Source organism: Triturus cristatus, chromosome 5_2 (assembly GCF_964204655.1).
Source record: "Triturus cristatus chromosome 5_2, aTriCri1.1, whole genome shotgun sequence".
Lineage (NCBI taxonomy): Eukaryota > Metazoa > Chordata > Amphibia > Caudata > Salamandridae > Triturus > Triturus cristatus.
Window position 1 is genome coordinate 298,002,790 of NC_140588.1, and position 144,179 is coordinate 298,146,968.

Sequence of the window (144,179 nt, forward strand, 5' to 3'; positions counted from 1 at the left end):
CGATATGCTGACAGAGAGGACGGTGACTCTGCAGGACAGCTGTTTCCTAAGACTCTGATAGTATGAACTGATGACCAAGATTTTGACTTAGAGGACGGCTTTAAGCCAGAATAAGTAAATATGAAGGTCTACTGCTTAATTAAACAAAAGACTCGATTTTCAATTATTTAGATAAAATTTAAGATTTATTACAAGAACTGTGTTGGGTCGTTATTATGAAAAATGTATTTATGTAAATAAGTTATAGATTTCCTTATCACTTCAACCAGCAGCTAGCTGATTCATGGCCTATTCATGGGAGGAGTACTAAAAGGTGAGGTTTAGGCCTTAATAAATAGAGATAGGTAGAGAAATCTATTGTTCATTGGGGATAAATGAGTACTTCCTTCCATTACAGCGAGTGAAACAATCGCCTCCTTGGAAACAGGTTAATAGAGGATGAATGCTGGTGTTATGGGCCCCACCAGCGAATGTAGTGATTGAGTTTGATCTATGATCTGAGACGAAGGGAGGGATTTTGCATTCCGCGCTGCATCACGTGCGCCCGCTGCAAAGCTCTGTGGCAGCAAGGGTTCCATATCTGCTACAACGACACTGTGGGACAATGCGCCACGTGCTGAGATCTCTGCAAATTGCAGCGCATATTATCCGATCTCATTAAAGTGGCCCAAGTGGTCAGTGCCCCCGTTTACTTGACTTGTTTGTTTTGTAGCTTGTGTTTCCTGGGTTCCGATCCAATTAAGGCAGGTCAGTGTGCACGGCGTACATGACGTACAGGTCACGGGTTCCAGCGTGATGATAGCTGTAGGGTCAATGCACCAGTTGCAGAGCTATGTGAATAAAACGCAGGCACAGGGTCCCGTCAGAATACACGAGGTTTGTGAGTTAATACGCCAGGTCGGTAAATAACCTGCATGTGGCAAATTCCACCCCAGTAAAACTACTGTTTCGAAAGTGCCTGCTGCATGGTTATCTGTGTAATGTAGAGGGAACAGGGTCCGGCCACGTCATTAAAGCTACGTGGATTGATGCACATGATGAGCTAAGACACAGGCCGCAGGTTCAAATACCAGTAAGATAGCTGATGGGGTAAATGCACCTGTAGCAGAGATATTTAAGCTAACTCACAGGTTATAGGTTCATACCAGTAAAACAGCTGAGTCGATAAATGCACCTTCGCAAATGTCTTCAAGCTAACCCACAGGTCACAGGTTACAATACCAGTACGATAGCCGAGGTGGTAAATGCACCTGTACCAGAGATATTTAAGCTAACCCACAGGTTACAGGTTCATACCAGTAAAATAGCTGACTGGCTAAATGCACCGGCGGCAGATGTCGTCAAGCTAACCCACAGATCAGAAATTACCATACTAGTAAGATGCTTGAGGGGTAAATGCACCTGTTGCATTCATCTGTGTGTAACTCACGTCGAGATAACACTCCCAGTGAGAATGTTCAGCGAGTTAATGTTTCCACTGCAGAACTCCTATAGACGTTGCAGGGCACAGCTGGCAATTTATTGTGACTGCCCAAGGGCTCAGGGTGACATTTGTAAAGATCTGCGTGTAACCTGCATGTCTGGGTTCGATTCAAGAGAGACTGCTCCCTAGATTACAGTGGCTACTGTAAAGATGTGTGTGCTCCTAGGATGGTTCCAGGCTCCAATGGCAGCAAAGTATTTGAGAGGGTTAATGAACCTGCTGATGAGATCCGCATGCAGCTACCACGTCACAGGTGCTATTTCTGGCATTTTCTTAGGTCGATAAAATGAGTACTGTTGGGATGGGAAATTATTAATTAATATTATTTAAGCGCCAAGAGCTATTTCAAGGTATGGTACTGTAATGGAGACGGAGGTCCAGGTACACACATTGCTATGTTAGCATAAGCGTCTTAGATGTTAAAACGCCATCTTGCCACTTTTGCTGCTTTTGCACACGACACTGCAGATAGATGTTATTATATGAAAACTGCTTGCTTGCCTTTTCTTCACATGAGAATGGTCTGTTGTTCACATCCCTAGACGTGCACCGCGACCTTGGTCTGAACATTGTGTGCAGACACAGTCAGAGCCAACAAACAATGTATGCTTTTGAATTCAGGTTGATCGGCCCACGCTCTAGCCATAACACGCACACAGCTGAAAATATCTGAAATTCGAGCGCCTTTAATATTGCAGTTTGCATGCATGAGAAATTCACTTTGGAGAAGACTTTTTCCAGACACAGAGCAAAGCTGATCCTGTGATGTGATTCACCTAAGCTGATATTTACGGTATGGGGTTCCCCATTCAAAACTAGAGACCTTCTATTAGTCTAATAATACTAGCTTACTATTGAAGGGAGGGTGGTTGTATTCCACTATCATTTGTAACATGATTTCTCCCTTCATTTTCTATGGTATTGTAACAATGCTGATGGTTTTATTTTTAATCATTTTTCTGCTTATGTTAGCCAAAGTACTGCATCTTAGGACACGTAGTTTATAAAATAAACATTTTAAACTTTACCGTGTCTCTGATTACTCTTGTTGTGGACTGATATGAGAATAATAACGAAAAGGTATTTCTGATTCCCACCATTCCTGAGAGTACTCTAAGTCGCGTGTTCTGGGTTGTTTAATCATTGGTAGCTTCGAGATGATACGGAGAGCGAATGAGACACTGATGCTAGTCGGATAGGGGTTCTGGGTACTGAGGTGAGTTTTTGGCACACCGCAATTCTCTGAGGTCCTGGTTTCCTGTGCATAGTTCTGTACATGAGCAGAATTCCTGCAACAGTACGTGCTATATTAAAAACATCTTGTTCGTCGTCTCGAGGTTATTACTGGTTCCGATACACTGTCCATGGCTTAATGTGATGCATACCCATAATGCAGCGGGAAAACTTGAGGGAATTCCACCAGAACACTTAAAAACCTGTCAATATTGGACCCGTATGGTTTCATTCGCCGACCCCGTTCGTCATCTATTGACAATCTCGGGGCCCTCTAAAAGCGCATTGCAATGCCCTCTTTATTTCTCGAAAGCGTCTTGGCTCCAAGACCAGCCAGCAGGACAACTGCAGCAGACGTTGTCTTGACAAGAACAGTCCTCAAAACAGTAACCTCACTGGCATGTGGTGGGAAAAGCGACGTATAAATATCAGTACATAGAAAACCCCACAATTTACCCAAATGTATTACCGCCTAATCCTGCTCGTTCAGCAGAGCTCTGAGCAGAACACAAACGGAAACTTCGATTGGCCCCCAGAGAAACTTAACCATTTAAATATGCATTATTTAAAATCCATCAACTCCTTAATTTATTTAAAATGCTTCAACTCCTTGATTTTGCCGTCTCCTCACTACTGCTGTGCTATCGGAGACCACTTTTCAATTGTTTCTATAAAAAAGATGACCTCTTATTTTCAATCTTAAAAAAGGTTATGGCCGGCGTGAAAGACGAAAAGTGATGGAAGAAAATGCGTACTTATTCCGCGCAACATTCACTGTCTTTTAGATCTCGCCTACGCAGCGCGCATGTGCTGCATTGGAGGACTGTTAGCCGTCGCTATGCTCTTTCTCAAAGCACATACTCATGCTTGTGGCGGCATCCACCTTGCTGGAGCGAGCAGGGGCACGCCACAAGCACGAGTATCTGCTTCAAAAAAGAGCAGACTGCGCGTGCATGCACGCAGCACTCCCGGGCTCTCTCTCGCTCTCTCTCCATCTCGCTCTCTCTCTCTCTCTCTCTCCTCTCGCTTTCTCTCTCTTTCTCTGTGTCTCTCCTGCTCTCTCTTTCTCTCTCTTGCTCTCTCTCTCTCCCCATCTCTCGCTCTCTCTCTCCCTCTCTCTCTCTTTCTCACTCTTTCCCTTTCTCTCCCTCCCTCCCGCCTCACTCCTCATTCCTGGCATTCCTCATTTCTGGCATCCCTCACACTACATTCTAATTTTTTGTTTTGTTTACACAGTAAAGAATTGCAGTCAAATAGGCTTTCTTAAACATGCAACAACATTTCAAGCCCTACTTCGAGTCAGTATCGCTGTTCTTTAAAACGACTGCTTAACTCCACTAATGCATGTTGTTATTCAAAGGAGCAATACCCTCAGATTTTCTATGGAATTCCAAGACCATGCTACATTATGGGATTTTTTTCTCAAGGACAGCTGTGGCAACATGCACAGAGGTCGTACTCTTACCGATAAACTTAAAGACCGGGTTAATGGCTTTGTCGATGCTTACGCTAAAATGTAAACACTCCCAGTGACTGGTGAAAGACTGTACAACTTTGCACATGTTTTTTGCGACGTTGCTGTTTGTAGCGCGGAGTGTAGAAAGTACCTCTGTTTTATTGCACGAAAGGAACTATTCGGCTGTAGTTCTGATGCTCTGCTTTTTAAAAAAATTCAATATAAGAATCCTATCATTGTGTGGTTTCTTTCTTTGTGCTTTTCTACTGCTGCCCTTGTATTCCCACTTGTCAGAATCTTTTCAGTTTGCAGGAGCAGTTTTGTGCTGTGAAGACCCATCCACAAGAGCAGATACATTTTGGCTATCTGGTAAATTTGATGACACAGCGTGTTTAGCATATAGCAAAAAAGCATCAGGTACATTTAAGTAGCATTTCAAGTTGCTGAGATTTTCAGGATAAGACCAGTTCATAAGAAAATCTTTTGTGGTCAGTGGTGGGGTGGGGGGTGATGTGCATGTATCTGACTTAATGTCTTTAAAAAATATACTATGATTACAAATATTTCTTTTGGGGGGCAGTATTTTTGGGAGTTTTGTAAAGTGCTATGTGTCTCTTTTCATTACTTTAGTGGACTAATTTGCTCAGTTTGCATGCTCACAATGCTTCATTTCACGCTGCATTTTTTGTCTTGTTTACGGACTACATTAGCTGTTATTTTGTCGAAATACGAGTTGTGTACAGAACCGAAACTTAGAATGGACTTTGTTCAGCCATTGGTCAATAGGTCTCGCCTTTGGGACCTTATAAGTATTTAGTTATGCAGCACAATATCCTTACTGCAACATTAACTGTTGCATGGCTAAACACTTATAAGGTCCCAAAGGCGAGACCTATTGGCTATGCCAATGCTTGTTTAAACATGGGTCAGGCCTACTAGAGCAGAGGGCATGTCTGCATTTTTACATGAGGCTTACTACTGCAAAAGGTATCTATGTCGGTTTGGCATGAAAAGGCCATTTGCCCAGTCTTTAATCCACCTTTTAATACACATAACTCACCTCTGAGATAGGCCATAATCCAGGGTTGTTTGTGTTTAAATGGTAAGAGATATCCTTTTCTCTTTCACTAAGTTACTCATGAACTTACACCCCTATGCCTAGTAGTCTGTAGAGTATACCTCTGATAATGCAAGTGACATACATGTTCTGAAAAGCATCAAGTCTCTGTCTCATGCAGTCAGGCAGTGCAGAGGCAGCTACATATTTACTCACATGCTCACAAACTAGTTATGTATCCAGCACTATCAAAGGCAGTTGTACACACACTTGCATACCCTTGTATTCACAAACAGAGGCAATGAGCTCTTTGTTCAGCCACTTTCATAAAGATTTAGTGAGCCATAGAGTTAGATAAACAGACAGTCATGCGCTGGTAGACTTAGTTAAACATCTGATGGCAATCCTACAAGAGTACTCCTCCACTTAGTTAGATATGCAGCTAAGTACTAATACAACCTAGTCACAAATCCAGTAAAGTGGTTCTTTATAGATGGGTCAGGTCTATTACTGTAGAGGGTATCTCTGTGTTTTTAGATGAACCCTACTATTGCAAAAGGTATCTGTACTCTTTTAATGCCAGTTCGCCTTAGCATGAAAAAGCCATTCACCAAGCCTTAAACCTACCTTTTAGTACATATAACTTACCTCTGAGATAGGTTGTAGGTGTGCCATAAAGCACAGTGCCTTGTGCTTAAACAAGAAGAGATGTCCTTTTAAGTTTCACTAAGTTATTTGTGCACCTGAAGAACTACATACAGTATACCACCTGTAATACAAGAGACATACATGTTCTCAAAAGCATACGGTCTGTCTCTCACGCAGTCAGACACTGCAGACGCACTTATGCATCCGCTCACATGCTCAGGTACTAGTTATGTATCCAGCACTTTCAAAGGCATTTGTAGACAGAATTACATACCCCTATATTCATCAACACAGGCACTGAGCTATTATACATTAAAAGAGTGGTAGAGTTAGTAAAACAGACAGTCACAAACCGGCACGCTTACTTAAACATCGGATGGCACTTCTTTAGTTCGCTCAGATATGTAGTGAAGTACTGACAGACACTAGTCATCCATCAAAACTACTAGTTCTTTAAACATGGGTAGATACACAGGAACACAGTAATGGATATGGTATTATCTCTAGTGAGAGACTAATGCATGCACTGACACAGACAAAGACACGATGACATAAACATGAAAATTAATAAAGTACTGTTAGCTATATTGTAATAAGACAACAACTGTTTATGTTGGGCGTTAAATACTTAAAATATGTAATCCGATATTATGTAATTAGAAGGGAAATGTATTTTTTTTTATCTTTTCAGGTGTCAATTTCTAGTTAAATACAAACAGTTACAATGCCATCAAAAAGTGAGAGAAGAAACAAATAGAAGCAAGGATACTATCTTCTCACAACTGAAAAACAAAAGGGGCAAAGTGCAAAGAGAATTGTGAAAGAGAAACGAGGTGCTGGTAAGAGAACCAAAACATTTCTTAAAATAGGATGTGGACAACCAGAAAGTCAGTGAAATCAAGTAAATAAAAAACAAAGTTTGAGATCAACTAAGAAAAACTACACGATATCAAGAGTAAAAAATCATCAAAAAAAATGAGAAATTAAACAGAAGACATGGGCAGTTTAAAGAGTTATAATATTCCATAGCAGAGTAATCAGAGTCTAATAAGATCTATGAAGAAGTATAAAAGAAGAAGAAAAGTAGTCAGACAAAAGGGACATGTTGAGGCTGTAGTTGATAAGGCATTTGTTCTCATGCAGAAGCTGTTTATTTTGATTCTAAACAGAATGAGGACACTCAGTAAAATAATGTTGTCTATGAGGAAAAGAAGCCAAAAGAAAGGACTTGTCAATGGAAGTAATTTATGCAAAGTTATCAGAGGTGAATGCAGACATACTTCTAGGACTGAGCCTGTCTTTAATGAAGAAAGCTACTTTATACTTAGTGTATGCAGGTGAAGAATCTGGACGATGTAATGAGATGAAGGATGGTACTCCTATTCCAAAAGAGGTCATGGCAGCTAGAAATGTAGAGAAAGTGATAGCTGAAGAGGTACAGGGAAGGTGTCGACAGGCCCCTATATATAAATGGAACTGTAGCCCTGTTTGCAGTGTTCGGCAGGACTCTATTGATATATGAGAACTTTCCTATGTAAGTCTCCAAGCAAAAGAATGAAACAAAAAATTGTAGCTTTGCAAGCATTAGATCCATGCACAGTAAGAAAGTATAGTAATTTACATGGACATTCGGTAGCAAAAAAGTGTGTAGGAGCACTTTTCATAACTTTAGAAAGTTGGCTGTTCATCATTGTAAGATGCAAAATTTAGTTAGGAGGCTTTACTGTCTGAAAAGTCCTGCTCTATGTTTAGGAGAAATTAATAGAGCTCTTTTGCATGGTACAATAGCTGATGGAGAAAATGTTTGTGAACCTGTTCAGTTTCATTTCTTAGGTCCTGAACAGGAATGTAAGGAAAATGGGGTCTTGGTATCTGCAGGTGTAGAGGAAAGGGACACAGGTGTTACTGTTGATAACTGTTGAGAAGAGATTACAAAATGTAACACAGTTTGTAAAGAGAAACCAAACTGTGTTTGTATATGTTCAGAAGGCACTCACTACATTAGTCAAACTTGTTATGTTTTTCTGTCTTCAGAAACTGAAGTAGAGAACAGAGATAAGTGGGTTTAATTTTCTGCTTCTTTATTTGTAGAGGAATGCTTTGATTGTTGCCCACAACAAATTATATGTAAGTACTGTTATGATAAATTGCAGGATAATAAAAGTGCAGCTAGAGAACTCTACAACAGGTTAGAATTAGTTCTGATCCCACAATAACGTCAAGATTTAAATGTTTATGAATCAATTCTAATGCAATGTATACATCCATTCCAAGCTATTGTTTCTATGGAGCCAAAGACAGGGAATTTACCTCCAACAAAGTTCAAAGTTGTAGAAAAGTCTGAAAGGTAGAGTTGTGTACTTGCCATTAGATCTCAACTTTACTTCAACTACTAATGCTACCTGTTGAACATGACAATAAACTGGAATACCGGAATTTATCTGGTGAAGCTTGTCATAAAGATATCGAGAGTACTGCAAAAAACAGAAGCTTCTAATCATTGATGAAGTTAGCATGGTATCTAACGTAATGCTTGCCTTCATACACTTAAGAATGCAGTAGATTTTAAAAACAAACTACAATATACTCTTTAGGGGAAAGCACTTGATTTTATATGGTGACCCTCTGCAATTTACCCTCGTAAAAGAACAACCTGTTTTCAAAACACTTGTCTGTAATGAAACAAGAAATTCTTTGGGGAGTATTGGCCATGTAAACATTTGGCTACACTTTGAATACAAGAAACTAGTGAAAAATCTGTTTCAAGCATCCGATATGGATTATGGAAATTTTCTTAAGGACATTAGAATAGAAGTTCTAACAAAAGTTGGAAAACGTGCTTTAGAAAGTCAATTTATCAAGAAACGATTTCCATCTAACATACCAGCAGCAGAACTAATGTACAACTTTATTGAAGAACACAAATCCATAGTCTGTTTAATGCCTACACTTCAAGAGTGCTCAAAATGCAACAAACAATTACTAAATCTTGAGAAAGAAGATATTTGAGAAATTGCAGCTATTGATAAAATTACAGTTCTAATCACAGAAAAACTGCAAGCAAAACTGGATTCTTCAGAGAAGTTTGTATCCATGACTGCAGAATTAGAAAAGCGTTTATGCGTATGCTAGACTAGTCGAGTAATTTTGTGGCATAATTTAAATGTTGAAGAAGGGTTAGTAAATGGTGCAATGGGTAAAGTTATTAATTTAATTAATTTTCCAAATAGAGATAAGGTTGAATACTTGGCCATAACATTTTATCAGATTGATGGTGTCAAACAGATTGGTCGATGCGTTGTACATTTTTGCTAGTGAAAGATTCTATATTTGCTACTCTCTAGCATATGTCGCTACTATCCACAAATCACAAGGTTAAAGTGTAGATGCAGCTTTTGTTATTATTGGAAGTACTGAATGTAAAGAAGGAATATCATATGTAGCATTATCGTGAGTTTGAACATTGACCAGTTTGTTTTTGATCGATTTTGATGATGAGAAAGTTAGTGCTGTTGCAAGCTGTGTAAGAGAGTACAATCGGTTAAGAAGTCTATACACTACTCATTTAGGCCAATACGTTTACTGACTGACAGAACTGTGATACATTCTGTTTCAGGTATTCAAGATCTTTTAGATGTATGTAGTAGATCACTAACGCTTACTTTCAGCACTCAACAAGACACATAAGAATTTATTATGGCCATGTTTGGAGTTTTAGAACAAGAAGATGTAAATATTGATGATTTATTTGGACTGAGTTATACATGGAACCATGACTGTGAAGATTGCGATTATTCATATACCACTCAAATAAATCCTAAGCGTTTTCTCTATTTAACATTAACAGAATCCAAAACTGTGCCTTTTGACACATTATTGAAAAAGGCTAACCAAAATATAAGCTGCCCAAACTGCAGATCAGATGTTATGTCTAAGTTGATTCTAGGAACAAATGGAAAATACCTTATAGCAATGCAACAATGATGCTGAGCAGATGCTTTTAAATTGGAAACTCAGATTACAATCTTCAAAGCTGGACAAATATACATTTCAGGAAGAACATTTACTTCTTTGACTATTATCTTTCACAAAGGAATTAATACAACCTCTGGCCACTACTCTGTCTATTTAAAGAGTGAAACTGGATGCTCGGAATACAATGAAATCAACCTTCAATTTAAACCAAAACTTCTTTTCAAACTACCAAACTCATATCTTTTCTTTCTTCAACCAAAGTTCTAAGGAGGAATTCTGGATAAAAAGTGGTTCACTGTGTTTCTTCTACATGGTTCATCAGTGTTTTACTCATTATTTGGCCTATTGGGGGTAATGTCTTTAAAAGGTACTTTTGTATTCCATTAAGGAGTTAATATAACATCTCAACACTACACTCTCTAAATAAATTCTGAAACTGGATGGAGACAATCCAATTACTTAAGTTGAAACCAAAAACTGCCTTTGAAACAAAAAATTGTCCCTTTTTGTTTCTTCAACCAAACTTCTACGTGCTATTTGTGGAAAAAAAAACTACTGTATGGAATTTTGTCTATATGGATCATCGGCAGTTTACACATCATATGGCCTACCATGGGTGACGTTTTCAAAAGGATCTCCAGAATTAGAGAGTGGATAAAATGTATCTGTAGTATTCTGCCAGATATAATAATGTAAAAATATTTTTAACTTAGGTTTGTTTAGATTGGTGTAGTAACTTCAGATAAAACAACTGACTAATGAATTGTAGTGAGTGCAATGCATAGCGGCACTTATTTATAGTGAATAACTGTGCATCTTTGGATTATTTTACAATCTATATGATTGCTTTTCCCCACTGTTCAAGGATGATGTTTAATAGAGACCATTGTTTATGGTGAAGAGTATCAAAGCTGAGAGCAGTAAAAAAGGGAACATTAAATGTTCCACTATATTGTGATTACAGTATAACCAATGTGTATTGTTATGTTTCTGTAATTTTGAAAATGAAATACTAACATATATTAACATATATGTATGTTATTTTTCTTTTTCAAATGGCGGCTAGAGTTGCACGTCTTTAGATTTATCAAAACACGTGTTCTACCACAGGAATATTCCTTAGACATACCCATGGAGAGTATTTGTATACATGAAGAGCACTTGGCATAGTTTGCCACCACTTTGTTTTTTCCCATTTTTGAAATTATAACTTCAAATGTAGTTCAGCAAATTTACACTGTAAAGCTATACACCAATGTAGAGTCTTGTACAGTCACTGACTCATAGACACATACACTGATTACACATCTCATACACCCAGTTATTCATCTATTCAAGCACTCACTAACCCACAAACTAAATGACACAATTAGTAACACATCATCTCACTTGGAAATATATATTGCACTACATGATCTTACTTACCCATATAGATATTCACACACTTAGCTTCTTCCTGAAACAGGTAAAAAAGATTGCACTCAGTCACCTACACAGTACCTTATACAACCAGAAAGCTAGACATACTATCACTAATATACTCAGCCAATTTCCCATGTAAGTATTGATATACCCAATCACTTACCCATACAGCTAGGAACACATCCACTAACTTATGTAAACAGTGATACATACATGTACTTACTTACTTAAGCAGCTACTAACACAGCCAGTCAGTTACTTATACAGCTTCTGCTAAGCATATTTAATATTACATACAGCCACTGAATAAGTCAGTTTGTCACCTATACACGCACTCACACAGCCAACTAGTCATTGATTCAGACACTCACACACTCACTTATTCACCTATAATGATACTTACACACCTATTTACACACAGATAAAGACTTTGACACACCCAGTCACACAATGCTGTATACAGTACTATACCTAGACAGACACTAACACATCCAGACACACACTAATGCATAGAGTGCTGCACCCAGGCACACAGTGATTCACACAATAATACATCCACATACACACCGATACATGGAGTAACATTCCCAGGCATTTACCAAAACATTGAGACACACTCTTGTGTATACACTGATACACCCAGAAGCATACTCTTCTATACACTTATACACCCATACACACAATAATACAGCCACTGACACAGCCAGGCATACACTGATGCAAACACTGACATAGCCACTGACTCACCTACAGAGCTACTCACAAACTCACTCACCCATATAGCCACTCATGCAGCCTCTCACTCACTCACACTGTCACTCATGCACCCACTCACTCACTCATACAGCTGCTCATACAGCCACTCACTCACCCATTCAGTTACTCACACACTCACTCACCCATGCAGCTACTAACACACCCTCTCACACACCTATATAGCCACTCATGCACCCACTCATAGTATTGTCACTTACTCATACAACCACTCACACATCTACTCATTCACCTATACAAGTACTCATGCATCCTCTCACTCGCCCATACAGCCACTCACACATCCAGTCAGTCACTCACTTACACAGCCACTCACATACCCACTATTTCACCCAAACAGTGGGTCACACACCCACTTATTGACTCAAACAACACCTGACACAGACAGTCACTCACTCATGCAGCCACTCACACATACAACCACCTGCACATAATTACCATGCATCCACCATACATACTCAATCAAAGAGTCACTCACACCCAGTCGCTCACCCCTAGAGTCCCAAACATACCCAGTCACTCACCTATACATACACTCACCCACATAATCACTTATTTAACCACTCAGGTACCCACTTACTTCATTCTATACCAACTCACTCCATTGTACAGCCACGTACACAGTCACTCACTCACCTATGCAGCCACTCACATAGTCACTCATGCATTCACTCACTCACTCACTCACTCACACATCCTCTCACACACCATCTCACTCACTCATACAACCACTCACACACTCACCCACTCACTCATACTGTCACTTATATACCACTATCTCACTTTTACAGCAGCTCATACAACCACTTGTTCACTCATAAACCCATTTACACACTCACTCGCTCACTCTCTTATACATTTATTCACACATGAATACAGGAACTCGCTCACCTGCCCACTTACTCACTCATACAGCCACTCGCTCACCCATATAGACACTTACACACCCAGTCACTCACTCACACAGTCATTCATTTCTACAGACACTCACCCACCTAGTCAGTTACCTATACATCCACTAACACAAGCACTCACTCTATTATCCAGGCACTTACAGATCTTTCACTCACCCATACAGCCACTTACAAAGGCACTCACTAATTCATATAGACACTAACACACCCAATCACTCACCCATGAAGCCACTAACACACTCAATCATTCACTTACACAACCCCTCCTCGTTATATATACACAGACATACAGTTTATCTTTTTTACCATGAAAGGCGTCTCTAAGAAGAATCTTTGTTTTCTTCTTTTTTTCTGGAACTGTAATTTTTTTGGGTTGCTAACCTTTTGAATATTTTTTAATTTCTTCTTAAATAAAATGGCAACTTCAAAAATAAAACATTGTGTCTATAAACTCAAACACAGTGGAAAAAGTGGGGAAAAAATAAATAACAAGTGTATTTTTCACTGTTTTCAAAATGACAGCAACTGTTACAGTCCATCCAAAACAACACCAGTGATTTTTCTGGCAGCTGCTTCTCCGCTTCTTGAGAAAGTTTTTCTCCTGGAGCAGATGGTGTAGCCCTAGACATTGACACCTGCTCTCCACTTCTCTACATCTGTGCCATCTTCAGCTGATTATTATGGTATGTTTTTAAATGGGACAACTGGTGCGGGTGGAACTCACAAAGTTTCACTCTGAAGAATTCAGCGGAGTTACTGAAAAACTCAGTGAAATTCTATGGAATGCTGCGAGCAGGTGGAATTTGGCATTTCGTGCTGCTTGCTCTGATTTTTAGTGCTGGTAGCATGTTCTGCTCAGTAAAGTGGGCGCGACCGGCACAAGATCGCTGCTTCTTTCTGCCACTCAACTAGATTTTCTACTCGAGTGGCAGCTTTCTCAACGCAAACGGTCTCGGCCTGCCATGACCGGCCACGTTGAGAAATCTCACCGGGAGTCCCTGTAGTGGACAAAAATTGTGCTAGGGGACGCAAATTCTCGCTCACGCTCGCCAAGTTAAAGTTGGTGAATGGTGCACGAAACAAAACTCTGCCACGTGGCAGTGGCAGGAGTTTTGCCGGAACTTCGCATTCCAAGTGGAATGCGGAGTGGGCAAAACACTGCGAACTCCGCTGGCATAGCAGAATTATTCGCCATCCACTAATAATAAATTGTTTTTTGTATGGCGCTTCATACCACACTTCTGCAATTTCTAAGCACTGTTATTAATAAGTGTACAATATGCCACTTCAAACCGCACTTCTGAAATTTCTAAGCACTTTATATAATAAGTGCTACGAATACTCAGTATTCCATATACCAACCTGTAAAGGATCCAAAGCTTCAGTTGGTCTTGCCTGGATCTAACCTTGTGACTTGCATATTACTGTATGTTTCTGCAATAGTGGCCCATGGAGGGAGTGCTGCGGGGCGATGAGGTGGGGTGGAGGAGGAGCAGGGTGGGGGAGTAGTAAACTACGGAATAGGGCCCAACGGAGGTAAGTAAACAAATAAATAAATAAAACGAATTTCGTTGCGAGCGCTGCATTGCATTTGGCAATGCAGCGCGCACAACTAAATTCATTTTATTTATTTATTTGTTTACTTACCTCCGTTGGGTGCTATTCTGTAGTTTAATACCCCCCACCCTGCTCCTGACCCCACCCCACCCCACCACCTCGCAGCACTCCCTCCATGGGCCGCTACTGTGCAGTAGGCCTTCAACTCACCAAGCCATAATGCTGGTGAGAGTATTTTCTTTTCTGGGGCTACTGCATGGTGGGCTGATGACACGACAATTGGCTGTCTATCAGCCCAATTTAGAACAATTTGTAAAAGGCCAATTGCCAGAGTTTCATAACAGCACGTTGAACACTGGTCTGGATTACCCTTGAAAGTGACTGGTACAGTACCAGCAGGCTCTTGGCAGTCACAGACGACCAACAGTGCATAAAGTACCAGTAGCAGAATTCAGATTTTCTGCCTGTCCTCCAGCTATAAAAAGAGGATGACATCAGAAAAGTCAGACTCAAGAACTTTTATAAAATAAGAATAAATCAGATGCATTTGGGGAATGTAGAGAAAGCTGAGGTTTGAAAAGTTGCTTATTACTGCTTGCTTCATTGGTTCTTTTGAAGGGATGTGGACTGTAGCCTGGAATTTAAAATAATTATTGGGAAGCCTCCTGCCACTTATGATAACTTCTAAATCGTCTGAATCCGTAGACTGTAAAATAAGCCTTTGGAAATGTTCCTGTAAATTAGCTATTTTGCAACATGCTCACTTTCAGTAAACAGTTTCCCAATTTAGAGGAACACTATTGGCTTTTTTAATTGCAGTTCTTTACTTACATTTTCACATTTAAGAGGCATGACACCCTTTTCCCAGTCTCATTTACATCAATTCACCAGTTAACAGGCAAAACAACATTCATGTTTATAAGCCATTCTCTTCATCTATTGCACCATTTTAACCTTGTAATAACCATTTTTTAAAGAAAATTACATTGTGTATCAACAAGTTTTGAAATTTATATAACATCAGGTTTTAGTGTAAATAACATAGAGAGGCTACAACTGAGCTGCTGACTGAAACTAGAAAAGAAACCCAGCAGGTATTTATTTATATAAACATTCCTTTATTCAGCACAAAGCCATAAAAGTACATAAAAACATGGAATTAATTAAATCAATCGATACAAAACATGCATAAATAGATTTAAAAAAACATTCAAGCGTGAACAACAGTTTACATACAAAATATGTGCAAGTCAAACTATAGTAAAACCAGGATTGCTGGACTGCAACTATTTGGACCTTAGTCTCCACATACATAACAGAAACCTTGAGACCGCAAACACTATGGATTGCCTTGAATCAGTTCTCAATATCCTGATTGCTGTTCTATAATCTCGTATGCCCAGAAGACGACAAAGTGGAAGTATCCATTTTCCCCGATATCTCCTTTTAGCTGGGAAAAAGAGCAGAACGTGTTCGATGGTCTCATTGGATCCAGCACAAAGAGGGGAAGTTCCTTCCAGATCCCTCGAAGCTCGCAGCAATTTAGAAGTAAAAGTGCACAGATGAAGAGTCCCATAATGAAATTTCAAATATAATGACTTAGCTAATAGGGGCTCAACCTCATCAAGAAAGGGCTCCAATTTAAAATCTACTTTAAAATCAAGGAATGCAGAAGCTAAGGAACATGCTCCCTCTTGCCCAATGTAGGTAGATGTCTTATACTGCCAATACAAGCTCTTAAGGGCAGCCTTAGTGATCCCGCTCAGGTCTGCTGGAGTAATCCATAGATTCGCACAGCCTAGTTTGGTAAAGGATTGCTGGGTGTACCTAACTCATGATATTTTTAGAGCACCAGGTGACCTTAGGACATCCTCTAGAACATGCTGATAGGCTAGTAGTTCCGGTGTCACCCAAAGTCTGAGCCAATGCAATGGAGGTCTAAGCCCTATTTTTTAACTAAGCGCTCTCAGACCCAGATCTTAGCGCGGAGGAATGAGCGGGGTGCTAACAGGAAGGTCAGTCAGTGAGCGCATAAAACAATTTTCAACTTTATCCAACGAGTTACAATATTTGTGGCCCCAGATGCAGCCCCCACAGCTTGTATGTTCTAGATTTGTAGAGCTGGAGAGATAGGGTGAAATTGGGAGCCCCTAAGGGATCTGATACTTCCACCAGAGTACTGTTCAAGCTTCAACCTACATTTTTCAATATGCAGAGACCAATCAAAGCGTTCGATCAGTGAGACCCCTAAGTAATAAAATATTGTAACTCGCTCCAACCGGCCTCTATGCATTTCAGGGTTAGCCCTGGATGTTGCACAAGGACTAAAGACCATGTACTTGGTCTTGCTAATGTTGACCTCCAACCCCCCTCTGCTTGCAGAAACACCCGAACTGAGCAAAGAGCTTTTTCTATTTATTTTAAGTGAAACCATATAGGTAACCAAGTACTCTTCCAAAATTAACGAGATCTGAGCATCCCATTGTTTATAAAACAACACATTAATCCTATCATCATGTTGTGTAGTAGTCAAACTTCAATAAACGTGTACATCATCATCTATCATGGAGAGCTAATGTTTACAAGTGAAATAATGTAGGGAAGAGAATGTGGCCTAATGGTGAGAGTGGTCAACCTGACAGCTGGGCAGGGACTCAACATCCTGTGCTTCTGGGCAAATCACTTAATTTCCCCGTGCCTACCAAAATGAATGTGTCCATCTGTAATGCAAATGGTGCTCATGTAAAGCGATCTGATGCCGGGTCGAGTTTGCTATACAAAACTAAAAAATAAATAGTAAAATATTCCATGTGCTATCGTTTGAATAGCAGGAGATAGACAACATTTAGACGTGCTTGAATTCAAGCTCTGAATTAGGCGCCACCCATTCATGAAGCTTTGGTTGTCTTCTACCCTCCCACTTCATTGCTACCTAAGGTCAATGTTCTCCTCTCTCTGCCTGCTCTGACCAGCTTGTAAATCTCTGCAATGAAAGATAGAACACATCATTCGACTTTGGTACTGTACTGCAGCTCTGTGAACTGAATCAAATGCAGAGACATTTCTTTCAGGAATTCTGCACTTTGACTTTCTTTGTGATGCAGCAGCGGTCTGTCAAAGGCTGGTTGTTCACACGTTTTGTGCTTCACACCTGACAATGAAACATGTCGTTTGTTGTGCTATAACAGGCTTCTGGATGCGCTAAAGGCTTTGCTTGGGTGAGTGCAGGGAATTTCCAGAAACATAATATTTAACTGCCCAATTGCCTGTCTTCCTCATTCCAGCCCTTACTTAGAGTCTTCTACTTTCAGTTGCCTTTAGAAAAGAAAACCTCCCACCTGTGTTTGTCAAGTATTACCAAGTGTTTTGCCCTGAGCTGTGTCTTCGGGGCAGAACTTTCTCCAATTTAAAAATACTACTTTTCAACCCTTCCTAAAAAATTTGGGGAATGTATAACTTTCCCCAAAATACTCCAGGACTGGAGTTACAATGGTAAATTTGACCTTCTAGTGTCCGACACACCCACTGTTGCTGTCCTGAGGTCGCTGTTCAGGGCAATCACTTTTAACGTCTTTCCTCTTGAAGTGTGACAACAAATCCCATAATTCCTCACTCCCCCAATTCCATTTTCAGTTCTACTCAATCCAAATTCATGAGAAGGAAAGGGGAGTGACTACGGGTACAAGGAAGGCTTAAACTCCAATGTTTTTTTCTAATGGTAACTCAAAGTAAAAAGATGCCTATCTCTAGGCCGGAGACTCATTAATTAAAGACTGAGGCATAGAATAATGCCGATTTCAATTATGTAATTAAAAAAAAATCCTACAGAGATTTTTTCGCATGTCTCCATATATTTCTCTGTGGGTGTAGCAATAGGCTTTCCAGGTAATCCAGACATTCTTAGAGAGTCAGTTATACCATTTAATAATAGAGCATTCTCCGGACATTTTTTCCAGATCTTGCTTTGATGTTCTCAATTTGCAGGAGATAAGAGATTTGAGTTTTCAAGGCAAGGAAGGAGCAGTACGGTTTTTGGGCCTGATTCACAAAGGTAAACTTACACTCATGTGTGAGTTTATGATTTTTAGGGCATTCACAAAGTACAAGTTAAATTTTGCTAATAGTAATTTTACGAATGTGGAGGCTCGCACTCGCGGTGGAGATTCCGCACATCAAAAGATAGGCCTGTCCTACCTTTTTATGAGCAGACATCTACGCCCCACCCGTTGTGCACGGGTATCTGAGTTGATTTGAAGACTGTACATGTGCATGAAGGGGGACCTTACTGTACATACACATTCTTGTACACAACTCAGTCACCCGTGCACAATGGTGCATGTGTGCTGCTATCAGTGGTGGCATGCTCACTTTTGACCATGATCAGTCTCATTCACGGTGCATCATCATATTGTTGTCAAGAGATGCAGCCCTGTCTAGGCAAGTGTATGTGTGTGGTGTTGATGCAAGGAGGACAATGTGACACTCTGCCACCTCTCCACTCACTGTGTCCCTTTGCTTGCTCATGTTGCCCTTATTTTGTAGTCTGATGTAGATATTTCTTTTTCAATAATTTGGATTACTTTTCTGTGCATATTTCCATGTCTGTGACACCACCAATATGTGTCCTGCAATGTATTAATTTACTAGGGTGATATGTGGCTACACCCCCAGGGACAATAGCATCTGGGACAAGATCTGCAGTCAGTGTGGGTGTGCACTGAGGGATATTTATTTGGGCATGAGTGACATTGGTCCCATCCACCAACATCCCCCCAGTCCCTGGTTATTACTCACCCTGTTGCTAATGTAGCTGGTCATGTGCATCACTATCCTGTCCCTGGATTCCAATCACCGACTCCTCACTGATGACTGTGGACACCTGTTCCTCCAAGGCATCCAGCTCCTCCTGTGGCGCTTGACTCCCACCTCCGGTCTGCAGTGCTGCCTGGCGATTGTTGGACAGTTTCTGCTTGTTCTTGCGCTTAGCATCATGCCAGCGCTTTTTGCAGTCAGTCACTGTCCTCTTGACCTCTGCAACAGCATTCATCTTGGCTACGATGGACTGCCATATTGCAGTTTTGGTGTCCAATGACACAGTGGAGCTGACAAAGAGCTGGTGTTGTTTGTCAGTCACCTCTGCAATCAGGATCTCATTTTCCTGCTGACTGAACCTGGTTTTCCTCTTCCTCTTCCTCTTCCCCTGGGTCTCTGGCTGTTTGTAGTGTTGGGGTGTTGTTCTCTCCTGCATTACTGGGTCCAGTTCCCTCCATGGTTTCTCAGTTTTTTGGGTGTTTTGGGTTGATTTTCCCGCGAAACGTGAATAAAGTGGCGTCACGCTGATTAGCGTGCAGTTTCTGGCTGTTGACTGGCCGGCCGCCACTTTTTTCACGTTTGCGACAAGATTTTTATCGATGCAACCCAGAGGTTAACGTTGACAAATACTGCCGCGATGAGGAACTATCGCCATGTAGTAACATATTGTAAATACGTCGGTACCATGGCGAATGTTTTCAGCAGAACAGGGGGATAAAGAAATTGCCACTAAATATCGTTAACGTTAGTTAGCGGCAATTCTTGTACATATCCCCCTAAGTATCCTGGCTATCAAAGGGTGAGGAGGCACTGGGAGAGGGCCCCGGAATCAGGGATAGATGAGCCTGTTTCACAAGAAATGTGTTGGAGAGGGCAAACTTACTAAAGATCACCAGCAGCAGTTGCTCCACGTAGATAACCGGATGCGTCATGTTGGTCGATTTATCCAGTCCCATAATCATGATGTTATTATGCCAGAAGCAGGCCTCCAAGTCTTCATTGTTCACCGCTATATCAGTAACCACTTTTTCCAATTTGTGTAGTTTCTCTATGGTCGCTTTGGAGTCATCCACCAAGTCTGAAATCCTTCTTTCTGCCCCAGCTAATAGGATAATTTGGCAAATAATTCTCTCTCTCAATCTATCCAGCAGTGTGGTGCCAGAGTCGAGTTTGTGGTCGATTTAAGCAAGGCTATTTTTAAGTTCCTTCAAAATGGCATATGTAGTATGGGAAGGACACAAGAGCTCCTCATCTCCACCCCTTTCCTGCTGCTCCAGCAAGAGAGTTTGATTTCTGCTCAAGTGACTTGTGGCATTCGAATGCCAGATTGACTTGCTTAGAGATCTGATGTGCCCATGATATGGATTGTAGAGTCGTGTGGCACAAGCAATTTAGGGTGCGCTACTGCCCAGGCAGATGTAACAACAAAGAAACTCACGCATTCTAAAAACGGGCACTCTAGGTGACATGTTCGGCCACCCACTGGCAGTGTTATACCCCGCAATAGTTTGCGCCATGATAAGCCCATGGTAGAGCAACGCTATGATGCAGTGATCACTTCTCTTTCACAACTCCCCAACTAGGTATGACAGAGCAAGACCCTCGAGAGGCCCATGAGTAGGGCCATGATCCAGCCATCACTCTACCTTGTGCACCCATGAGCCAGGGCCGCTCGACAGGATGTGCAAATCATTGTTGTCATCTGAGAGGTGTCTCAGCCACCTCACCTCCATGCCCAATTCACCACGGTGCTCAGCCAGGAAGCAATACAGGTAGGCTGCAAGTCACCTCCAGAGTACAGCATAGCAGTCTCGCCCAGTGCCCAGGCACGCCCAAACCCCGAACTGTGGGGGTGCCCAGAAGAAAACTTAGCAATGTTGCCCGGGTGCCTACAAGGCAGCCCAGGCAGCTGTCATTCCAGCAGACCAGGGCCCGATGCCGCCAGCTGTGCCAGCCATCCATGTGCCCAGAGCGAGACCCGCAATAAACTTTTTAACCATCTGACTTGGCAGGCAGGGTTGGCTCCAGGCTTGTTGGCAGCCCCTGTTGCAGATGGGCCTCTGAGTCTCACCCGCATGTGGCACAGCTGTCTCATTCCTCGGTGTTAAGAGTGCAATACAGTGCAATGAGAGCCGTCCGGTGCCATTTTAAGAAAGATAAATGTAGTGGGGCCTCAGAGCTTTGCGTTATCCGGCCACCTTATTTGCTAGGTAAACCACGCTGCCAAGTGAAAAGACATACCTCACATTGGATTGGCCCTGCAGACCCGGTCTTTGGGTTGGCATACTTGAATATACTTGTAAACAATTTTCCTCAATAATGACAGCCCACTTTTTGAAATAAGCATGCAAATCCTGCACTTCACATTATGTTGTGCAATTAACAGCCCAAAAATACCTGCCTCTGCACATGATTCCTAGAATGAGTAACCAGCAAAGGAACATGTAAAACACTGTGAGATTCATGGAGCTTGGTCCTGATTCTCCTGCCTCCTTGCCTAACCAATAACATATCAGCCGGCTAAAGCCATGCACAGTATGGCGTGTCCTCACTGGTGGTGAACCCGAGTCATGGGATTAAAGCTGACCTCAAACAATATAGGTCTTTAGAAAGACAAGTGTTTATAGATGTATGAATAGAATGTGAAAAAGATGTGCACTCAGTGGCCATTGGAAATCATGCCATGGAACACGTAGTGAAATGTATGGAATATTTTCAGGATATCTTTTAGAAGAAAATAACATTACAACACTGCAGTTAAAGTACAGAGTCCAATAAGTTAAACAGATCACTAAAACAGCTCTTGGAGCAAATTATTACTTTGAATTATATGTGGATGAAGATGTGAATGAGGATAAGGTAGTGTTCCTCCAGGATATTTTCTGTACTAATAATAATAAATCACCAGAACTGGGAGGATTTAGTAGGTCCTCAAAAATGTATAGAAAAAAGCATCAATGGACACAGCTCAAAATTAAAAGAAGCTACTGCCAAAGGCTCACAGGCTCTTTCTATCACCACAGCAGCTCTAAAAAACGTGGCATGTGTAATTATGATTGAGAGGCTTTATCAACAAAGAGAAATGTACTACTGGACCTTTCCATTAAGCCTAGCATTCTCCAATGTAGGCAAAAACACTACAGATTGACATTGGAGGAAACATTAAAAGTTGTCAATAGGGCCATAGACTGGTTGGAAATAGATCACATACCCTGATTACAGAGAACCATCAGCAGCTATGAAAACAGGTTTAGATGAAAAACAGAACAATTACCAGAATGACTGTATCCTTTGTAACAAAGTCTGCAAGAGTTTGTGAACTACAAATCAGGCTGTGTGTTAAGGGTAGGTGGTACATCTTCCATTGCATGGTTCTTCATGAATGAAGGATTATAGGAGGATCTTCCCTAAATGCCAGTTTGTAATTTCTCATGAAAAAAGTTTCAAAAACAGAGGGTGCCAAAAGGAGGAATTCCTCAGTAATAATTTGCATGATTTTATAAGGAAAGTCGTAATAGATGTCATGCAGAGAATCAGAAGACGTACAAAGACACTCTAAAAGAACAGCACACTGGAATACATCACGCCTTCAAAAACAAGGATAATCAGAAGGAACCCAGGAAGAGGCAAGAAATAAGTGTCAGAGGTAGAGTGTTCATTGAAAACTTCAAAGACAGAATATTCGGGAAGCATTAGGATGGAGTGACCCACTCATGTAGTTTCCTAAATGACTGTAACAGGCATCACAATGAAGAATAGTTCAACCTTTTTGGGAGCAGATGGTCTGCTTGAGCTAATGTGTGGGTACCATGCTCAATTGGGAGGCAGAAAACAGTTGCTCTTTGAACTTATGGCTTTTTTCACCACATGTATGAACCTCCTAAAAGACTGACGCATCAATGTTCTGTAAATTTTCTGAGCATGGAAAAACAAGGATTCAATCTAAAATGATGCAAAAATGGGTAATACTAAGGAGGGTAATTACTGTGCAAGCCCTGAAAAGAGACAGGCAACCTCAGAAATCTCCAACAGATGTAGTAGAGGGGTGAAGGTAATACACTACCCAAAAAAAAAACGTAGGTGTTGTTAGATTTGAAGGTTCGGTACAATTGGCCTGAAGAAATATTGTTTGGAGTGCTTTACCGCAATTTTGAGATTTTAAAATTGACATGCAACAATATCAACTTGAACTATATTGAAAAGAAAAGTATATATACCTAAGTGTAGCTTTATTATTTTTAAATCCACATCTAACAACTTTACTTAACTTACTGTTGAATCCAAAACTGAGCACCAAGTACACTCCTTTATCACTTGCCCCTTAGGGAAGCTAAGTCGAACCATTCAAGTCTTACTTATCAAGTGGTGTAGGGTAGAAACTCAGAACTCAGTGAGACATGTCATCAGTCAATAAATCAGGGTCCAGTCAGTGGTTTTACTCAAAGAGTAAAAGTACTTTACTTCTGACACACAACATAACACTGTACATAAATATAAGAGGTCATTCACAATTGCCAACTGTTATCAAGAAAATAATTCCCTAGGCAGTGGTGCTGGAGCTAGTGGTGCAGGAGGTACTGCGGCATCCCCAGATAGCCCTGAAACAGTTCAAATATGGGATGCACAAATAAAGAAGCCATTGAAGTGATTTCTTCAGCAGCATTTGTTGTGTTTTCATAAAAAAAATAGAGATCAGGCAGTTTTTCTGACATGGTTACAGAGAGCCCTGTATTTGTTTGCATTTTTTTTACTGCAAAAGTGGGGATACTATCAATGGGAAATGGAAATGTGTGCTTTCCTTAGGCATATATAACTAAAACATTTGCTTGCTTTTCACACACTAAAATTTAAAGTGTTTTCAAATAGCCCAGCAAAATGCTCAATATTCACTCTTAATCCTGAAGCATGATGGAATTTCATTCGGCACAAAACAAACCAAGACACATTAGGGCCCAGATTTATGAAAACTTAATGCAGCAAGATAACTTGCTGCTTTGAGTCAAATTGAAGAAGGTAGGAATGTGCCATATCTATCAAGATATGGTACATTCCTGCTCTCTACTAGCGCCGGTGCACTCAGTGCTGCCTAGTGCCAACCGGGGAACCCTTGGGTCGTGGTGCAACAGTACCTGCATTGCAGGCAGGATTGTATTTTTGCATGAAGGGACACTAGAAGGGTATCTTTCCGCTGACTAACAGATGTTTATTGTTACCCAACTCAATGGTACTTTATCCACTTCAAAAGGATGAGTTGACCTGCTGGAATTTGAACCTGTGACCATGAGGTTGAACAGAGGACCCTACAGTGGATGCATTAGTCCACAAAGCCACCAGACCCGGCCTGAAGAGTATGTGTGCTGAGGCTTATATACAAACCACACAGAAACTCACTTTAGGAGCTTGAGAGAGTGGTGAACACTCTCACTCTCCAAAGCCATGCAGGGGACCTTTCCATTCCTACAGCCCTTCCCCCAGATACACACATACAAATATAAAAATGCCCAGGACTTAATACACCAATGGAGAAGCCTGGTCAGCGGATTGAACAAACTGAAGGACCATTTATCTGCATTCCAGTGCTGTTGCCTTGGCTTGTTCTCCATGCTGAAGTACAAACCTAGTAAAGAGACTGACCACTCAAGTAACTTGGGATTCTTTCTTTTCATACCATCAGCCACTTGAAGGTTTATAATCCATCTGAACCACAAAGCTGGCCCAAAATACATAAGGCCTGAATCTTCGATGGGCCCACACAATTGTAAAGCACTCTTTTTCTGTGGAAGTCCAGTTTTGCTCCCCAGGTAGCAACGTACAGGTAATCAAAATTACCGGAAACATCCTGCCATTTCTCTTTGAGTTGGATGAAGACTTCCCCCAACTCCTTTATCAGAAGCATCTGTCTGCACAATAAATGATTGATTGTAGCCACAACCTTCAACACTAGTGCATTGCAAAGTGCGGCCTTCTGGACATTGAATCCTTCTGACACTCCTCTGGTGAGATGATGTCAGGGATATGAAAGGAGCAACTATGACTAAATCGCTGGCCAAGGAGTTCATATAGGTCCTGGTGAGGTCTAGTAAAGCTCTCATGAGTCTGAGTTGTGAGAACCTACTGATCTTGTACTGCTTGCACTTTCACCTCTAAAGGGTGAATCATTGTATTACCCAGTTGGTGTGTGTGCGATAGATCACAAATGACCAACCCAACTGGCAGTTCATTGATATGATGCTCAATTTGGCCCCTTGCATCCTCACCAACACCTGCACTAGGTGCTTCAAATGGTTCTCCCATAAACTGCCGAATACAGCAAAGTCATCAAAGTGGGCTACATAGAATTCATCCAGGCTAGCAATACATAGGTGACCAGGCACTGAAAGGTGATAGGAGCATTCTGAAACCCAAAAGGCATAGCCTTGAACTGATAGAGGCCCTACAGGATAGACAATGAAGTCTTCTCCTTGGCAGCAAATGCAATCTGCCAGTAGCCACTGTTCAGATGAAAAATCCTGAGACACTTGGCTGTGCCCAATCTACGCACCGGCTTATCAGTGCAGGGGACAGGATGGACATTCATCGGTACTGAGACTGAGCCCAATAGTCCATCTAGAAGTGAAGGTCCATCAACGCCTGCCAGTACCACAGGAATATCCCATGGTCTAATCAGCCTGTCCCAGATCCAAAATATTGGTTGCCCCTGCTTTAATATAATACTTTACTTGGTCTGACATCCTATATGTTTTGCTTATCATGTGCAAACTATCCACAGTGTCTATGTTGTACTGAAATGAACCCCAGGTGATGGAGAAGAGGTGGGCAAACTGTCACAAAAACCATCTTTTCTTGTTCTGGAACCATGTCAGGGTGCGTGTCACCCCATTACTGAGTCACTTTTCACATCCCTGTGCAATAGGTCTGGGTGGAACTCACTCTCCTCCACAACTTCTTCTGCAATTGCCAAGATGTGGATTATGTAATTGCTGTGAAGGATTGGCTTAAGTTTGTTCACCTGGAGCACCTGCTGGGGTTCTAATTGGCACCTCTTAGCCACCTTGTAACAAATTGGCATTTTCGCCAAAATCACCTAACCCTCTTTGTACCCTGATAGCGTTGCCTTCAGGTCATACCATTTCTTAATCAGATGATGGCTTTGAATATGAACTGGGCCATCAGCTTCCTGAGGCCCGGAATACTATCCACCACTTTATGATTAGGGGGTTCAGGAGGACCTTCCAGCCCTCTGAGACCAAAGTCATATGACCAAGGACAGGTGCCTAAACAGAAGTTCAGAGGGGCTATAACCTATTTCGTTCTGTGGAATTTCTCTGTAAGCTAATAAAAACTGTGCACAGTATGGTGTCGTATATTGCTCAGGTCCGCCATCAGTGAGATAGGTTTCTCCTAGTCAGGTTCAGGTTTAAGGTTTAATTCACTTCATCGCCTTTTGGCATTCCCATGCAGTGGGGCCTTGCCTGATGCTAGGTTGCCCTGCGGCTGCAACTGTGAGTCTCCGCAGAACACCCTGCATTTTGTGATGTTTTGCTCCCATTTTAGCTGGCCCAGGAAGCGTTTTTAAATCCCCCTGTTGAAGTGTTTGAACTTTTGCCAAGTAAGGCCGGCCTTGGTTTACCTCCAGATGCTTCCCAACAAATGTGTTGCCATTACTGTTTTATCCTTTTTGCAAGCTGTCTTGTTGTCTATGAGATCAAGGCCTGAATAGTTGATGTATTGTTCAGGCTGTGTGGGATATTCCTGTTTTATTGACTGATATTTTATGTGAAATTTTTGATGATGATTTATGATGTTGGTTGTATTCTTTATAGCTGTTTTATAAATTGATTAAAGATTTTATGATGATGAATAAAAACTGTAGATCCCATTTACTCCTAAGGTTCTCTAGTAAAGTTCACATCATGCTTTTAAGGGACTTATAAAAGCATTCCAACAGTTGATTGATCCGTGAGTACTGCCTTAGCGTGATCTGCCTCAACTGCATTATACTTGCTGTCTGAAGTGGGGATCAAATGGATTGACAATGTCTATTCCTATCATATCAAATGGCACATCAACAATGGATGTCTTGGTTTGGCTTACAGACTTGCCACTTACTTAATAAACTGAATAGGTCTCACATAACCTCTTTACAGCATAACAAAGGCTCTAACCTGTCCTTGTTCTTTCTGATGCCCAGGTTCCAGATAAGGGTACCTTTTGAGCTAGTGGAGGCAGGAAGTTCCTGTGTGTTTATGGGACTCCCAGACTCTTTCTGACAGTAGGTTCCGGGTCCATGGGTTTACTATACAGCAACCCATCCTATCAGACTGTGTCTGCCAACCACCTCAGGGGCAAACAGTCCCTGTACAACTCTCTAGAGTTAGGAAACTCATTGAGTGCCCAATGGAACTCTTCCCAGGATGGTCCTTCAGGAGTCAACAACTCCTGCAGCTCTGGCTGTGACCTAGACTTCAACTCCTCTGGGGACACGATAAGCAACACAGCTGGAGCCTTCTCAGAGTCTGCCCTGGTTCACACCCTACTCTTTTCAGATTTTTTCACTCTAGCACCACTGATGTTATTCAGGTCATGTAGGATTCCAGTCATGATACTAGCCCAGGCGCAATCAGATCATTACCAAACAGCCACCCAGTACCCTGTTTCTCTTGCATCCTGTTGTCATGCATGGTTGTCTTGCCAATTACATCTACTTTAACCCTGGCAAGTGAGTACTCCATGTCATCTCTGCAGTCTACCAGGCCGTTTCTAATAGTAACAGAGAGAATATCCTTAGGTTTGAGAGACTTCCTCTTAACCTTAGTCCTGGAGGGTTAATATTCTTCAGTACACAAACTTCTCTCCATCGATACCCACCTCACTGATAAACCGCAAGGTGATTGGTTAAATGAGCCCAAGACAATCTGAATCTCTTTCACATATGTTCATAGCAATTAGGTTATGCGTTAAGGGGTCTTCATTGGTGCTCATCCCCACTGATAGCACACTGCTTATCAAGGATGCACCTGGCACTGAACCCTTAAATAGGAAATCCTTCTTCTAATGCCCTTCCATGTGGCTCATAAAACAAGTACCAACCTGGGCAGGGAAGGAGTCTCCATCCCGCCTTTCTCTTTATGGGCCTGACTAGGAACCTCTTTGTCCTTGGGTTCCTGTCCTGGTCAGGATCTTTGGGAACCATTCTGGCACTTCCCTTCTGGTTTGCAATTATTCTGCAGGGAGATATTTTCATCTTTAGAGTGAGAATCATGCTGCTCCAGCCCTTTGTTCACCCAGTTAGCTAACCACTAGTCAGACAACAATGTACGTTTATCCATATCCTTCTCTGTCAAGTCAGACAAGTGCTATCTGAGTGGGGTTAAGCACTCATCCCTGAGTCAATCTATCACAATTAACTGACTAAAGTGGTGATAATTGTTCACTTTGCTCACTCACTCATTCCAATCTCACAATGTGTCCTGGATCCAGTTCTCAAATGGAACCCCACCTATCTTCTTAGTCTCATGAAACCTTTGAAGCTACTAGACTGGCTTCAGCCCAAACCAACCAATGATGTCACAGCTCATATGTTAGGTTGTTGTTGTCAGGCAATTTTTGCAATTACCTCAGTCACCTCAAAAGGGAGGGCACTTAGTAGAGTCACTGCTTAGATTCCCTGTGGTTATCCTGAGCTTCACTTTTTATCGGGATAGCTGTTATTTTTCCACTTCACTTACTCTCTTGTTTTCCTGTCTTTCCTGTACTCTCTTCCCCTATTCGCAAGTCCACTCATCTTATATATCTCTTTCCTCTCCTCTTTCACTGGCTGCTAGCCCGAATTTCTCCCTCTAAAACTCTTTAGTCCTTTTCTTATCATTTTCCTTACCTTTCTGGAGCTCTAGCTCAAGTTTCAGTGATTCAGCAAAGTCTAACCAACCTAAGGGAGAGAGCCCTGCAACAAGAGACAGGGTACACATTAGATGGGTGCAGAAAATGGTTTAGGGAAAATACTAAAATAAATCCAGGCGATACAGAAGACAGTCTTGGGGAAGTCTGTGCTTCAAAACTCTGAGTGCCTTCATCCACAGCTGTCTCCTCTAGAGTGTCTTCCACTGAAGCCTTCCTTGAGATTTATACAGTCTTCTCCTTTTCTAGACATCCCTGCTTCACTAATGGATCACATTTTGAAATCTATGTTGATTTCCCGAACTTTAGATTTTGGACCCCTCAACCTTCTATCCCAAAGCATCTCCTTCATCTCAAACAGGGAGTAAGGATCTACATGCCCATTGAGTATCCCACGAGAGATGAGTCCACCATGAAGTAACTTTCAGAGCAGAAGGGATGGTACAAGTATAAATGCCGGCCGGACAGTCTACAAACGCGGATGCGAAGAGATTAACTGCTACGGTACCGGAGTGCTTACAATTTGCTACACAGTTCAGGTAGCCAATAAATGTTCTCAGGAGCTGATCAGTTGATTTTCACATGCGCCTGGCTCCTGAGCGCACCTTCGTGTTTTTGTTTTCTTTTGTTGCCCATGTCCTGATGGGGCCTGAATTGGTGGGCCGAAACGCGTTGACCAGAAGAAGAGGAGGAGTTCAAGGAATTTACAAACTTATATACTAATGTTGAAATACACAGAACAGATGGACAGAGTGGAGGGGGAGTTTCCCTCTTGTTTATGTTTGTAAAGGACTACCTCCCCTATATTTTGTTGCAACCGGGTTAAAATGGATGGGTAGGAATGGACTAGGAATACTTTTGGATTATTAAACTTTTTTCTGTTTTATATACAATGTTGTTGGTTGTGTCCTAAAAAAAAAAAATATATATATATTACCTACTGGCGGTCGCCAGTAGGTAGTTATAGTTAGGACCCCTTTTCCATAGGAAAACCGCAACATTCTATTTGGAATAACTTTGGCGCCGGTCGACGAATGCTCGCGAATTTCTCAAAATAGGTGGGGCGCTACGCTCCGCTCCTACCCTGAAAGTCTCGGGGGGATTCGTCAAGCGGGGGCTGAGATAAAAGGGGGGTCCCAAAACGCGTTTTTCCCATGCATTTTTCCATAGGACCTTTAGACAGGGCTACAGCCCGAACGGCTGAACAGAATTACTAAAAATTTGGCAGAGAGGTAGTCCTCAGGTCAAGGAAGTGCCTTTTGTAGGTTTGGTGTAAATCTGTTCAGTAGATTTTGAGAAAATAGCCTTTAAATCAATATATATATCTGAGCCAGCTTACGGTACGCTTACCGTAAGCTTACCGTACGCGTACGGTGGCGTGCGCGAGTGCGATTCTGATTGGCTCTTAGATCTTAGTAAACATTCGAATCGGCCGAAACCAGGAAGCGGCGGCCGCCATTTTCTCTCTCGCACTGAGAGTTAGGTTGTTAAATAAAACCAATAAACATGTAATGGGGCTGTTTAGACAGCTCCCACACACATAGCCATGATGAGGGAGTCCCCAAAGACCCCCCAAGGCCAAAAATTGAATTTTTATTTTTTCGCTAATTTCGCCGATTACGCTTACCGTACGCGTACGGTAAAAAATGTAATAAAAAAAACACTATCCACACTCTCCCCACCCCCTGTGCTTTTGGTGGCTGCAGGCCACCAAATGTGCAGGGCTTGTTAAAGGTGTGAAAAACCACAATATTTTAAACAAAAATAATAAAAGAAAAAATTATCCACACTCTCTCCACCCCGTGTGCCAATGGTACCCGAAGGGCACCATTTGTGCATGGCTTATAAAAATTACGAAAAATTAAAATATTACCTTTCAAAACGAAGTGCATCATATGACCTCTATGTGCGCACGGTGCGCGAAGCGCATCGTGCGTACATGGCCCATCTAGCATAACGTGGGCACGCGGTGCGCGTAGCGCACCGCGTGCCCACCGTGCGCGCACGGAACGAACTGCGTTAAGTGGGCGCGCACGCCACGAATGGCGTAAAGTAACTTAGCATTTAAAAAACCATACAAATTCACTGAAAAAACCATAGGTTTCACACACGTTATAGTTAGGAATTAGCATTTAAAAAACCTTGCAAATTCACTGAAAAAACCATAGGTTTCACACATGTTATAGTTAGCGGAAATTTTACTGATAAAAAACCAGTGAAATTCCCCCGTTATAGTTAGTGCAGGCAACTATAACTCACGCGACCGCAATCTTCTGCTGATGACATATGTGTCTTTATGAAAAAAAAATATTTGTAATATATGTATAGCTAAAAATGTATGGAAGAAGACATGGGCAAATAAGTGTCTAAATACAGTATTAGCATCAGCAGAGGATTGCGGTCGCGTGAGTTATAGTTGCCTGCACTAACTATAACGGGGGAATTTCACTGTTTTTTTATCAGTAAAATTTCCGCTAACTATAACATGTGTGAAACCTATGGTTTTTTCAGTGAATATATATATATATACATACATATATAAGATATTAAAAAGTGACGTGAAAGAATTGAGAGAAGAGGTGGGCAAACTGTCACAAAAACCATCTTTTCTTGTTCTGGAACCATGTGAGGGTGCGTGTCACCCCATTCCTGAGTCACTTTTCACATCCCTGTGCAATAGGTCTGGGTGGAACTCACTCTCCTCCACAACTTCTTCTGCAATTGCCAAGATGTGGATTATGTAATTGCTGTGAAGGATTGGCTTAAGCTTGTTCACCTGGAGCACCTGCTGGGGTTCTAATTGGCACCTCTTAGCCACCTTGTAACAAATTGGCATCTTCGCCAAAATCACCTAACCCTCTTTGTACCCTGATAGCGTTGCCTTCAGGTCATACCATTTCTTAATCAGATGATGGCTTTGAATATGAACTGGGCCATCAGCTTCCTGAGGCCCGGAATACTATCCACCACTTTATGATTAGGGGGTTCAGGAGGACCTTCCAGCCCTCTGAGACCAAAGTCATATGACCAAGGACAGGTGCCTAAACAGAAGTTCAGAGGGGCTATAACCTATTTCGTTCTGTGGAATTTCTCTGTAAGCTAATAAAAACTGTGCACAGTATGGTGTCGTATATTGCTCAGGTCCGCCATCAGTGAGATAGGTTTCTCCTAGTCAGGTTCAGGTTTAAGGTTTAATTCACTTCATCGCCTTTTGGCATTCCCATGCAGTGGGGCCTTGCCTGATGCTAGGTTGCCCTGCGGCTGCAACTGTGAGTCTCCGCAGAACACCCTGCATTTTGTGATGTTTTGCTCCCATTTTAGCTGGCCCAAGAAGCGTTTTTAAATCCCCCTGTTGAAGTGTTTGAACTTTTGCCAAGTAAGGCCGGCCTTGGTTTACCTCCAGATGCTTCCCAACAAATGTGGTGCCATTACTGTTTTATCCTTTTTGCGAGCTGTCTTGTTGTCTATGAGATCAAGGCCTGAATAGTTGATGTATTGTTCAGGCTGTGTGGGATATTCCTGTTTTATTGACTGTTATTTTATGTGAAATTTTTGATGATGATTTATGATGTTGGTTGTATTCTTTATAGCTGTTTTATAAATTGATTAAAGATGTTATGATGATGAATAAAAACTGTAGATCCCATTTACTCCTAAGGTTCTCTAGTAAAGTTCACATCATGCTTTTAAGGGACTTATAAAAGCATTCCAACAGTTGATTGATCCGTGAGTACTGCCTTAGCGTGATCTGCCTCAACTGCATTATACTTGCTGTCTGAAGTGGGGATCAAATGGATTGACAATGTCTATTCCTATCATATCAAATGGCACATCAACAATGGATGTCTTGGTTTGGCTTACAGACTTGCCACTTACTTAATAAACTGAATAGGTCTCACATAACCTCTTTACAGCATAACAAAGGCTCTAACCTGTCCTTGTTCTTTCTGATGCCCAGGTTCCAGATAAGGGTACCTTTTGAGCTAGTGGAGGCAGGAAGTTCCTGTGTGTTTATGGGACTCCCAGACTCTTTCTGACAGTAGGTTCCGGGTCCATGGGTTTACTATACAGCAACCCATCCTATCAGACTGTGTCTGCCAACCACCTCAGGGGCAAACAGTCCCTGTACAACTCTCTAGAGTTAGGAAACTCATTGAGTGCCCAATGGAACTCTTCCCAGGATGGTCCTTCAGGAGTCAACAACTCCTGCAGCTCTGGCTGTGACCTAGACTTCAACTCCTCTGGGGACACGATAAGCAACACAGCTGGAGCCTTCTCAGAGTCTGCCCTGGTTCACACCCTACTCTTTTCAGATTTTTTCACTCTAGCACCACTGATGTTATTCAGGTCATGTAGGATTCCGGTCATGATACTAGCCCAGGCGCAATCAGATCATTACCAAACAGCCACCCAGTACCCTGTTTCTCTTGCATCCTGTTGTCATGCATGGTTGTCTTGCCAATTACATCTACTTTAACCCTGGCAAGTGAGTACTCCATGTCATCTCTGCAGTCTACCAGGCCGTTTCTAATAGTAACAGAGAGAATATCCTTAGGTTTGAGAGACTTCCTCTTAACCTTAGTCCTGGAGGGTTAATATTCTTCAGTACACAAACTTCTCTCCATCGATACCCACCTCACTGATAAACCGCAAGGTGATTGGATAAATGAGCCCAAGACAATCTGAATCTCTTTCACATATGTTCATAGCAATTAGGTTATGCGTTAAGGGGTCTTCATTGGTGCTCATCCCCACTGATAGCACGCTGCTTATCAAGGATGCACCTGGCACTGAGCCCTTAAATAGGAAATCCTTCTTCTAATGCCCTTCCATGTGGCTCATAAAACAAGTACCAACCTGGGCAGGGAAGGAGTCTCCATCCCGCCTTTCTCTTTATGGGCCTGACTAGGAGCCTCTTTGTCCTTGGGTTCCTGTCCTGGTCAGGATCTTTGGGAACCATTCTGGCACTTCCCTTCTGGTTTGCAATTATTCTGCAGTGAGATCTTTTCATCTTTAGAGTGAGAATCATGCTGCTCCAGCCCTTTGTTCACCCAGTTAGCTAACCACTAGTCAGACAACAATGTACGTTTATCCATATCCTTCTCTGTCAAGTCAGACAAGTGCTATCTGAGTGGGGTTAAGCACTCATCCCTGAGTCAATCTATCACAATTAACTGGCTAAAGTGGTGATAATTGTTCACTTTGCTCACTCACTCATTCCAATCTCACAATGTGTCCTGGATCCAGTTCTCAAATGGAACCCCACCTATCTTCTTAGTCTCATGAAACCTTTGAAGCTACTAGACTGGCTTCAGCCCAAACCAACCAATGATGTCACAGCTCATATGTTAGGTTGTTGTTGTCAGGCAATTTTTGCAATTACCTCAGTCACCTCAAAAGGGAGGGCACTTAGTAGAGTCACTGCTTAGATTCCCTGTGGTTATCCTGAGCTTCACTTTTTATCGGGATAGCTGTTATTTTTCCACTTCACTTACTCTCTTGTTTTCCTGTCTTTCCTGTACTCTCTTCCCCTATTCGCAAGTCCACTCATCTTATATATCTCTTTCCTCTCCTCTTTCACTGGCTGCTAGCCCGAGTTTCTCCCTCTAAAACTCTTTAGTCCTTTTCTTATCAATTTCCTTACCTTTCTGGAGCTCTAGCTCAAGTTTCAGTGATTCAGCAAAGTCTAACCAACCTAAGGGAAAGAGCCCTGCAACAAGAGACAGGGTACACATTAGATGGGTGCAGAAAATGGTTTAGGGAAAATACTAAAATAAATCCAGGGGATACAGAAGACAGTCTTGGGGAAGTCTGTGCTTCAAAACTCTGAGTGCCTTCATCCACAGCTGTCTCCTCTAGAGTGTCTTCCACTGAAGCCTTCCTTGAGATTTCTACAGTCTTCTCCTTTTCTAGACATCCCTCTTCACTAATGGATCACATTTTGAAATCTATGTTGATTTCCCGAACTTTAGATTTTGGACCCCTCAACCTTCTATCCCAAAGCATCTCCTTCATCTCAAACAGGGAGTAAGGATCTGCATGCCCATAGAGTATCCCACGAGAGATGAGTCCACCATGAAGTAACTTTCAGAGCAGAAGGGATGGTACAAGTATAAATGCCGGCCGGACAGTCTACAAACGCGGATGCGAAGAGATTAACTGCTACGGTACCGGAGTGCTTACAATTTGCTACACAGTTCAGGTAGCCAATAAATGTTCTCAGGAGCTGATCAGTTGATTTTCACATGCGCCTGGCTCCTGAGCGCACCTTCATGTTTTTGTTTTCTTTTGTTGCCCATGTCCTGATGGGGCCTGAATTGGTGGGCCGAAACGCGTTGACCAGAAGAAGAGGAGGAGTTCAAGGAATTTACAAACTTATATACTAATGTTGAAATACACAGAACAGATGGACAGAGTGGAGGGGGAGTTTCCCTCTTGTTTATGTTTGTAAAGGACTACCTCCCCTATATTTTGTTGCAACCGGGTTAAAATGGATGGGTAGGAATGGACTAGGAATACTTTTGGATTATTAAACTTTTTTCTGTTTTATATACAATGTTGTTGGTTGTGTCCTAAAAAAAAAAATATATATATATATATATATATATATATATATATATATATATATATATTACCTACTGGCGGTCGCCAGTAGGTAGTTATAGTTAGGACCACGTTTCCATAGGAAATCCGCAACATTCTATTTTGAATAACTTTGGCGCCGGTTGACGAATCCTCGCGAATTTTTCAAAATAGGTGGGGCGCTACGCTCCGCTCCTACCCTGAAAGTCTCGGGGGGAATCGTCAAGCGGGGGATGAGATAAAAGGGGGGTCCCAAAACGCGTTTTTCCCTTGCATTTTTCCATAGGACCTTTAGACACAGCTACAGCCCGAACGGCTGAACAGAATTACTTGAAATTTGGCAGAGAGGTAGTCCTCAGGTCAAGGAAGTGCCTTTTGTAGGTTTGGTGTAAATCTGTTCAGTACATTCTGAGAAAATAGCCTTTAAATCAATATATATATCTGTGGCAGCTTACGGTGCGCTTACGGTGCGCTTACCGTACGCGTACGGTGGCGTGCGCGAGCGCGATTCTGATTGGCCCTTAGATCTTAGTAAACATTCGAATCGGTCGAAACCAGGAAGCGGCGGCCGCCATTTTCTCTCTCGCACTCTGAACGGTGGTTGAAAAACAAAGTGCAAATCATGTAAAGGGGCTGTTTACACAGCTCCCAAGCACCTAGCCATGTCGAGGGAGTCCCCAACGATCCCCCAAGTGAAAAAAGGCAATTTTAATTTTTTCGAAAATTTCGCCGATTACGCTTACCGTACGCGTACGGTAAGAAATAATAAAAAAAAATAAAAAATATCCACATTCTCCCCACCCCGTGTGCAAAAGGTGCCCGAAGGGCACCTTTTGTGCATGGCGCATCAGAGATAAACAAAACATATATTTTACCTGTCACAACGATGCTCATCATATGACCTCCATGTGCGCACGATGCGCGAAGCGCATCGTGCGTTCATGGCCCATCTAGTGTAACGTGGGCACGCAGTGCGCGAAGCGCACCGCGTGCTCACTGTGCGCGCACGGTGCGCGAAGCGCACTGTGCGCGCACGGAACGAACTGCGTTAAGTGGGCGCGCACGCCACAAATGGTGTAAAGTAACTTAGCATTTAAAAAACCGTACAAATTCACTGAAAAAACCATAGGTTTCACACATGTTATAGTTAGGAATTAGCATTTAAAAAACCTTGCAAATTCACTGAAAAACCATAGGTTTCACACATGTTATAGTTAGCTGGACATTTTACTGATAAAAAACCAATGAACTTCCCCCGTTATAGTTACTGTAGGCAACTATAACTCACGCGACCGTAATCCTCTGCTGATGACATATGTGTCTTTATGAAAAAAAAATATTTGTAATATATGTATAGCTAAAATTTAATGGAAGAAGACATGGGCAAATAAGTGTGTAAATACAGTATTAGCATCAGCAGAGGATTACGGTCGCGTGAGTTATAGTTGCCTACAGTAACTATAACGGGGGAATTTCATTGTTTTTTTATCAGTAAAATGTCCAGCTAACTATAACATGTGTGAAACCTATGGTTTTTTCAGTGAATTTGCAAGGTTTTTTAAATGCTAATTCCTAACTATAACGTGTGTGAAACCTATGGTTTTTTCAGTGAATATATATATATATATATATATATATATATATATATATATATATATATATATATATATATATATATATATATATATATATATATATATATATATATATACATACATATATAAGATATTAAAAAGTGACGTGAAAGAATTGAGGAGAGCCCCGTGAGTGGTTGAATCGTTCTAAGCAATTACTTGGGGACTAGGCTCCCACCTAGGGGTATAATATATATTTTTTTTTCCCACCTAGAAAAAATTGTTGTTAATGGATCTCCACACATCACTCTGTTTTTGCGAACTCAAAGTATGGGCACTCGCTCTTCAGAAACACGCAGTAGACCTTTTCTGTCCAACAACCTCTGTCCTAAGCAGAAAAGACATCAGACAGACATAATACAACATAATAACCCAAGAGAGAGAGCACAAACCAGAGGACAACAGGCACACACATTTCCTCTAAAGTTCCAAAAAGATTAGACACAACCAATACCTCAAAGTTTCGCTCAGCTTTCAGGCAGGTCAAATGAATGGCATAGAATTCACTGTTATAGGCATCCCTGACCAGGGAATAACACAACCAACAACTCACACAAAGCAACGTAACCTCTTACATGAAAACATTTTCCCCATTTGTCCACCACAGTGACCTTAAAGAACATTCTATTCAGCACCTCGTTTGACCAGCAGAGAGGCAGCACAGAACATAAAGTGCAGTTCTCCATTAACCCAGCACAGGGGCACTGAAAATCATACACGGCAATTCACTATCTAACAGGCACTGAGACATCAAAGGTTGTACTCCGACTGATGAACCATTAGCAGGAAGCATTCGAGTAACAGGCATTTCATGACATATGACCTTCAGAATATATCAGTGTCTGGCTGATGCCTCCCTCGCGCCACCCAAGCACCTTTGCAGCTCACTTGCTGAGAGTCTTCATTGAACACCTCATCTTCTGTGATAGTGGCATTTCAACTGATCATGTCTTAGTGTGCAACAGCATTACACAATTTCGCCCTTCTTCACCTGTTCCTGTGCAGTTCTGAATACACAATTCAGTACAGGACGCTCCACCCAGCAGTAGCTATGGCAAGGTAAGCTTCTGAAAAAGTCTGAAGCACACCTATTCATTTGCCTTACTTCAAAGTTCATCCATTTAGTCCAGTTTAGCGTGCATGCTTCTTCCCATGCTTACCAAGGAGCTAGTACATACATATCACAATCATGACCATGCCAATAGTATATGTGAATAAATGTTATAATGCACAAGCACATGTTCAGCAGAAACACTCTACAAGGGTGAACTAAAAAAAGTGATGCCTTGACCCAGGACCCAATGAACAACGCTGAGATTTACTAAGCCTTATGTTGTGCAAAGCAACACAAAGGCTTATTTGGGATTTACAAGGCCTGATTTGCATGACCTTGCGCTACGTTGTGTTACATTTCTCAGTAGTGGGGGGTCCATGGGTGGAGCATGAACATTCTCGTACATCCACCCGTGGATTTCACGCACTTTCAGATTTACTAAGGTTTGTAAAGCTGAGTTTGTGTGAAATTGGCACGCCTACCACACAGAAGCATAACAAGGAAATATATATGTATTTCTCCTTGTTACTTCCTCTAACTATGTGGGATGCATGCTGTATCATTCTGTATCACGCATAGAAAGATAAATATGCCTCTTTGGGTTGTTTTGCATTGTAACAAGACTAGCCTAAAGTGCACCAGTGCAGGGAAATAGTCGAAAAGCGCCCTATCTAGGTAGATATGGATCTTTACAGCTCTCTCTTGTTCACGCAACTCCGCGCATGCTTGCTGTCCTGCATTGTGTGAACTTTCGATGCATAATCAGAACATAGCTAATGCTGCAGGTCTCGAGCCACTTATGGGTGGGGTTATATCCATATGCATAAACTAGTATGACAGGCATCCTATTGAAAGCACACAGTAAATGTAACCCTGAAGCAATAGTGTAATGAAGACACCTCATTGGCCAAAAGTTCCTGCAGTCTTCATTTCATCCCAGAGAAACTCCGGTGCTCTCTCAATGCTTCTTCTATTCACAGCAGGTCTCTTATTGTCCACAGTTGATGCACCATTGTGCAAAGCACCCACTTCTCAGTACTCTTTGCCTAATTTACCTTTCAGTTCTACACTTTCAGAACAATATGTACCTTGTCTTCCTTCTTGAGCGGGAAAGGCAAGGAAACACAGGTGGACACATTGCAAAACGGATACATGTAATGATGGTAGCCTACATCTATTCTTGTTTTTTCAACTACCAGCGCTAAACATGCTTAGCTAGTTTTCCTATTATAATTAAGGCCTACAAATCCAAATGTGCTTAGGGCTGTTCTTTAGAAAACGAGATATGGCTGAAGTTCACCCTCATTTACATAGGGCAAGTTGACAGCTCTGCTGTCTCGCGCAGCACCCCAAATCTGCATTAATTTCTAGCCTATGTATTCATGTATGTAGTAGGACATTTCAGAAGTTAGCAATGGGCTGATTGCAAGTGCGGTGGAGTGACTTCTCTGTGGGAGATAGTGTCCCAACCAATTCCAGATTTTACTTAATGCCAGAAAGCATCCATTAAAACCAAATATGTTTCTGCTTACAATGTTTTCCTGCTGATACAGGAGGAAATGTGCAAAGACACAGGCCTGGAAATGGGAACCACTTGAGGCATTGTACACGATAATTCTGGATCCAGCATTTTGTTCCCTATTCCAGGAGCGAAAACTCAAACAGCTTGGTGATTTCCACCTCAATTCAGAGGCAGCTGGTGACATTTGAAAGTGGTGAGGCATAAAAGTGGGGGATGAGTGCCCTGTGGCACAATGCGGGTTCGGGGGGTTCTCCCCCCAGGAAAATTTGAAAAAAGAGTGGACAAATGGTCAATTTTCAAGCAAATTTGAGACAGCAATAAGGCCAATAAAGCAACTGTGAAGGTGACATGAGATCAATAAAGAGGCTCTGAGTGGCATTACTTGAACTGCAGACACTGTGGTAAGCTGGGGTGTTCTGGACATGCATTCCAAAGGCCCAAGGTCCTTGTAAGTACCTGAACATTAAGGAAGGTAGGGATGTGGTACAGAGTCAAATGCTAAGCGAGAACATTTGAAGGGCAGTAGGGCTGGAGAAAATGGGGCACTCGTTTTTAGAACAACCAAAGTGTAGCATAAGAAATACAAATATTGTATACAATTCACCGCCCGACTCTATATTGGGGCACAAATCACTAAAATAACCCTAAAGATCAACATGAAGTGTCATCAGGAGCACATCTGACTTCAGGAGGGAAGTTGTCCACGCGCCCTGGCTCATTCTGCAATGCCTGTGTGTGCTGCTGGAGGCTGCCACTGACAGATGATCAGACTTACAAATGACCCCCTCGCCTTCAACGAGACTTTAACCAGGGAAGATATTTCCGTGACTTGCTATTGTACACTGAGAGGGCCAAGAAGTACCAAATAAGGCCTCCCCCGTGTCCATTCGGGATTCAGACAGGCTGTCGGTGCAATATGCCACCGAGCAGCCTCCTCCCTCCGTTAGTTACTAATTTATCGCCTGCTTTTTCAAAGGCTAATTGGTACAGATAGCACAACACTAACAATAACCTGACATGGTTACATTTTCCAAGAAACTTTCAGATTCCAGACTTGCTGCGTTGAGCCAGGCCATGCAGAAAGACTCCAGCTGTCCGTGGGATGGTTCCAGCCAACTTCTTGAGCCTCTTTGCCAGAGGCTCGACCTGCACATGTTCGGTACTGTGAAAGTGTCTCCCAGCAGTGCTTTTCTTCACAGAGGGTCATGATTTAATCATGCAAAGTACAAGCGAATGTGGTGTCACAAACGAAATGCATCGGACAGGCAGAGCAGAGTTTAGAAGGCCTTGTGGCAATGCAAGCCCAGCAAATGCACATTCGAGGCTGGTGCAAAGTTTAACCCCTAACCCAAAGCCAGCTATAGTTACATGACCATTGCAGCCCTAAGTGAGATGCCTAGCTTTGAAAACAAAGGACTTTAGCGGCAGTCAATAAATGTATTGGTGGGTAAGATTCGCGTACTTTGCTTTGGCGAGATTACGCAAAATTTTGGGGAAATGACATGATTTTGCAAAATGTGAATCTGGCATTTTGCGCAATATTTTTGTGCAAAACGCATTCCGGCTTGTATTGGACGAGAGGATGCATTTCAATGCAAAAAATGGAGCCAAAAACACAAGTGGAGCAAATAGCAGCTGCTGACATTCTGGTGGTTCGCATTGATCCCCGCTCCCATACGATAATTTTCCCGTGAACACAGCATAATTATGCGACGTGGTGTAATGGTTTAATTTTGGGAAATTTTCATAACAAGCGAAATGGGAAGTTCACAAAATTATGTGAATTTTGCTGCCATAGCTTAAATTTCGCCCACGCCTAATTAAAAGAGGTTAGGGGTGTGAAAAACTGTGAAATTGTTTTGTCCAATTTCTGGAAAATTTCACACAAGGACATGCCTTGCATAAAAGAAATAAAGCATGCAAGACACGAGCAGGTTCGAGCAGAAAATGTCAATTGAACGAGACTTTTTCTGCTCAAATTAGTCTTCCACAACCAAAATTACAAAAAATCGGTGAATGCGAAATTTGAGCAATTTTTTAAAAGTTCGTCAGCGTAATTATTATTTCGCCCTTGCCTAGTTCCTAGGCCTTGAATAATTCCACCTCTGAAAACAAATCTCTTCAATCAATATTGTTTGCTCTAAGGCATGTCAACTTGCGTAAAGGCAAGCACCACTAAAAACAGGAGGAAAAAGTGACCACTCTAAGCCACAAGCATGACATCATTGCAGTTAATGCAGGTGAAAAGAATGAGCATGACGCCAGTCCTCGAGAACATTGTTTCTGAAAACGTCATTGTTCAAAGCAGTGTATTGTTAAATTGACTATATTGATAACATAACTGGAAAATCGGCCTGATTGTCTTGATTTTTTATTTCTTTTCAAATTCGTATGTGTAAGGTAGTTTCATTTGTAATTATATGGTTTATAATAATGTAATTAAATAAAATCAAGCATTGTCAAAGACAGCATGCCTCGCCTTTCAATAGAGTTACCTTACCTTTTGGCTTTGTCAATGCTTTTTCCAGTGCATTGACAAAAAGAAACAAGTAATGGCAATACCAATTAGTCTTGCATTGTCTGCCACCCTTTTGGCTTTGTTAATGCTCTTTTTAGTTTTGTTATGGGTTTTTAAAAAATGACATTCTTGGGGAAGCAGCTAGGCCCTTGACAATAAGAAAACATATTGGATAAAAAATACAATTTTTAAATTGTGTCTCAAAAAGCACACATTGCCATTGTAGTCCCTGGCATTGATGGGAACTCCTTTGTGTGTGGAGGTGCTACTTGAGAATGAATTGGTACATCATCAGCCACAGTGAAGTTAGCCAATGACAGAATTTGGCTGGCCCATTGCTGTATGCTGTGTGCTGTAGTGGATGGAAGAAAAATATGGGTGACACAAAAACAGTGGATGAAGACGACTGGCTGAGAACTCCTATAAGTATATTATGCATATAGTATTAGTAAAATCGAAAGGTCTTGGCTAAAGCCAGAGGTAAAAAAAAGCTTATTCGCTGATGTTAAATAACCCTGGGCGTAGGACTAGGCTACGCTCGCGTAGTTTGCGTACTTTGCGCAACTACGCACTATGTGAATTGCACGTAGAATAGTGCAAAAACGCATAGCATAGCGTAGCGGGCATTTTTTGCTTGCTCGCGGTCCTCGTTGGCGACCGCGAGCGAGCAAAATGACATCCGGTGAGACTTTTTCCTCGTTCGCGATCAGCAACATCAAGTTGCTGATCGCGAGTGTGGAAAATAAATCTTCCGACGAGATTCTCAACGCGGGGAGGTCAGATTTCTCATTTTGAGTGGTCGCATATGCTCGCTATCGCTCGCAATGAGAAACTACCAGTCCGCGTTGAGAAAACTGCCGCTCAAGTACAAATCTACTCGAGCGGCATAAAAAGACCGCTTGCACTGTGCAAGATGCGGTTTGCAATGATTGCACAGTGCGGACAAGCATCCGGCACTGTGCAATCAGTGCGAACAGCATTTTACCTACCGCACTACGCAGCTTGCGTAGCTACGCATAGCTTGCGTAGTGCGAAGTGCACTTTGCGTAGCGTAGAGTAGTGCTACTACTCAAACTACACCAAGGGTTATAGAACTAGCAAAAAAAACAACTGGATGAGACATATGCGTGGATATGTCATCATTATGCATGCACTCGTATGCATCACAGCACTATAGTAACCCCAGCATCAACATGCATGCTTCATACTTCATTACACAGTGGCCATTTTGTTTCTACGATTTAATTCACCTTTCCAAGTTGGTGGAAACGCTAAATAAATACTTCAGAACCGAGAGGTCTAGCAGCAAATTGTAACTGCCAGTCCTACCAAAAACTGTATTTTTTTTTTAAAGAACGAGACCGGGAGAGGAGGAGCATGTGTGAGGGGATGGGGTAAGCACAGATAAGCAGCAAGAGGAGCAATGGAGGAAATTACTAGGGGTGTAAATACTTTTTCTTTTAAACAGTCAAAGGAATATAGTTTTGGTGTGGACAAATTTGAACTCACCATGTTTGCCGATGACATATTGTTCTCATTGGTGGACCTTCCCAGTTTCCAACCCTAATGGGAGAACTCACAAAATGAATGTAAGCAAATCCAAATAGCTGAATATTTCACATCCAAAAATCTCCCTTCGCATTTTACAATCTACAATCCCGCTGAGGTGGTCCTCCTACACCATTACATATCTGGCAATAGATTTAGGCAGCACCATCGCTGGAACCAGAGAGACAAACCTACAGGTGTTAAAGAGTGTGCTAAGTAGGCCTGGGCAAAAATTTCGTTCCGTTCGCGGAAATTGCGATAATTTGACATTTTTGCGTTCCGCGGAGAGCGCGAAAATGTCAAAAATTCCGGTTTCCGCAGCTTGGCGATAATTTGTTTCTTGCTCGCGCTGTAAAATGATACATTCTCGCGCGCGCGCGATCGCCTTACCTGAATCCCTGCGTTCGCCGACAAGTTTTCTTGATCCGGTCGCGTTCTCCATGAGATGTTGTATTGTTTTTAGCCATTTGCGCTGTCTCGCGACAGTTCGCGCCCGCAGTGACGTCATGCGTCGCGCGATCACGTCTTTCTTCTCGCGATCATGCACCGCGAGAACAACTCAAAACAAGATGGCCGCGCCCGCAAGCAACCACATGGGTAAGTTGGCGACCCGCAACCATGCAGAAAATCTCGCGAACATGCCGGAAAAAAACTTCCGCATCTTCGCGATATTTCTGCTTGTTTGCGATAATTTTAAACATTCTCGCGATAATTTGCGAAGGTTAATTCCGCAAATTCCGCCCACCTACTAAGAACCAAGCTATGAAGCTGGAATCATAAGCTACTCTCAAGGCTAGGCCAAATAGTTGCTGTAAAGATGTTTATCCTGCTCAAAATTCCATACATATTCCAGGCAATGCTACTGCACATTAAACAAGCATTGAGACTGCGATAGGAGTCGCCTTTGATTAAGTTTAAGCCATTTGCTTTGCTAATGGTGTTGTATAGCAAAGCAAACGGCTTTAACTTAATGAAAGGCGAGACCTATTGCATTTTTAATGACCTGGGCAACACTGCCCAAGATTAGAGAAACAGGAAAAGGACCTGCATTATGCAGCTGCGCTGTTCTTCCCACTCGCTACTGCTTTACTGTTAATCACCCCATAACATCCATGCTGTGCCGCCGGTCTGTGCTACAGCAGGCCTGCTGGCGGTGAGCTTTGCGGCCCATAACACTGCAGTGCTGTTTACCATCCATGTAATGCCTACCACAGCTGTGCTGTTGGTCACTCTACCGCGTAACTAGGGCAGCTCAGCAACATGCATGCTGTCGCTGCTGTACTGCAGCATGCCTACTGTGCTGCTGATTGGCTCCGCAGCCTGCTACTGCCGTGCTGTTCGTTAGCTCTGCAAAACGTCCCACATATAAAGAGCAAAAACAAATATAGCTTCATTGCTGTGTGCGCCGCCCTTCAAAATGTGAACATATTTCAACTCACACATTTTTCAGGGGCAGCGTCCTGATCCCACCCTTTCATTCCCTGAACACGACCCATGTCCTATTAAAGCTACCAATTATGTCTTTACACTGTGCTGTCACCCTCAAGGAAAATAACTCTAGAATTTCGATGATTCTGGCCAAAACCTTGGGGAACGGAAACATTCTTTACTTGTATTTATTCACGATGCATTCCATTTTGTTTTAAAGTAAAAAAAACACCAACGCAGCTGCTTTGCGTGTTTCTAGGAGCTATACATGCTAAGATGGCAGGGCATATGGACCAGTGTCCTTTCGCTTAGTTTAAAAAAAAAGCTGTCTGGTGCCACCACAGCAGAGAGCAGGCCCAGGAAGTCAAACACTGACTCTAAGCTTAACATTTCCCAGACCTAACGGGCATTTTCAGCTCATCCATCGAGACCTTGTGTTTGCAGCACTCCCACAGTATCCCAGCAATTACCCTCTGTGACAGGCGGGTGCTTGCGGAAACAACAGGACCCTCAAAGCCTTACGGAGAAAAAATCCCCTCTATTCCGGGCCTTTATTTTTAGTAAATACCATAAATGCCTATCTTTAGAGACAATCAACCCGAGTTATGACCCCGGTGGATCATAATGAAAGATAAAGTGCCTCGGGCATGCCGTCTGGACTTGGTGTGTCTCACTCAGCGTGCCCTGCCTGCAAGTTAAACATCACCCAATAGCATAAATGCATCCCACACGCAAGACGCATGCAATAGTAAAGAAAGAAAAAGGTGCCGAAAGTAAATATTAAACCCACCGTCTCATGCCACCAGTAAAACATCCAATCACAGTGGGCGTGGCCTAAAGAGGACAGGGTGGCTACCAGGAGGGACTAAAAACCCTCTGGTGCAATCAACGAAGTATGTTCAGCATAATTACTGACGAGAAACAACGCACACCAATGAAAATTGCAGGCGGAGCGGACGCATGCCAATGAAAATTGCAGGCACAGCTGAGACATGAGTTCTGGAACCGTATTGATTCCAAGAAGACTAAGGGTCGGCGTAAAACTCAGTGAATTCCGCAACTTCGCTTCGCCAGCAGAGACCTCATATATTTTTGGTAAATTAACAAGTATCTCTGTCTTTAAATGCTAAAATGCATATTGTCAGTTCACAAAATTGAAACTGATAATTTAGCAAGCAGTGAGAGAGGTGATGATTTTGGGATCCTCCCTAACCTAGGGAGAGAACCGAGCAGATGTCTTGAAAACAAAGAGCACATCTTGCTGAACGATTCAGTGATGGTCCCATCCTCTTAGGACCACCCCAAGCACAGTTATTATGGGCAAAAATACAATCCCAACCAAAGACCCTGCACAGCATTATGGGACAAGATTAGCAGTGGGCATTGAATATTATAGTATCCAATATCAAAATAATTCTACAAAGAGCTGCAGTTCAACTCATCGTTACTAGGTGTTCCTCACGAGTCAAATGCAAAAGCATTGAATCAAGCTGCAGTTCCACTAGTCGTTACTAGATGTCCCTCACGAGTCAAATGCAAAAGCATTGAAATTATTGCATCAAGCTGCAGTTTCACTAGTCGTTACTAGATGTCCTTCACAAGTCAAATGCAAAAGCATTGAAACCCTGACCTGAGAGCTAATACTATAAATTCTACAAAGAGCTGAACTGCAGCTTCATGAAAGGGTTTCAATGCTTTTGTATTTGATTCATGAGGGACATCTAGTAACGACTAGTGGAACTGCAGCTTGATTCAATGCTTTTGCATTTGACTCGTGAGGGACACCTAGTAACGACGAGTTGAACTGCAGCTTGTATTTTTGCCCATAATTACTGTGTTTGGAGTGGTCCTAAGAGGATGGGACCACCACTGAATCGTTCAGCATGATATGCTCTTCGTGTTCAAGGCATCTGCTTGGTCCTCCCCCTAGGTTAGGGGGGACCCCAAAATCATCACCTCTCTCATTGCCTGATAGTTTTCAATTTCAAAGTTCACTTTGGAGAATTGGTTATATACTTTTTAACATGTAAAGTTGCTTTATCAAAGCATTTGTGGGTGCAGTTTAGAAGCTGACTCCACTAACGCATGTGCACTGCTAACGCCAGGTGAGAAAAAAGGGATGGTTGAGAACTTGCAGCAAAGTTTCATGAGATACATATGTCAAAGTGGAAGGGAAAGAATCAGCAGGAGACAAAATAATAAGAGATATCTTTGAAGGAGAGGTCATTTGACCAGCCACAAATAAAGAATAGTGTTAAAAGAGAATCGAACCCCTTTGAGGAGTTCTTCCTTAGCTATAATGGTGAGAGCGGCATGTAATATCGAAAATCTACTGTATGTTCAGTGAAACTCCCCCAGCACAAAGTTCCATTTCAGGAGGGTAATGATATTCTGATATGAACAAATAGTTTCACAACCCACACAGGCAGGAAGGAATCCTCTTAAGGATATTATACTAGTGACATTACACTCCAGCTAGAAGGGGAGCCACTGCTCCTGGAAGAGGGTCATTGTGCTAGAGAGATTGTTTGAAGATACGTTCAGTGGCGCAGATCCTATGAGATTTCCACATGCTAAAGGATTTCTGGAGGGGGTGTTGGGCCCAGTAAGGAAAGTTGCAGACTCCTGCATACCTGAATGCCATGAAGTAATTTTTCTGGGCATTCCATCAAATAAGATTTACCCCTTGCATGGTGGAAAAAGGGAAATCATATCTCATTTACTGTTAGCGGCAAAACAGACGATCAACCTGTAGATCGGCCATGACCCTTGTAGACATTATGTGGATGGGCAGAATACTGTAGGATATGTTATGTTATGTTATGTTATGTTAAAAATATTTGTTAAGCGCACATACACCAACGGTTTCTTGGCGCTCAGGGAGAGGTCATAGCAGAGAACAGAAGGGTAGTTTCAATCGGTGTAGGCCTGCGTGAACAACCAAGTCTTAAGCTGTTTTCTGAATTGGGCCAAGGAAGTCAAAGACCTAAGCTCAACCGGAAGGGAGTTCCAGAATTGAGGAGCGAGAACAGAGAATCTTAGTCCACCATGCTTCTTTCGCTTGGCTGTGGGGACTTTCAACAAATTCAGATGGGAGGATCTAAGATTACGGGAGGGGGTATAGCGATACAGACGCACTGAGATAAAAATCGGACCAGTGCCTTGTAGAGTTTTGAAAATGGTACAACCCATCTTAAAGAGGCCGCGCATACTCACTGGGAGCCAATGTAGGCTTTTCATGAGGGGACTAACATGATGCCATTTAGGCTGTGAGAAAATCATCCTAGCTGCCTGATTCTGAACCAGTTGGAGACGCCTGAGTTGATAGGCTGGAATGCCAACATACAATGAGTTGGCATAATCCAGGCGAGAGATCACAAGGGCAAGGGTGGCCAGGGTCAGAGCCTCCCTGCTCAAGAATTTACAAATCTTCTTCAGTCTACATAACTGAAAGAAGCCAGCTGAAACCACCGAGCCGATCTGAGCCTTCATCGAGAAATCATTACTGATAATGATCCCCAGGCTCTTGGCGGAGGCAGTAGGCATAGGAGGATTACCAAGTTTAGGGGGCCAAAAATTAGAGTGCCAGGGGTTTGCAGCACCTCCTGTCAGGATCAGCTCCGTTTTATCGGGATTCAGCTTCAGCTGATTGTTATTCATCCAGTCACTAATGAAAACCATCGTATATTGGACGTTGGCTTCGGATGAGGGAGAGGTATTAATATTAAACACCAATTGGAGATCATCTGCATAATTAAAAATGTCAACATTTTTTTTCCTCAGTGAGTGGATTAGGGGAAGAAGATAGAGGTTGAAGAGGAGCGGGGAAAGGGAGGAGCCTTGGGGGACTCCACAGGTGATATCCCTTTTTTTAGAAGAAAAACCGGCGAGGTACACTGCTTGAGACCGATTTCTCAGAAAGGAGGAGAGCCACCCCAAGGCCAAACCCCGAATTCCAGCATTGGCGACACGGTCGATCAAAACGTCATGATCGACCGTGTCAAATGCTGCTGACAAGTCCAAAAGAATCAGGGCTTGGGGAGTGCTAGAGTCTGCCCCTTCCCTGAGTACATCCATAACAGAGAGGATGACTGACTCGGTAGAATGAGCAGGTCTGAATCCGGCCTGGTGGGGGTCCAGGATCTGGGACTGTTCAACAAAGGAGCTCAAGCAGTTGGCTACATGGGTCTCTAGGACCATGCCCAGATAGGGAAGCAGAGAGATGGGACGATAGTTGCTGAGAACTGCAGGATCAGCGCCCGTTTTTTTCAAAATTGGAATAATTGCAGCTCTTTTGAGGGAGGCTGGGACCGTACCTTGCTCCAACGAGTTGTTCAAAAATAATCTGGGCGTGTCTAGGATAGCATGGAAAAAGTAGAAAAACAACCCAAGGGAAAAAAAGGACAACAGAGCTCACAGGTAGATTACCTAGCCAAAGTGTTCAGTGAATTGAGATGCCCCAAAAGACTATGGGCTCTACACACATTTGAGGATTCCCAGATCGGCCTCTATGGTCAAAGCATTAGGTGCCCACCGAGCTACCAAGCTCGATTATTGGATTGACGGAGTGCCATCAGGATCCATATTCTGTGTCTCAATGTGGGGACTGAGAGCCCAAGGAAATGCCATTAAGGTAGTCATGAAGGTTTGGGGCAACTATTGGGACACTTTAAAATGTTATAGGGTTTAGTTCTGTCAAAACTGAATAAAAACACATTTAAACATAAAAAACAGAGAAAACTGTCAGTATCACTATTCTCCATACTGGGCCTTCGAAAACAGACACCTGAAACTTGCCCGTAGGTGAGACCTATAAAAGGAATGAGAAGTGGCAGTGCACCAGGAAAAGACATTGATGGACAGAGAAGGAACAGAATACATAAAAACAAGCTTGTCCTTTCTGGCAAGGAAAGAAGAATACATGAAATGTATTCACTGAAATGGATTACTAAAGAAATTAAGTGTCTGGTAGAGGAAATTCGAGACCAGGTGGAACCACCCGTGTGAGGGCACTTTCACAGTTGGCTACTTTAAAGTGCATTCTCACAAATAAAATGGAAGACAGAGTGTGGAAAAGCAAACTAGGGGATGGCTTAGCATTGATCCTTAAGAAGACACTTAACTGCTAACATTACCTATCATGAGTTATAGCTTTTTAATGCCTCAAATATACCCAACACCGCAAAATCCAACACTCATCACTGCCTACAGATCAGAGCAAAAATACTGGACCAACGTTTTGCCGATAGTAATATCTCAACATGCATCCCCTGCTTCTGTTGACAGATGCAAACATTGTCCCATTCCTTTTCACATCCTTATCCCATTTTCTAATATGCACAAACGAATTCCAGACACAGAAACTGGATATCCATAGTGCGGGGCACCCTTTCTGCAACTACAATCATCAGTTGATATCTATCTCTTGGTCACAAATTGCAGCAACGTTATTCTGAGAGTAGCCAGCAAACTACACCCTGCAATGTACAAACCATAACAAAAACAACCACACTCGCCAAAGTTCTCTGAACCAGTTTCTGACAACAAAAGACAGACCTACAACACCACAAAAATATGTTGTAAAATCAATTCTCCTTCATTGCCCACCAAACTATATAAAATAACAAAAGTATACACAGTCAAACTTGGCAGCTGGAGTAACATAATTGTTCCCCTTCCCCCAAACGTCACAGAAAGTGCAGTATTTACATGTACTTGAAAACCTATCAACTGTGGGTTTTAACATTTTAATGAGAAACGTAACATGTAGTCCCTATTAAAACCATCTTCACACTAGAAAAGTATTCATTGTAGAAAATAGAAATTCATTCATAAATGTGTGCACTAATGTTTTTAAAACTATAACATGCAGTTCTTGTTCACTTACATTTGCATATTTTGAACTATATTAAAGTTACTTACAGTATAACACACAGTCCTAACTTTACTACTCCTAAACTGAGAAAAATCCTAACTTTAAGACTTTCGGTATTCACAGAAGACATTTAGGAGTCCTAAAGTTAGGACTCCTAACTTCTGTGAATACCGAAATGAGTAAGTGCCTTCTGTGAATACCAAAATGAGTAAGTGCCTTCTGTGAATACCAAAATGGTAGTAAGTTTAGGATGTTGTCTTAAGTTAGTTCTGTGAACCGGGCCCTACATTTCTAACATTTGTACCCTCTCAGTCCAAATATGGTGAATTCCTACACATTTTTTCTAAAAGGTATTCATCATTGGAAATCAAATTAAATGTCTTCGTATTAGAAGGAGCCATTCAACTTTTCATGGATTGCAGTTTTTAGCACTAAACAACGTGTTCAAACAGTGCTTAAAATGTTCTCACACATTTCCCTATTCTTGCCACTTTTAAGAGAAGACTTCATTGTATTGATTGGTGATTACAGGTTGCTTCTTTGACTTTGAAATACCAAACGAGCTCAGGTAACTGCCACTGTTGCAGAGGGCTAATGGCAGCATCCTGTTAACTGATGCAACATATGCAACAGGTGAACTATACCTTTAAAATGTTTAATGGCCCCTGCTGGACAGAAGGAAGCTGTCAATGAATGTCCAAGCCATTAGGATGCACCTGAGCATGTTTGGTCTTTCACCACAAGTGATCATGACATCAATTAAAATGGTGCACATTTGTCTTTGTTGAGTGGTAAGTAAGACGTAATTACCGTCACGGGTCTTAGTCTTGACTATGAGTCATGGAGTAGTTTGGAATGTTGTGGTGTTCTACATTTTCCTCAGTCTCTAGGACCTTGCTTTGGTGTGATTAGACTGAGTTGTGGTGGATTTTGCTGAGATTTTGCATTAGTCTTGTTTAATGACTTTGATCACTACACCCAGGTGATTGGGGTAGTCATAGATTTGTGTTGAGGACCATTAGTGCTGAGCAAGTAAAAATCATAGGCCTTCCAGGTGGAGCATTTGTGTTATTAAAACACTACCCATAACCAGTTGAGAAAACACAACTCAACATGTTTAATTTTTATTGGTTCTTATCAGGCGGGTGTGGCTTAGTCACGGCATGAATGTTAGTACAGGGAAAAAAACGTGCTCAAAGGTTTAGACAGACAAACTGTTAAAAGCATAACCCGTGCTGGAGTGGCACAAATGCCACTTTGGCACTGCCAGATGGGCCAACCTGAAAGGACCAGTGTGTGACACCATTTTCTTTTGGTCACGTCACGGCCCACAGGACCAAAAAAAATCACACACTGTCAGGCCAACCCATCTGGCAGTAGGAGGGCCCGATGGGCCAATCCAACACTCAGCATAACAAGGACCTCTGGGGAAAGGTGGCTCCACCCTTCACTGAGATCACTTTAAGTGACATCACTAACACTCCATTTGGCCCCGAGACTTTCATTATAGGATTAGTGAATTTCCATACCAAGGTACAAAATGTGTAGGGAATCACCATTCACATTTACGTATTACAATTTCAAACTCTGAAAAATACAATAGATGGCCACCTAATATGCAATATTATCAATTAATTACTTGATGTGCTTGACTTCCAATGGTTTCCATATAAAATAGGAGCTCCCTACTCCCAGACCTATTTTTTGTTTCAGTGCTCAATTTAGTATTGAAATAGTCAGCAGTTCAGCGAGAGATGGGCTACCACAGGAAGGTGAACAAGGAACCCAATGGGAACTAATTCGCAGAGGTTCTTCTCTGAGAAGACGAGTCTTACAACAGAATTTCGAGCTGTAAGTCACACTTATCCATGTAAATCAGCATGTGCATCTAGCTTTCCGGTAAAAGGAAAGATTACTACGTATATAACGACCAATGCAATTGTACATCTCCCTGACAACTCACATCACTACTGTGAAAACATTTTAGTCATCCAAAAAACAACATAATTATATTTTGTCAAAGTCACCACAATTGTATCAGTTTTTTCTGTGCAAGAAATTCACCACGTATAATACATTATGGGTTGAATATTATCAAACAAATATCAATCAATCAATCAAGAAATTTGTAAAGCGCACTACTCACCTGTGAGGGTCACTCTCAAGATGCTGGGGGGGTGCTGCTACTGCTCGAAAAGCCAGGTCTTGAGTAGCCTACTGAAGGTCAGTAGGTCCTGGGTCTGCCGTAGGAGGATGGGGAGGGTGTTCTAGGTCTTGGCGGCGAGGTGGGAGAACCATCTGCCGCCGGTGGTTGCTCTTCGGATGCGGGGGACGGTGGCGAGGGTGAGGTCGGCGGAGCGGAGCTGTTGGTTCAGGGTGTAGAAGGGGAGGCGTCTGTTGAGGTATGCTGGTCCGGTGTTGTGGAGTGCCTTCTGTGCATAGGTGAGGAACTTGAAGGCGATCCTCTTGTTGATGGGAAGCCAGTGCAGGTCTCTCAGGTGGGGTGTGATATGGCTGTGGCGGGGTTAGGCACGTCAGGATGTATGTGTCATCACGTCACATACATTATGGCTACCTCTCAGGTGTGAAGTAATTGCCAGCGAGGTGTGTTAGTATGCAGATAATGAACAAAAGAATTATGCTAACAGTGATACAGCCAACCAGGTTTGGTTTGGGAATCAAAACCAACACTAGCACAAATGTTTAAATCCCCCCCGCACTGTACCGTATCAGTGATCATAGTAAGCAGGCCTGGCCATCTAAAGTGGTTTTTGTTGGGGGCGAAGTGATGGGTTCTCCGCACCAAGAAAATGTCAGAATGAACGAGTCCAAATTTTGCAAATTACAGCACAATTGCTCAATTATACCGTCTGAACACTTTTGGGTCTCGACCATGACAGCAAACCCAGGCCTAAAAACAGTCCCTTAGGCATCAGCTCAATTGCAAATGGCAAGATGCCCAAATACCTTAAGACATATAAATGTTAACAAAACCTGTCATCAAATATTTTTGATTATCGCATGTTTTACGATAAGATTTAATATTTTTAGAGCAGGCTTTCTGCTGAGAGCCACGTGGGCTTTACAAAGTCACACAGCCTGGGCTCAAAGCTCTCCACAGAATTACATGTTGAGTTCAGCAGTCAGTGGCTATCATGGGTTGTATGGGCCTACATGCAAGCAAGTAAAATGGCCCCCCTGACTGCTCTTTGGGCCTTGGAATGGATTACAGTGACAATTAGGGTTCAGGGGGCCTCTCAGAGTCCTGGGCCACAGTACTACTGCATCTGCTGCACCATTGATAGCTCCCCCATGACAGCAACCCTACAGAGTAAGCATACAGCATGATAGGACACACATAGTTCTTCAGCTTCAAGTCTTGGTCTGCTTTTGACTGGTCCTCACAAAGGCCACAGTTACCTTGATCATCCCCGACTTTCGATCCCCGTCTAGATGTGGTGCCATATACAGTGTTTTTATTACTCCTGTTAGTACACCACCTCACCTGAGTGTATATCTCTTCGCACTGTGAGTCATGGTCTATTTTACTCACAATGTATAATGCTAAGGCATTTACCTTCACCACTGGCCTCCCAACTGTCTTTTAAAACACTCAACTGTTGATATTGTGTACTCACAACTGTTTGAGGGTAACCATAACCACTGCCTGTCCAGCAGTCAGTATGCTAAAGAAGGGCAGCACAGTATGGGATGGAGGAAATAGCTTTCCCTTCCCCATTGCTGTCAATAACAAAAATGCCTTGTTATCACTGCCTATCGCAGGACTGGTGACAGGATTCTCATCAAACTACCTGGAGCCCCAGTTGGATTGGCCCTATGGTTCATACTCTATCTTATCAAACCATCTGGATCCCCAGTTGGATTGGCCCTATGCTTCGTCCTCTTTGGCCGTACCCTAGTACAAACCCTTGCCTTACTCACTTTTGCTTTAAGTGAGACAAGTTTGAATCATGGGCTAACACATCATGCATTTACTTATTGGTCAAAGCTTAAGAACCCCAGGCAACTCATGCACTGCCTCAGGTGGCAAGAATAAACGAGAGGATGAATAACCAAAGAGGTGTTATTAGTAGAGATATCAAGATGTTCAGCCAGATAAGTTCACAGTTATATTAGCCACTTTCCAGCTTCACACCATCAGGCTTGGATTGATGCAAGAACGCTCTTCATTCCAACCTGTTTAACACACGATTGACTCACTGTCTGCAAGATCTTGACAGGAAGACGCACACATTTTGCATGTTGGTTCTTGCTCACTGTCCAGGGATGGTCTGATTGACAAGTCTTCAGTTCTGTCCACAAACTATGCAGGTTGTATTAATTTCTCACTGTTACCCTTAACATATTCCATGTTTCAGAGTCTCAAACCCACAAGTTTATCTAAAACCTTTTAACCTTTAGTTGAACGGTATTGGCTTGGTGATATTGTCCTCTGCTCTGCTGTTCTCATGTAGCCTGTCTGCCTGTGGAACTGAATCATCAAGCTTAGGTTTTCATCGCAGTGAGCTTAAAATACTAGTAGGTAGTGCAAAGCTTTGACAATAACTCTCTCTTTAGTTATGAGTTAAGGCAATAATTGCATTTCAAGGGCTATGTGCTCTTTCCATTTGACATCAAAGACTAACCTTACTGCATGAGGTGTACTACTTGGAAAATCACTCAAGCCTTCAAAATGCTACAATTACTGACCTTAATAAACTCTCTTCTCTTCACAGAAAAAGCAGTAGAAACTTTAGTCACCCAAAAACTGTCATCTGAAATCAATCGGTTTTCAGGCTTCAGACCTCAGTGAAACATTAAGACAGCACTGTAGAGAGCCACCAGACCTCTATAATAATACATATCCACTCTCAACCCTCTAGGCCAGGCACAGCCCGAGAGTATAAATAAAAGGACTGAAGGTTGCTTGTGGCCTTTGCTGATGCCAGAGTGTCTGTGTGACCATCATTGAGGAGCTACGTTCAGTGACCTTACCAAAAGGTCCAAATCCACATTGGCGATGAGGCAGAAGCAATCCTATGTCACCGGGTGCCTCGCCGACCCACACTGCAACCTTCGGTGCCTGCCTGGCCATTGTTGCCACCCACCCATGCACCCGTCTGCCGACGAGGTGAACGACCTGCAGTTCCAGTTCTCTCCTTTGGCGCAGCACCGCACTGTCTCTCGTGGGTGCCGTCAAGGTCACGCCTGCACCCTTCTGCCTTCCTGGTGTCCCGCTCGCCACCCCATGTTCGGTGTGTGCATGTGCACCGGGAACCAGCTGCTGCGCTGTGGAGTCAGAAGGACCATAACAGGCGGTGCGGCTGGGCCACGTGCTTGCTACATGGTGCACCCGCCTTCCTGGGCCCCAACGCATCTGCAGGAAGCATCCCGCTCATGTCTCTGACCACCGCTATACTGGCAGGCGTGTCCAGCCGATGCTAACCTATCACTGCCAACGAACATCTAGAGAGCTCAGTTGGTGGCCGGTGGTGCCACATTCCAGGAGGCCAAGCCAGTGAAGGCATTTCCCCCTGGCAGCACCTCTTGTCTCCCTCCCCAAGGGTTTTGGCTTGTCATGTGGGGAGGAGCATCGTGAATGCATCCATGAGTGGGGACTATTCCAAGGTGTGACTTTGACCTGCTTTACCTATGTGCCCGGGGGGAGCTTTGCTTAAGCTTAAGACTTTGGGGTCTCCCCTCCCTTACCTCCATACTCATGGGTGTCTGGTCGGCTGCAGTGAAGCTTTGAGGGTGTGTGCCCTGCCCCTCCATTGAAGCACCTGGAGTAGCGTGCAAGGACCCCAGCATGAGTGAAGAGCAGCAACCCCCAGTTCGCCCTCCTCCGGCTCCATATGCTCATGTTTCCGTGACTCCACTACCACCTTTCAGTCCGCTGGCTGATCCCACCACGGCGGTGCCCAGTTGGAGATCATGGCTTGGGAGTTTATACCAATACTTCTGTGCCACGTGTCAAACAGACGAAGTGGTGGAATGTTCATTGCTGATGCATTTTGGGGCTGACGGGTTGTACGTACTGTTTGAGACTCTACCCAACACAGGGGATGATGTGAATTACAATGCTGCCATTGCTGCCCTTAACAGGCATTTTGACCAGCAACTAAATCCCGATTACAAATGTTTCAAGCTTCGTCAGGCCAAATAAACAGACACTGAATCTGTGGACATGGTCTATGCTCGGCTAAGGAAGCTCGCCAGCATGTGCACTGCTATTAACGTACATGAAGAAATACAAGTGCAAATCATCCAAGGGTGCAGGTCTGTGATGCTTCGGCAACTCACCTTCAGACAACGGGGTATCTCCCTGGATGAGATCCTAATCCTAACATGCTTGCATGAGCTTCCCAATAGTCATGCAGAAGAGATGGAAGTTGCGATTAGAAAATCCGCCCCTGCCTTAGCAAACCAGAGATCACAGAACATCAAAGAGGAGCATGTGGAAGGTCTACAGAAGTGTCGAGGAGTGGCACGGCCAAGAGGGAATGTGAGAGGGCCCAGCAAAGGCTGTGGTTACTGTGGGCTAGAACTCAAGGCAGGAGTATGTCTGGCAAAAGAAAGGCCTGTTCGAAAGGTGGGAAACCCAAATATTTGGGAAAGGTGTGCTCAAGCGAGAAACAACAGCCTGGAAGCAAGCACTTGAAGAGATTAGTTGCAGCCCTACGCTCAGCTCACACTGGTAAAACACTCTGACTCAGACCTATCCCCCCCCCCCCCCTCCACGGAGCAAGCACTTGATGACGACGATGATGAAATCTTTGTAATCTCGCTTACGGCATGAGCTGGCCACAAGAGGCGACCCCCACCCATGTGCACGGTTCAAATGAGAGATACCCCAGTGCCGGTCCTCATAGACACAGGGACATCGATCAACGCAATGGAACTCTGAGCAATATGGAAAACTAATACCATGTCCCCTGCTCACGCCAAGCCGGGAGAAAATATACACATACAGGATTATGGAGCTGCTGCCTCTCAGAGGGACCCTAGAGGTGGATGTAAAGTGTGACAATTGATCGACCAGAGCTAATTTCTCTGTGACAAGGGCCAGAAAGGCACACTATTTGGATATCACACCGCTGAGGATTTGGAATAAGTACTCTTTGCCAAGCAGGCACATAACTCACACGCAGATGATCTGATGAAGGACTTTCCACAGTTAGTCCAGGGCCAAGGCAACCTGAAAGATCAACAAGTCACATTGCACATAAATGACTCGATCAAGCAGACTGCGCTATGACACCCAAGAGTTCCTTTTGATCTGAGGCCACTTGTGGAGAGGGAGCTAAGAGAACTGGAGGACCAAGGATTCATCAGAAAAATATCTGGCCCCACACCATGGATGTCGCCACTGGTCATTGCACCAAACCCGAAGAAACCAGGAGAAATATGTCTCTGCGGTAATATGAGGCTTCCAAACCAGGTCATCTGAAGGGAGTGGCATATAACGCCTACGATGGATGACATAGTGGCAGATCTTAACGGGGCCAAGACGTTTTCGAAATTGGATCAAAATTCCGGATACCACCAGCTTGAGCTAGCACTAGAGAGCCAGTACATCACTACGTTTTCAACACATGTGAGTCTCCAGCACTACAAATGACTGAACTTTGGCGTCTCCTCTGTGGCGGAGGTCTTTCAGAATGCCATCAGGGAAGCTCTCTCGGGGCCCCTGGGGGTGATCAATTTGAGTGATGACATCCTCATCTATTCAGAGAGCCTGGAAGAACAACGCGCTCGGCTGAGGGCCACACTTGAGCGCTTGGCAGCCCGTGGCCTTGCATTACACCAAAAGAAGTGCTCTTTCTATTAGAATCCACTAGACTTCTCTGGCTATGTGTTTTACAGGGATGGGCTCAAAGTAGACCCAAAGAAGGCAGAGGCGATACGCGTTGCACCTGTACCCCAGAACCCAACCGAGGTGCAAAGTTTCACAGGGAGGGCAACGTACTGTGGAATATTCATACCCAACCTGGCCACAACGGCAGAACCCCTGCAGAACATCGCAAAAACAAACATGCCATGGAACTGGGGCCCACCAAGGAGAACGTTATCCGGCCTATACAAGGAGCCCTGATGGATAAAGCAACCATGGCCTATTTTCAACCCGCAAAGACAAACAGAACTGGTGGTTGACAGCAGCCCGGTGGGGCTAGGGGCAGTACTGCTGCAAGAAAATGGTGAGCATGAGTGGACACTGATGTCGTATGCGAGTCATGCAGTGTCATCCACGGAAACCTGTTATGCTCAAATTGTGATAAGTTGAGCCTGTCATCACTTCCACCTCTATCTGTGCGGTCATCAGTTCAGATTGGTGACAGATCATAAACCCTTTATCCCATTATTCACTAGCACCGCATGGCCCACCCCTCCGAGGATCAAGAGATGGGCTGTCCAGCTGCAAGCACATGCCTTCCAGATTTTCTGTCACCCCGGCGTTAACAACCCTGCCAATTACCTGTTGCGGCACCTTGCCACGACTGAAACTGAAAGCCAAGAGCTGGAAGAGGATAGAACAGAGGGCTTCATGCAAATGATTGTGAATGAGGCCGCCCGAGAATGAATGCTCGATGCCATCCGCAAAGCCACAGAGATAAATGGAAGCATAACAAAAGCAAGGGAAGCTTTGGCTCAGTGATAGTGGCATCACTTCCTCAATGGGGCCAGATCGTTGACACCAGAAGAACAAAATGCTCAAGTGCAACTCTGGAGGGTGAAAAATGAGCTGAGCGAGAGCAACAATGATTTGTTGATAAGGCGCTAACAAATCGTAGTACCCAGGAGTCTATGGGACCAGACGGTCACTCTCGCTCACCGAGGACATCAGGGAGCTGCCAAGACAAAAGCATGGCTGAGGAGTAAGGTCTGGTTCTCTCGGATGGTCGATGAGAAAATCAGAACATGCCACCCCTGAGCGATAGCCAGTGGAGACCCACTCCGAGCACCGGTGCTGACACGAAAGCTAATCCTCAAGCCCCAGTCAAAGATCAACATCAACTTTGGGGTTTTCTGGATGGACACACCATGGTGGCGGCAATGGATTCCGATTCCAAGTTCCCTCTGGTAGAGCTGGTGCCATCCACAGTGTTCACACACATTAAGCCAGTTTTGTAGAAAACCTTTGCTCTACTGGGGTTGCCTGAGGAAGTGAGGTTGGACAACGGACCACCGTTCTTGGGGCAGTAATGTCAGGAATATCTGTCAGCGCTCGACATTCATCACAGGAGAATCACTCCAGAGGGGCCACAAGCTAACACGAGGTAGAAAGATTCATGAGGAAACTGAATCGAGCTCTCATGTTAGGGGTGGAAGAGTGCCAAGATGCAGAGAGCTGTCTTCATCAGCTCCTACAGGCCTACCGGCAAACTCCTCACTCCAAGACCAACTGTGCTCCTGCAACCTAGTTATTCAGACGGCCCCGAGGCACAGCATCCTGGCAGGCCAAGAATGGCAATTGGCGGGGCTCAATATGAAAGCAACCTAGGGAAGGGGACAGATCAGGATCGGTGAATGAGAGTACCCACCCTACAGGTCGGGGTCCGAGTTGCCCTGAAAGATTGCCAACCAGGATGAAAGTTTCATGCATCTCATGAGCCTGAGATGTGGGAAGTCATCAATATTAATGGTACCACAATGACGACAAGACATGGGCATCACACTGTAGTGTGGAACATCTCATGGTTCAAAGAAGTACACGGAACAACAGGATCTGGGGATCAAGAATCAGACCAAGATGCAGGAGCAGATGGAGGATACATCTGGCCAAATATGACCAAAAGAGGTGAGGGCCCTCTGCAGACCTCGTAACTAGAGCGAGAGACAAACATCCATGAGAATTCTCTAGCTGTTGTCCAGGACTCGTCCATCCCCCTGGACAGTGCCAATTTTGAGAGATAGAGAAAACAGACTGGAGCTGAGAGGTCTCCCAAAAGTCAGAGATACTGCCTATGACCAAACCGGATCCCCAGCCAGAGGCTGAAAGACTTTGTATGCCTATAATATTTTGTTGTGTATTTTGGTGTTTTCTTTACTAACAGATTAGACGGATGTAGATTAGCCACCCAGCTTCTAAAATTAAAAGTATCCACTCCCAATCCTCAGGTGTGAGCATGGCCCGAGGGTATAAATAAAAGGGCTGAAGGTCGCTTGTGGTTTTTGCCGACACCTAATACCAGAGTGTCTGTGCGGCCATCATTGAGGTGCTATGTCCAAGTTCCTACCCACAAGGCCCAAATCCACAAGCACTCCTACATACCAAGAAAGTACTCCTCATTAGTCATGTTCAAGATTTTGCCTGTTCTCTGATTCTTCTGGACCTCTCATCTTCATTCTATCAACCAGCAGTGGTTGACATTTTTGTTTTTGTTTAGTAAAACCCAACATTTGCCACAAACTGCCTTTGTTCATTATTTTCTGCAACTGTGGAAAACCAGTTTGCCAGTTTGGGCAGTCGCGTGTCACTTTGTGGCATTTGTTTGTGTTTGCACATTTGCTGGGCAAGGTAGGAGGGGTGAAAATTCCAACACCATCATGAAATTCCACAAAATTCACTGAGTGGAACAGATTTGTGAAGCACTGGTGAATTAATTCCACAAGTGAAACTGTTTCACAGGCAGATTTTGTGAAAGTCACATTTCGTAGAAACAATAGATAGGGCACTAGACTTGGAAAGCAGGATTGGGACTACACTGTTATGGTTTGCATACCCAACTAGCTAAATTAAGATATTACCTTTCAAGAACTGCCAACATCAAGAGTGGGGAACTCAAAAGCTCAGATATATCATTAATGTTTTTGATGCCTACATCACACCCCATACTGCTATTTTGGATACCATTAACGTTTGGCTGTCACATGTATACAGGCAATACTCAATTACATCACAGGTTGACTTTGGGTACCTTTCTTATGTTTCTCATTGGCTATCCAAGATGCACCACTGAATGCAGAAAAACGGGTTCTGAAAAACAGAAGTTATGTTCATAAGCCCTGTCAACCCAAATCCTTGCCTATTTACTGGCTAGAGTCAGGCAGCCCAATGCCCAAGTATATAACATCTGTAACATGTGAATGTTATATTTGAGCCATCTTTCTTTTAGTCTATGTCTTATGTTTGTTTTGTGGAGTCTTATCACTCCTCAACCTCGCTCACGAAATTTCCCTGATTCTTGCTCTACTTATGTGCCTCCTTGACTAGTGCAACAAACTCTTCACTGGCCTTGCAAATACTTCATGAGCCAGGCTGCTCACCTTCTGTTTGTCCTGAGACACTGTAACCATATCACACCAGCAATGACATCTCTTAATTGGCTTTCTGTTAAAGAAATATGGGGTTTCAAAACACTCGATGATTCATATAATGCTACATGGCCACTCACTGGTTTATCCCTCGAGTCTGTACAGGTCTGTTTTTAAGAATACGAAGCCTTCAATCTTCCAATTGAAATCTACTGTCTATGACGCTGAAATTGGGTGGAAGATCCCTTGATGAACTTGGCAGGCCCTTGTGGAATTCTCTAGCTATACTGTTCACACTTGAAAGTGAAATTCCATAATAACATATTTCTTCACTGAGGCATATGCAGTGGCGGCTGGTGACATTTGAAACTGGTGAGGCGTAAAATGATTCATACTGCACCTCCTGATTTACGGCGGGTTTGCAGCATGAATCACGGTGTAAACATAGACAAATGCCATTAAAAGTACATTTATCGCACTTCCATATTCAGCCCATAAGCGGCCCGCGCATGGAGACACCACCTTCCGCCTCAAGGGCAGCGTCCACCTGAGTCTGTGCCCGCTGCAGCGCTTGGCGGTGCACGGTCAGGTGGGTGGGTAGCTCCTGGGTCTTTGCACCTGCTGCAGATGCCTGGCAGCGTTTTCAGGATGCCTGAAAACCGATACGGGCACACCACTACAGAGGGGTAGGTCACTGGACGCGAGAGAGGCGAAGACATTTTCTCAGCCTCCTATGGAGAGGGTGCCGACGGAGCCTGATCTCCTTAAAAGAGGGGTTAGGGAAAGGTACCACAGTGGTGGTATTCAAGCAGCCCATTGACTGCTAGGTTTGAAATGACTCACTGTTTGCAATTAGAAGTGTCATAATGACACTTTTAATTGCAGTGACACACGGCGGACGGCATGACACGACAGGCGGTGGGGGGGGGTGGAAATAAGGTTGTCGCGGAGGGGATGGGGGGAAGGCGGGAAGGGTTTCATTTAAAAAAAAAAATAACTTTAAACTTACTGTCCTGCGCCACCTCAGCTTCCCGCCGTCCAGTCCTGCATTTTCAATTCCGGCTGCAGCTTTACTCAACGATCATGGAAGGCAGCCTCCATCCCTCCCCTCACCAATCACAACGCTGCAGTGGCAGCGATGTGATTGGTGAACCACATCGTAGCGCGCCCCACCTGAGCCATTTTCTCACGTAGAGAAAAAGAGAAAGTGGGCGGTCCTGCTCGTGGGCAGTGGGGGAGTGGCTTTGCCCACTGTTATGGGTATTGACTGTTTGGTCAGCCCCAGGGCCGACCAAACAGTCAGTACCAACAACAGTGGGCAAAGCCACTCCCCCACTGCCCGTGACCAGGACCGCCCACCCCAAACCTGGAACTTCTGCTTTCTCGCCATGCGAGAAGGCAGAAACATAAATGGTAGTTATTACCATTTATGTTTCTGCCTCTACGCCCCAATGGGGAGCCGCCACTGGGCATATGGATAGTTTAGGCACAACACTTCAAAACCCACTGCCGTATAGCCATGTAGTTCCGCCTGCCAGATGTCTACTACTTGCTTTTGCCCTTTACATTCCTGGCCTCCAAAGGCACTAATAAACTATCTAATGATTTACTATTGCACCTTATCTCATTGGATGTAGGATGATACTAGGAGACACCATGACAAGATCGATCCATCCATCCATCCATCCATTCATCCATCCATCCATCCATCCATCTAAAATTCACATACAGATGCCTTGCTCGTAGGCCTTGCTCAGTGGTTAGCAGTTTCTGCCTGAACAGGATATGGCCAGCCATGCTCAGTGAGTTCTGGGGCCATGACGACTGGGTACAGGGTGTGATTAGGGAACAAGATCTTCAACCGGTGCAGAGTGTGCTTGTATGATGGCCATACACCGCTGGCATGAAAGCATGGGGCACTGTTTGCAGGTAATGGCCTGTACACTGTGCCTAGCGCACACAGCGGATACCATTGCAGAGATTTCTTGCCTATGCTAGGGGCCAAAGCATATCAATAAAAAAATCTAAAGTTTAGTTAAAGCAAAAATTATGGAAACTTACTTTAAACCTTAAAAACAAAAGGAGATTGTGGTTAAGATGCATAACATAAAAATACTGAAATTGATACATTGTATGGCAAGCATTTCAATGTTCATGGCTTCACACATGATGCCACAGATTACTTTACTTTTGGCATCACTATTAAGATCAATGAAGCACCTATGGTGGCAGTAACACCTTAAGCAATGTCTGACCAAGGCTAGGTACCATGCCCAGAATGTTCTAGGCATACTCTTAACATAATTTCAAACATAATTGTGATGAGAGGAGTTATCTGATGGGGAAGGGGTGTTGAGCAGTGTTTGAGTATGTGGCCTACCAGACTGAAATAAAAGGTTTGACCTTAGGCCAGGAACTGCTTCCAGAGATCGCTGGCAATCATTGAAGTTCAGCTTTTGAGAAGAGGCCCTGCACCCCGAGCCCAATTAATGTGACCAAGGACCTGGCCAATGAACTATAGAGTTAAAGATGATGAGAGTTGGGCGTTTCACATGCCAGACTTTCTGCCCAAAGGCCACAGCCAAGTGTGCAGTCAACTCCAGAAAGAAAATCACACTCAACTCATAATCTGGGTGAAGTTAGTCTCTGCTCCCAGAGCATTATGGGAATGACCTTGTGTAGGGGCATAGCGGGCCTTCAATTATTCATTAAAGAAGTATATGATACTTTGAAATGAGATGTCTCTTGTGATATCATGTATGAAGTCATGAGCAGCGCTTTGAAGCATTTATGGGACCTTGCTCAGAGGCATAGCTAGAGCTTGTGGTGCCCGGGGCTATCCCTCAGATTGCCGCCCCTGGGTTGCTGGGTTGCTGGGGAAAAAGGACGACAAGCACTTGAAATAGGACCGAGAGACACGTAGTATCGCCGCTAATAGTTACCTCGATCATGCAAGTTACATGCACATACATGACACGGTCCAAGGCTACACAGTTGAATACACCGGTGAATGGCAGTGACTGGCAGTACAAAAGAGAACACAGACTGCATAATCTATCTGAGGACTCAGAAAAACCGCATGTGACATCCATCAGAGAGCTGCGTGAACAATTACCTGGTAATCCCCTCAGCACAATGCAAACATGCACATACATGACACTGTTCAGGGATCCATCATCTACAGCTGACATTAAATGACCATTCATCATGGGCACCCCATTAAAGCAGTGCACTTTGTGATCTGCATGGTACATGTACTTTGCAGCAGGCATATTAACCCTCTGTGCTACCTCTCCAGGAGTCAACCCTTCCACTAGACAATATTCGGATCTCTCTCTAGGGAGAACATTAATCACCGAAGTTATCATGACATTTTTATTGTTTCTGAAAATTGCTGGAGGCCAGGAAGGTGGCAGCAAGTTTTTTTTAAACCATAATATACTTGCAAACACTACGCACCCACCCGAAATAGGTACCCTGTGCGGTCACACCGTTTGCACCGCCCTAACCTGCTCAAGGTTCATGTGACCTCAGTGACAGATTCTCAGTGAGTGGATCACTGTTGCTCTAGGGTGTGCAGCTTCGTAGGCCTGCCCTCAAGACTGGAGATGAACTTCAGTATGGATTGTGGTGGACAGGCCTTCAAGGTTAACTCACAATTGACACCACTAGGGTACACCTGATTGTGCTAAGACATCAAGCCTTCTAAGGTCTAGTGGGGTCTTGTATGGTCTAGCATGGGAATATGCTCCCTCAGTAGAGTGGTCTGGTGGACTGGTCATGAAGGCTGAACCCAGTTCCCCAGTTCCAAATTCGACAGCTCTGGCCATAGTGCCACATCCTCTCCCCCACTGAACACCATACTGCTCCACTGAGAGAAACTCGCACTGCCTTCAGCTACAACCTAATTGTGCCCGGTATAAACACTTGGATGTGGCTCAATTCAAATTATGCACTTGATAAGAGTAATATGCTGCCTAAAAAAAAAAGCAAAAGCAAACACTCATAGGGAATGCAAGATTAAGTAAAGCATGTGAAATGTAAGCAGAAACAACATGGTTACCTTAACGATCTCTCACTCACTATTAAGAAATCAGCGAGTGGTTTTACCTGAAAAGTTAAGGACATGACTACAGGGCCCTGAAGAGAGCCGTTTCAATGTCCATTGCTTATATCCTTAATAAACGTAAGCAGTATGGTTTAAAAAGACCACATCCATAAACAGAGCCATGGTACACATTTTGTTTTCCAATCCATCCATCAACCAGGTATTGCAGTACCTCCAGGAATGGTGCACTTCCCCACCTGGGGACAACAATGCTGTTCAAAGAAAGACGAGAGAACAAAAGTAGCGCTTCACTGCAAAGTCTGTAAAGTGAGGCTGATGTGTTTGGATGTGAATAAAACCAATCTGGTCACTTTGCAACCACTCTGTCTTGCTTTATTTAGTTATGAATTTATTTTTCATATTTAAAACCTTCTATTTTTCTCCATCCCTCTGCACTTTGGAACAGAAAAATGTCAGAAAAAGGGAATTTCCTGCAAGAGTGTTTTTCTTTTTTGGATCCATTTCACAGGGAAGCAACTAAATGAAAGAAGGAAAGAGGTTCTGAACCGTTTCTTCAAGTTACGGTTTTCAGTAAGTGAGGAGCAAGACAGAAAGAGAGGGAATAATAGGAAGGGGGGGGACAGCTGCCAGCACAAAAAAGAAGAGGACATTGCCCGAGTCCTATTCCTTCTCTGCCCGTCCCGAACGTCCACGTAAGCAAGCCGAACCTTATCTGAATGCCTTTGTCCGCCCCCAAAATAGTGCCGCCTGGGGCGGACCGCCCCCACCGCCCCCCCCCAGCTACGCCACTGACCTTGCTGCACTGTGTTGCGTGAAATTGAGAGAACAGAAATGTGCCATATCTACAAAGATATGACAAGTTTTTGCTCCTTCATCGGGCTGCCACCATGGTGCAAGGGTGCTTTACTGACAGCATTGTTTTTGTGCATGAAGGAATATCTACCTGCACGAAAATAACCCTAAGAGCCAATTTCCTGTTTCTATGTGTGATGCGTAATTCATCACACATAGAAAGAAGAAGTAACAAGGACAAATAACATATTTCTCCTCATTACGCCATGCACAGGAAGTGCGCTATTTTGGCACAATCCCAGGTTTACTGATTTTAGTGAAATAGTTCTGAAGGTAGGAAGGAAGATGTAGTACTCCCCAGATTGTGTTGCCCACCATTGGCTTAATGTTTAGACCTGTTGCCAAGCCCTAGAAAGAGGGGAATACCCCTATACCCACAATGACAGAATGGTTTAAGGGGAAAGTAGGGCAGGCAGTAAATAATATAGTGAAACTCGATTTAGATTAGGTAAATCTTTACTGCTTAGCGGGTGCTCAACATGGACAGTGGCACCAGCACTTTGATTGAATGGGGCAGCTGGGGACTACATCCCCATCACCCTTAGTGCCAGAAGGCGCCAGCGCCATCTCCTATGCGCTGGAGGCACATAAAGCCATTCCCGGGCTCCTGCGCGCGGTAGATCAACATGGACAGCGGCATCAGCACTTTGGTTGAACGGGGCAGCTGGGGACTACATCCCCCATCACCCTTAGCTGCAGGAGGCACCAGCGTCATCCCCTATGCGCAGGAGGCACATAAAGCTATTCCCACGCTCCCGCGTGACGTGCACGGGAGTGCCCTGGCCACGCCCGGGTGAAGCCTGGGCCAAGGGCAGGCCCGTCCACACCCGTCAGAGCCCGGAAGAGACTGGACTGGACCCACCCTTTGTCATCTGTGAATTGGGACTCCACAATACATCCAACAAGGTACTGTATTGTAGTTTGGTAGGATTGTGTGTGCTTCTATTTCTCTCACCTACACACACTCTTAAAACTTTATAACTGATGGCTAAAAGGAAGACCCGGACTGATCAGACAGTGGGGAGTATGGCAGGAACATTGGGTGCATTTCTAACAAGGGCAGAATCGGTACTGACCCATGAGATTGCAATAACCGAGAGACGCCTTTCCCTGGACTCTTTGACTGCCCTGAATCATTCTGCACTTGCTGCAAATACCCCTTTAACCCCCCTATTAGCCTCACCACGCACCTTATCAGTACTGTTGGCATTATCTACACCCACGGCTGCACCGGCGGGCTCCCACCCCTCTGATGAGCCTATAACCAGATCAATGTCATCAATAGTGGATCGGGGTCCGACAGTTGCCACTGACAAGAAAAGTGAGCCCCCAGAGAAACGTAGAAAAGGTGGTGGACTGGCAAAGCAGCCGGTGAAGCAGAAATCCCAACCGAAAAGAAGTAGAGGAAAGGAAGGAACCGAAAGAATTGACCCTGGCCCAAATTCCACCCTGTCTCCTGCGATAACTTAGGATCTTGTTTCTTTCCTACTGACAGAGGGTGCTAATATGTGGAAGAGGTTTGAGACACTAATTACCGTACTGTTGAACCTATGGCAAGCACAAGTAATGAAAATTGAGGAGCAACTGTCACATATTGAGGGTCTGGTTACACCATTTCGCCATCAATCCACTGGGCTTCCCCACCAATTTACGGGGCCCCCGTATCAACATACTGGGCCTCCGCCGCATTTACACAGTGGAACTGTCCAGAGGACTCAATCTATCTATGGGGGAGAGGAAGGACTTGCGATCCCTAATTCAAAAGTGGGGAATATAAATAGGCCCTCAAATATGAGTAGCCTGCCATCTACTGCCCAAGTTGAGCCTCAATCCCAAATAGCCCATCTAATACACCAACATCAACTGCACTGGAGAGACGAGATCCCCTCATTGCAATCCGTCACTGCCATTAACGATTTAGGCAATAATACTCGTTCAACCTTACAGGAACAGGGGGGAGGATCCCTCATCCCAACAAAAATAGGCCGCTTAGTGGGGCATCTATTAAAACCTACCAGTCTTTGCACCTCCCTCGGGCCTCAGACCCCTTTGTCTTGATCCTGGCCAATGTTCCGATCCTAAGAAAGGATCAGACTGAAAAGACTATCCAATTGTTGGATAAATCTTTGCATTGGTTGTCTCGTCAGGTCCCCAGTGGGGGAAACAGGGTTGTCCCACTTGCAAAACAAATTATTATGGCGAGAAGGGTGGAGCGGCTAGGCTCGACAAATAAAGCAATGGACGGGGATTGTGTTATTTTGAATTTTAACAACCACCACAGTCCTAGAGCTCTTCTGGACCATCTGTATAGGGACCCTCCTAGGGGTACACAGATAAAATACTACCCTACGGGTTTTTCTTCTCTAGATACCCTTTGACACTGGTAAATGAATATAGACCACGTGGGGGGGAGGGACAAATGAGAACTGTCGCTCCAATCGAGGAGAGCAAAAGAGGGTTAGCCCTCTACAATAGATTTGCCCCCTCAGTGATCTGGAACAATCCGACTGACTGAAATCACCGTTAAATCTAGATCAGAAAGGGTTGCCTACTCTGTCATTATTGATAGTTAGTTAAGTAAATCAGGGCTCAGGAATGGCCCACATACAACAGAGGTCTCTCATACGGGAGGGCAGGCTGAAATCATGGTGTCCGAGGCAGGGAAGGCATATGAGGCACCGGATAAAGATCCCTCTAGAGCCAGAACAATAGATACCGGGGAAGGGTTTGATTTCGCAACCTGGAATGTGAATGGGCTGATAAACAAGTTTGAGAATATTGACTGGGGTAATTTGGTATCCAGCTATGATATTATATGTCTACAGGAAACCTGGTGCATAAATCCTGTATATATTGATTGATATTCCTCCCATTTCCTTCCAGCAACTGGATCACAATCAGGTCGATTAAAGGGGGTCTACAGACACTTATCTCTAATAACATTTCTTTAAGGGTTAAAAAAGTTACATTAATGGAACCTCATGCCCCGATCTTATGGTTAAGCAAAAAGTGAGGGAAAGATCTTATCTTAGTAAATATTTATAATAATATTTTTGATTCGAGACGTATTAATGTGGTAACAGCCCCTGATCGGGCACTGGAAACATTTTTAGCTTTAATTAGCACGGTGCACAGACATAATATCAAGTTTTTTTTTCAACCTACAGAAATATCGAGTTTTAAATATCGTAGCGACAGAATATTGACATCGAGAATATCGGCCATAAGGTAAGAAACATAGTTTTTGTTAATGTCAAAGTTAGTTATATCGTTAGCAAAAATATCGTTGTTAATAATATCAATGTTTATGTTAGTGTTATGTATTTTAGCATGTATTTTATATGTATGTGTTTCACATTTTTTGTTACGGTTTGTATTTGTTTTTTTAAATATATGTATTAAATGTTTAGAAGTTACAAAAAAATGTTAAAATAAATTTTGCGTTTTAGTACCGTAGCGGGTTGTGGGTTTATAGGGAATAGGGTGGGAAGTAATTTAATTATAGTAAATTAAAAATTAAAAAAAAATATTAATTAATTTTAATTCAATTTTGCATTTTAGTTCCGTAGCAGGTTGTGGATTAATAGGGGGAAAGGGTGGGAAGCAATTTAATTGAAATTAAGTAATGATTATTTTTTATTTATTGATATTGATAATTCATTTATAGTTAATTAATTATTTATTGGTAATTAATTTTTATTAATTGATTAATTGATAATTATATTAATTGTGTTAATTTTGTATTGGAGCAGGTTGTGGGTTTATAGAGGAATAGGGTGGGAAGTAAATTAATTATAATACATTAATTAATCATTTTTATTTTTTGGTGTTGATCATTAATTTATTGTTTATTAATTGGTAATTATTTTTGTTTATTAGTTATTAATTGGTAATTCATTTTTATTAATTGATTGATTGATAAATATATTAATTGTGTTAATTTAGTTTAGGAGTGGGTTGTGTGTTTATAGGGGAATAGGGTGGGAAGTAATTTATTATAATTAAGTAATTATTAATTTTTGTTTATTGGTATTGATAATGAAGTTATTGTTATTTAATTATTAATTGATAATTAATCTTTATGAATTGATTAATTGATAATTATTTTAATTGTGTTAAGTTTTATGTGGAGTGAGTTGTCGGTTTATAGGGGAATAGCGCGGGAAGTAATTTAATGTTATTCAAGTAATTATTAATTTTAATTTATTGTTATTTCTAATTAAATTATTGTTAATTTATTATGAATTCATTATTTAATTAAAACAATTATTGAATTGATAAGTATGTAATTTGTAACCCCTACGCTATCGAACACTTTCCCTACTGTTGCACTCACTGGAGTGGGAATAGTAATTTTTACCCCTACGCTATCCAACATTTTCCCTACTGTTGCACTCACTGGAGTGGGAATAGTAATTTTAACCCTTTCGCTATCCAACACTTTCCCTACTGTTGCACTCTCTGGAGTTGGAATAGTGATTTTTACCCCTACGCTATCCAACACTTTCCCTAATGTTGCACTCACAGGATTGGGAATAGTAATTTTTACCCCTACGCTATCCAACACTTTCCCTACTGTTGCACTCTCTGGAGTTGGAATAGTAATTTTAACCCCTATGCTAACCAACACTTTCCCTACTGTTGCACTCACTGGAGTGGGAATAGTAAATTTAACCCTTTCGCTATCCAACACTTTCCCTTCTGTTGCACTCTCTGGAGTGGGAATAGTAATTTTTACACCTGCGCTATCCAACACTTTCTCTACTTTTGCTCTCTCTGGAGTTGGAATAGTAATTTTTACCCCTACACTATCCAACACTTTTCCTACTGTTGCACTCACTGGAGTGGGAATAGTATTTTTTAGACCTACGCTATCCAACACTTTGCCTACTCTTGCACTCACTGGAGTGGACATAGTAATTTTTACCCCTAAGCTATCCAACACTTTTCCTACTGTTGCACTCTCTGGAGTTGGAATAGTTATTTTAACCTCTACACTAGCCAACACTTTCTTTACTGTTGCACTCTCTGGAGTGGGAATAGTAATTTTTACCCCTACGCTATCCAACACTTTCCCTACTTTTGCACTCACTGGAGTGGGGATAGTAATTTTTACCCCTTTGCTATGAAACTGTCTCCCTAGTGTTGAACTCTCTGGAGTTGGAATAGTAATTTTATTCCCTCCGCTATCCAATATTTTTCTGTTATTTTTTAGTTAATGTTGTGTATTATTTATTTTAAAAAGATTAAAAATATTGTAATTGTTTAATTTGTTATATATATTTTTGATATTTTTATTTATATTATTTTCGTATGTGTATATATGTATTTATAATTTATCGGTTTTTTTAACAATGAATTTAATAAAATAATTATTTCTGAATATTAATAAGTAAGTATATATATGATATTTTATATGTATATGTTTAATTTATTTTAACATTGTATGTACTACTTATGATTTTTAAGCATTTTAAAATATTTTTAACTATGAGGTCTATTAGGATGGCGGGAGGTGGCACCACTGCGGTGCCTGCGGTGGCGGAAAATGCCTTTTTCCGCATGCACGCCATATTAGTATGGCCAAACACGGCCAATTTCCCGTCCGCCGCGGTGCGACGCGCACCGCCATCAAAGTGCGCCCGCCACCGTGGCGGTGGGAGCCAATGGAGACTCACCGCCATGCGGAATTACGTCCCGTCCGCTGTACAAATCAGGATGCCCCAAAAAGCCAGCCGCACTGCAGCGGAGAAACTGCCCAACTAGAGACGGCGGAAGCTCAACAGCGGAGCGCGAAACCTGAGTCCGCATCCCGACCGCAATGGATCTAGCTCTTCATGTCTTTCCGGTGCTGTACCTGATACATCACCAGCACCTCATGGACGACCATCACGGACGCCGCCGCAGGTATGCAACTACACAATCCCACAGACAACCACAACACACAACTCATGTGCTGATACAGGGTGCCTGGCCACACCAGACACCCTGGTGGGGACAGGAACACATCCACAAGTGTATACACATGTCCTACTTGCCACCAAGTCACCCCTCCGCAGCCAGGTCACACATCACCGCAATCTCCAAGTAATGTCCCAGTCACGTCACCGCAGCGGTGAAGACAAGTGAAAACATGCGCACAATGCAGAAGGCAGGGCCAGCGCCAGGCATGGGCAGGGCATAAAGTACACAGGGCCACACCTCGCCACTCCACACACTGACCCCCCATGAATGGACATGCCATGTGCACCCCCCTGTGCACCCCTATGCCCAACACCAAGCTAGGTGAATCCACACCCTGCACCACACAACAAACAACTAGGGAGACAGCCTCAGCAGGAGTGGCTGCAGAGGAACACACTCAAAATAATTAGGGGTTTGCCCAAATGACCCTCCTATACCTGGGCAAGGGAACATCTACGGTATATATACAAATGCTAACAGCACTGTCTGGGCAAATAAGGGATAGAACACAGCGCAAATAGACAAAAAGTACAATATAGGTTTTTAAAGTTTACTTTAGCGTTATTATTTTTGTAGATCATATCCCTGTCCTGAGGAAGCCATAACGAAAGTAGAAGGCTGAAACGCGAACGCGTCGACACCTTGACAAAGGAGGAGTCCACTGTATTGTGGAATAAATACATAAATTGTATTGGCATTACAAAATAAGAGGAAATACTATATCTGTGTATTGCTGATAGGACTACCCCCGGTTGTAGCACTACGTAATGTTAAGTGCACACATGTTTGATGGAATGAGCTAATAGGGAAAGGATTTTTGATTGAATTACTTTGTATATGAGTTTGTATATATGTGCTGTAGTGTAAATATAAATTGTTTTGTATTAGATGTATTGACTAAACTGTGTTACATTATGTGTTTGGATGTTCACCGATAGATATTTGTGCCTGTATTATAATCATTTAATTTTGTCAGAAGAAATTGATTTTTTGCCGAGGTAATTAATAAACACTTGTGCAGAAAGTAAACATGATCTATCCCTCTATACCATTTGTATATACTGCAGAGGAACACACAGCACAGAAGCACAGGCCCAGGGCAACCCACACACCACAACAACACCACATTCATGGCAAGAAAGCTGTGTACAAGCACAAAAAATGAACACACACATACAATGATCAAACATCCTACTGGACACACAGCCTGCCAAGTCCCACAGACATACCACACACTGACACACAGCCACATACACAGACCACATGCCACCAGCAATGGAGCACAACATATAGGAAAGCTTAGGTGAGGTGCACAGACATGGGAGGCCAAGGAGACAACCAACAAGCATGTGTACATCACATGCAAGACAAGGAACAGAGAACAACACCCTCTCCCCATCAAAGCACACATGGCTGGCACAGTGAGTGAACTCAAACGACAGTCACCTCAGTGCAACAACTCAGGGAGATAGCAAGGCAACCCATATATAGGCACAGGAATGAAAGGAATGCCCTGAAGTCAAGCTGTGAACAGCCACACATATGTACACAACTACACAGGAGTATGCCATCAGCACAACACACAGGGCACATTGACACACTCCATGACTGTCAAACACAAGTAGGATTTTTCACACATACCCCCCTCACACCTGCAGCACACAACCCCAGTGTCAGACACACATAGGGGTTTCACTAATGTCCAGTCAATACACAGACAAACAATCACACTCCCTGGGGTATCCATAAACATCACACACACACAGGGATGTCTGCACAAAAACAACAGCCAAACACATAACTCAACAGAAACACACACAGAACCACAAGACTTCATCAGTCAGGAACAATGCACAGACAACATACCACAACACAGACAAGAAGTGCACCATCACAGAACAACGCAGCCACATCAAACACACAACAGATTCACATGACAATAAATTACATAGCAAACACAGCAGGACATCAGGGGACGCACACCAGGCTAGGACAAGGCAACATACACCCACAGCACTGCATGCACAACAAGCAGTGTGTGCACACAAAACATAACAGTCCCACACAGCCATGAGTGACACTCCATCAACACCCACAACAACAATCAAAACAGCACACTGACAACATCACACTCAGGAAGTCAAGCAGTACCCCAGCATACACACATACACCTAACACAACACCCACAGATGCACAAAAGTGGCAACAACTTGACCAGAGGACTGGGAGGCACAAACAGTTGAACTGCACATGAGCAACCATGACTGCTGAACAGTGCAAGAACAACACAGATAACTAGTTGGGGAAATGTCATGAGTGGCACAGTGCTCCTGGCCACAAAGCACAGTGTCACAAATGAAGTGATGGGGAGGCACAAATACAGGCAACACAAGGGGACAGCTGACATCAAAGTGAAGTGGTGTGCACTTCAGTAGTGGACATGGCAGGAGTGTACCATACACAAATAGAGGGAGTGCTAACTCAAAATGTCAAGGCATCTGAAGCACAGATAGGGGATGGTATAACACTGCACACCACATGCCACACTGGAGGCAATAAAGCACCATGTGACAGCAATGCATGAGAACATCACACCCACAATGTCAGTTTGGTTGAGCAGGAGGTATGCACAGTGACTACAAACTGTATCAAGACACACAGCTGTTCAACAAAACAAAACCCTGACTTGGCAGTCACACACTCTGCACATTCACAATTGGCAAAAGCAACAAGTAGGAGTCAGCCAGAACTGCAAGGACACACCAACACACTGCACAGTGCACAACATACAATTCACACATGTGCACACAATCACAATCACAAACCTGAACAATCCCACAAACAGGCACTCTACTCCTGGGTGACACATGTGTGTAGTTGACATTGCATGGGCACATACACATCTACATTCACAACACACTCACCCCCTTCACACAGCTCACTTCTTGACCATCAAAGTGCACACATTGAAAGTAACCCTTGTGACTAGGATGACTGCCCATCACAACATGGCCATACACCTACACTGCTAGGCACACAGAAAGTAAGAACACACATAAATGATGACCCTGGCCAGCCTGCCTGCAATCCTGTGGAAATAATCCCACACTGTGCTGGCAGTGCCCCCAAACCGGACATGTATAAAATATAGCCAACATGAACAAAGAATGAAAATGACAACAGTGTACCATCTAAAAACAACATCATTGCACCCACAAGTATCACAGTCAGGAAGAACTGAAGTCCCTGTCACCCCGGGACAAAATTGAGCAAGTCAGACAAGTCTTTGGCAATGTTGAACTGGCACACAGGGCATGTGGCACAGTAAACCATATACACGCAGGAAAAACTTTATTCAGTAAGGACACTGACAAAACAGACAACAGGAGCAACTGTCTTTATTCACAAATTGCACATATAGACCCCATTAGAGAAGAGCAAGGCACACAATGCAGAGCTTGCTCATGAGAAGCTGCACAGGCAGGAGGCACACAGCATGACCAGTGGCCAGTTCAAGGTGCAGATGAGGAACATGAGAAGCTGCACAGGCAAGGGGCAAACAGCAAGGCCAGTGGCCAGTCTAGGGTGCAGATGAGGAACATGAGAAGCTGCACAGGCAAGGGGCAAACAGCAAGGCCAGTGGCCAGTCCAAGGTGCAGATGAGGAACATGAGAATCTGCACAGGCAAGGGGCAAACAGCAAGGCCACTGGCCAGTCCAAGGTGCAGATGAGGAACATGAGAAGCTGCACAGGGAATAGTCCAACACAGCAAGGAGCAACAAGGCCAGTGGTCATAAAGAAGTGCTGAGCTTGTCCCTGAGAAGCTGCACAGGCAGGGGCACACAGCAGTGAACGACAAGGCCAGTGGGCAGGACAAAATGCAGAACTTGTCCATGAGAGCTGCACAGGCAGGGGGCACACAGCAGTGAACGACAAGGCCAGTGGGCAGGACAAAGTGCAGAGCTTGTCCATGAGAATCTAAACAGGCAGGGGACACACAGAAGTGAATGACAAAGCCAGTGGGCAGGACAAAGTGCAGAGTGAGTCCATGAGAAGCTGTACAGGCAGGGGGCACACAGCAGTGAACGACAAGGCCAGTGGGCAAGACAAAGTGCAGAGTGAGTCCATGAGAAGCTGCACAGGGTATGTGTGCGACTGTACCCTGCCATGGTTAGCAACACAGTCTGGGGTGTCACGATGGGCAGCACAGGCCCCGCTGTGGGAGACAGGTGTGTGAGGCTGACCAACATTCAAACTTGGTTGTCAGTTGGACTGGGAGCTGGCTGTGTGTCGGGCACAGTTGGAGCACTTGACTGGGGAGAGAGAGGTCCAGCTGAGGTAGAGCAATCAGTGGCTTGGGAAGCCGGAGGGCGGCTTGGACCAGGTGGTGTAGTGGCACGTGGCGATGGAGTCATGCTGACGTGAGACACAGTGTGCGTGGGAGATTGTGGAGGGATTCCTTTCCACTTCTTGGGAATTCTAAATGGTTTGCCTGACTTTGGATTAATGGGAAGTCGTGTGGACACAACAGCCACACTCAACACCAAGGCTGCAGCAGGTGCAGATGCTGGCCATCCCTCTGGGGACGTGCTGGAACTAGCGGGACGCTTCACCTGACCTTGCATCTACCCCTCCATCCCCTGTTTACCAGGTGTCCCCCCTACAGTGCCCTCCTTTCCCTGCTTTACTGGGCTTGGAATGGGAGTCGAGGTAGTGGGTGAATCTGCTTTGGAGCCCTTCTTATGTATAGCATTGGCAGGCATCACCTTATCAGTGGGCACGGAAACTGTCTGCTTGTCTTTGCAAGACACTTTTGGTACAGGAGAGTCCTTGGCTGGGGATGGTTCTGAGCCATGTGATCCTGAGGTCTGCTTCTTTGCCTTTTGGGCCTTGGTGTCGCCTGACGGGGTTTTTTCTTTGTGCTCTAGGGTGGCTTTGGTTTTCTGTGGGGATGGTGTCTGCGCCCTGGACCGCTTGGGCTGCTGCTGCTGTGTGCTACGTGTGCTGTATTGTGACCTTGAGGTCTGTGGAGCGTGGTCACTATCGTCAGACGTGGCCACTGACATGGGAGTGGACAAAGGGACTGGAGCTGGACTACGAGATTGTGCTGGTTGAAGGGCTGCCGTCACTGCGGAGGACACTGACCGGACAGTCGGGCTTAGCCCACCCACGTCTGAATGTATGCTCTCCATGAAAGCAACCACCTGTGCCAATTTGTTGTCGTGGGACTATAAATGCATTGAGGATAGCTGTCTGGCCTACACACCGCTGGCGCAAAAGGTCCACAGACTAAGCACTGATGGCAGCAGGGGGGACAGGGACAGGGGCAGCGGTGCCTGGGGTGAAGGACACTCTTCCCCTCTGGTGTGAGCATGGGCAGCACCAGAGGAAGTGGCTGGGAGGGTGGGCAGTGTTCGCTGTGTGGTGGAAGATAATCAAGAGTCCCTGTTCCCTCTGCCCGCCAACATGGATGCGTCACCGCTGGCATCAGATGATGTAGAACTTTGCATCTCGGGCTGTGATTCCTCTAGCAGACTCCAGTCCCCCTCCGAGGCGCTGGTGATATCTGTGTCACTGGGCTCCTGTGCAGCTGTTGTGCTTGTTTCCCCACCACTGGTGTCCATCCCCTGTCCCTCCGTGACCACAGGAGATGCTGCATAAGAAAGAGAGATGTAGGGTCAGTTCAGTGGCAGCAACAGAACAAACATATGCAAGCAATGTAACACTGAGGATGACTAAATCTACATGCTGCACGCCACCCTGTGCAATAACATTGTGCAAACACTCTTTTGTTACTCAAACAGTGCGTGTAAACAAGAAAACCAGGCATAAGTGAGCCATGTGATGACCACACAGCACAACATCCTGCATGTGGCTCCGTTCAAACAGTAACACAAATAGCTCAGACATGAAGCCCATAACCCAGAATGCTATTGAAATGCCCGGTACTCGAATTCCTTTAGGAAGTACGGGTAGGACAAATGCATGACAGCTGCACCCAGCACAGAGGCCACTTACAAGAAACTGCATCACACTACCAACATCACATTAGCCCAGCTCTGGCACAGGCTTGGTACACATGCAGCCACTCACAGCCAAAGTCACCCTTCACAGAATACTCACCCGTACTTTGCTGCTGACGCTCCTTCAGTCGTGCTTTCAGCTCAGACTGTGTCACGGCCAAGATGCGGCACATTAGTGGTGTCATGCTGCGCCGTGCCAACCTGCCACTGCGAGGGAGCAGCCCCAGTGTCATCTCTGCAACGTTCTTTGCCAGCCATGAAATGTCATTCCACCTCTTGGGGCAGTGAGTGCGCCGGCGGTTTGAGACACCCAGAACCCACACCTTGGTCGCAATGGCCCTCCACACAGCCTTACGCTGGTGTACTTCGAGCTGCAGGCATGGGAGACAAGAATGGGAAAACATCAGTGACACAGTGTTATGTAACAAAATCTCTCAGTACAGTAGCATGATACTGTCTCTTCCCAACTCCACAGATATGTCTTGCAGAGACAGGAATGCATGTCACAGGGTACATCTGCATGTGAGAAGCACATGTAAATGCATGCAGGTGTGAGGGGGGACACAGTATCTGCACATCTCATGTACAAGCAGGATGCTAGCACAGAACGCCATGTGTAGTCTGCCCACATCTACTGTCCATTACCAAGGAGAGCAAGACATACGTCACATATCAACATGTGTTTGGGGGAGACTCACTGTGTCCAACACTGTGCAGGCCTCAACGACCTTGCCCTGTGAATAGCTCACTGTGTCATGTATGTCACATTGAGGGACATGATCTCACAAACCCACATCCTTCTCACAGGGCCAGTTGTGTGCAATCTACAGGGCTGATATGGCTCATTGATGGAGAGTCCTGCAAAAAACACACATGTAACACTCTGTACATTCAGTGATGTGTCCTTGTCAGATTGGGCGGTGACTGTGCAGGCCAGGTGGGCTCACACTGAGATGGACAACAGGGACCCACACAGCCATTCACACTTGCAATCACTGTCCTGACACCTGCATTACCACCTTGCTGCGTCACTGTATGGCTGACAAGACAAAACATGTTCCTCAAATCTTGAGGTGCAGGCAGGGAAACGTGTGGAGTAGGGTACACCCCCTTCACCCTAGGAAACAGCATGTTAGGCAGTGCATGACACAACCCCACACTCTCAGACACATAATGCATCAGACCAACTACATGTGTGCCCCTCCTGCACTCTCACCCCCACTGTTGAAGACTTACACCGACATTTGGGGCACCATATAGCCTTGGGTACTGTGTGATCACCTCGTCCACCAATACCTCCAGCTCCACGCTTGTGACGGGACTGGCACAGATCTTCTCAGTCCTTGCTTGTGGACATGAGACAGCCGTGGCGGCAGTGGGTGGTGATGGGTCTCAGGCAGCAGTCCCTGGAGGCAGCAGCAGGTGAGGGGTTTCAGGCAGCAGTCCCTGGAGGCAGCAGCAGGTGAGGGGTCTCAGGCAGCAGTGGCTGGAGGCAGCAGCAGGTGAGGGGTCTCAGGCAGCAGTCCCTGAAGGCAGCATCAGATGAGGGGTCTCAGGCAGCAGTCCCTGGAGGCAGCAGCAGGTGAGGGGTCTCAGGCAGTGGGTTCTGTGAGCAGTGGAAATGTTGGGCTCTCTCCCACACATATTTAGCCCCCCTGGTGTCGTTTCAGTGGTCCTAAGCTGCTGCAATTGGTGTTCCAGGTCAACCTTTTTCAAATGCATCCAATGACCTGCTCCGCGGTGGCGGAGCACGCCTACTGCGATTTTCAAAATTGCATGATGCTGCCGCGATAGCAGATACCATTGACTGTAAGGGCATGGTCCATGGCGGTGACACACCGCAGGGGCCAGGTGGTAGCTACCGCGGTGGTGCATCTTTCAATTGATCCAATGACCGACTCCGCTGTGACGGAGCACGCCTACCGCGATTTTCAAAATTGCATGATGCCACCGCGATAGCGGATCCCGTTGGCTGTAAGGGCATGGTGCATGGCGGTGACACACCGCAGGGGCCAGGCGGTAGCTACCGCTGTGTTGCATCTTTCAATTGCATCCAATGACCGGCTCCGCGGTGCCGGAGCACGCCTACCGCGATTTTCAAAATTGCGTGATGCCACCACGATAGCGGATCTCATTGGCTGTAAGGGCATGGTCCATGGCGGTGAAACACCGCAGGGCCCTGGCGGTAGCTACCGTGATTTGGGGGCCATACGGCAACATGGGTGACCAGGATTTGGGTGGCGGAGCATACCAAACACCATTTGGCAATACATATATATCTATCACTACAGTGATTGTGTCCTGGGCATTGGTGGTGACACACCACAGGGGCCAGACGGTAGCTACCATGGTTTGGGTGCCATACAGTGTCATGGGTGACCGGGATTTGGGTGGTGGAGCATGCCAAACGCCATTTGGCAATGCATGTATATCTATCACTACCGTGATTGTGTCCTAGGCATTGGCGGTGACACACCGTAGGGGCCAGGCGGTAGCTACCGCGGTTTGGGTGCCATACAGTGACATGGGTGACCGGGATTTGGGTGGTGGAGCATGCCAACCACCATTTGGCAATACATATATATTTATCACTACCGCGGTTGTGTCCTGGGCATTGGCGGTGACACACTGCAGGGGCCAGGCGGTAGCTACCGCGGTTTGGGTGCCATACAGTGACATGGGTGACCGGGATTTGGGTGGCGGGTGACTGTGACAGCACCAATGGACACATCATGCTGTGTCAATGGCCATCTGGCAGTCATCCACAGTGCACAGTGTCCCCATGGTTGATGGCAAGTCATAGTGCACACAGTGCCAATGTGCCATGTACCCCACTGCAGACTACACATGCCATGTTTGTGTATGTGATTTCTTAGATTGGCATGTGCTCCCTCACATGTCATTTGTGATATTGATGGGCCGGTACACAGAACAGTGTTGTTATGGACTCCCCAATGTGTACACATGTCAAGGTGTAAAAGTGCAGGGAAAATCAATGTCATGTTTTTCAAGATGAAGATTGTCCATATGTGCCTGTTCGCATATGTTTGACCATGCACACACTCATCATGTACGCTCAGCCTGTGGTCATTGTGTTGTTGATGTGTACCAGGTTCGACTAACGCCTGAAGGTGTGTCAGGTGCAGCAGCTTGGTGTGAGCCAGTGGTGTTGCATTTTTACACTAATGCAGGATGATATACTCCCAGGCATGCCCATGTTGAACGTGGCCATATCCATATGTGCAGTCTCATATGGTGAGTATGATTTGGATGTACTTGCTGTGTGTCAGTTGACAGATGTACGATCAGAGAAGCTGAAGGAGTCCCTACATGTCAGCTGGTCTGTAACACAATTTAGATGACAGTCATTGTTGGCATTGTGTCCGCCAAAACGTGAGATGCTGTGCCCTTCTCATGATACATGAACACTAAATTGAGCGCCTATCTATGTGATGCCAAAGCCTTGGATCCCACCCAATTTGGGTTTAGAGAAGGGCATAGCACCAAAACTGCCCATCTTAAATCCCCGGAAGAGATTAGGAGAGGATTGGACCAGGGAGGTAAGGCTGTGTTGATCTTGCTTGATCTCTCCGCTGCCTTTGATACGGTCCACCATGGAGTGTTGGTGGACCGTTTGTCGGACTGCGGAGTAAGGGACAAAGCTTGGTCTCTCCTTAGTTCCTTCCTTTCTGACAGACGTCAGTCAGTTGCTTTGTCTCCAAACCTTTTCCCTTCCATGTGGGGTTCCTCAGGGATGTTCCCTGAGCCCCACGCTCTTTAATGTTTACGTGTCTCCTTTGGCCCCTCTGATCGAGTCTTTCGGCTTCTGTTTAACCTCATATGCCGATGATACTCAAATTGTAATTTCTTTGCAACCAGGGCAGGAGAAGGCGTCGGGGGGAAAGGCTACATGATTGTATGGGAGCAGTGGGAGGCTGGATGACGCAAAATTGCGTAAAAGCTTAATGCTGGTAAAACAGAGGTGATTTTGTTTGGTAATAATGCTAATCTCTGGACTCCTTGCTGGTGGCCAGAGGCTATGGGGACTCTTCCAGTACCTTCCAGAAAAGTTTAGAACTTGGGTGTAGTACTGGACGAACATCTCACTATGCGTGACCAAGTGAATGCCGTGGTCTCTGCCACCCCCTATATCCTTAGGACCTTAAGGAAAGTTACACCTCTTAGGAAAGTGCTCAAAACATGGCTTTTCTGAGTTGCTGGCTTATCGGTTGTTGGGAGGACTGCAGCAAGCGCCGGGAGACCTTAGGGTAGCTGTGCGCTATAAAAGTCTTACTAACATAACATAACATATATTACATTGACATGTGTCCACTTTCATCTCAACTAGGAGGAGACCAAATCTGCACCGTCCCTTTACAGTGTTGGCAGACATGGAGAATGAGGGGATCATCTGGAAATTCCGTCTGGATAGTGCCACCCTACAGACCCTTTGCGCTCAGTTGGAGCCCCACCTGCAGCCTCGCAGAACATATCCAACAGCTTTCACCCCCACGCCTAAGCTGATGGCGGCCCTGCATTTTTTTGCCACTGGATCGTTCAAGCACACAGTGTCCAGCACAGGTGGGATGTCACAACCCATGTTCAGCATGGTGCTACGGGATGTCTTGTCCGCCATGATGATATACAAGGACACATATATCCATTTCCCCAGCAGGCAGAAATTGGTTGCTGTGAAGGGAGATTTTTATCCCCTTGGACACATCTATCATGTTGTTGGTGCCATTGATTGTACCCATGTTGGGCTTGTACCACCACAGGCACGTGAGCACATCTACTGGAATCAGAAACATTTCCACTCCACAAATGTGCAGGTGGTGTGCCAGGCAGACATGATCATCTCACACGTGTGTGCCAAATTTCCAGGCTCGGCCCATGACTCCTACATCCTGCGGAACAGTATTGTACCACAGCTGATGGCTAATCTCAGGGCCGTTTCTACCATTAGGCAAGATTAGGCAGCTGCCTAGGGCGGCAAAAGGGCTGGGGTGGCAAAAGGGGGAAACATTTTACCCATACCTGGCAGGGGGCTAGTTTTTGGGCGGATTTAAGCCCACTGTGCGCACAGGCATCTGCCTTCTAAAACACAACACCATACAAAGGTGAACAAAAGCCACACATTTCCATCATTTTGAAGACGCAGTAGTCCCTGGCCTCTGGATATGGTACTATTCTGCTTTGCAGACACCTTTCTAGGTTATAGTCTCAAAATTGTATTCCCAGAATTTACAGTTGCAATAAAGTGAACACTTCCTAATCTTCACAGAGCCTGTTATTTGAGCGTCACTCGGCAGAGGTTGCTCTGCCGAGCCTTTGGCGCCCTACAGCGTTTTTATTGCTCACCCTTCATAAAATGACCCCTAAATATGATAACCATTTAAAAACTCACTTTTTATCAACTAACAAATATCACTTTAACATAACCGAGATTACTGGTGCTCATTTCATCGAGCCTGAGAGGATGAAAGGTTGAGTTAATTTGACCAAACCAGGCTTCAAACCTACGACCTCTTGCTGTCTGTAGGGAAGCTCTTCTTCATATCCTTCTGCAACATGTGCATTGACCCATCAAGCTATTTAAAGTTTTTTTTAAATACTTGCACATTAATTGTTTGAACTTTCAAAAATGCCATGCAGCATAAAAGTCAGTTCTTAGGATAAACACGTTTAGTACAGGGGAAGGACATTCCAATCAGTATGGTGCAGAATATGAGGCGAAAGAATATTTTGACATAAATACGAAGCCAAAATATACATAACGTTTTGAAATACTTTCTGTAGACTTGTCGATTGCGGATTTAACACGACAACAAAAATAACATAAATTGAATCGTTATTTCGATTTACAATAGCCTTTGTTTATTGTCTGAGGGCTGTTACTGGCTGCTCTAAAATGCAGCAACAATCACTTCTGCTGTGAAGTCCGAAATAACTGCAACAACCAATGTACTTACGAACCAGCTCTCGGTAGAACAACGTGTGGCCTGAGGCACTTGAGTGTTGCATTTGCCATACTTGTGTTGGGATTAATGGCATTGCGCCAGGCGTGACATCTTCATCCAATCATTACTTTATTGGGGGGGGCAAAAAACGCTTTCTGGTTGTAGATTCGCAGTCCGCGTTTACACGAGTAAAAACAAAAGTGCAAGTTATCGAATGCATCGGGCAGTGGCTGAACAGACTGTATTAGCTGAAGGTGTCACGCGTGGTATTGGCCACCTTTATGACATTTTATGTAACAGCACGTTTTACAGACGCTTGAATTATTTCCAAGGCAGCTCTGCATTATACGGATGTAAATTAAAGCCTAAACAGTATGGTATTATACCTTCTTTTATATCTAATGCATTAATTCTTCTAGCCTGGATGACAGTGGGAGAGAGTGATGGTAGTAAAAGGGAGGGGCGGCATTTTTCAATTCCGGCCTAGAGCGGCAAAAAACATAGCAACGGCCCTGCTAATCTGCTTCCCGAGCGTGCATGGATTGTGGGTGAGTATGCCTAGTCAAATAGAGTGCTGTGTGAGTGACATGCTGTCCTCTGACCCAGCAACATTGCAATGTGTATCTGTGTTTGTCACACATAGGTGAGTCGGCATATCCCAACCGTCCTTAGTTGCTGAGCCCACTGCGGAATCCCAGGACACCAGCTGATGTCCGCTACAATGATGCCCATGGAAGGACACGTTGTGTGGTGGAGCGCACCTTTGGTCTGCTGAAGTCACATTTCCGATGCCTGGACAAGACCGTAGGTGCACTGATGTACTCGCCCGGGAAGGTGTGTCAGATTGTAGTGGCATGCTGCATGCTCCACAACCTAGCCATTCGCAAGGAGATCCCCTTGATCCAGGATGATGATGAGCAGCAAAGGCCCCTGCCTGCAAACCAACCCGTGTCCAGTGATGAGGGCAGTGAGAGGAGGAAGGTGTTGACCTGCGTCAACAGCTCATCACCCGCTACTTCACTTGAAGTTGAGTGACAATGTACAACAGATCCATTGTCTGATGATGTTGCTGTTGTAGTGAAGGTGTATATGGGCTTTGTGACTGCAGCTGGTTGTTGACTCAGTGGTGGCGGACACTGTTTCTGGAACAGGGCAGTTTTGTACTTCGACAGGATGGCACTTGCTGCCCATTGTGATGTGTGCATGTTGGATTATCTTGATGGTAGGTGTTGTGTGATGTCTGTAATGCCACACCAAGACTAGTGAATGTTGTTCTGTTGTGTTTTCCTAGGTGCCTTCAACCTCTCCTTGCCTACATATATTCCATACTCCTGGTACATTGTAATCATGTTGAAGACAGTACATCCTGGAATAAAGATAGAGCAGACACAACAACACCTGTGTACGGATTTATTATTTACAATGGTGACATGTAAGGGGGGTGAACATTTACATTGAGGTGATTAGTGGAGAAGTGAGTTGACAATTGTGGTAAATGACATGATCAAGTAGTCACAACATTGATGTGGTGACCCAGTCCAACAGACAGATGCCATTCACAAGGCAGTGTGGGGAAGGACAGTCCAAAAAATCAATGCAGTGGTAAAGAGGGTTGCCATCATGGCTGGCTCTGTGACTGGCGCTTGGCAGGTGCTTTGCCTCCTGTTACTCCCAGGGTCTTCTTTGGATGGCCCCTTTGTCACTTGGCAGGGGGGGCCTTGCTGTAGGGCCAGTGGGGTCTGAGGACTCACCCCTCTCTGTGGCCACAGGGGAGGATAGTGAGCTGTCATCCTGCAGCCCACCAGAGAGAGGTGGAGGTGTTGGTTGTGGCGCAGGCCTGTCCCTCAGTACCGCCACTTGCTGGCCCAAGTGGTCCACAATTTGTCCCATGCGGGTGTCGATGGACCTCATCAGCAGGATGAGCTCGCAGAACACTTCTTCCAACCGGCCGTTCGTCCCTGGGCACGTTCATATGCCCCAAGGACTCTGTTAATGTGGTCCAGGGATTGGGTCCCAGTCTCTTGGTGTCTGTGAGTGACCCTGCCCCTCCAACCTTCCCTGCTGCCATGGACCTGTTGCCTCACCACTGTAGGCACCCGTATCCTCTCCCTGCCCTCCTCAGTCAGTGAGGTGGGGTGGTCATCCTCTGGGACAGGGGGAGTGGTGCAGGCAGCACTGGTGGTGGTTATGTTGGTGGTGGTGATGATTTTGGTGGAGGACGCATAGGCCGTGACAGCAGGGGTCTGCCGAGACGTTGGTATTGCAGCAGATGAGGTGGGGGGGCGATGGGGTCCTGGGACCTGTTGCGCCCTGGCACACCAGATGGGCTGGCTTCGAGCTCATCATCCAGAGAATCCCGGGAGTCAACATCCGAGAGTCCATGTACTGGGGGGGAGTCTGGCTCTGCAGGTTGCTGGTGTTGTCCTCTGCAGAGAGTTTTTGGTCACCTGTGGGTCAGATGGGAGATGGTCATTGTAGTGCACCCCAAAAGCTTTGTTTTAGCTGTATATCATTCAATGTTTGTACACCACACAGTTGACTAATCTTCACATTTTGTTCTATGTGCACTACTGTGCCTCCTGACATGATGCTGTGGTACATGCATTACTTGTCCACGGTGTGAGTTGTCACTACCTACCATGCGCAACGTGCATTATTTGTGAGTACAGGGACATGTTGCCATCTAGGAAGTAGCACAGCAACAAATTCGTTGAGAACTATTTTAGGCTTACTCTTCCCTGTCAGACGTTACATCTGGGCATGGACTGGCCATTGTCATCTCCTGCATACCTTGGTCTTGTCATGTGCATATCTTGATTTGTACCACCAACCATGCTTTCTTGTTTCTTCATTTGGTCCTTGCTGCTCTGGCTCCATGGCACTTACACATAGAATTCAGTGCTGTGCATGATTGTGCCCAGACTTTCTTCTACATGTGCATTGGTGTGTCACACTTTGGTTGCTGTGACAGTTTCATTTGCTTAGCTGTGTGCACACTGTGAGTGGCAATAGGATCTATGTGTATGTGCGTGCAATGAGAGGGCTTATGTTGTCATGTGGCACCATGCTTTTTGAGGAGAATGGCTCTGTGCACATACTGGCTACTTACCTGTTATGTTATCCCATTTAGCTTTGACTTGACACATTTGTGTGTGTGTGTGGTGGAGGCTTGCATCCTGCACAGGGGTGTGACAAGCAAGCATGATATGTCTACCTAACTATTAGTTTGTTTGTAGTGATACAATGTCTGACACATGCATCTGGGTGGGAGGGGATGCTCCATCGTCATGGTCTGGGGGACGAGTCGACCTGGGGTGAGTTGTTGTTCAGGCATTACACCCCCAAACAGACCTCCCAGGCTTGGAACTGCTTCTGGGTGTGGAGTGCTCCACCCTGCTTGTGTTGGGACATGGCTGCTTGTTGGGAGTTGTATTACAGACTCCCCCCCAAGACCTCACTGTGAAGATGGCTACCTACCTGTTAGATGATGGTCAACAATGCAATGGCTACAACATGCTTTTGGGTGAGGGTAGTGCTCCATCGTGCTCAGGTGTGGGACAGGGGGTATGGTAGGAGTAGTAATGCAGCACTCCCACCCCCAAATGGTACTACCTTGGTAACTGGCTAACTACCTGTTAGTTTGTTAGTAGTGGGACAATGGCTTCCTGATGCTTCTGGGTAGTGTGGAGTGCTACATCCTGCTCTTGTGTAGAACAGGGGGCATAGTGGGAGTTGTGGTACAGGCCTCCCACAGAGCCTCCATGGCAAGATGGCTACCTAGCTGTTAGTTTGTTTATAGTGGGACAATGGCTTCCAACTGCTTCTGGGCGTGGAGTGCTCTATCCTGCTCAGGTGTGTGCCTGGGGCCCTGGTGGGAGTAGCAGTACAGGACTCCCACTCCCAAATGGTACTACCTTGGTAACTGGCTACCTACATGTTTGTAGTGAGACAATGGCTTCCAACTGCTTCTGGGTGGGGGCAGTGCTCCATCCTGCCCAGGTGTGGGTCAGGGGGCCTGGTGTGAGTTGTTGTGCAGGCCTCCCATCGCCACTCAGCCTCCATGGCAAGATGGCTACCCAGCTGTTAGATTGTGTGTAGTGGGACAATGGCTCCTACTGCTTCTGGGTGAGGGTGGTGCTCCATCGTGCTCAGGGGTGGGACAGGGGTCATGGTGGGAGTTGTAGTACAGTCTTCACACCCACACACACCCCTCACTGTTAAGATGGCTACCTACCTATTAGTTTGTTAGTAGTGGGACAATGGCTTCCTGATGCTTCTGGGTGGTGTGGAGGGTTACCTCCTGCTCTGGGGTGGGACAGGGCTGCCTGTTGGGAGTTGTAGTGCAGCCCCCCCAAACCTCTCTGTGAAGATGGCTACCTACCTGTTAGATGACGGTCAACAATGCAATGGCTGCAACATGCTTTTGGGTGGGGGTGGTGCTCCATCCTGCTCAGGTGTGAGACAGGGGGCATGGTGGGAGTTGTAGTACAGTCTTCACATCCACAAACACCCCTCACTATTAAGATGGCTACCTACCTGGTAGTTTGTTTGTGGTGATAGCATGGCTGCCACATGCATCTGGGTGGGAGGGAGTGCTCCATCTTGATGAGCAGGGTGACAAGTGGGCATGATGGGAGTTGTAGTGCAGGCCTTCCACCCCCAAACAGCCCTCCCAGGGAAGAGGTCTACCTACCAGTTAGGTGAGTGTGAAGCATTCAAAGGCTGGCAGATGCATCTGGGTGGGGGGGCAGTGCTCCATCCTGCTCAGGTGTGGGTCAGGGGGCCTAGTGTGAGTTGTTGTGCAGGCCTCCCACCCCTATACAGTCTCCATGGCAAGATGGCTACCTACCTGTTAGTTAGTTTGTAGTGGGACAATGGCGTTCAAATGCTTCTGGATGGTGTGGAGTGCTACATCCTGCTCAGGTGTGGGTCAGGGGGCCTGGTGTGAGTTGTTGTGCAGTCTTCACACCCACAAACACTCCTCACTGTTAAGATGGCTACCTACCTGTTAGTTAGTTTGTAGTGGGACAATGGCTTCCTGATGCTTCTGGGTGGTGTGGAGTGCTACATCCTGCTCTGGGGTGGGACAGGGGCATGGTGGGAGTTGTGGTGCCGGCCTCCCACCCCCACACAGCCTCCATGGCAAGATGGCTACCTACCTGTTAGTTTGTTTGTGGTGGGACAATGGCTTCCAACTGCTTCTGGGTGTGGAGTGCTCCATCCTGCTCAGGTGTGTGCCTGGGGGCCTGGTGGGAGTTGTAGTATAGTCTTCACACCCAAAAACACCCCTCACTGTTTAGATGGCTACCTACCTGTTAGTTTGTTAGTAGTGGGACAATGGCTTCCTGATGCTTCTGGGTAGTGTGGAGTGCTACATCCTGCTCTGGGTGGGACAGGGGGCATGGTGGGAGTTGTGGTACTGGCCTCCCACGCCCACACAGCCTCCATGGCAAGATGGCTACCTACCTGTTAGTTTGTTTGTGGTGGGACAATGGCTTCCAACTGCTTCTGGGTGTGAAGTGCTCCATCCTGCTCAGGTGTGTGCCTGGGGGCCTGGTGGGAGTAGTAGTTCAGGACTTCCACCCCCAAACAGTACTACCTTGGTAACTGGCTACCTACCTGTTAGTTTGTTTGTAGTGAGGCAATGGCTTCCAACTGCTTCTGGGTGGGGGCAGTGCTCCATCATGCTCAGGGGTGGGACAGGGGGCCTGTTGGGAGTTGTTGTACAGTCTTCACACCCACAAACACCCCTCACTGTTAAGATGGCTACCTAGCTGTTAGTTTGTTAGTAGTGGGACAATGGCTTCCAACTGCTTCTGGGTGGGGGTGGTGCTCCATCATGCTCAGGGGTTGGACAGGGTCATGGTGGGAGTTGTAGTACAGTCTTCACACCCACAAACACCCCTCACTGTTAAGATGGCTACCTACCTGTTAGTTTGTTAGTAGTGGGACAGTGGTGTCCTGATGCTTCTGGGTGGTGTTGAGTGCTACATCCTGCTCTGGGGTGGGACAGGGCTGCCTGATGGGAGTTGTAGTGCAGGCCCACCCCCAAACCTCCCTGTGAAGATGGCTACCTACCTGTTAGATGATGGTCAACAATGCAATGGCTATAGGTACAGAGGGTCCCTGTGTACATCCCCGCTGGTGGATTTGGCAATGCGACGGAAAGAACTTAAAGAAATGTTGAACCAAATACTGTAATTTATTATATGCTATTCAGTAAGGTGTTTTATGTTGCTGCTGCTAAAAATATATCCCTGTATGTGCAACGGATAAAATCAATAAAATGTTATCCCCCCAAAAAAACAATGCAATGGCTGCAACATGCTTTTGGATGGGGGTGGTGCTCCATCCTGCTCAGGTGTGGGCAGGGGGCATGGTGGGAGTTGTCGTACAGTCTTCACACCCACAAACACCCCTCACGGTTAAGATGGCTACCTACCTGTTTGTTTGTTTGTGGTGATAGCATGGCTGCCACATGCATCTGGGTGGGAGGGAGTGCTCCATCTTGATGAGCTGGGTGACAAGGGGGCATGGTGGGAGTTGTAGTGCAGGCCTTCCACCCCCAAACAGCCCTTCCAGGGAAGAGGTCTACCTACCTATTAGGCGAGTGGGAAGCATTCAAAGGCTGGCAGATGCCTCTGGGTGGGAGGCAGTGCTCCATCCTGCTCAGGTGTGGGTCAGGGGGCCTGGTGTGAGTTGTTGTGCAGGCCTCCCACCCCTACACAGCCTCCATGGCTAGATGGCTACCTACCTGTTAGTTAGTTTGTAGTGGGACACTGTCTTTCAAGTGCTTCTGGGTGGAGTGGAGTGCTACATCCTGCTCAGGTGTGGGTCAGGGGGCCTGGTGAGAGTTGTTTTGCAGGCCTCCCACCCCCACACAGCCTCCATGGCAAGATGGCTACCTACCTGTTAGTTTGTGGTGAGCCAATGGATTCCAACTGCTTCTGGGTGTGGAGTGTTCCATCTTGCTGAGCTGTGTGACAAGGGGGCCTGGTGGAAATTATTGTGCTGGCTGCCTGTGCACATGCCCCCATGGTGATGTTGCTAGCTATGTTTGGGGTGGATGTGAGTGAGTGAATTTTGGATCTGTGAGACATGTGTTGGGGAGTGTGTGGTGCATGTGAATGTACTTGGGCCTAGGATGTGTAGCTTTGTTGTTGTGCAAGACAGTACATAGCAGAGTGGTGGTAGTCATTTGTTTGTACTTACCAGCCTCCACTCCCCCGACTATTCCTGTGAGACTCTCTGGATGAAGTATGGCAAGCACCTTCTCTTCACATGCATTGAATATTTTTGGTGGGATGGGAGGGCCACCGCCAGTCCTCTGAGCCAGCTCACGGATCTTGCTCCTCTTCTGTTTGACAACCCTCTTCCGGTCATGCCACCGCTTCATGATTTCATTTTTTGAGCGCGGGGTGGTCCCTACTGAATTGACCTCATCGACTATCCTCGCCTACATTTGTGCTCTTGTGGCTAATGGTGTCTGTTGGACCAGGCTACCAAACAGTTATGGTTCCACTCTGACAATCTCATCTATCATGACTGTCAACTCACTCTCTCTGAATTTTGCCATTTTATGTGTGGCCATGGTGTGTGATGTGCAAAGGGGTTATGGGTGCAATGGTGTGAGTGGTGGGGGTGATGTGTATGGTGTATGATGGGCAAGGGGGTCAGAGTTGCAGGTTTGGAAGTGGTGATGGTGCTGTATGTGGTGTGAGTAGTGCTGATGTGTTGCTTAACCTATCCTTTGTTGTCAGGGTTAGTGACCTTCACTCTTGGAATGTTGCAAAGGATTGTGGTCAGAGAAGGGGCTGCTTTTATACTCAGCTATGTGGGTGTGTCCAAATGGGGTATTAGTGTCAGTTGTGTTGTATGTGTTGTCCTGGGATATGTATTTTTGTATTTGCCATGTGTTTGTGTCATTGAGGTGTGTTCTGTGTTTTTGGGGGCATGGCTAGATTGCTGTGTGCACTTTGTGTCCTTATTGAGGGTTTTTTCTTTCGTCCGCCATATTTGTCACAGAGCGTCCGCAGCGGTGGCTGTGCTGCAGTTCTTCCGCTGGCTCTCCCATTCATCACTGTTTGTGACTGCGGCAGTCGGAAACTGCGGAACGTACCGCGTGGGCATCGAGGTTATCCTAATTTGACTTGCGGTGTCTACGCTGTCCTGGCGGCGGTTTGATTGTTTTCCGCTGCGAATGTGACTGGCGCAGACGGGTTTTGGCCATCTCCGCCCGCTACGGGCGGTTTTTCTTGGCCTCGTTTTTCTTTGGCGGTTGTTCCTAATTTGGATGCCGGATTTCCCACTGTGCCGGCGGGCGGTTAATTTCCAGATCCATGGCAGTCGGGGTGGTTTTCTGCCCGCCATCCTAATAGGCCCCTATGTTTCTTTTAATTATATGTATTATTTACTTTATTTTATATTGTTTTTTTAACATAAGAAAACAATATTTTTAACAACGATATTTTTGACATCGATATTTTTTTTCCAATATTTTTATACTTACCATGATGTAGATAGGATGTCGATATTCTTGACTTCGATATTTTTGTCACAATATTTTTGTACCACGATATTGTGGTAGTCGATATTTTGTCAGTGATTCAATTTGCACTGATTCTGTCCTACTGCGGGCAGGAGATTTTAATATACAGGCATGTGATATGCCCAATATTGAGGCATGCAGCCCCATCCATTCTGACGGGAAGGGAATAGACCACTTTTGCCATAACGAGTACGGGGAAGTCCTAAACCAGATGATATCAAAATATGACCTCCACTTATTTAGAGGAGGTTGTGGACACAATGGGTTCATATTTCCAACATTTATAGGGAGAAATATGAACTCGGTCATTGATCATATATTAGTGTCCACCCCGGATATATTAAGGTATGGCAACCCTATAATCGTTCCCTCTATTCTGAGTGACAATAATTTGCTTGCCTTACCTTTGCTTTTTTGGGGCCCGAGGAGTGAAGTATTTGATCTAGCTGACCATATCACTCCTTTTAGGATGAAGGGTATTAGAATAAAGTGGACGGTTGTTGATCCAAGTAGGATACTAAATAAAAACACATAATCAGCATAAAATGGCTTATTGCCTCCAGGATGAGATCTCCCCAATCATAGTAATCAGAAATGTATTGTATTACCTTGTTTATTATATCACTTTTAACTAGGCAGATTGATAAAATACTCCAAAACAAAAAGGGGTGGTTCGACAGTACTTGCACCGAAGCACTTCAGATGCATTGTCCAAAACACCGCGAGACATACTGATGATTAAATCCCTACGACAAGAGTATAAAATAGCTCTAGTAGCTCAGAAAAAGGTACTACAAGAAGAAGCGTGGGAAGTAGTGCAGGACTCCCACCCCCAAACGGCACTACCTAGGTAACTGGCTAACTACCTGTTAGTTTGTTAGTAGTGGGACAATGGCTTCCTGATGCTTCTGGGTAGTGTGGAGTGCTACATCCTGCTTTTGTGTAGGACAGGGGGCATAGTGGGAGTTGTGGTACAGGCCTCCCACCCCCACACAGCCTCATGGCAAGATGGCTACCTAGCTGTTAGTTTGTTTATAGTGGGACAATGACTTCCAACTGCATCTGGGTGGGGGTGGTGCTCCATCGTGCTCAGGGGTGGGACAGGGGGACTGTTGGGAGTTGTTGTACAGTCTTCACACCCACAAATACCCCTCACTGTTAAGATGGCTACCTACCTGTTAGTTTGTTAGTAGTGGGACAGTGGCTTCTGATGCTCCTGGGTGGTGTGGAGTGCTACATCCTGCTCTGGGGTAGGACAGGGGGCCCAGTGGGAGTTGTGGTGCAGGCCTCCCACCCTCACACAGCCTCCATGGCAAGATGGCTACCTTCCTGTTAGTTTGTTTGTGGTGGAACAATGGCTTCCAAATGCTTCTGGGCGTGGAGTGCTCTATCCTGCTCAGGTGTGTGCCTGGGGGCCTGGTGGGAGTAGCAGTGCAGGACTCCCACCCCCAAATGGTACTACATTGGTAACTGGCTACCTACCTGTTTGTTTGTAGTGAGACAATGGCTTCCAACTGCTTCTGGGTGGGGGCAGTGCTCCATCCTGCCCAGGTGTGGGTCAGGGGGCCTGGTGTGAGTTGTTGTGCAAGCCTCCCATCTCCACTCAGCCTCCATGGCAAGATGGCTACCCAGCTGTTAGTTTGTTTGTAGTGGGACAATGGCTTCCTACTGCTTCTGGGTGGGGGTGGTGCTCCATCGTGCTCAGGGGTGGGACAGGGGACATGGTGGAAGTTGTAGTACAGTCTTCACACCCACAAACACCCCTCACTGTTAAGATGGCTACCTACCTATTAGTTTGTTTGTAGTGGGACAATGGCTTCCTGATGCTTCTGGGTGGTGTGGAGGGCTACCTCCTGCTCTGGGGCGGGACCGGGCTGCCTGTTTGGAGTTGTAGTGCAGCCCCCCAAACCTCTCTGTGAAGATGGCTACCTACCTGTTAGATGACGGTCAACAATGCAATGGCTGCAACATGCTTTTGGGTGGGGGTGGTGCTCCATCCTGCTCAGGTGTAGGACAGGGGGCATGGTGGGAGTTGTAGTACAGTCTTCACACCCACAAACACCCCTCACTATTAAGATGGCTACCTACCTGGTTGTTTCTTTGTGGTGATAGTATGGCTGCCACATGCATCTGGGTGGGAGGGAGTGCTCCATCTTGATGAGCAGGGTGACAAGTGGGCATGATGGGAGTTGGAGTGCAGGCCTTCCACCCCCAAACAGCCCTCCTAGGGAAGAGGTCTACCTACCAGTTAGGTGAGTGTGAAGCATTCAAAGGCAGGCAGATGCTTCTGGGTGGGGGGGCAGTTCTCCATCCTGCTCAGGTGTGGGTCAGGGGGCCTAGTGTGAGTTGTTGTGCACGCCTCCTACCCCTATACAGTCTCCATGGCAAGATGGCTACCTACCTGTTAGTTAGTTTGTAGTGGGACAATGGCGTTCAAATGCTTCTGGGTGGTGTGGAGTGCTACATCCTGCTCAGGTGTCGGTCTGGGAGCCTGGTGTGAGTTGTTGTGCAGTCTTCACACCCATAAACACTCCTCACTGTTAAGATGGATTCCTACCTGTTAGTTTGTTAGTAGTGGGACAATGGCTTCCTGATGCTTCTGGGTGGTGTGGAGTGCTACATCCTGCTCTAGGGTGGGACGGGGGAATGGTGGGAGTTGTGGTGCCGGCCTCCCACCGCCACACAGCCTCCATGGCAAGATGGCTACATACCTGTTAGTTTGTTTGTGGTGGGTCAATGGCTTCCAACTGCTTCTGGGTGTGGAGTGCTCCATCCTGCTCAGGTGTGTGCCTGGGGGCCTGGTGGGAGTTGTAGTATAGTCTTCACACCCACAAACAACCCTCACTGTTTAGATGGCTACCTACCTGTTAGTTTGTTAGTAGTGGGACAATGGCTTCCTGATGCTTCTGGGTAGTGTGGAGTGCTACATCCTGCTCTGGGTGGGACAGGGAGCACGGTGGGAGTTGTGGTACTGGCCTCCCACGCCCACACAGCCTCCATGGCAAGATGGCTACCTACCTGTTAGTTTGTTTGTGGTCTGACAATGGCTTCCAACTGCTTCTGGGTGTGGAGTGCTCCATCCTGCTCAGGTGTGTGCCTGGGGGCCTGGTGGGAGTAGTGAGTAGTAGTTCAGGACTTCCACCCCCAAACACTACTACCTTGGTAACTGGCTACCTACCTGTTAGTTTGTTTGTAGTGAGGCAATGGCTTCCAACTGATTCTGGGTGGGGGCAGTGCTCCATCCTGCACAGGTGTGGGTCAGGGGGCCTGGTGTGAGTTGTTGTGCAGGCCTCCCACCCCCACTCAGCCTCCATGGCAAGATGGCTACCTAGCTGTTAGTTTGTTTGTAGTGGGACAATGGCTTCCAACTGCTTCTGGGTGGGGGTGGTGCTCCATCGTGCTCAGGGGTGGGACAGGGTCATGGTGGGAGTTGTAGTACAGTCTTCACACCCACAAACACCCCTCTCTGTTAAGATGGCTACCTACCTGTTAGTTTGTTAGTAGTGGGACAATGGCTTCCCGATGCTTCTGGGTGGTGTTGAGTGCTACATCCTTCTCTGGGGTGGGACAGGGCTGCCTGTTCGGAGTTGTAGTGCAGCCCCCCCAAACCCCCCTGTGAAGATGGCTACCTACCTGTTAGATGACGGTCAACAATGCATTGGCTGCAACATGCTTTTGGATGGGGTGGTGCTCCATCCTGCTCAGGTGTGGGACAGGGGGCATGGTGGGAGTTGTAGTACAGTCTTCACACCCACAAACACCCCTCACTGTTAAGATGGCTACCTACCTGTTTGTATGTTTGTGGTGATAGCATGGCTGCCACATGCATCTGGGTGGGAGGGAGTGCTCCATCTTGATGAGCTGGGTGACAAGAGGGCATGGTGGGAGTTGTAGTGCAGGCCTTCCACCCCAAAACAGCCCTCCCAGGGAAGAGGTCTACCTACCTATTAGGCGAGTGTGAAGCATTCAAAGGCTGGCAGATGCCTCTGGGTGGGAGGAAGTGCTCCATCCTGCTCAGGTGTGGGTCAGGGGGCCTGGTGTGAGTTGTTGTGCAGGCCTCCCACCCCTACACAGCCTCCATGGCTACATGGCTACCTACCTGTTAGTTAGTTTGTAGTGGGACACTGGCTTTCAAGTGCTTCTGGGTGGAGTGGAGTGCTACATCCTGCTCAGGTGTGGGTCAGGGGGCCTGGTGTGAGGGTTTGTGCAGGCCTCCCACCCCCACACAGCCTCCATGGCAAGATGGCTACCTACCTGTTAGTTTGTGGTGAGCCAATGGATTCCAACTGCTTCTGGGTGTGAAGTGCTCCATCTTGCTGAGCTGTGGGACAAGGGGGCCTGGTGGAAGTTATTGTGCTGGCTGCCTGTGCACATGCCCCCATGGTGATGTTGCTAGCTACATTTGGGGTGGATGTGAGTAAGTGAATGTTGGATCTGTGAGACATGTGTTGGGGAGTGTGTGGTGCATGTGAATGTACTTGGGCCTAGGATGTGTAGCTTTGTTGTTGTGCAAGACAGTACATAGCAGAGTGGTGGTAGTCATTTGTTTTTACTTACCAGCCTCCACTCCCCCGGCTATTCCTGTGAGACTCTCTGGATGCAGTATGGCAAGCACCTTCTCTTCACATGCATTGAATATTTTTGGTGGGATGGGAGGGCCACCGCCAGTCCTCTGAGCCAGTTCACTGTTCTTGCTCCTCTTCTGTTTGAGAACCCTCTTCAGGTCATGCCACCGCTTCATGGGGCTGCATGCCTCAATATTGGGCATATCACATGCCTGTATATTAAAATCTCCTGCCCACAGTAGGACAGAATCAGTGCAAATTGAATCACTGACAAAATATCGACTACCACAATATCGAGGTACAAAAATATTGTGACAAAAATATCGAAGTCAAGAATATCGACATCCTATCTACATCATGGTAAGTATAAAAATATTGGAAAAAAAATATCGATGTCAAAAATATCGTTGTTAAAAATATTGTTTTCTTATGTTAAAAAAACAATATAAAATAAAGTAAATAATACATATAATTAAAAGAAACATAGGGGCCTATTAGGATGGCGGGCAGAAAACCACCCCGACTGCCATGGATCTGGAAATTAACCGCCCGCCGGCACCGTGGGAAATCCGGCATCCAAATTAGGAACAACCACCAAAGAAAAACGAGGCCAAGAAAAACCGCCCGTAGCGGGCGGAGATGGCCAAAACCCGTCTGCGCCAGTCACATTCGCAGCGGAAAACAATCAAACCGCCGCCAGGACAGCGGAGACACCGCAAGTCAAATTAGGATAACCCCGATGCCCACGCGGTACGTTCCGCAGTTTCCGACTGCCGCGGTCACAAACAGTGATGAATGGGAGAGCCAGCGGAAGAACTGCAGCACAGCCACCGCTGCGGACGCTCTGTGACATATATGGCGGACGAAAGAAAAACCCACAATAAGGACACAAACTGCACACAGCAAACTAGCCATGCCCCCAAAAACACAGAACACACCTCAATGACACAAACACATGGCAAATACAAAAATACATATCCCAGGACAACACATACAACACTACTGACAGTAATACCCCATTTGGACACACCCACATAGCTGAGTATAAAACCAGCCCCTTCTCTGACCACAATCCTTTGCAGCATTCCAAGAGTGAAGGCCTCTAACCCTGACAACAAAGGATAGGTTAAGCAACACATCAGCACTACTCACACCACATACAGCACCATCACCACTTCCACACCAGCACCTCTGACCCCCCTGCCCATCACACACCATACACATCAACCCCACCACTCACACCATTGCACCCATAACCCCTTTGCACATCACACACCATGGCCACACATAAAATAGCAAAATTCATAGAGAGTGAGTTGACAGTCATTGTAGATGAGATTGTCGGAGTGGAACCATAACCGTTTGGTAGCCTGGTCCAACAGACACCATTAGCCACAAGAGCACAAATGTGGGCGAGGATAGTCGATGAGGTCAATTCAGTAGGGTCCACCCCGCGCTCAAAAAATGAAATCATGAAGCGGTGGCATGACCCGAAGAGGGTTGTCAAACAGAAGAGGAGCAAGAACCGTGAGCTGGCTCAGAGGACTGGCGGTGGCCCTCCCATCCCACCACAAATATTCAATGCATGTGAAGAAAAGGTGCTTGCCATACTGCATCCAGAGAGTCTCACAGGAATAGCCGGGGGAGTGGAGGCTGGTAAGTACAAACAAATGACTACCACCACTCTGCTATGTACTGTCTTGCAGAACAACAAAGCTACACATCCTAGGCCCAAGTACATTCACATGCACCACACACTCCCCAACACATGTCTCACAGATCCAACATTCACTCACTCACATCCACTCCAAACGTAGCTAGCAACATCACCATGGGGGCATGTGCACAGGCAGCCAGCACCATTGCCTCACTACAAACAAACTAACAGGTAGGTAGCCAGTTACCAAGGTAGTACTATTTGGGGGTGAAAGTCCTGAACTACTACTCACTACTCCCACCAGGCCCCCAGGCACACACCTGAGCAGGATGGAGCACTCCACACCCAGAAGCAGTTGGAAGCCATTGTCCCACCACAAACAAACTAACAGGTAGGAAGCCATCTTGCCATGGAGGCTGTGTGGGCGTGGGAGGCCAGTACCACAACTCCCACCGTGCCCCCTGTCCCACCCAGAGCAGGATGTAGCACTCCACACTACCCAGAAGCATCAGGAAGCCATTGTCCCACTACTAACAAACTAACAGGTAGGTAGCCATCTAAACAGTGAGGGGTGTTTGTGGGTGTGAAGACTATACTACAACTCCCACCAGGCCCCCAGGCACACACCTGAGCAGGATGGAGCACTCCACACCCAGAAGCAGTTGGAAGCCATTGACCCACCACAAGCAAACTAACTGGTATGTAGCCATCTTGCCATGGAGGCTGTGTGGGGGTGGGAGGCCGGCACCACAACTCCCACCATTCCCCCGTCCCACCCTAGAGCAGGATGTAGCACTCCACACCACCCAGAAGCATCAGGAAGCCATTGTCCCACTACTAACAAACTAACAGGTAGGTAGCCATCTTAACAGTGAGGAGTGTTTGTGGGTGTGAAGACTGCACAACAACTCACATCAGGCCCCCTGACCCACACCTGAGCAGGATGTAGCACTCCACACCACCCAGAAGCATTTGAACGCCATTGTCCCACTACAAACTAACTAACAGGTAGGTAGCCATCTTGCCATGGAGACTGTATAGGGGTAGGAGGCGTGCACAACAACTCACACTAGGCCCCCTGACCCACACCTGAGCAGGATGGAGCACTGCCCCCCCACCCAGAAGCATCTACCAGCCTTTGAATGCTTCACACTCACCTAACTGGTATGTAGACCTCTTCCCTGGGAGGGCTGTTTGGGGGTGGAAGGCCTGCACTCCAACTCCCATCATGCCCACTTGTCACCCTGCTCATCAAGATGGAGCACTCCCTCCCACCCAGATGCATGTGGCAGCCATGCTATCACCACAAACAAACAACCAGGTAGGTAGCCATCTTAATAGTGAGGGGTGTTTGTGGGTGTGAAGACTGTACTACAACTCCCACCATGCCCCCTGTCCCACACCTGAGCAGGATGGAGCACCACCCCCACCCAAAAGCATGTTGCAGCCATTGCATTGTTGACTGTCATCTAACAGGTAGGTAGCCATCTTCACAGAGAGGTTTGGGGGGGCTGCACTACAACTTCCAACAGGCAGCCCGGTCCCGCCCCAGAGCAGGAGATAGCCCTCCACACCACCCAGAAGCATCAGGAAGCCATTGTCCCACTACTAACAAACTAATAGGTAGGTAGCCATCTTAACAGTGAGGGGTGTTTGTGGGTGTGAAGACTGTACTACAACTTCCTCCATGTCCCCTGTCCCACCCCGGAGCACGATGGAGCACCACCCCCACCCAGAAGCAGTAGGAAGCCATTGTCCCACTACAAACAAACTAACAGCTGGGTAGCCATCTTGCCATGGAGGCTGAGTGGCGATGGGAGGCCTGCACAACAACTCACACCAGGCCCCCTGACCCACACCTGGGCAGGATGGAGCACTGCCTCCACCCAGAAGCAGTTGGAAGCCATTGTCTCACTACAAACATACAGGTAGGTAGCCAGTTACCAATGTAGTACCCTTTGGGGGTGGGAGTCCTGCACTGCTACTCCCACCAGGCCCACAGGCACACACCTGAGCAGGAAAGAGCACTCCACGCCCAGAAGCAGTTGGAAGCCATTGTCCCACCACAAACAAACTAAGAGGAAGGTAGCCATCTTGCCATGGAGGCAGTGTGAGGGTGGGAGGCCTGCACCACAACTCCCACCGTGCCCCCTGTCCCACCCCAAAGCAGGATGTAGCACTCCACACCACCCCCACCCAGAAGCACCAGGAAGCCATTGTCCCACTACTAACAAACTAACAGGTAGGTAGCCATCTTAACAGTGAGGGGTGTTTGTGGGTGTGAAGACTGTACTACAACTCCCACCAGACCCCCAGGCACACGGTTGAGCAGGATGGAGCCCTCCACACCCAGAAGCAGTTGGAAGCCATTGTCCCACCACAAACCAACTAACAGGTAGGTAGCCATCTTGTCATGGAGGCTGTGTGGGGGTGGGCGGCCTGCACCACAACTCCCATCATGCCCCCTGTCCTACCCCAGAGCAGGATGTAGCACTCCACGCCACCTAGGAGCATCAGAAGCCACTGTCCCACTACTAACAAACTAACAGGTAGGTAGCCATCTTAACAGTGAGGGGTGTTTGTGGGTGTGAAGACTGTACAACAACTCCCAACAGTCCCCCTGTCCCACCCCTGAGCACGATGGAGCACCACCCCCACCTATTCCCTCCCCATCCATGCTGACGGGGAGGGAATAGACCACTTTTGCCATAACGAGTACGGGGAAGTCCTAAACCAGATGATATCAAAATAAGATGTCCACTTATTTAGAGGAGGTTGTGGACACAATGGGTTCATATTTCCAACATTTATAGGAAGAAATATGTACTCGGTCATTGATCATATATTAGTGTCTACCCCGGATATATTAAGGTGTGGCAACCCTATAATCGTTCCCTCTATTCTCAGTGACCACAATTTGCTTGCTTTACCTTTGCTTTTTTGGGGCCCGAGGAGTGAAGTATTTGATCTAGCTGACCATATCACTCCTTTTAGGACGAATGGTATTAGAATAAAGTGGACGGTTGTTGATCCAAGTAGGATACTAAAGCAAATAAAAACACATAATATGCATGAAATGGCTTATTGCCTCCATGATGAGATCTCCCCAATCATAGTAATCAGAAATGTTTCTTGTATTACCTTGTTTATTAAATCACTTTTAACTAGGCAGATTGATAAAATACTCCAAAACAAAAAGGGGTGGTTCGACAGTACTTGCACCGAAGCACTTCAGATGCATTGTCCAAAACACCGCGAGACATACTGATGATTAAATCCCTACGACAAGAGTATAAAATAGCTCTAGTAGCTCAGAAAAAGGTACTACAAGAAGAAGCGTGGGAAAATCTGATCACCTCCTCAGAAACTGGGAACAATGAACTTTTCTGGGATACAGTAAACACCCCATTTCTAAAGCATTACGATATCCCAGAGCTTTGCTACTTTATTCTGGCAGACAAATGAGTGACTCCTTTTTCTGGAATCTTTATCAATAATGAGGAGATGGTGGGGGGATCAGATCAGGAGTCCCATGAAGGGAGGCCTTAGGTGCTAGAAATTACCTGCAAAGAAGTCCTGCAGGCAATCCAGGAGAGTTCTGGGGGGGCGGGCACCAGGTCCCGATGGAGTCCGAGTTGAAGTTTTTAAATCTGAATCGGAATTATGAGGGCCTATTTTAACAAGAGTGTTTAATTCAGCTGCAATGGATATAACACCACAAAAATGGGGTGAGTCCATTATTGTCCTAATTTATAAAAAAGGGGACAAAACTGATCCTAAAATCTTTCCCTCCTAGATACCTCTTAAAATGTTATGAGTAGGATAATCTGGGGCTACTCATTGGCAAATAAACCAGGGCAAAGACAGGTACCCTATATTTATGTTTTGCCGATCTGAGTAGTGCTTTTGATTTAGTTGACCACAATTTACTTTGGCAAACTCTGACCTTCCTGGGTGTCCCTAGGGTGATTATCAGCTTCTTTTCCCACCTATATGGAAAATTAACTAGTGCGATCCGTTTTGGTCCCCAGACTGAATGCACACCTACATTTAAAGTGGGATGGGGTATACGACAAGGATGCGTGTTAGCACCAATTTTATTCTCCCTTTTTATAAATGAGGCCGACAATTATTTACAAAAAATACAGGCTGATACTCCAAGCGTGGCTGGTCGTCCGATACCCGAACTGTTATATGCGGACAACGCAGTACTATTGGCATGGACCCCAGTAGGCCTCCAAAGATTGATGGATGGTTTTTCAGGTTTTATGAAACAACGGAGGATGGTAATTAACAAACTGAAAGCATTCACCTTGATCTCCCTGCAAAACCTTTTTTATTGATAGAACCCCAACATATACAGTAAAATATTTTTGTTACCTTGGTATACTATTCTCAGGAAATGGTACATGGTCCCAACACATTGTAAATACAAGAGTAAAAATGATTAGGGCCAACCAAGGGATTTTTAAATGTGCCGTTAAATTGGGTAATCAACCAATCAAGGAGATGGTAACTATTTATAAAGCCAAAGGAATAAGTACCGCCACATATGGGGCAGGTCTTTGGGGCTACACTAATAGTACGGTCCTGCAAACAGAAGAAAATTGTTTCTTAAAACGCTGTTGTCTTTACTATCATCTGTATCAAATACAATCGTACAACATGAGGTGTGGTTGCAATTCTTAGGGGATACCTTGATGGTAGGGCCATTGTTATTATGGGCATCAATCTGGAGACGAGAAGAGACTGCTTTTACTAGGTCAATTATTTTAGATTGATTAAATTTGGATGACGCTCTGAAATTTCCTTGGTTATTTTATATTAATGCCACATTGTGGAACCTGTTCAAAAAGCCTGTATGGTCGGACTCTGAAAAAAACATTAACTATTAAGAAGAAACAGATCAAAGATTCTTTCCTGTCATTAAGACCGAATCTAAGAGCAAAATTGGACCGGACTAAATCGACCATGGTTTTATATATATGTTTTATGTTAGACAAGGTAGTTAATAGCTATTTGCCACATGTGACCTAAGCACAGCATCAATTTGATTTACTGGGACTAAGATGTGGTATTGCACAAAATTGTGCTGCTTTTCCTAAAATGAAATCACGTCCCCCAGACTCGATACCATGTACGTGTGACAATAACAGCAAATAAAGTACACTGCACTTTTTATTATTTTGTACATGTTACTGTAATTTTAGATGTTTTTATCAGAAGCCCCTGTTTGTTATCCTTAAAAGTAGGTCCCATAAAATTGCTATGAAATTTCTGGTTGCTCTAGAGGATCCATTGACGTGCTATAATGCTGCCCTGTTCATTTTGAAATCAATTAACGCAAGAAAAAGCATTGTGCTATAAACTAGAAACAAATGGTCTTAATGATGGTATAATAAAAAATGTGCTAAAACACGTTTTTTTAACTGTACTATATTGTGTGTGCTTTTATGGCTGTTTGTTTTTAATAGCTGAATAAAGATTTTGATGATGATGTGTGCTTAGTAATACAAAAAAGGCTCATTATTAGCATTGTTCACACAACAATTAATTTCAGTACTTTTTGTATGTATAAAATACTTAAGCCTTAGAAACTTTTAGGTGTGAAAGACTTTAGCCATAACATGTTTTGTCTCCTATGTGGCATGCAGGGCTGGGGCTTCCTCAGGCTGTATCATGTATGTAACAATCAGCAGTGTGTTATAGACAAGCAACACAATTGTGATTACTCATGAGTCACCTAACAATCCAAATGATGAAGTTGTCAGGTAGCATTCAAACTTAGACAGCTTTTATTCACAAGTAGTCAGTCCTGGGGGTATAGGTACCCTAATTTTGAAGTGGGAAATGCCAAAATATGGGCTCTCCTGCTGTTTAGATGAGATTGGGTGATCAGAAGGTCAGCAGGAGGCTGGAGGAGAACATAATTGGTGACCAAAATCATTGTGAAATCAACAGAAGGTGCTCCTTAAACATCAGACTTTACAAAGAAGTTACAAAAGAATGGTCGTTCTAGCTCAAAAGTAGATAGTGAGAAAGTGGAAAATTATTCTGTATGGGGCCAAGAGGAAAAAATTATCAGTCTGTCTGTCAGAGTAAACGTTAGAGATAACAGAAATAAGACAGTCCATGGGCTTACCTCTATTGAGGTCCGGATAGGTACTTGATTGTTGTGGTGAAAAACAGGATATGCCACAAGTGGTGCTAGCAGTCTATGCGGTCAGGTGCAACAAAAGCCGGAACTAGGCCTATAAGAGGAACTGAGGTGAGGTCAAGTGTGATACGACTGCGCGAGGAATGTAATCAGAAGTGGTAAAGGATGTTGGCCATATTGGAGTGTTGCATCAGTTCAGAGCAAGGGTGAGATGCTGCTGTAAAAATGTGCTAAGGCCATCAAATACTTGGTAACAAATGAAAATATGAGTAATACATAAAATACATTTATAAGATTTTGAATTTCAAAAGAACCTGCTCAAGACAGGTTGATGTACATAAACGGAAAATTCTATAGTAAGTAATTTGATATCAATACCATCCTGAGGTAGATACAAATCATATGTTAATTGCTACGCTTTTTTACAAAAATTGGTCAAACCCGTTATAGTGATACACCATACAGGTTATTAGTAACAGGTGCACTTTATTTCTAAGGTACAGAGTAAAGGAAACACAATCCTTCTAGTACGGTGCTATCTTCCAACTCCCCTAGAATCCCTCCAAACATTCTTCAAATACAGAATGGCATGCATATTAACAACATGACACAAACCCGTCACACAAGCCCACAACACATAATCCTCCTTTAAAACATAAAACATTTTGTTAACATACACAAAATAGCCTAAATACCTAAACATATTTCCACCTTAGTCACCTAAAACACAATATTATCCTATGGAACGTAAATGAGAAGAGAGAAGAAAACTAAAACAGATAAAAAACTTAACTCACAACTTTCATGGATATAATCATCTAGCCATTTAGGTGGTTTCCTTACTCTTATATGCTCTTTATCCTCCTCCATACTGAGAGATGAAACATTCCCATCCAGTGTGCGCTCAGAGCGCCCTCTGTTCTGTCTCAACGGTATCAGCAGAGATGGATGACAAATGATTGTCAGAAAGATTTGATCCTTCAACAGTATCACCATCTACATCTACTCGTGCTTCTGAATCAACTATAGTGTTGTTCATATCCAACCAATCAAAACTTCTCTTGTCCTGATTTCTATCTTCCATCCACTAAAATTGCTCAAAGTCACCCGTTTGAGGTTCCATACCTTACAGTTACTCAAACGGAATGCATTGTGAAAAGCTTCTATCACTTCTTCTGGTTCATAGAACTTACTCATTCCTTTAGTTACATACCCTTGTTTCTTAATGCGTACCCAGTTCCCAACCTTAACATACACAGGTTTAGTACAATTTTTGAAATCATAATAAGCTTTGCTTTTCTGATGCCCTCTTGCCATGGTTTTTCTGACCGCTTCCACCGACCAAGGTTCGACACATTTACCGAAGAACCATCCAGGGTTGTATTTAGTCCTGCGTTTCCTGCCCCTCATTATCAAAAAAGGTGACAATCATGTGCCCTCATTTCTAGTAACTCTATAGGCCCTAATGGCTTTCATCAATTGGATCTCCCAATCCTTATTATTTGGTCACGTCACTTGAATTACGCCCTTGAGACATGGTTGAACCTCTTAACCATGCATTGCCACTAGGATTGTAAAGAGAAGTGGCCTTCAATATCACTCCTATCCTGTCAGAAAACGGATTAAATGCATTAGATTTTAAAACATAGGAGGAGAGGGTTTAACCGAGTGTGGTAGGAAGTGGCACCAACATAGAGTATGCATCTTGTTTTACTTATACCAAGTAGGACTGTGCCACAGGTGGGGGATAACCCCTGAACCCCCTAAGTAATTGACCAAAGGTCATACAAAATGACAACAAGCCTGTGCACATGTGAATAGTATCCAAAACTCAAATCTCTATATCGTGTCTGGTCACAGAGTAAATGTACAGCACCACATGAATATGGTGACAACAAAGACGAATAATCATAAGTTGTATTTTTCTTTCTTTTATTCCAGAACGTTAGATTCTAACTGCACTCCTTGCCACTTAATATTGTCGCAGTAATACCTTCCATACTAAAAACCTGATCCAAAAATACTAAACCTCATCAGTATCAGCATTCTGTACCACTTTAACCAAAGGCCATCTAGAGAAAAGATCCATAACTACTATTACATTTCTTTGTGACAATCCTACTGGCCCCATGATATTGATGGCTATGGATTCCCATGGAGTTTTTGGACAATGTCCCTCACTCATTGGAGGCGTCCTTCACTCATTGGAGGTTTAAGTGTAGGTAGAGATGTATCCACTTTGGAGCACTCCATACATTTCCTGATCACGCACGCGTTCATTTTCAGAATCTACTCCCGGCCACCAGAACAACTTCTTTCCTGCTGCTTTAGTACGCCCTATGCCAAAATCGCCCTTATGGAACAACAGCAGCATACTGTCCCGAAGGTTAAATAGAGGAATCATTTTTTCACCTCTCAGAATCACTTCGCCATCAACGGATAGCTCGGATCGTACTTCCCAAAAGAAATTAACCTTGTCTGATAAATTCCTCTTATTGGGACACTGTCCTTTAATGAATTTAGCTACCTCCTGTAACAGTATGTCTTGCAATTCATCCCTTTTTAAAGTTGGAAACCCGCTATTGTGTATTAAGGCAACCTGAAACTCGTTCTATTATCATCTTTACATTCTTTCAGCTGGGTTGGCATTCTGGACAGAACATCTGCAACCACATTTGGCATGTATATGATCTTATATATGAAATCCTGCAAAAGCTATCACAGTTTCAATGCCATTGATTTGTGTCAGAATAGCGCCCAATCCCTTGCTACTAGCTTTGGTTGTTCTAACACTATGTGCGGCTGGGTCACAGCTACTCAGTTTGGTTGCACTTGTGATACAATATTTTATAATTGAAAAATCTCTCTCACACTGTCGTGACCATATAAATTTGCTCCCTTGTTTAAGAAGTTGGCTAATCTAATAACACTCTTCTGCAAACTTTGGAATTCATTTATCACAATATTCTGTGAGACCCGAATCGATCGTACATCATCCTTAGATTTTGGTGTGGCTGCATTCTTGATGGCTTGTACCAAAGATGGCTTCTGTTTAACTCCTGAGTCATCAATTACATGGCCCAGATAAAGTACACTTCTTTCCTATAATTTGCACTTTAAAAACTCTGTGGTCAGCCCTTATGATTCCAAAATAGATAATGCTTTTGTTAACTTGGCATCATGCTCTTTCTTGGTTTTCCCAAATATCAGAATGTCATATTGAAAGATCATGATTCCTTTTTGTTTACCAAAAAGGTTAAGCATTAATCTCTGGAATATGACCGCAGCCGAAGCTAGTCCAAAGGGCATCCTTTTGAACTGGAAACAGCCATCAGGGGTAATAAAAGCAGTGTACTTTATTGAGTCAGGAGTCAGGGAACCCTGATGGATAAAGGATTGCAGGTCAGATACCTGCTCTTCCCCCGCAGATTCGCTGTCAAGTGCCACCGCTTTGGCACTGTGCTCTGGGCGCTGCTGCTCGGGTAGGTGTTGAGGCCCTCCTCCACCCGCAGGCTCATCCCTGGTGGTCCAGTGGGAGAGCCTTGCTCTTCTGCTGGCCACTGTTGTCTCTGTCTGAATTTGTGCCACTTTGCTGTTTTATTTCTCTGTGCCCGTGTCTGTCTTTGTGCCACTTTGCTGTTTTATTGTGTTTTTTTCTGTCTCTCTTGCACCCATGTCTGTCTTTGTGCCCCTTTCTGTTTTTTCTGTCTCTCTTGTGCCCGTGTCTACCTTGTGCCTTTTTCTGTTCTTCTGTCTCTCTTGTGCCCGTTTTCTGTCTCAATGTCCTTCCTGTCGCTGCTGCCCCCGCTGCCCCTCTCCCTTGCTGGTTCCCGCCTCCCAGCTGCGCTTCCCTCCCCTACTTAATGGCAGCTGCTGCGAGGCCGCGCACCAAAGGCAAGCCCGTCTGAACCCGTCCGTGACCCGACCCAGCCAGCGCCAAGGACCCTGGTTCTCCAGCCATCCTCTGCTACGACTCAGCTGCCCTCCTCGCTCTCAACCCCAGAAGAGACAACAACTGCCAGAAATCAACGCCAAACACCCACAGCCAGTTCTCCTTCCCACACTGCCGACAATCCTTCACAATCAACAGCCCCCCCACGACCGCTGAACCCACGACAGACGCCTGCACCACCGAAGCCCAGACTTGCATCCTCCTCAACGTGCGCTCCCTCCACAGACATGCCACGGTGACCTGGGACCTGCTCAACATCCTCTCGCCAGACGTCGCCTTCTTCACAGAAACATGGGCCAACGCCACCTCCGCCCCGACATCTCCACCACCATCCCCGACGGATACAAGATCCAAAGCAAGGACCTCCCAGGAGGAGGACTCGTCATCGCACACAAGAGCTCCCTACGACTCTCCACCTCCAGCACGAGCGACCCCCTCTCCAACACAGAGCACCTCCACTTTCAGATGCAAACCAGCCCCAGAACCATGGTGTGTGGGACCCTCGTGTACAGACCCCCCGGGCCCTGGGCCCCAGCCTCTTCCGCCACCACCATTGCTGATCTCGTCGCACACCACGCCATTGCCTCCACGCACTACATTCTGATCGGAGACCTGAACTTCCACCTCGACAACTGCTGCGACCCCGACTCCACCACCCTCCTTGACAACCTCGACAACCTCGGACTGAAGCAGCTCGTTGTCACCACCCCACCCACAGAGCCGGACACACCCCTGACCCCATTTTCGCAGGAGGGACAAACATTCACTTCAGCCACACCATGTAGCCCCTCTGGACAGACCACCACTGCGTACACTTCACCTTCAACACCACCACCGCACCCAAACCCGCCACGAAGGAACTGGAGCAAGATCACAGAGGAACACCTCAACACCACACTCCTCCAAAACCCCCCCTCCGCCACAACCGATGCCTACTCCGCAGCCAAAGAACTACACCGCTGGATCACCAGCTGTGCTGACAAGCTCACACACCTCCGCCACCCCGTCAAACAGTGCCCCCTGAAGGCCCCTGGTTCATCACTGACCTCCAAGAAGCCAGGCGCTAATGCAGATGCCTCAAGAAACTCTGGCAGACAGGAATACCACCGAAGACCAGGACAACTACAGGAACACCGTGAATGAATACTACCAGCGCATAAGAGCCACCAAGCGGACCTTTATCAAGAACAAAAATCCACACCAACGCAAGTAATGCAAAAGAACTCTTCAACAGCATACAGTAGTTCACCAAACACCCCAGCAAAGCCACGACCGTCACACCATCTCGGGACCTATGCAACAAGTTCAGCTCCTACTTCCACCTGAAAATCAAGGCCCTCTATGACAACTTCAGCGAACAGACTCCGGACACCAGCCCCCTCTCCACCACCGACAACCAGCCAACCATCACCACCTGGAAACCTACCACCACCTAAGACACCACCACGACCATGGAGAACACCTACTCAGGAGCCCCCTAAAAACCCTGCTCACCGCACATCTACCACAGAGCCGCCGCTGCCACCAAAGCACCCGAACTAGGCCAGACCATCAACGCCTTCCTCGAATCCGGCATCTTCCCTGACGACTGGAAGCAGGCAGAGGTCAAGCCCCTCCTCAAGAAACCCTTGGACGACCCGACGGACCTGAAAAACTGCCAGCCCATCTCTCTCCTTCCCTTCGCAGCCAAAGTCACAGAGAGATTCATCAACGCCCAGCTGATCACCTTCATTGAAGAGAATGCCATCCTTGACTCCTCCCAGTCCAGATTTCGCTGCAACCACAGCACCGAGACCGCCCTCCTCGCCGCCACCGATGACATCCGCATGCTACTCGACCAGGGCCACACAGTGGCCCTCATCTTACTAGACCTCTCCGCAGCCTTCGACACCGTCTCACACCGCACTCTCTCAGCCAAACTCCACGACGCCGGTATATGAGGAACCGCCCTCGGTTGGATCTGCTCTATTCTCTCTGCCAGAACCCAAAGGATCAGACTCCCTCCCTTCCTCTCCGAACCTACAGAGATCAACTGTGGAGTACCCCAAGGATCCTCACTCAGCCCCACGCTCTTCAACATCTACATGGCCCTCCTCGCCGCCATCGTCAGACAGCATGGTCTCAGCATAGTATCTTACGCCGACGACACCCAGCTTATCCTCTCTCTCACGAAGAACCCCGAAGACACCAGACTCAGCTTCCAAATCAGAATGAAAGACGTTGCAGCCTGGATGAGCAACAGCTGCCGAAAACTGAACTCGGAGAAGACAGAGGTCCTTGTCTTTGGACCCTCCCCCACTGAGTGGGACAGCTCTTGGTGACCCCCTGCCCTCAGAAACCCACCTTCCCTGACAGAACATGCCCGAAACCTCAGTATCATTCTAGACTCCTCCCTCACCTTGACCCGCCAGATCAACGTCATCACCTCAACCTGCTTCAACTTCCTCCGCACCCTTCGCAAGACCTTCAAGTGGATCCCTCCCCCCAAATGCAGAAAGACCATCACCCATACACTCATAACCAGCAGACTGGACTACGGTAACACCCTCTACACTGGAATCAACAAAACCCTGCTACACAAGCTCCAAATCATCCTGAACACCGCAGCCAGACTCGTCCTTGGAACCCCATGACACAAGCACATGACCCAGCACCTACGAGACCTCCACTGGCTCTCCATCGAGAAGAGAGTAACCTTCAAGCTACTCACCCATGCCTACAAATCCCTCCACAACATCGGACCCAAATACCTCAACAAAAGAGTCTCAACACATACCCAAAAGGAACCTCTGCTCCGCCGACCTTGCCTTGGCAGAGACCCCACGCTTCCGCATAACCAGAGCAGGTGGAAGAGCCTTCTCCTACATCGCAGCAAAGACCTGGAATGAGCTCCCAGTCAACATCAGAAGCTACCCCACTCTGCACACCTTCAGGAAGAGCCTCAAGACCTGGCTCTTCGACTGTTCCGGAGCTGCACCCCCCCCCCAGCCTTGAGACCCTCACGGGTGAGTCTCGCGCTTTATAAACCCCTGATTGATTAATTGATTGATTGATTGATTGAATGGTTGAGAACCATTTGGCATCTTTGAGTAATGTGACAATTTAATTAATTTGGAATAGTGGAAATCTGTCAATAATTATGTTATTATTCAAATGGCGTACATCGACGCATAATTTAATTTTGCCATTACTGCGCCAAGCTACCAGCATCAGATAAATACATTTGGATGCCTCTACCGGCTCTATTATTCCAGATGACACCAACTTCTTCAATTCTTTAGAAACCTCCTCGCGTATTGATATAGGTATGTTCCCTACATTATGCACATGGTCGTACCATCATCTAGGATGCAGACTTGTTCCATGCTGTTTGGGTCCAGGATGACATATAGATCTTTTTGATCATGCCAACTCAATTCAAATGGCCCTCTTTTCACTACATAGAGTTTCCCTCATGACTTTCTATGTTTAAATTTAAATCTAAGTCATCTGAATCCCAGCATCTCAATTTTTTCTCCACCGAACCCTTTTGGACTTATATCGGATTCAAGTAAGAATTCACCAATTTTCCCAACGAACTCTGCTCACCAGACGTCCTCATTCACCATGGTGTAGGACGAACCAGAATTGGCATAAATGGTAATCCCTACACCGTCAATCTTCATCCAACAGCCTGGTTTGCCCTTGCTTGCAGCATCACCCACATTTCAAATAAGTTTCTTCTTAATGCCCATCACTATATTAAGTTTATTATCCTCCGAATCCAGATCTGACTCATACTGCTCAGCGTCTCTGTGATCAACATGTAGACACTTAACACATTTTTTTCTTCAACACATTTTTTTGTAATGTCCTGTGATACCACAGCTACTACATTTTTGATTCAGAGCAGGGCAACTTTTGCTGTAAGCAAGGTGATCCTTGCTGTCACACCTGTAACATCTGCCCTTATCTAGTCTTTCTTTCACTTTACTCTTATCCTTACTCTGCGACATACTACTCTTAGTACTGCAACTTTTTCTGAAATTTCAGCTTTCCTTACTATTGCTAAAATGTTTTCATACGGAGAGTCCCCATTTACCCACAACCTTTCCTGTGTAGCAGGGTTGCTGTTGTGCATTATTTGTCTCAAATTCATTTTACGGTGGAAGCCCAAATGTGGATATGTCTCCATGTTACTGTTAATCGAAGTGTTATTAGTCAGAAGAGACCAGTAACATTTTAATATTTTCCTTATAATTTGATGTCCATTGTGGTAATCTGTGAGGAAGCGTATGCCATTCTTATGTGCATCCTGTGAATTGTTTTTAGGCAGTAATAGGGTATGGCATGGTTTCATCTCTATTTCTCTTGTAGTGGCCTGTATTCTCCTTCTCCTACGCGCTCCACCAGTTTATTACCTGGAGTTGTGAAGGTGTCCATTTCACTGCAGTTACATTTGATTCTTTGGAGTTTCCCTTTCAGGATGTTTGTGACTCCTCGGGTAACATCTGTCTGATCTAAGGATCGAGTTATCTGCGGCATTTTTTCTATATAGTTTGGTGTGTACCCTGCCATTTTTGAAGTAGACTGTGATATCCAGAAAGTCCATTTCTTTGATGGAGGTGTTGGGAGAGATCCTGATAGTCCATTGATTGGTGTTGATTTTTAAAAGGAATTCTTTTAGTGCCTTTTGTGAGCCTTGCCAGATGCACACTATGTTGTCAATATACCTACCCCAAAAGATTAAATGGGGGTATATTCTGCAAAGCTTTCATCCCATAGCCAGTACCTTTTTACCTCTCTTATGAGTGGGTTCCCCAACACTGGCCCACTGAAATGGGCGCTCTTCCTCAGCCCACCCGCCAAGTTCATAACGTAGGCTTCATCATTGATGATCAATTATCAATGAGACAACAAGCCGTGAAGGTGGCTGCAACCTGTTTTACCATCTTGAAATGGCTCAAAAAGATTATCTGGATGTTGCCCAACCATACCCAGAGAACCGTAGTCCATGTCTTGTCACTTCTAGACTGGACTACGGTAATATTCTTTATCTGGGGTCTAACAAGGAGGTGACACGCAAACTGCAGGTGGTGCAGAATTCTGCTGCCAGACTGCTCTGTCAGGTCCCCAGAACTGCCTCCATCTCTGGCTCTCTGCGTGACCTCCATTGGCTCAGAGTAGAGAACCAAATTTAGTTCAAAGCCTTGAGTTACATGTTTAAGATTAAATCTGGAGTAGCCGCCCAGTACCTGCAGGCTCTGGTACACCCTTATCTGCCTTCACGCCCTCTCCGTTCCACTACTCAGGCAAAATTCTCGGTCCCTAGGTTTAGACTGTCAAGTATGGGTGGTCGATCTTTTTCCTGTCTGGGTCCCTCCTTTTGGAACTCTCTCCCCATATCGCTTCGCAATGAAACTGCTTATGGGAACTTCTGTAAAGGCTTAAAAACTTGGTTGTTCAATCAATAATCTCTCCTTCCTCTTCTGCTCCTTCCAGGCTGGCACCGGGAAACCCTTTTTGGGCCCAAAACGAAACAACATAACATAACAACAACATGAAAATACATGCATACGGCGGTGCAAATTTGGCAGCCATCGTGGTACCCTGTGTTTGGATGTAAGATTCTTGGCTGAAACTAAAGACATTATTTGAAAGGCAGAAAGATAGCATATCAAGTACCATGTTATCGGATTTTAGGACTTTGTTTCTAAAGCTCTCCTGACTGCGTTGATGCCGTCCTTATGTATTATAGAAGCATACAAGCTGACCATGTCAATGGTCGTCAGGCTATAATTGTCTTCCAGATAATGCTGTCCAGTGTTCCTAAAATATATCCTTGGTATCTTGAATATTGGTAGGAAGATCCTTCATACATTGCTGTGGAGAAGATGGCCTATATATTCTCCTAACCCAGACCAGACTGCATATATGCCAGCAATGATGGGGCACTCTGGAGGCGGGAATCCTGTTTTGTGTACCTTCGGTAGTTCATCAACTGTGGCCATAGTGGGATGTGCAATACACAGATTAATTTTAGTTTGCCGGTGAGGAGAGTCTTGTTATACCATTCTTTAATTCTGGTTTTAAGTTTCAGGTCAGTGGCCCAGGTAGGATTGTCCCTCGGTTTCCTGTTGTAGTTGGTATCTGATAGTTGTCTCAAAGCCTCTTTAATATAGTCATCCATGTGTAAACGTACCACATTACCTCCTCTGTCTGCCTCTAGTGTGGTGGACACACTCTTTCAAGACTTGAAATGGGAAATGCCCCTGTAGCATAGCAACAAATAGCTTTATCACCTCTTGATCAACTTGCTCTAGATTTGAATAAACAGCCCTAGTAGGACAGAGCAAGTCGCAGCCAGACTCCATGCAGATTTGTCGAAAAACACCAAAGTTGTTAGCAGTCCAAATAAACTGATGATTGACACGTGTTTAAGACTTGTTAAAATCACCGTACAAGAATTCTACTCAAATATGAGCATAATCCTTAAAAGCAGATATAGAGTATGGCATTATAGCCCACTGCCAAAGGCTATACTGGTTGTGCAAGTCCATGAGTCCCAGGTCTAGGCCCAAGCTGCAGGCGAGGGCCCAGAGACGTTTTAAGGCATGGGCAAAGTGGGCTCTGGCCCCAGGCCCCAGACTTTCAGGGGGGGCCCCTTATGGAGCCGCTTTGTTCTACAGAGAGTATTACCCTGGTGACCCTGGGTAATTTTTAAACAAATTCTTTCAAATACTGTTTTACTTCAACTTATTTTTTAATGTGGGTGATGTGAGAGAGTGTATAAGGGACATTTTGAAGAGAAATGCTGTGTTTACCTTTTGTGCAACATCCATAAAAAGGTTATGTTAGCTCAAAACAGGACCTCACGTATTCGAAATGGGAGGGCGTCACAGAGATTATTTGCAGTTATATTAGGGAACCGCTGCTGTGTTTAATATTGAAAACACAAGTCACTATCCATAAATATTAGATGTAAACACATTTAAAATTTGGACGACTGTGCTTCTGCGCTGTCAGTGACCTGGCTAAAGAGGTCATGAAAAATCTGAGATTGGATCTTAAATTAAAAGTTGTTCTGAACAGGGGCCCCCAAAATTCGTTTGGCCCAGGGCCCCCAAGATCCTTAAGATGTCCCTGCGAGGGCCTGTAACGAGGTGGAGGGCCTTTAACAACCAGCACTGACCAAGGCAAAAGGGCTAAAAATGCGAATTGAACACTCCGCACACTGATGGTACAATGTTCTAACTTAAAAAGGTAGAAACAGTAAGACACACATTGGTAATGTTAGAGTAGAAGGTTTATACCAGGTATTATTGATTGGGGACCACTATATTGCCCTAAATTGAGTTCTCAACATCGCAATTTCAAATACCATATAAGAAGAGCAGCAGCGTTTAATGGATCACACAAATGTCAATAGTATGCCCGATTATGAGCGGAGAGCTATTTATGTTCCGAATGCGGCCCCCGGGGGAAGTGAAGGTCGCAGACCAGTCTTCCCCCGGGGTATTCGCGCAATAGCGGAAGGACAAGGTGGGGGTGGGATTAAAGGGGTTAAAGGAAGGGGTGGGATTGGGAGGGCATATAAGGTGTCAGGAGAGGAAGATCCGGCCCCTTCCTGACACCTGAGCACCACCGGGAGGTTTAGAAAGTTTGTTGTTAGGAAGTTTGTAGCGGAGGCCGATTGGTCGATCGGCTGGTGGTCGGGGATTAGCGATCTGTCCTGGCTGGGCTAGGGAGAGTGTCTCGGTTTGCGATACCCCTAGGAAAAAATACGGAGCGGCGGCTGGCTTGGCCGTAATGTGTGCGCGAGTCCGATCGGCCGGGTGAGGCGTTTGCGGCCGGGCGTGTCCAGCAGGCGCAGGCCTGGAGTGTCGTGCTGACGGTGGTGCACCTGCGAGGAACAGATCTGCTGCAGCGGTGGTGGCTTGTGAGGAGGAACCACCACCGGAACGTTGGATGTGGCAGGTAGGGAGGGGGTGTGATGGCCTCTAGGCCATGTGCGCTCATGGGTAACGCTCTGCGGTGGTTAATAAACTACTCGGACACTCGTTGCAGTCCCAGCGTGGTCCCGACTGCCGTTCGCGGGCCACGCCCCTTTATTTATACCGAGCGCCTGACGTCATGCGTCAGCACTCGCGCAACACCTCCGACGCGGGTAGACTGCACCGCTACCCCGTGTCGGAGGACACTACATTCCTTCTAACCTTTATCAAAACAACAAACAACCATTGACTATATAGATCTGTTACCAGTCACTAGAATTCCAGTCCCAGGTCCGTCACACCAGGAAATCGGCCAGCTGGGAGGATGGCACCGGATTTCTTCTCACGCCGTATCCGGAATGCTGTCCCCGCACTGACGGTATTGTTGAGGCCATTCCTTGCAAGGCTACGCTCCCAGGGGACCTCACCGGAGAGCTTGGCGACCCTCCGCCTGGTGTTCCTGGCAGCGAGGGCGCACTCTGGTCAGATTGATCATCGTCTTCGGTGGGGGTGGACCCTTGGTCCCCTTCTGGGCCTTCCTACGCTGGCGGCTGACTTGGCCGGGCGCCCTGGTGTTCTGACAATTGCAGGTCCGGAGTCCCGGTGTACACCTTTTTGAAGAAAGATACGTTCCGTGTGACCTCCTCTGTTCCTCTTCTTGCGGTTATCATGGTGCCAGTTCGGCGGACTACTGTCCAGGGTCTGTGTTCAAATGGGAGCCGGAATTTGCTCCCGGGATACCTGTCCTTGATATAGACTCTGTCCATCACTTGAATGGCTGACGTCCAGGCTCGCCGGTCAGCACTGGCCTGGTCATTGGAGTTGGTCCTGTTGGCTAGGACCTTTCCGGCATCAATTTGAGGCGGGATCCAGCTTGGGTGATACGGGATGGTGTCTCTCACTACTCAGCCCATGCTCACCAGTCCTGGAGCTGCCTCTGTCGTGAGATGAGGCGTCAGCCGATATTCTCTCAGGAAGCTGTAGATGGCTCTCTCGAGTGGCGATCCATCGGCGTGCGCAATGCGTATTACTTTGTTGAGAGTCCGCATGAACCTTTCCGCTTCCCCATTGGCCTGAGGCCAGCGCGGAGTCACTCTCCGGTGTTGGATCCCCCAAGCCATGTGATAGTCAGCAAACTCTTGCCCTTGGAAGGGTGGGCCGTCTTCACCACTTCGAATATTCCGTGCGTAGCGCTGGTCTTCTCGAACTTTGTGATGACCTCTGCGGCTGTCTGGCTTTCCACCACCTCGACCTCCGGGTACTTTGTATAGTCGTCGATGATCACAAGGGCATAGCGTCCAAGTTTGCACTCACCCGCTCCCATGGTCGTTGGTGGTTTTCCTCGGTGATGACGGGGTGGGGGTGATCCGGCTGACCCGACGCCTGGCACCACGAACATGTTCGGACCGTTTGCTCCACCACAGGGTCCATCCCCGGGAACCATACCTTTGCCTTCAGCCGACTCTTTGTCTTCACCATGCCTTGATGGCCCCTGTGTGCGAGGTCCACCGCTTGCTGAGCCAGACGGGATGGGATCACCAGTCGCGGGCCTCGGAGCAGACATCCGCTGGTGTCGACCGAGAGTTCATCCTTGACCCGCAGGAGTGACTCCAAGACGGCCTTTGCTTGCAGCGTTCGTCTGGCCATGGAGGACTGGATGGGGCGCCAGTCATTCGACTTGACTGCCGTCAGGGCCAGTTGCAGGCATTCGTCCCTCTGGGTGGCTGCCACGATCTTTTCAAGGCTCATGGGCAATGGCCGGGATCTCTCTGATACCATCCGGACGTATTCCTCCGTATCTTCGGCGTCCTCTTCTTCTGCTTTAGTGGCCACTCTGGGATGCCTCGAGAGATAGTCCGCGGGATTAGATGAGCCTGGCTTATACTTCACTCGGTAGTCGTACTCCTGTAGTTGGAGGATCCATTTTTCAATCCTCGGCGGAGGCTTTGATGCTGATCCTTGAAACAGGGGAATGAGGGGTTTGTGGTCTGTGGACACAGTGAACGGGTTGCCGTACACATAGACGTGGAAATGTCGACAAGCCCAGTGGATGGCGATTGCTTCTCGCTCTATCTGCGAGTATCTCTGTTCTGTGTCCGTCAAGGAGCGGCTCGCATATGCTATCGGGGCCCACTCTCCATTTTCTTGCAACTGTGCGAGCACCGCTCCTAGCCCATATGGGCTGGCATCCACAGCGACATTGGTGGATCGGGCCGGGTCAAAGTATGACAGGGTTGTGTCGGCCGACAAGGCCGCCTTGGTAGTTTTGAAGGCTTGTTCCTGTTCTGGTCCCCAGTGCCAAGGGGTGGTGGATTTTGTCAGTTCCCTGAGGGGTTTTGTGAGGTTCGACAAGTCCGGGACAAATCGCCCGCAGAAGTTCACCATCCCTAGGAAGCTTCTTATTTCTGAAATGTTGGAAGGTGCCGGGGCTTCCTGTACATCTTTAATCTTGTCAGGGTCCGGGGCGACTCCTTGGTCGGAGAATGTGTAGCCAAAAAAACTGATCTTCCTCCTTAAGAATTGGCACTTCTCCCTGTGTATGGTCAGTCCGGATTCTTTGATCCTCTGGAGGACCCCTCGCAGTCTCCGATGGTGATCTTCTATCGATGAGGCGTACACCAAGAGATCGTCGCTTACGTTCAAGAACCCTGGTAGCCTGCTGAGGACTTCCCGGATAGTGTTTTGGAACACCTCCGCGGCGCTTGAGATTCCAAAATTGAGGCGTCGGTAACGCCTGAGGCCGACATGCGTTCAGAAGGTGGTGATGTAGCGAGAGTCCGGGTGTAGCGGCAGTTGGTGATATCTGGACCGGAGATCCATCTTTGAGAACCATCTTGCACCGTTCAGTTCTCCCAGAATGTCGTCGATGGTGGGGGTTAGGTGACGTTCCCTTTTCACTGCGGCATTGGGGAGCCGCATGTCCACACAGATGTGGACCTGCCCCGGCTGTTTCGGTTTCCTTGCCACTACAATCGGGGACACCCACGGGGTGGGTCCACTGACCTTCTCGATAATCCCTTGCTTCTTCAGCGTCTCCAGCTCGTCTTCAACCTTCTTGCGCAAGTGGAATGCAATGCGCCTGTGCCTCAGCGCCACCGGTTGCACCGACTGGTCAATGTGGAGAGATACTTCTTTCCCTTTTAGTCATCCGATGCCCTTGAAGACGTCTTCGAACTCCTCCATGATGGCCTCTAATTCTTCCTCTTGCACCGCCAGGGCGAACGATATCAGCCTCAGCTATTCCGCTGACTGTCCACTGATCAGCATCCCGTTTCCCTCGGGGGTCACGTACACTGTGGTCGGGATCTTGATGTCTTTGTGTCTCATCTCCGTCTTGAAACATCCCAAGAGCGGGATTGGTGTCTTCTGTCCATACGCGAATACTCTGATTCTTGCTTCGCTTAGTGGGGGGCTTGGATTTAGTTGATCGTACACATTGGCCGCCATGATCTCGATCGACGCCCCCGTGTCTATGGTGGCTCTCACGTCCTGGTTGTGGATCTTGACTTTGCACCTTGGAAGTCGTCGTCTCTTCCGTCGTGACTGGTCTACTGCGAACACGTAGTGGACCGGGTAGTCCCCCGCGTCATCATCCATGTCCTCTCTGTCTCACTCTTCAGCCACCGTCTGAGCTGCCTCCTTCTGTGTTTTTGTGGACCGGCATACTGCCGCGAAATGGTTCATCCACCCGCATGCACTGCATCTTTTCCCTCTCGCCGGACAGTCCTGCAAGCGATGGGGTGTGCCTCCGCAGTATCCGCATCCCTTCTTCCTGTCGTGCTGCTTCCTTCCTGCGTTTTGGCGCAATTTGGGCCTTACCGCGTTAGTCGTGTCCACCGCGTTGACCTGCTCCGTCTTGACAGGGCGGTGGAGAGCCGCCTCCATGTGCGATGCCCTGGCTTGCGACAGTTCTTTTGACCGGCCCAGAGTGAGGATGTCTGCAAGGGATTTGCCGTCCTCCTGAAGAATGTAGCATCCTTGTATTATCTGACCTCGGATTTCTTCTTGTTCGTCCCTAAATCCGCACGTGCTGGCCAGTTCTTCCAGGCGCCCATGGAATGCGTCAAGCGATTCCTCTGCTTCCTGCTTGGCCTGGTGAAATATGAATCTTTCGTAGTCCCTATTCGCCATCGGCTCGAAGTGCGCATTTAGGGCATTGAGAAGCGTGACGTAGGTCTTAGGTGTGGCCTCCACCAGAGTCTTATAAATGCGATAGATGTCTTTGCCTCCCAGATGGAGGAGTAGGGCTCTGCACCTTTCTCAGGCTATGCCCGCCCCTTCGAAGTAGATCTGAAGGAGATCGGTCCAGTCTCTCCATCATGGGGCAAGGGATGAGGAAGCTCCGTCGACCGAAACGGCTCAATGGCGGGAATCGACGCCATCTTGGCGCAGCCTCAAAGACACCTCGCAGCACGTGCGCTGCTTACCTCCTACGCACAGTGGCAGCCGCCCGGCTGAGGACAGGGAAGACACAGTCAGAGCTTCTCCTGTGGCCTGTCCATGTCAGGCCTCACCATAGGGACCTCCGCCCTCCAAGGTGCTGGGTACACTCCTCCACGGGCTCTTCCGGCCGGGTGTGGGGCAATCTCCCATTTGCAGGCACTCTCCGGGGTAACAAGGCTGCTCTGGGCGTCCTTCGACCTGCTTGGGGCACACAGCAGGGTAGCTCAGGCCAGGCGAGACAGCAGGGATCCAGGGCCGAGGGCACAGCTCATCTTCATGTGGAAATGGCCTGTCAGCACCTCTGCATGGGGTCGTTTCTGCCCCAAGTCGCCAGTGTGATGGCCTCTAGGCCATGTGCGCTCATGGGTAACGCGTTGAGGTGGTTAATAAACTACTCAGACACTCGTTGCAGTCCCAGCGTGGTCCCGACTGCCGTTCGCGGAGCACGCCCCTTTATTTATACCGAGCGCCTGACGTCATGCGTCAGCGCTCGCGCAACACCTCCGACGCTGGTAGACTGCACCGCTACCCCGCGTCGGAGGACACTACAGGGGGCATCCTGATCAGGGGAGGGGGAGCGGGCTGCGGAGACCTGCCGCGTGCCCGCCGGCTGGTGCTGTGGAATGCTGCCTTCGCCCGCGGTGTGGGGGGACTGGAGCCAGTGCACGTGGCTGCCGTGGGCCCCGTAGAGGCGGCAGGTGGGGGCGGGTTTGAGGCGGGGAAGGCTAGATCGGCTGCGCTGCCGCATCTGGTGCAGGGAACCAGGGTTCGAGCCTCGAGGTCGCGTCCACATCTTATGATTCTGGGTAAATCACTTAACCCCCCTGCCTGAATGTAATGTACATACGGAGCTATGTAAAGCGCTCCAATACCTTCAGGTCGAGTTCGCGCTCGCGTCCACATCCTGTGATTCTGGGCAAATCACTTAACCCCCCATGCCTGAATGTAATGTAAATACGGAGCTATGTAAAGCGCTCCAATACCTTCGGGTCGAGTTTGCGCTCGCGTCCACATCCTATGATTCTGGGCAAATCACTTAACCCCCCCCATGCCTGAATGGGTAATGTAAATACGGAGCTATGTAAGGCGCTCCAATACCTTCGGGTCGAGTTTGTGCTATATAATTATGCAAAAGAATACAGCTTTGCGGCGGTTCCTAGCTTTCGGTGGCATTCCATTCGGGGCACATAATGCTTAGCAGGCATCGTGTAAATTTGGGCAGGCAGGGGTTTGTGAGTATCTGTTATTGGCGACGTGCGGAGCCGGCAGTAGAGTCCACATGCGTTATTCATTACCAGCGGCGAGGTGGAGGTATGGGCCCATCAATTCTTGGACCTGCACCATTTATTTGGTTCATGGTGCACTGGAGCCACCCGGAGGTTTTCGGCATAGGAGGGAGGTGGGGGGGGCCAGGTTTCAGGTTGCTGTCTGTATAGGTTGTACTGCAAGGGGTATCTAGGACAGGGGCGAGGGACTGCCAGCACGGCATGAGGCCCGGTGGTGCTTGGGCCCACCTGGTTGTGGCGACCCGGTGGGGGGAGGGGAACCAAGGCTGGTGATTGATCCCGGCGGTAAGGGGATGCCAGCGGGGCGCACAACGGCCTCAGAGCGCTGGCCAGAAGCAGTAGGGGGTCCGCGGCGGCCTGCCCTCCGTCGGGGGATTGCGCAGCGACCAATACAGCTGTCTTAGTCGGACAATGTTACAAATATAGGGCGTGAAAGAAGCATGGATGTTGAAGAAAAGTGGGGGTCGGTTGACACGGTTGTGAAAGTCGAAGTGGGCTCTGGGATGGTGTGCGATGGGGTTGATGTGTGGAATGGAAGTTGTAGTGGAGAAAGCTGTGGCCGAGTGGATTTCTGCGTGGGGGAGGGGGGGTGCATGGTAACCGGACTGTTTCTTTGTGGTTGCAGGGGTCAAGTACGGCCATGAGATGACCAGCGGGCACGGCCAATGAGGGAGCTGCAGCTCCGAACAAACGGAAGATGTACTGGATTAACCCTCAGGTACGGGATTACGGGGGACATCGGCTGGTCGGCTGAGGTGTGCTATGTGGGTGGGGGAATGTTGCGGTGATACAACTACTGCTGCTGCAGGAAAAAATGATGGGAAAACCAATGTTGGGCATGGGTCAAGGAGGACAATATGGCAACCGAGGGGGCCGGTCGGCTCACAAACGGTCGTTGGTGGCTGAGCATTGGGATTCATATGTTGGTGGGGCTCAAGGGTTGGTCACTAGCCCCAGCGGTGGGGGGGTCATTACCGCAAGATGCAGACACTACTGACAGCCAGGCGTGCTGGCGAGTTTGGCGGCGTTACCTGGGGCTCAAGGCAGGAGCGGAGAAGGGGACAGAGCAGGGTGGGTGGGGTGTAGGTTTCCGCAGTACATATTATGGCAGACAGGTCCCTCCGGGGTCAAGGGGGACAGATCCCAGTGACGTGACGTAGGCGGTTGTGGGGGGGCGGGAGGTCAGGGGGTCCTTCCTGGCTAACTGGAGGCCGTGGGTTCATGGCACTTGATGTCTCTTGAGAGGAAGCCAGGTTTTTTGGTGCACGTCGTAGGAGGCAGCATGCTTCATGTCATGGCTCATCGTATGTGGGGGTAGGGGCTTGGGGGATAGGCTGTCCACCCCAGGGGTGAGCTGGTTGCGACGTGCTATAAGGGAAGGTACAAAGGTTTTTTAGTATCTGGGACTTGTTGCATTGCATTTTCCTGAGGGTGGGGGGTCACTTGAGCTGAGTGCATGATGGAAGGCCCGGTCTACGATAGAACACGGGTTTGACAGTGCTGCGCAAAGGGTTACGTGGGGTGAAAGTATTAAGGCGACGGGCGATTGACGCATCGGCATTGACAGGGGAATTTTTGCGGTATTATAGGGGGTGGTGTTTTTTCAGCGGGGAATGAGGAGATTCTGAAGGCCCGAGGCAGGGGTGCAGGTGGAGGCGCGGGGTGGCCATTGTTTGGACGAGCGCGCATGATCTGATGGGCGCGATACGTGGGGTTTGCGCGGGGATGGCCGAAGAGTGGGGGTGCAGGAAGATGGAACGCTGTGGTAGAGGGATAGAGCCACTGTGTTATATCGTCTTCGAGTTTTTTCATAACTGGGTGTTGGGTACTGCGCGCCCTGGAGACGGGAGTTATGGAGCAGGTGGAGCTGCAGATAAGGGGATGGTTGGGGAGGGACAGGTTGGGTAGTGCTGGGCGGTTGGGGGTGCCATCTGGGGCACATGCATTTCGAGCAGAGCAGTGGCGGTGTGGTACAGAGGTGAAAGGCGTGCCCGGACGTTGGGCAGTTGGGGCCGGGGGTAGCGGCGTTGTTGGTGTCGGTTTGTTCGCGCGGGATGTGTGTCAACATTACAGGACTTTGGCGGTGATGGACGTTGGGGGGGACGTTGTTTTCCGAGGGGGAGAGGCATTTCTACTGGTCTTTATTGGCTTCGTGCGTAGGCAGGGTGTTTTATGGCAGGGCTATCTTGCGGAGGCGTATGGTCCTTGGGTACCCGGGCAGTAACGGCTGTATTGTCAGGGGGAGGCTGGGGGGGGCTGCTGACTGGGGGCGACGGAAGTACGGTGCGTGTCTGTGGCAACGTGGGTACTAGGTATGGGTTTTTCGGAGGGGTTTAGGATGACTGCCGTAAGAGGACTGGGGGATAACGATGCATTTCTTGCAGGACTAACTTTTCTTTTCTGCCATAGGACCTGGAAGTAGTGCGGGAGCCAGGGCAGTCGCCTGGCTGGGATTGCCATTTTCCCGCCATTTTAGACAGCACAAGAGGCGCACTAGCAACTGTACAGACATCAATGGGCGGGGGCCACAATCATCGGACCGTGAGATGATGGGGGACTCAGTCAAATGAAATTTGTGGGGGTTGTTTGTGGCCATTACGGCTGACATTGGATTGCAAGGAATCCAAGGTTGCTCCGAGCTGAGGATACAAGCGGGGGAAAAATGTTTCTGGGATATGTCACGTCTGGCGCTATCCTAGTATGATTGGCCCGGGGATATGGTTCAAGGGAACGGAGCGTGGGGAAAAATGTTTCTGGGATATGTCAGGTCTGGCGTTATCCTAGGATGATTGGCCGGGGATATGGTTCATGGGAACGGAGCGTGGGGGCAATCTGGTCACGTGCATGAATTGTACTTTGCAAAAAATGGGTTGAGGGGTTATGGATTTGAAGGGCCAGGTCATGGCACACTGGTGATGACTATTTAGGGGTGAAAGGGGAGAGGAGTCTTGTTCTGGGGGGGGGAGGCACCTGTCACGGTCAAAGAATGGTCTGGTACTGTTCCTCATTTACATTGGGACACAGGTGCGGGTGGTGGATGGTCATCCACGGGGGGCACCTCTCACGGATGAAGATTGGACCCAGAATGTTCTGTGTACAGGAGGCAGGCCCAGGTGGTGAATGGTCGTTCGCTGTGCTGGGGGGGGGGGCACACTTTTTTACGGGCCAGGCGTGGTCAAAAATCTTATTCTTAACAAGGGATGCAGGTACAAGGGGTGGATGGTCGTTCACCTCGACGGGGAGGGGCACCTTGGGTGACCAATAGATTGGCCCGAAAAGGGTGCTTGTGTTGCTGGGACAGGGGTCCGGGTGGCGTATGGGGGGGCACTGCATTGGGGGGCTCTTTGTGGTGGACAGGGATTGGCCTGCAGATATTGCATGATTCCACGGGACACAGGTACAAGTGGTGGATGGTCGTTCGCCGCGAGGGTGGCAATTGTCTCTTGGCCAAGGATTGGGCCTGACAAATGTTGCATGTACATGGAACCCAGGTCCAGGTGGTGGCTGGTTGTTCCCGGTGAGGGAAGCGCCTTTTTTGAGGACAGAGATTGGCCCTGAAAGGTTACCGGTTTCCGCGGGATGCAGGCCAGGGGGCACCTTTTTCGGTCAAGTGATTGGCCCGAACATGTTGCTGATTTATAAGGGCGTTGGTCCAGGTGGTGGATGGTCATTCACCTCGTTGGGGGCCACCGTTTACGGCAGGGAGTGGCCCGCATGGGATGTTGTTTGTTTATTAGGCATGTAGGTACGGGTGGGTGATGGACTATCACCGTGTTGAGAGCATCTTTCCTTGTTGGGGTTTGGCCCGAGAATGTTCCTGACTTGCAGGGGAAGCATGTTTAGGTGGATGGTCATTCACCAGGTGCTGCAGAATGCGGCAGATTTAGGCGTATAGGACTGAAGGGCACGTGGGCCCGCGTCGGATGGGCACCTTTCGCGATTAACGTTTGTCCCAAGAATGGTACTTTTGCTACAGGACACAGGTTGAGATGGTGGATGGTCGTCCACTAGCGGGCCGCAGGGTCAGCTGGCAGGAGGCGAAAGGTGCTCAGGACCATGTGGGGTGGGGCAGGTAACCGCCCTACGGGGTTCCCTGGTTGGCGGTACTTTGGAGGGGTGGGGAGTCACATATGGGCAGATCTACCCCTCGGGGTGGGAGAACGGTGCACAGGTGACTGATAGCGGGGTGCGGGAGGCAATGAGCAATGAAGGCAAAGTCAACAGAGGATGCTTGGAGGGCAAGTGAAGGTGAGAATGGGGAAAGGAAGGAGGTTATCGAGTGAATGGGGAAGAGTCAAACAGGTGAGATGGTTTTGAGAAAGCAGAATGGAGAATGCACGGGTATGGGATGGGAACGTATATTTCTTGCATTGATGTACTGTTAATAAAATTAGTCATTGCGTGATGCGGCCCCCGGGGGAAGTGAAGGTCGCGCAATAGCGGAAGGACAAGGTGGGGGTGGGATTAAAGGGGTTAAAGGAAGGGGTGGGATTGGGAGGGCATATAAGGTGTCAGGAGAGGAAGATCCGGCCTCTTCCTGACACCTGAGCACCACCGGGAAGTTTAGAAAGTTTGTCCACCCGCCCACCCTACAGGTTTTCAACGACGGGCTATGGGTGGTTTTTGGGTCTGAGAGTGCCAGATTAGGGCAGGTTGCAGAGCAGAGGCGGTACGGTACTTTGGAGGGGTGGGGAGTCACATATGGGCGGATCCACCCCTCGGGGGGTGGGAGAACGGTACACAGGTGACTGATAGCGGGGCGCGGGAGGCAATGAGCAATGAAGGCAAAGTCAACAGAGGATGCTTGGAGGGCAAGTGAAGGTGAGAATGGGGAAAGGAAGGAGGTTATCGAGTGAATGGGGAAGAGTCAAACAGGTGAGATGGTTTTGAGAAGGCAGAATGGAGAATGCGTGGGTATGGGATGGGAACGTATATTTCTTGCATTGATGTACTGTTAATAAAATTTAGATGATTGCAACCTTGTCCTAATAAAATGGCCTTTTACGCTTCAAGAAACAGCGTGGAGTGCAGTCATTGCGCGATTGTGTGCAAACTGGTTCCGAATTCTAATTTTTGTGATGAAGATGGCAACCTTGCAGCTTCCCCTGGCATTTTGCCAGGTCAAACCTAGCAAAATGTATCAGGGGAAAACAGCTGAAAAAATACATGTGGAAATTGGTGCGGTAAATACAAATTCTGCATGATATTCCCTATTTGTCCCGCACAAACTTAAAACAAGGCCTATTTACTGCTCCTATTAAATAATTTGCCCCAGATAATGTTTTTGCCGAGTTTGGTAAACACTTCAACCATTGCCACTGCACTAGTAATGAACGTTTATTTCGAAGTTTATGAACAAAGTTTATTGCTCTATGTGTAAGTGCGAATTTGTTTGCGTGATAAGCAAAAATCATAAGTTTAGGATTGTTTTTAATTTGCAGCAATAAATACAAAAGTCCAGCAAAGACATCTCCTTCAGCCACGCCACAGGACTCCACTGGACGGACCACAGCTGCATCCACTTCACCTTCAAAAGAACCACGGTCCACCACCACCAGCAACAGGCTGCACGAAGAAGCTGGAACAAGATCACAGCCGAACAACTCACCGCATCCCTGAGCCAGCACCCTCCCGCCAGCTCACCGAACCCCAGCCAAGCCGCCGACAACCTCACGAAATGGATCTCCACCTGCGCGGACGAGCTCGCCCCTCTGAGGACCCCACCCAGCAGACCCGGAAGCAAGAAGGCCCCGTGGTTCACCGACGAACTCAAGAGCTCCAAGAAGAACTGCCGAGCCCTCGAGAAAGCCTGGAGAAGAGACCCAACGCCGGACAACATGACTACCCTCAAGCTCGCCACCCGAATGCACCATCAACTGATCCACGCCACCAAGAAAACAGCATTCAAGGACCGGCTGGACAACAACACACACAACAGCAAGGAACTCTTCAACATCGTCAGAGAGCTCTCCAACCCCAACGCCGGAACCAATGACATCACCCCATCGCAAGACCTCTGCAACTCCCTCGCCTCCTACTTCCACAACAAGATCGCTGACATATACAACAGCTTCAGAACACAACCAACGCTCCCCACGACCAAACCAACGCCCCCCACCACCACCCTCAAAGCCTGGACACCGATCAACCTCGAAGACACCATCAGCACGATGAACTCCATCCACTCCGGATCCCCAACCGACCCCTGCCCTCACCACATCTTCAACAAGGCCGACGCTGTCATCGCACCCCACCTGCGGGACATCATCAACACCTCCCTCGACACCGCCACCTTCCCTGAGAGCTGGAAGCACGCCGAACTCAGCGCTCTACTAAAGAAACCAACGGCGGACCCCACCGAACTCAAGAACTACCGCCCCATCTCGCTCCTCCCGTTTCCAGCCAAAGTCATCGAGAAGACCATCAACAAGCAACTGGCAGCCTTCCTCGAGACGACTGGTTCCCTCGACCCTTCCCAGTCAGGCTTCCGGGCCAACCACAGCACCGAGACCGCCCTCATCGCCGCCACCGACGACATCCGAACCCTGCTGGACAACGGAGAAACAGCGGCCCTCATCCTCCTGGACCTCTCCGCGGCCTTCGACACTGTCTGCCACCGCACCCTAGTGCAGCGCCTCAGCAACGTCGGGATCGAGGAGAAGGCACTGGAATGGATCATCTCCTTCCTCACCGGAAGGACACAGAGAGTCCGCCTGCCCCCGTTCAGATCAGAAGCCACGGAAGTCATCTGCGGCGTCCCTCAGGGCTCCTCGCTCAGCCCCACCCTCTTCAATGTCTACATGAGCCCCCTTGCGGCCATCGCACGCCAACACAACCTGAACATCATCTCCTACGCCGATGACACCCAGATGATCCTCTCCCTGACCAACGACCCCGCCACCGCCAGAGCCAACCTGCACGTAAGGATGAAAAACGTGGCCGAGTGGATGACGACCAGCCGCCTGAAACTGAACACAGACAAGACGGAAGTCCTCATCCTGGGCTCCTCACCCTCCGCCTGGGACGACTCCTGGTGGCCCCCCGCCCTGGGCAACGCACCCAAACCGACAGACCACACACGCAACCTGGGCTTCATCCTGGACTCCTCCCTCTCCATGACCAGACAAGTCAACGCCGTCTCCTCGTCCTGTTTCAACATCCTGCGCATGCTACGTAAGATCTTCCGGTGGATCCTCACCGAGACCAGGAAAACGGTCACCCAGGCCCTCGTCACCAGTCGACTGGACTACGGCAACGCCCTCTACGCCGGTACCACCGCCAAGCTCCAGAAGAGACTCCAGCGGATCCAGAACGCCTCGGCGAGACTCATCCTCGACGTCCCCAGACGAACTCACATCTCCAGACACCTGAGAGACCTGCACTGGCTCCCGATCAACAAAAGAATCACCTTCCGGCTCCTCACCCACGCACACAAAGCCCTACACAACCAAGGCCCGACCTACCTCAACAGCCGCCTCAACTTCTACGCTCCCAAACGCCACCTCCGCTCGACCAGTCACGCCCTCGCAGCCGTCCCCCGCATCCACAGAGCGACAACAGGAGGAAGATCCTTCTCCCACCTTGGCGCCAAGACTTGGAACGCCCTCCCCACCGACCTACGCCTGACCCAAGACCACCTCGCCTTCAGGAAGAAGCTCAAGACCTGGCTGTTCGAGCAGTAGCGGACCCCCCCCCCCCCCCCCCCCCTAGCGCCTTGAGACCCTCCGGGTGAGTAGTGCGCTTTATAAATGCCTATGATTGATTGATTGAAAGGTGGGCTACATCCGCTCGAGGCTTTCTTTCCAAGAAACCGACTCACCGAGGCAGACTGCATCATACCTTGGCAAAATGAAAGGCCCATTGTTGCTCCCGCCGGTTGCAACAGCAGTAAAAGTGCACTCAATTTGATGAATATATTTTGCCTCCCGCCTTGCAGCGTTTTTCTCGATAGGTGCAGGTGGAGAGCAGCGCAGTTTGTTTCTTGTTTTATTTTCCTCATGGTTCCGCTTGCCTTTTCCCGAATTGCGCGGATAAATCAGTAATGTCTCACAAACTGCGCGCCTCGTCTCAATCTTCATAAAAATTCTCTTGTGTCTGAATGCTAACACATTTTTGGAACCGAAAACAAAAGCCTGCTTTTCATCTGGGCACTCGATGTACTGCGGGCTCTTATAAGTGAATGCACCGTACGTGGGTAATAACTCCCTGGGGACAGGTTTACAGTGTTGAACAAAGTACGCGCGCACTTGGATGCGTAATAGCTGCCATCACTTATGACTTGTAGCCAGAGTAATGAACGTGCGGTTCATCCAAAATAAAGTTAGAATGCAAATTCTTGTTCTCAGACAGTCGGTCTTCTCTAGGATTGGGGGTTGAACGAACATTTCACTCCAGTCTCTCGTGCAGTTCTGGAACTGGAAACAATTTACTCCAAGAGCCCATACATTGTAAAGCAGGTCCCTGCAGCTGCTGTGGCGCAGGGGGGTCCCCCAACCCTTGAGGGGTCTCCAACTCCTCAGCAGGCCCCTATTTAGCCAAGGCCAATGAATATGTGTGAGTTAAGGGAGATGCATGGCCCCTCATTACATTCTGCAGAGGGCCCCATCATTTTGCATTGTGCCACTGGTGAAGGTGTGGCAACAGAAAACAGAACAGAAAAGGGGAGTCACAAGGGGCCGCCATGAAAAACAAAATCTGACAGACAACTACATGTATGCCTCAAACACATTAGCAAAAAGGACAAACGTGACAGTAAATCTGTTCTGGCTTAATTGATCACAAACAGCAGCATTTTAAAATACCTTGTGAGGTTAAGGCACCTGCTGTAGAGATTTTGGTGTGCTTTTCAAAAATTCAGGGAATGATAACAATGGTAAGATATCTCTGGTGGTTAAAGTGGTTGCTGTGTTTTTCCTGGTCACAGTTTGACTCCCAAAGTAGAATAGTGGGTTAATGTGTCACCTGAAAAGCACATTGTATAACATGCAGATCACAGATGTTTATGCTATGTAGCTAGGTAAGTGGGTGACTGCTTTTCTCTCAGATATCCTTTTGTTACTTGCATCATAAAGTGCCATCGTTCTAATGTAGCACAATGAGCTATGAACCAACCTCAAGGAGCTGTATGCAAACTGCAAGGCATGGGTTTAGAATCCTATTGTTTTTCAATCTGTGGTTTTTATAAGGCTGCTAAAAAGGGTTCCTGTGTGTGTTAATAAAGTCTTATTACTACAGACAACATCAAGCACTGCATTACATTTTAAATTGTGATATTGTGTTTTACCCGATTATGCACTCTTGCCTTTTTATGCCAACCAGTTATGGTAATATTTAACTCTTACACCTTTGAACGCTTCTTGTCTTATGTAACACATCCTGTACATTGATTTTCCCACACATGATTTATTAACAATGAAACCATTTGTTTAATGTGTGCATGTGATGTAAGGCACTCTTATACCCTGCATTGGAATGATTAGCACTATTAAAGACTTAATAAAATAAAAAAATAGTAAGCACTACATAAATTGTTATGTGAGTTACTAATCAGACCCAATGATACATCTGCCATCCTTACAGCGCATGCATATAGCTTTTACATCGGTTTTGAACAAAGTCACAAACCTGCCTCCAATGTTTCTCTCAGGTACTTGTGAAGTGATTAGAAGCTGTGTGCCTTTGTTTCCCTCCATTACATTGGGATTTAAGTGATAGGCTCCAGATAGCTCCTAGCCAGGGCCATACTAGAACAGAAGAAGGTCTGATGGCCCCTAAATTCAGCCTTTGTGTTGGGACCAGCTAGAATTGGAAATAAGAAATCCCCTTTACTGCCTGCACTTTGCTAGTCGGAATGGCAATCAGACAACGTGCGGGTGCACAAATTCTATATATTTCACTATGTTCTACACGCATCCATGTCCCGCTTAATAAAAGCTGCAGGATCTTGGATTCGACTGGATCCCCTTTATTTCTTGCACTGCTGTTAAGGAGCATGAACAACACATGTTTAATGCCAGCCATGTAATACACCAAGGAGCCGATTCACAAAAGCCTATAAGAATACGTAAAAGAGCACACTTGTAGTAGTACTCTTTATCATACTCATACAGACCTTTGTGAATTGGCCCGGAAACATCTCAAATGGGAATATTTAGGAAATATTCATGTACAATTAGTAAAGCAGTGTTCATTTTATAAAAGAATAAGGGCTGGCCCCCAAAAATTTGCTCAAAAGCCCACGGCCGGTGCTATCGGAGGGCTGAGTGCCGAATACATAAGCCTTGGCTGCATAGTCTTGATTCCATCCTGTGCCTCTTTAATCCACCACCAGACCACCCTACCTCTTTATCTCACTTTTGAAGGTTCTTTTCCATCAGTGCTTCCTCCCAGGGTCACTGTTTTCTTCCTGTCTGCTCCCCTGTCTTTCCCTCTTTTGTGTTTTTCTCCCTCTTGCTCTGGATCAAAGTCTGTTGAGGAAAAATAAGTGCTGGTCTCCAAAAATGAGTGTCGTTGGGCCCCACCTATAACCACTGGCTCAAATTAAGTACTGTCCTTGTTCCACTTATACTAGTGGGGAGTATGGCTTTTTTGGGCCGATTCACAAATCAATCTAATTCTTATACTTTCAATTGCTTTAGTGAATCGACCCCCATGTAAGAAAGCAAGAAAAAAATATCTATTGGCACATGAGAAGCTTGATAATAATTGTGTTTTAGAACTATGATGAAGTTATTACGTATTGAGATTCGATTTTGCTTTTTGATATACTAGTTAATTGTCTTTATGTTTGCTCTTTTAGATGTAATGTGAACTGATTATTGCAATGGTTTTTAGTAACCGAACAATAAAAATCGATTGATTGCTCACTGACCTAAAGACTGACGTCACCTGAGTCTGTCAGGGGGCTAAGTAAAGGTGGGGCTATCAAAAATGCAGCAGGTTCTGTGGCATCTGGGTTCAACAGTATAAGGGGAGCACTGTGCCTCAGTTATGGCTGCCTTTTACTATGCAGCCATGGTGCTGGGGAGTGCTGGGGCTTTGTGCGGTGTTTATTGACTGCACTGCAGTGCCTAATGATACAGCACTGAAGTTGGAGGTGGCCAAGTGGGTAGGGTATGGAGGCCAGCTGTGTGACATCGGGGCACCCCGTAAAAAAAGGAACACAATCACCGCGGAGCAAACCCCGTCATCAAAGCATTCAATGTTTGCCTCTGTGGTAAAATGTCTGCAAATCATTCTGGGATCCCATTTTCCTTGCTTGCATTATAGCCAATTACAATTTAGCTACGTTAAATGGGGTTTCCTGGCATATAAGAGAGAAGACAGAGCAGAGTCTGTGATTGCTCGTGTCTCTTCTACCTAAAATTATTAGAGATGGCACAAAGAGAAAGAAAGTGAGCATAGAGGAAGAGATAAGTGCAGATTTCTGAGGTTTTCCTGGCCCATCTGCATTTTATTGAGTTCTGATCAATTCTATGCATTCTGCTATGTACAGTACTGAATTCCTAGTGGAAAAATAAAATCATAAATATGAAAATTCAAAAAAATACTAAAAACACATGCATGTAATAGCTACTCACTCACTGAAATAGTAAACATGAGAATTCTCTAAGGGCCTGATTATGAGTCTGGCGGTCCGAGGACCACCGGACTAGCGGGATGCGGCGGTGGTGGTCTCCCAACCACCCAATTATAAGTTGAGGGGTGGGACAGCCATAGACCTGCCGCAGCCATCAGGGAACCGCTGTTCCATTATGGTGTTGCAGCGGTCAGGAGGCTGCAATATGCATAGCGGAACCGCCGTAGTCCCGCCAAGCATATTAAGAGTTTCCTCTCCACCAGGGTTTACATGGCGGTTCTTACTCCATGTGAACCCTGGCAGACTGGAAACAAAAGGGCCCTACAGGGCACCCTGGTGCATCTGCACCCTGTGGGTGCACACGGGGGGCACGTACACACAGACAACATGTGCCCCCCTGTGTGCATGCACACCAGTTCCTGCACGGCATGTACTTTTCAGTCCATGCCATGCAGCAACTGTTTTTGGTGTTCCCATTGCGGTGCCTGTTTTTAAAGGCACAGCCGTGGAAATGCCCATAAAAGACAGGCACGAGAAACACTCATAATCTGGCAGGCGGTCTCACTGCAGGTTTGGCATTGAACCTCCAAACTCGTAATCGGGCCCTAAGTGTCAGAAATAAAACAGAACAAAACACTAAAACACTGACAATACTTGCTGTTTTGGTATTTGTATAGTGAAAAGGTTCTTACCAAGTGTCAAGTAGTACAGGGCAGGTGACAGCATAAATGAATGCTTGAACCACAGAACGAGAACTGATCCATCAGAGGTCGTATTGGGCAGGAACTGGGGGGTTGAGATGCCTCAGCTGCAGTGGAAGGAATAGAGTCTCCTGTGCTATGAAGCTGAGGCAGGCACAGACAGCTAAACAAGAAACAAGCCTTCCTGCCAGGGTCTCTGCAGCTTGAAAGAAATGTAAATGTTTGCACTTGGATAATCTGCAAATGTAAAGTCGCATTGGAAGCCGGTACTGGCTTTAATTGATAGAGTCACTTAAAGCTTCATGGTGAAAAAGATTAAGGGCCAGATGTAGAAAGCATTTTCCCAGTTGCAAACAGGCCGATTCGCGATCGGCCTGCTTTTTGCTATCTGAAAATTGCTTTTTCAAATGTACAAAGTGCAAATTGTGATTCAGTAACTTGTTACCGTATCGCACTTTGCACTTGTGATTCAGTATTTGGAAGGGGTGTGTTGAAGGCTTCCCTTTCAAATACCAAATTGGTAAGCTATGTTTTACTGTTTTGTGAGCAAATTCTGGTCGCAAAACAGTAATACTTTACCACTAGTTTAAAACTGATGGTAACCCATCTGCAAAGGGGAAGAGGGTACCAAAGGGAACCCTTCCCCTTTGAGAATGTAAATATAAATATTTTTTAAGAGCAGGCAGTGATCCCAGGGACCACTGACTACTCTTAAAAAATTAAACTTCAAGGTTCCCTTTTTTCTTTTTAAATGCAGCCTGTTTTCCTTTATGTTATGCATATTGATAAAATAAAGAAATTATATACACAAAAATATTTAATAATAAACTTAAAAATAATTGAACTGAAATTGGATTCCCTATGCATTCTTGTTGTTGCCGGCCTTCAGGGATTTCTATGAGTGGATTGCCGTATCAGTGACTAGTTGTGTGTCGTGTTTTACGTACTGCAAGGCTGGGCTAGAGTGCATTTAATCCTATTTGTCAGTAATACTAGTGTAGTAGATTTAAATGTGTATTTTGTGAATGTAACACATGCAATATTGTTGGGGTTACACTATCCTTTGTACTTCCACACATATTTTAAGAGAGTGTTTATCTTTGTGTTAGCATGCCCTTCTCTAAACCCTCCTTCAATTTCCCTTAAACTCACCCATTTTGTAGTAATTAATCTAATTTTCCAACCTCTCAACCTTTTTTTGTCTAACATTTCCCACTAAATTCTAAAGCTACATATGTGAAGAACTCTTCTCAACCAGGGTGGAGATCTCCAGCTGGAGGTTTGTAAATTGCATTTTGGAGAATGTAAAGTAGCACTAATTTATATACTCCAAAACAGACGGTGTGAAAAACCCCTTGTGCATTTGCACAGGAGATCCAATTCCCCCTGTATGGAGTTCTCCCGAATGGACAACTCTGTACAATCAGTACATTAAATGGAAATGTAGAAGTGCTGGTACTCACTACCCAAGAGTAACATAAAGTTACTTAAGTGCTTATACACTCCCATTAAATGATTGCACAAGTGCTGAGAAGTGTTGGTATTCACCCTTTCTAATTAGAGATATACAGGTACTCTGGGGCATATCAGCAAGGGCCGGCGATAATTATCGCTCAGCGCTCTTAGCGTGAGGATAATTATCGCCGGCTAGCGTGGATTTTTATCGCTGAGATAGCGTGCTATTAGCAACGCGTATCTCAAAAGCGATAAAAATCCTAGCGCTAACTGCCTAACGTGAGATTATCGCTGGAAACCCAGCGATAATCTCACGAAATGTGGCATTAGCTCGTTGATAGGGACTCACAAACTTAGCCATGATATCCACCTTCCATAGGATATCATGGCTAAGTCAGTCCTGAAGCAGGCGTAAGGAAAGTAGCGATAACAGGGGTTATCGCTACTTTTCCTGCCACTATGCGTCATAGCGTGGGGCTTGATGATAGGAGAAATGTCGCTTAGCGACATTTCTCCTGTTATGTTAGGTCAGGAACGCCCACTTTGCATCTTGCAAAGGTGGGCGTTAAGATTTCCTGCGCTGAACCAAGCGTGACCTTGCTAATTAGGCGATAAAATTATCGCCACTTTTCGGCCGAAAATGGCCGCAAAAGCGGCGATAATTTTCTATCGCCGGCTTGTAGATATGCCCCCAAATACCTGAAAGTACCTGCCCATTTAAAGCACTGCAAAAAGGGACAATAGGATCCTGATTTAAAAGTCATAGGGATGCCTGGAATCCTACTACTGGCGCAGCTCTCCAGGATTACTTTTGGCCATTTTAATTCACCCCTTCTGACCTTCCATGTCTGATGGTCAAGCACCTAGTTGGCTTTTCAGCTAGATGAATCCATGGACCGTTGTGGTTCACTCCTGTGCCCTGTCTGCTTTTTTGCTATTTGTGCCTTGCAGCAACGGTGTGGTTGGCGTATCTGGTCAGTACCTCTGAGTATGTGCACACACTCTGGGATCCTTCTTGCAGGTCCCTAAATAAAATTGGTATTATGTTGTTTCCATTGTGTTATTTAGATGTCATCTAGACGTGTGAACATTCTTGTTATAACAAAGAGACATGTGTATCCTCTTGTAGTAAGAAGATTAAGACCCTTTATTTCAAGTAAAAGTTCTTGTTTCTGTAGAACTTCGCTTACAATAGCTGTTGCTGAACTACGCATTCTGAATTGTAAGAGCTCATTTTGATTTAATAAAAATGTGTTACGAACATTATGAACATTTCTGTACTAAAACGAAAACACTGCACTTTGCAAAACTAGGCCCGAATTAGGCCTAACTTCTATTTTGGATTTTAACACAGCCATGATGAGTGTTTTCATTCCTCATTCTGACACGGCGCACAGAAAAATGTCACAGAGACTTTGTGATGCCACCCTGTTGTCGAAGACGTACGGAGGAAGCCTTTAAGTACTTTCAAGGAGGCTCTTCCTACTTATGATACTGAGAGCCTATTCATTCTGTAAGACTTCCATTGTTTGTGTAGCTAGATTTCACTGCCACAGCCGAAGACATTAAGGGCCTAATTACGAGTCTGGTGGTCTGAGGACCTCCAGACTCGGAGTGGCGCGGCAGTGGCAGTGCAGCCACCGCCGAACCAGGCAGACCGTAATTGGACCACTGGCTCTCGGTGGGGCGGCGGTCAGGGCCATTGTAAGATGCAGGTGGTGCCGCTGTGGCACCGCAATGCTTTTTTATAAGTTTCAGGACTGCCAGCATTTTCATGGAGGTCTTTCCTCCATGAAAAGGCTGGCAGTGCTGAAACAAAGCCCTACAGGGACCCCTGTGTCCCCTCAGCCTGGGCATGCATGGAGGGAGGCACCACATGTGCCCCAGTATGCATGTGTCCGAGTTCCTGCACGGCATGGACTTTAAAGTCCATGCTGTGCAGGAACCTCTGTGGTATTCCCATTGCGAAGCCACTGCCAGAACACAAGATTAGTTGTAGTTTGGTGGGCGGGCGGCAGCGACTCTTGGCAGTGCAGGGGTGCGGCAGTGGCGGATCGCCTGCCCTGCACTGCCAAAACTCATAATCGGGCCCTAAATCAGAATAAGACAAATTAATATTAATTTAGGAGATAGCACTAGTATGGAACATTATATGACTTACATTTCTGTAATGTGATTCATTTAGCTTTGTTCACCTTATGCTGACTGTGCGAATTTCCATTGACCTCTATCGTAAATTTCGCTATTAAAGATAGTGCATCCTGACTCTAGAGACTGATTCCTGCCGGTTTGTCTCATGCTTTGGAATTAGAATATTTTGCCTTGGCTTCATGTAATTCGCTGTATTTGGTTGACCCTCATACTAATACCCTATATTGATTACTTTGCATTTCAACTATTATTTTTGCCTTCTGTATTGCAACTTAAATTATTTAATAAGCCTTCATGTTACATAATTTACTACTGTCTCCAGAGGGCAATTTTTTTTTTAATTCTACTTGTTTCATTTGTGCTTGTGTACTAATTAGGGACACATTGCCTCATACACGCTTGAGTTGCAATACCCTCCCCGACTCTGTGTAGGTGCTTTATCTTGATTATCTGATAAGGTAGTGTCAACATATTCATTCTGCATTACATTGCTATTTTGACATATCTGCCTTCAGGTTGTTCTAGATGGATGTACCAGTAGAACATTGTGTTTCCAAAATCAAAAAACAAATATTGTAGCCAGAATTTTGACAAAAAAATGTAATGAAGGCAAGTGTATGTAGCAAAGATTTACTATATATTACTCCACATTCATTCATCTTAAACATGAATATTTTGTAGAGATATGAAGATGTGGAGTTAAAAATAGTAAATCTATACTTATCAACATGGACTTACCTTCATGAAATTCTCGTGGTTTATATTCTGGTTACCATATTTTTGTAACTCAACATTTTGTGCTGGATAGCCTGGAACACAACCTGCTGGGTGTATTCACTGGTTTGTAATCATTGGAGCTTCATGTATATATTTGCTTCACAAACATTAGAACTTTTCAAGCTAAGCATAGTGTATTCATCCATTGCTACTAATTTTAGAACTGTATTGTGTGCTCTGATTCTACCTGAAATTGCCATTCTACGTGTGAAATTAGTGGGGTATTGTACCATACGTGTGTCATTTGGTACAATTTATTATTGTTTTTTGTGACAGATTTTTTTTATTCTTCTGATACTATATTTTATATATATGACTCACATCACTATTTTAATATATAGGACTCACATCACTCTCTTAGGAATTGGACTGATAGCGCATGTCCATGCACAGAGAAAAGTATGCTTAAGTGACCCCTGTTTTCTACTGCATACTAAGGGTTCAATTCACAAAGGGACTTACGACTCTCAAAGTTTTGAGAGTGGACTTTCCACACTCGGGCAGAATCTCCTCACTGAGCCCTGCAGTGTGAAGATTCCACCTCTAGTGCAGAGATTCTGCCTTTAATGAATTGGACCCTAAGTGCCTTGAGTGTTGATTGTTAAGGACACTGAGATATCACTCATTTAAAAAGTCTCATGGGTCCTGTAATTACTTTCTTCTAGGAAGCAGGCTGACGGGTAGTCAGTGATACAAGAAACACACTATGATTATCAAGCATATGCCTTAGCGCTCCCCCCGGACACCACACCGAATGCCGCCACTACACCGCCAGCACCCTCCACGAACTCAACACCGAACGACAGCACACCTGCTTCCAGGCCGCCCCGAAGCACACCAAAGGAGCTGCAGCTTCACCAGCCTCCAAGCTGCCAAACCGGCCACTGTGACAGGACGCAACCACTTCAGATGCATACTACTGAACACCCGCTCCGCACGCAAACACGCCGTCGAACTCTGGGACCTGCTCGATACATCCTCCCCGGACGTCGCCTTCCTGACAGAGACCTGGATGAACGCCTCCTCGGCACCCGACATCGCCATAGCCATCCCGGGTGGCTACAAGATCACCCGGAGGGACCGCACCAACGGAATAAGAGGTGGAATCGCCATAATCCACAAGAACACCCTCAGGGTCTCGACCAGCACCGATGACACCCTCAGCACCGCCGAACACCTGCACTTCCAGATCCACACCGATCCCAACGCCACCCTCAGAGGAGCTCTCGTCTACAGACCTCCCGGACCCTGGCCTCAGTTCAGCGACTCCATCACCGACTTCGTCAGCACGCATGCCCTGGCCTCCACAGACTACATCCTCCTCAGAGACCTGAACTTCCACCTCGAGAACAACAATGACACCAACTCCACCACCCTGATTGACAACCTCGCCAACTTCGGTCTCAGTCAGCTCGTCACAACCCCCACCCACTCTGCCGGCCACACGCTTTACCCCATCTTCTCCGCAAGCCCCCACGTTTCCTTCAGCCACACCACCGAACTCCACTGGACCGACCATCGATGCATCCACTATGCTGCTTTGCGTGAGGCTTGATAATAGGAGAAATTTCGCTTAGCGACATTTCTCCCGTTATCCTGGGGAGGAACACCCACTTTGCATCTCATTAGAGATGCAAAGATGGGCGTTAGGAATTCAGGCGCTAAGGCAAGACCTTGCTAATATAGCGATAAAATTATCGCAGCTTTTCGGCCGAAAACGGCCGCAAAAGTGGCGATAATTTTATATCGCCGCCTTGTAGATATGCCTCTCTCTTTTTTCAACAACTCCCACGCCTCTCCCACATTTACTAAACAAAAGGTATTTGTGTGTGTGTGTAGATTTCAACAACCGAGGCAGAGACCTCCCCACATAAAAGAACCCAGAGGCATCGACCTCCCCACATAAAAGAACCCAGAGGCAGCGAGCTCAGCATGTAGGTTAGTGAATAGCATTTTATCCTACATGAGTAGTGCTACTGAGCATACTATAAAGCAGTTTATGAATAGTCCCCTGTGTGATTTGCCCAGGATCACAGAATGTTGAGATAAAGATGAGATTTCAACTGGGTTTCCCATGTTTCAAGGTCAGCAGCTCCAGCCACTAGACAGCATCTCTGCCCAATGGGGTATTTTCAACTTAACTGACTGAGCTGCAGTCTAGTAGAATTCCCGAAACGAGTGGCTATCTCGGTGTTGGAGCCCTCAAGGATGTGTTGCTGAACTAATCGGAAGGATGCACGAGATACCACTATCAGCTGCTGTTCCCTAAATAGAGCGGGCTTTGTCCTGACAGCGGGCGAGTGAAAGCTGCTCGGTGGCTCTCAAACCCTCTCCTGCATTGACTCAAGACACACTCCTGAATCGGGCCTTTATCTTGAGAGTGCTCATCTCAAGGGCCGAGGCAACTTTACAGCCTTGAACCCGAGCACGTGGCGGAGGGACTTCCGGTGAAAGTCGCTTTGTCTTTTTATTTGCAAAAATCTTGTGTTCTGTGCATGCTGTTGACTTTGCAGTGGTGAATGTGAACAGGTTCAGGCAGAAAACCGCAGCCAAAGGTTAGAGGGCCTTTGTTTTCGATTCTCGTGAGATTTATACAGCTGTTTGTGTTTCTCTGGAAACGGCTTATGGATGCTGTCATCACCCAATTGTCGTCACAACAGCTATTATATGCATACATTGTTAACAACAGTTCAAAACAGACTCGACTATGTTCTCTGTTGATACACCTTCAAGAGGTGTGATACACCCACATAGGTACTTCCTCCACTGTGTTTTTATTCACACTATAGAAAAAACATACACATGTATACATCTTTGAACAAGGATTAAATCTCCACCCGCACTTTCTTTTCGTTTTTATTTATTCATTACAGTATTTTATATAGCGCCACAAGTCACTTTTAGTCCACTTCAGAGCGCTCTTTAGTACAACAGTACATCCACTAAACGAAACTGGGTGGCAATTACAAAATGAATATGATGGGGGATCACTAATAATTTTGCCTTTAGTATAAGGTACAATGAAGTCTTAAATTCAGGGGTCTTTGATTGCTGCCCAATTTGAAGGTGACTCAATTAATTAATTATTTGTACAATGTTACCCTGCTAGGAGGTATCTGGCATTACTAAAGGGCTGGGGATTTCTTCAGATCCCCCTCCCAAGTAAGTGCATTACAGAGTTTTGAATAGAATGTGCCCCTCTGTTCTGATGCATGAAGTTTTGGTGATGGATTGAGCGGGAGGTGGTCTGCCAAACTACTGGCTGGCTTAAAGTGAGGAAGGAGGGAACATTTGAAGATTCTAAGGGTCTTTGCCCCAGAAGGTCTTGTGCACGAAGCATTGTGCCTGCAGATAGTTTTCGCATTTCATCAGGAACCAGTAGAATTGCATCAAGGGCTGATTTAACATGGGTGTTGGTTCCAC